We start from the raw sequence: 143,265 nt of genomic DNA, 5'->3' as shown, positions 1-143,265 counted from the left end.
ATTTAGGCAGGCGAATCAAAACATTGCCTTTCATTTCTGCCAACGTGAAATATTCCCCCTCTCTGCTCGATGTTCTTGCTCCTCACAGAGTGAGTAGATATTTGATTAGGTACAGATTTAAACACAAAAAGATTTTCCAAGCCTCAGTTCCAAGTTCCAAGCAATTACCCATTTGCTGGGTGTAACTCACTGCAGGGTCGCCCAACTGGAGAGCAGAACAGAGGAGATTCTTTACAAAGAAAAAGAAAAATATATTCCAAGTGTTTCACCTCACAAGGAATTCTTGAAAAATGTGCTTCCCCCCAGAGCCCTGGAGTTGTTTGTCTTATTTGAGGGCGAAGTATTTCCCTCTCGCTAGCAGACTGGCAAAGAGGTGGAGGGCTCAAGCTACAGAGTGAGCCAAGAGCTGTCCCGAGCTGACACTGGATTTGCACGGGAGCTCCTGAGGGCTCCACTTTTGTCACCTAAGAGTACTGTCTGCCACACGCTGGACCCTTGTGCTCGACCTCAGGTACAGCAAGCAGGATGTACTCACCTTGTCTGCTCTCCAGCAGCACTGACAGCAAAATAACTTTGCAATCAGGGCAAAAATTCTCAGTCGCATACCCAAGTCTGCCCCTAAAGCAGCCTTTCTAAGAGGGAATACAGTTGTTAAGGCTGGTGGTCTTCTGGTGACCCTGCAACGCTGTCCCTGAGAAGCCCCCCTGGGGAGAATAAGAGCTAGTATTGGTCCCCAAGGTCTCAGATAATCAAGATTAACTGTGATTTTTTTTTATGCTAAAACCAAGTTTAGAACAAGAAGCTAACTAACTAGCTCCGACTAGATGACACCAAGTGGTCATAGCAAAATTTACATTTATTATTACTGGAACACTTTGCAAAACTTTCACCCTTTGAACTGGAGTTTTGCAGCTTTGCCATTTGAACAATTTTATTTTTTATGTGGGAGCCACTAAGTCTGGGTATTTTGACTCTAGGAAGAGCGCTCAAACTGTTAAAAATACAAGGAAAATATTTCAACATAAATTGCTACCATACTCAAAGGCTTACATGTATTAACAAGATGCAGATTTTTAAACAACAGTTATTAATTAAATTAATTAATAAGTCATGAAGTGATTAATAACTAGGCTATGCAGTGGTGTTAATACAGATATTCTTATTACTAAAATATCAGAGGTCTTTGGATAAGGCATTGCCTGGACTACACAAATATACTGAAGCATAAAACAGCAGCAGATCGGTTACACCATTATTTCAGAACAAGTGCTTATCACTCCCTATGCTCCTAGGTTTTTAATATCTCTTACGAGAGATAGTTGAACATATCTTTACCGGACAAGATACTTACTGGTGTAGGAAAAAAGATGTCAGTGCTGCATGTTCTCACCCATTGTGATTTTGTGTATGATGTAGAGATACATGAGCAAGTATCAAAACGTATATTTAAAAGTTAGTCATCTGCTGCAACGCGTTGTGTTAGGATGTTTTCTTTTCCCCCTTAGATGACTCTGTGAAATACTTCCCTAGTTGTTTTGCCAGCAACCATGAAACCCCAGCAAAACATCAGAAGTCCAGCCAACCCAAGACTGCAAAACTGGCTACACTGAAAATTCACTCAACAGGTTCCTCCATTGTTTTTGAAGGGCTTAAATTCTCCCCCACTAAAGAGTCTGAACCTGCATGGGCACACGTGAAAAAGGAGAGGGGTGGTGATGCAAAAGCAAATGCTCTCTGTGCCTACAAGGAAGGGCAAAGTGAGAAGCAGGTGTGTGGGCAAAGGTGTGTGAACACACAGTCTTTGTACCACCACTGTCCGTAGCAATGAAATTCGGTTCTCCTTCTACAAAGAGTTATCATCATCTCTGAATATCTCCCGGTTTGACTCTGATTCCTGTACAAGGCATGTGCTGAAATCAAAAACCTGTGACTTAAAGGAGAAAGCAAGAACAACCTGAAACACGCAATGGAAGGCAAATGTCCTCATTCTTCCTGAGCTTTCAGAGCAGGCTACGTGGCCTGCTTCTCTCACTGACGCCGCAGTGACTGGTCGTACCGTGAGGATTTACTCCCCTGGTACCTGTGCAGGCCTGCCCCACAAGTGCACAGACATTTGACCAGCTGAGCTATGGTGGACACTTTATAGACTTGCTATGTTACAAATATTTTGTGCCCTTCTGTTTGCCGGAAGGCACCCTTGTTTCTCATGATTCACTTTGCACCTTGGGCTGTGTCTCCTGAGCTCTCCAGCTTGCTTTCTGTCATGCCCATGTCCTCACCGCTATTGCCACATCTTCTAAATTTTAAATAATCTTATACAGTCTCTTTAGCATCACTCTAGTAGCCTGCTTACTTCCCATTTAAGATCAATACAGAAGAAATCAATGGACCAAACAACAATTCCCTCAGGCTCTTCTCTCTAGACTGTAATGCACTGCCAGCATCTCCTCTTTTCGTGCGGTCTGTTAGTTCCCTTTCTCTCTTTATAGCAGCGGTTTTATCTGAGATTATTTTAATTAGCAGAAAGTTAAGATTTCTGGAGAAACTCTACTTGGAAGAGGGGTCCTCAAAATCCAAATACGTATTACTTGTGTTATTTTATGTTTTGCTGTACGGAACAAATGAAATACTGGTTTGTAAACAACACAAGTGAAGGACTTCAGATGAACCCATGGACTCACAGGCCACAAGGACTCTGGCCTTTTTGAAACTGCACCAAAAGCCTCAGTCTAGATGAAGCTGTGCCCTGAGACGCTGAGCCCCGCTGGGTACCTGGCTTCAGAAACGAGGCATTATGAGTGACACATACACGTTGCGTGGGCACTAACCGATTTCAGATAGGCAGGTGCTCTGCGTGACAATCCCCTCTCCTTACTCAGTACCAGCAAGATTTTCCCTTGTTCTCCTTACTGTCAGACTTACTTCCTCAGAGCAGGAAGGTTTGCCCAGCTCATTTCCTCAGCACAGACTCTGCCTGAGGAAATGTCCTGCTTCCTCAGAGGAAATGTCCTACCTCCCTTCGCCCTCCTCAGCCCCATGTGCCCACCCAGACCCCCCTCCCCACTGGCAGCTGAGGGAGGGCAGCCGCAGGGAGTTTTCTGCAGCTCGTCCCTCTCGCCTCCCTCCTCCCTGACAGAGCCAGCGGGCTGCAACTCTGGCTTGGAATTCCCCTATCAGGGAAGAAAAATCCCCCCTGATTGCGGGAACCTAAATCGCTCACCGAGGTGGAAGGGTGATGGAGTCCAAGTGCCGCTGCTCTGACATGTCACATCACACAAAAAATTGTGAGCATCAAAGTACCTCGGTGTGGGGCTCCTGGCCAGCAGGAGGGCTGGGGAACATTTTGGCGGCTTAGGGCCATGGACATACCTAGTAGCCTGGGGGGCATCCAGGGTTTACAGTGCCTATGCTTAGGCCCAGAAAAAATATAAACTTAATACAGAAGATACACTAGCAGTGCAACTATGATATAGCCTGGAAACTAGTGGAGCTAGTCTGCTCCAGGGAGTGTCTGCTGAGCCTGGAAAATCAGTATGGTGAGTCTCAGCAGATGACATCGATGACCATCACAGCCCTCATGTTTGGAAGCCCTGCGCAGCCACCACTAACCCCGAGCGTGTCTGGAAAATCCACCAAAATGCTTCAGAAACTCTTTACGTGCATAGGAGCAGAGAAGGCAGGTAAGTCTGGTTTGACCAGAGTAGGGGAAGAAAGGAGGAGAGAATATGGTAAGAGAAAAGGCTTTGGTGAGGGAGGGCTGGGGAAGGGCCAAGATGGTGAAGGCAGGGTATTTCAGGCAGTGTAGGAATGAGCAAGCCAGAGGGGCTGACAGGAGAGATGTGGCCAGAGCTATTAACCAGAAGGATGAACTGAACAGCTTTTCTAACAGTCCAGAAGCAGAGAGAGGAGGTGTGCTTGGGAAGACAGACAGAAGCCCGAACCAAGTTTAGTCTATCTAGCAGAAAAGTCAGACTATTCTGTTTTTTTGTAGAAAGACCTGATAGCCACACTTGGAGACATCCTTCACGCCTAAGCAAACAAGAGGGCAGAGAAAGCACCAGCATTATAAACCGTTCTCACCAAGACTGGAAGAACTGATGCCCTCAGCCATGTCAGAGGAAGCAGAGGAGACCAGAGCTTTAAGAAGGAAGAAGTTCTGTTCTGGCTGTGTAAAAGCCAAAGATAGGGAAAGCCTATAAAAAAAAAAAAAAATCAGAGGCAAGGAAAGAAGCTGAGGAGAGGGGCCTGCAGAAGGCCAGAGAGAGCGGCTTTCCAAGCAGGAGTGAGGGCCTGAAAGAATCAGCCAGGAGAGAAAGTTGCAGTCCTGAGGTTTGGCTCAGAAAAGGAAGCTAAACTCTTCAGTTAAAAAAGCATTGCATGGTGAGAAACAACACAACAGCAACTACAGTGGGGGGTGAAGGGAAGAAACATGAAATAAGTGTCTGTTTTGTCCTTAACACCAGGAGAAAAACACCCAGAGTCCTCATGGTATTCCGGCAGTGGGAGCGTCCATTTGCCCAAGAAGGGTCGCAGGCCCGAGGAAGGGGTGCCAACCACCTCGGGTCCTGCGATGGAGCCCAAAATAGGAACAGCATGGGTCCAAAAATGAAAACTCTTCTCCTTGCAAAGGTAAGCACCAACATCCACGCAGAACCAGCAAGCACCAAAAGCAAAGTGCTCTCTCACAGTAATTATAAATGTTCTTTGGTAAACATCTGCCATAAAAAAGAAAACACAAGAAAAACAACCTACCAAGCAAAATAAAGCATTTAGCATTTAGCACTTTTGGAAAGCCTTTGGCCTGCACATATTTTTTTCATCTCTTGCACCACAAAGAACAGTGAATACTTTTTAAGTCACTGAGAATTAGCCTGATGTCCTCAGAGCCTCAGAGCTTTCCTCTCAAAGAGAGTCTTACCTCTTTTTTCTGTAACATGACATATTTATTTTCAATTGTGTGTAAACAAAAAAGAAGCAGACAGTAAAATTAATCAGAAAGATGTTAAACTAAAATATTACCAAAGTAATGTTGATATTTTGACGGCGAGAAAAATGTTCATCACCATAAATCAAAAATACCTTGACAGTATCCTTTTCTTTTAGAAGTGAGAAGAAAATTGGAATTAGGCCCAGTTCTTATGGAGAGCTCTTCAAATTCTTTATTGAAGCAAAAGTCCTATTCAGTCATCACAGGTTTTCCTGGTTAAAGCTCAGCAGGATCAATTGCGATGTTAAATAAAGAATCACAAAAATACTTGTTTAAGCACAAGCAGACACAAGACACAAGACTGAGCACCACCAAGATAAAGGCAATTTCTCTCCCTCAGAAAATGAGAGCGACTGACAAAAGGGAACTTTCTGCAAATTAGAATAACTGACTTCTTCATGGACACACATACATGGCAGTATTTAAAACTTACAGTTTGGGGAAAACCAGTTCACCTCTTCGACTTAAGATCCATATCCAAACTCTTCTCTGGTGAAAGGCTCTGGCTTTTGACTGGATTTATGTCTGCTTAATTTGGGTACAAATTTTACCAGTTGGGTATTAATTTTTGACCCCACAGGTTTTATTGCAGAGATTTGGAACATGTTTTCATTAATTTTTTTTTTCCAGAAACTTCTGCTGACAAATAGATATTTAGTATGTCCTTTTATTTAGCTGACTTTGCAGGATCTGTAGTTCCACAGTCACTCCCAGGTGCCAACAGTGACTACTGTTACCGAGGAAGTTCATTAAAATACCATGGATCTAGCAAGAATATATGGGGTCTTATTTTTGTTATATGCAGAGTCTATACCCAGGGGTATTTTTAGAGTATTAGGTGATGTGCTGTGTTATTAACAGCTAGGTTTGATGTCTGAAGATGATACAAAATTTTCTCTCATAAAGGAAACTTGGCTAACGCCATTGCTGTTTCCTTAGCACTCCCTGAAAATTGGTTCCTTCCTAACTCTCTGGAAAGCATCTTAGGTTTTATTTTAAAAGAACAACCAACAACAAAATTCAAATAATGACAATTCTCCAGTTTTTGGCAACCAAAAAGCATAAAATAAGTACTATTCGGAGTGAAAACATTCAAGAAAGAAAGGAAAATGCTGAAGTAAAGCTGACTAGGAAGAAGGAACTAACAAAGATAGATACCTTTAGTCCAAAACCCACCAAGTTTTGATAAAAAAAATCAAGAAGTTTCCCATTTTGGACACAGGATATGTTTATCTAGCCTTGCCACAGTTACTAGCAGCAAGAGCTAGTCAAACCATGCTTGAGCACTGTGAAAATTCATTTAAACAGAAATGAGTTTCAATGAGAAAGCTATGTTTATGTGCTCATTTTTACAAGTAAGTACTCTATTTCCATTATAATAGGATAATTTTATTCTTGCTACAGTGCTATGGATTTTAATAGAACTACCTAGAAAATAGATTAGAGTTCATAATTCGTGTTGTGCAGAAAATCGTGAGACTAGGTTCTGTATATTTTTGTGAGGTAATTAAGTGGCCTGATTTCCATTAATAAAGAAAGTGCCCTAGTTCCCATTAACACCATTGAGACCGTTCATTAAGATGACTAAAGTTAGAGAGTTCTCAAATCTTGGCCCATAGTCTTTGCAGAAAACACAGAGCTGAAGCCAAGGAGATGTTCAGTGAAAGTTTAAAATGCACAACGAGGCCCTAATTCCCCACTGCTGCCTGTCTCCTGTGGTTGTGTACAGCTGGGTACAGTCCTCGTAAAACACTACCAGGCAAGGATTTTGCACATGTGTAGAAAATCAAGACCTGGCTTTTGCAGAACATATACGCTGAGGAGCGGGCAAAATGCTGTGATTACCAAGACCCTTCGACACAATGATTTTAAAATGTTAGGAGGCAATTACTATTTCCATTTTACTCGTAGTGGACTAAAATAGAGAGACAAAACAAGCTAGGCGAGATGGAAATGCCCAGGAAAATTAATAGAGTTAATTTTTAAAGTGGATTAGTTAAACCACAAACAATTCTATGTAGACATCCATTCAAAACTAAAGCTGCTTTTATTCTATTCAGTGTTATTTTATTCTGAAAGTGAATTAATTTAAATCAAATAGCAGCCAGTTCTGTTGTGAATAAGAGCATGCAAATTGAGGTTCAATACAGTTCACAGACACTTTTTATTTACACCTTTTGTTAATTTAATTAATTGTCCTAAGTTCCTGAGCTCACATAGGAAGCGTGCCAAGGTGCAAAGAGTTAAGGACGAGGCTCTTCAACTGCAGGGTTTGTCCTCTCCAGCAGCCTGTCTTCCATGGAGTGCTGCTCAACCATCCTCATTATCACCAGATGGCACAGCCCTGGGTCCTTGATTCTGTGGGAGCCAGAGGAGGTATTCCTGTCCTTCCCTGTCACCTATGAAGCAGTGACAGCTCTCAGGGAGAGCATTTCATGCATTTAATGGGAGGACCGGACAAATGCGCAGCACCTATTCACCAGGGGCCAGGAGGAAGCACTCGACCCAGGAGAGTGCATTCATTGACCTCTGTAGGCACCGAAAGCAGGGAAGTAGTGTGACACATCACAGGGGACGCGGAGTTATGTTTTCACGGTCAGCCTAAGAACGTGATAGTCAGCTCCACTACTTCACCGAGATCAGATTTGTGGAGGTGTAACTCAATGACAAACATTAAAAGACACCACTGAGAAAGACCTACGAATACCCACTGCATCTTCCTTCCTTCCTACTTTACTTTTAAATTATATCCAGCTTGAAATTGTAGTTTCTTAGAGCAAGTCTCTGTGCAATTTTTATACTTTCCAAAACTGAAGTAAACTGAAGCGATCTACTGGGGTGATCACATTGTGCGCCTCAGGGCAGGGCAATTCTATCTCTATCTATTCAGTTATTGTAGTACCTTAACAACCACCTATGGACCAGCCCCAACGTTTACCCACTAGCAAGAGTCCTACAGCCCAGTTAATAGTCAAATATTCCTCCACAATGTGAAGCCACTGTCTAGGCAAAGCCATGCATTTTAAGGCCTCTCCACCTTTTTTGAGCATTATTTCCTTCAGTATCATAACTCATGGTTTCCTCAGTTCTCTGCTCTTTCTTCAATCTGCCCATCCCCACCTTGGAATGAATTTAACTAGAAATTATCTTAACCTTTTAGTTACAATCATGTCAGAGAAAAAAATCAAGACAAGCTTTTCTTTCCTTTTACAGCTTTTCCTGGCAGTTAATGATGAGTCTATGAAGAAAAAAATAGCGCCATTATCCATAGTCCATGAATGTGGATTGTCTTTCTCCGCTGTTCTCAGAGCTGCCTAATAGGAGAAAGTAACTTAAAACTAATAGAACAGTTATCCCTAAGAGGCTGCTTACTGGGTGAAGGAAATGGGATGTAAATGTTTGTTTAATAGGGAGAGGGTAAAATATGAAAAAAAAAAAAAACAAAAAACAGCTCTAAGACTAAAAGTTTGAGTGCCCTGGAAAGAAACTCGGGACAGTCTTAATTCTCCTTGAAAAGAGCTGTTGGGTAAAACTACAGCTCCTTCAGGAGGCCACGCTCATTTTAAAAACGTTCTTTAAAACTCCTAGAAACGTCTCACAGCTTCGTAAAAAAAAAAAAAAAAAAAAAAAAGGCAATCCTGAAATGTCGGGGAAAATGCCAGATTGCCAGATTCATTTTCGGGGATGGGGTACGGGGCGGGGGGGGGGGGGGGGGAGACGAGCGCCGCTTCCCTACGGCAGCCGCCTCTATGGATGGAGGGAGAAATGTCCCGCTTTCCTTTATTCTGCGAGCCAATTCTGGAAACGCCCCCACCCTTCAGCCCCTCGCGGGGGGCACCGGCCCCACCGACCCCACCGGCCCCAGGCGAGTGCGGGGGCTGCCCCCGGGAGCCCCGCGGCTTCCAGGCGGGAAGGCGTTGAGCGCCGGCGGGTCGGGCCGCTTTTTTCCCTTTGGAGGGAACGGAGGGAGAGACGCGTTTCTCCGGGCTTCAAACGCGCTCCTGTCAACGCTGCTCGCTGCGAGCAGAGCCGGTAATCCCTCTGCCGAAAATGCGCCGGGAAGCCCCGCTTTAACGGGGCCACTAGAGAAAGGGACACGCGAGTCACAGGACATTATTTCCACCGGGTACCTAAGCACGACAAGAGGCTTGGCCCCGCCGCGGTGGCTCCCCGGGCGCGGAGGGCCCGCCGCAGCCCCTGCGCGATCCGTGGGTCGCGGTGGTGGCCCTGCCCGCGGGGGACCGTGGAGCCCCCACGGAGCCACACACACACACGCACCCCCGTTGCCACAGCGCACCTGCCGCCGCCGGCGAGCCCGGGACCTGGCGGGGATGCTGGCGAGGAGCCCAGCAGGGGCCTGAGTCCCGGGACAACCCGTAATTCCTCCCCCAAGGAGCAGGTAGACCTTAAAAAAAAAAAATAAATTAATCTGGGCAAACAGAAAACAGTAATTGCCTGCTAACATTAGGAGCTTCCCGGAGGAGGGACTTCGGCAAGGCTGCCAGGAGGATTTAGTAGCCGGATCCACGACAAAACAAGGCTGACATAAGCCCTACTGGGGGAGGTAAACACGGGATAGCTCAGGTTTCCGTAGGAGAAAAGCAGGGGAGACGTGTGCCCCAGGAAAAAGAAAAAAAAAAAAATAAATCGTAAGGCAGCAGGAACTATTTCCAGAGAGAGGAGAAATTATAAATCCAGCGGCAGCGACGCGTGACATTAAAGATTTCTGTGCAAACCCCCGAGACAGCTCGGAATCGCACCGATATCCCCGGGTGATTGAAATAGTTTAGCGGGGATTCAAAAACCCACCCCACGAGCCTGTTGCCCCATTTCGGAAGCGTTTGCAGGCGCATCTCCAGCAGCTGCAGCCCAGGCGAGGTAACACGGATTTTCGCTCAGACCTACCAAATCTCGTCGTCGCCCCCCCCCGCCCTCTGAAAAGCGATTCCTGCGGCGGAGCAGCGTTTCCCGGCCGCTCCCGGGGCGCCCCGGGCGGCGGCGGCACCGGGCCCGGCCCTCGCAGGTCCCTCGAGTTCTTACAGCACAGGCAACGAAGGGAAGTTGTTTATTATTATTATTATTATTATTATTATTATTATTATTATTATTATATCTGGAAAACCTCACACCGAGCAGTAAAACCGCTGACTCTGCGCCCACGTTTCGAAAGCGCTTGTGCTTCAAATTGAAGTCAGCCGCTTCTGCTATTCCACTTCTCCCGAACGGTCCCGATACTTTTTGGGGGTGTTTTTTCGTTCGTTTTTTTTTTTTTTGGTGGTTTTTCCTTTTCCTTTTTTTTTTTTTTTTGTTTTTGTTGTTGTTGTGGTCAGATCCCATCAAAGGGGTCTATTGTGGGGAATGCGGTCCTCGGAGCCCCGGGCGGTCGGGCGGGGAAGCGATGGGGCTGCCGCTCGTCCGGGGCAGCCCCATCGCCTCCCCGCCCGACCGCCCGGCGGCAAATCCTCCGGGCTGCTGTTCCCAGGAAGGTGTCAAAGGGAACGGAGGGGGGACCAACGGGTGTCACAGTCACCGAAGGTGAAAGATGATTAAATTTCCGCGGAGAACATAACCCTCCGAATGTATTTTATCAGGAATCCGGAATTAGAAAGCACAAAACAAACAAACGGGAAAGAGGGGTACCGGGGAACGAGAGGGACACGACATAAAGGAAAGCAAAATAAAACCCGCCTGTTACAGCTCTGCCGGTAACCCAGCCGCTAAGCTTCCTCCAAGTCCTTTCCAGCCGGGATTATCGCCGTGCTTGGCTCCCGTCCCTGCAAGTGCCCGCTACCCCTCGGTGCACCCGTGGGAGCCCTGTGGGACGGGGCGGACGGAGTCGCCCGCCCGCCCGGGCCGGGATTTACACCTTTCCTGGGATTTATACCTTTCCCGGGATTTATACCTCTCCCGGGATTTACACAACCCACAAGCCCGCGCCCCTGTGCCCCACAAGACACCCTGCGGCATCCCAGGAGCGGCGGCCGGGGCTGCCCGGCACCGCCGGGGGCTTTGCAGGACGGGGCGGGGGGCTGATCTGGCTCGGGGCTTACTGGTCGGGGGCAGCAAGCCCCCCCCAAAATGCCGGCTGAGATAGTGGGGCCGCCCCCTGCCCCATCCTCCGGCGGGATGGGAGGGCTGGGAGCCAGATCCCCCTTCTTCTCCCCGGAGGGCGAGCCCCGGGGATGCCCCGCAGCCCCGCCCCCCCCCCCCCCCCCAATCCCTCAAGCCCTTTGCCGGGGGCATCTACCCCGTTCGGCTCCCCGCGGGGTACCCGCCCGCTCCTCCGCGCTTCTCCGCACGGCTCCGCAGCCCTGCGGTGGGCGGTCCGTCCCCCCCTCACCGCCCACGTCCGTCCCCCCCCGCCCCCCCGCGGCGGGGCGGGCCTTGCCGGGGGCGGTCCGTCGGGCTTGAGGCTGTGCCGCGGCGTGGGAAAGCGGCTCAGAGAGGGTTTGCTCTGGTGGCGGTGCGGAGCCGAGCCGAGTCGTGTCGGGGCCGCTATCCCCCCCCCCCCCCCCTCCCCCCGGATTTATTTATCTCTGCCCCTCACCGCGGCTATAAGCTGCGCCGCGTCCTGTGCCCACGATGAAGCGACCTTGCGAGGAAACTACCTCAGACAGCGACATGGACGAGACGATAGACGTGGGGAGTGAGAACAACTACTCGGGGTAAGTGGGACACCCCCGTGCCCCCGGGGCCGCTGTCTCCGCGGGCGGCGGCGGCGGAGCCCGGGATGGGCCCCGGGATGGGGCAGAGCGAGGGGGGAAACCCGGCCGCCCCGCCGGGGGTGGGGGGTTTGTCCCCCTCCAGGCCAACTAGCAGCTTGTTGATAGCCCCCCAGGAATTGGCCCCGCCGTCTGTCTGCCCGAGCCTCGAAATTATGCGGAGCGCTCAAGTAGCTTGTGAGCCACCAAGGCTGCTGCCAGTTCATTAGCTCCGCTTAATTTGCCATTTCCAATCAGGTCTTTTCCAAAATAGCGCCTGAGCGGGCCGAACGACCTCAGGGAATCGGCGCCAGTGGGAAATGAGCTGTGAAAGTGAGCAGGGATCCACAGTTGTGGAACGGGAACTTCAGCAAAGCCGGTGTGCCAGGTGCGGGTGAGCGGCAGTGTTTGCCGAAGGAGGGACGGCCTGCGACCTCCGCCACCACCGCGCTGGACGGCAAAGGTGGTCTTGCCACTTCAGGGGTACATGCACCGGAGACCCGTCTCGTCCGCACCGGTAGCTAAATGTGTATCAAAAGCTACTGGATTATTATTTTTTTTCCCTCGCTCATGATGAAGTAAAAGCGTTTTCATGCTTGTAGGTAGTGCAGTTTTGAAAGTGGATTTTGAATTCTGCTCCTCGTGCGGGACAATGCAACTGACCCGAGCTGGGCAACTAGCTTTGTACTGGAGCATCTGTTGACTCTTGTCGCGATGGGCAGGAATGTCAAAAGCTAGCAGGCCAGGCAGAGGTTGTGGCATCGGATACACAAACTTACCACTGCTGTTAGCGTATGGAGATGGTTCACGTGGTTTTGGACTTGGTTTTTCAGCCTGTATTTGGTACGCAGGGCTTTATATGCAATGAAAACAAAATCCGCTGAGTTGGGCAGTGAACTGTCTCCAGAAAGGGACTTTATTTCCAAAAGAGTGTTCTGTCAATTCAAAATATGTGCTGGGGCAGCAAAAAATGAAATGTCTCTCACTCTAAAAATACTGTGCAGTGCAAACCACATCTTCCAAGCATTGAAAATGTCGTGACAGGGACTATGCGTGCTTAGTATGTTGACCTAAGGTATCTTCAAAGAGCGGTGTCAAGTTGTGCAACACCTGACATACTTTTATTGTTTCACAGGCAAAGTAATAGTTCTGTCATTCGATCAAATTCCCCAACAACAACATCTCAGATTATGGCCAGAAAGAAAAGAAGAGGGGTACGTTGCGTTTAATTCTTTTCCCGTGTGACAATTTGCATGTGTGCTGTGATTTTGCCTTTCAACATTTTTTTATAAACTTAATGTGTTTTGTTTTTTTGGGAATAGATTATAGAGAAAAGGCGCCGGGACCGTATAAATAACAGTTTATCAGAGCTGAGGCGGCTTGTGCCAACTGCTTTTGAAAAACAAGTAAGCCCTTTTTTTAATTCTGTATCTCGTCTGGTAATATTAGTTCTCTTGTAAAACTTATGAAAATAATATTTTATGTGTCCTGATCTGGCACAAAGCAGGCATTTCAATAAAATGCTTTCTTGTGGTGAAACTATTAGAAACATAATTCATTATGAGGCTGAAAAACATTTCTATTCTTTGGCTTGTTTTTCCCTGAAGGGTAACAGTGTTCATGTTGCCTCTGTTCTTTCGATGAATTCCAGTAGTGGTTTTGTTAAAAATGCGCTTTACTCCGTATTTAAAACAAAAAAAAAACAAAACAAACCCAACACAACTCCCCCAAACGTGTATATCAATTATCCTTTTGTCTAAATCTTTAAATATAATTTAATTCGCCCCTACTTTAAGAAACCTTTATTTTTGAATCTGTAATTTCAGTTGCAAATTAATCAATCCAGTTTCCTGAAAAGGGAACAGACAGTCTGGATTATTCATGTTTTAAAATGACGCTTTAGAACCAGGGCATTAGGAGAGGGAATAGGCCCATGTCATGTCAGCTAGTGAAGTCAGTGATATGTTCAAAGAATTTCAGTGAGAAAGTATTCAGTAGGAAGGCTGGAAGGATCCAGCTAACTTTGGTTCAGCTCCTTGGTCATGAAATTACAGACCAAAAGCTTAGAACACAATCTGTCCTGTAAAAAAGGGCATATTGTTTATCCCATTCAAATTAAACGATTTATTTACTTTTCCATATCTTGATTTTTGTTTTTTGGAATTTGATTCAATATTTAGCCTTGTTCCTGTTTTACTGAAGGTATCTGAAGATCTATGGATATGTGCAATTGACACTACCTTTCAATAAAAAGGAACCAACTGAAAATAAAGAATCTGACTTCCTTGTAACAGTAAAATAAAAAACAGAAAGTAAAATTTGAGAGCAGGATTGCGAGGTGCTGAATGCCAGTGGTAACTGTGGGGCGAGCACCGCACTGTATTAGGCCTGTTACCTCCCTGGTCTGAACAAAAGCTAAAAAGAAATTTTAAATATTGTAATCAATGGTGAGAGCATCCCTTGTGTCACTTGCAATATGCTTTTAGTAACTAGTAGTTGTACTGTGCCCTTGCGTAGGTTCTGGCAAAACGGAGTGACGGGTATTTTCAGCTAGATAAACAGGGGCAAGAGACAACAGTTGTTTGTCCCATTTTATTGTTTACTTCTTGCAAACCACAAACATTATAAAACAAGTCCTACAGAGCCTTTGGAAATTACCCAGCGCCATGCAGTTTTTAGCTATTAGTCACTCTCACTGAGATGTCTTGTACTGTGTCTATGGAAAAGATGAAGTCTGAGAAAAGTACAGGATGTAGTTGCATGTCAAATGGGGAATTCGGACCAAAAATTAACACGCGCACCACCATTTGTAGAAGGAAAGCACTGAAAGCAGTAAGTGGATTGAAAAAAAAAATATATTGGCGTAAAAATGAGTGCGCGCTGTATTTTGTTCAGAAAGCCCCACCATTTTTCCGAAATATGCCAAGGACAAAGTCATCGGTCCTCTTCCAGCTCCTTGACATTCAGCTCACTGAAGTTTCCAAGTTGGAGGTTTAGTTTCGCTTCCGCCTCCCTCCCTCCCTCGCTCCCTCCCTCCCTCCCTTCCCAAATCACAGCTCTGCTCTGCAGAGTCCCTCGCAGAGATGAGGGCTGGCGAAGCGGGGCCGCGGAGGAGGGTGTAAGCCTTACCTAATTCACACGCAGGCAACCTGGGCGAAGCCGGCTGGGGCTGCAGGAGAGCCGACGGCAGGGAGGTGGCCCGGATGATAACTAAGAGAAAAATTTGGCTTGCAGGATGCCATCCGCCGGTGGCCGAAGCTTGTGCAGCCCTGGTTTTAACTCATGCCAAGGGATGATCTCTTGCGCCGAAATAACGTTTGCATGGTCAACTCATTCGTCTGGGCGTGCTCCAGATATTGAAGGGAATGCTACCGCGCAAAATAGCTTTATTCATAGGTCAATATATTAATACTACCTTTTGAGTTGTATTTTGTACTTTTCCAACACTTTTTCATAGTTCTGTGACCCACCCTCGGTAACAGGAAAGATTTTTACTGACAGAGGAGCTAAAGCCTTTCTTTTTCACAATGTTTAGCCTTCATGTCCCTGCAAACTAGGCCTCTCGCTAACTTAAAATACTGTGGACTGTGCAGTTGTTTTTTCAGTCGAGAATGAGAATAGAATATTCAGCAGCCAAATGACATGTCGAAAATTAATAGGCGATTAAGAAAGAGGGTTTCTTCTGGGTGTGTGTCCACAGGGACACCTACTGGTAAAAGCAGAAAAAAAATGTTGCAGCAGGGTCTTCATCGATCACTGCGCAGACCCGTCTCCATTGGTGTTTGCTGGTAAAAAGAAAGTCCAGAAAGTGACATGTTTCTCTCATTTCATGAAGATGTCATCTCTACACTGTCTTCAAGGCCAGAGATATGCTAAGCTATATCCTTAATAAAGCAAAATTGTGCTGCTGCCGCTTGTATCGCTAGAGAGGAGACGGCATTACTCTTTAGACAAAGTCTGGGAGGCAGATGCTCACGAAAGAATTAGGCCGAGAACGTCCTAATGATAGGGGAAATTGAAACCATAAGGCTGAGCTCAGTGGAAAGTATATCAAATTAAAGTTTCTAGTACTTGTAAGCCTTTATTTATACAAGTCTCTTATCTCAAAGGGATCTGCCAAATTAGAAAAAGCGGAAATACTGCAAATGACAGTGGATCATCTGAAGATGCTGCAGGCGACGGGAGGTAAAGGTAAGGCGCTGGTGATTTCTTTTCTAATATTTGGGGAAATTTCAGCAAAAAAAAAGTGCTTTGAGGAGCTGTGATAGGCGTTTCCAGATTAAAGGAGTGGAAATCAATGCTAATGGCAGGATTGAACTCGTGGGAAAGAACTACTGGGACAAAAGAAGCACTTGACCCTGGGCTTGTGTTTGCTTTCATAACACTGTGGGAGTAAAGGCTTCATTCACAGGCAGCCCAGTCAGAGATTTGTTTGGGGTTTCCAAAGAGCACTGAAATCTGCACAGGGAGACAAAACAAATACACAAACACCAAACATAAACAGGAGGTTTGTGGCAACAATTGTGTAGCCCAAAACCGATGCTAAACCTCATTATCCAGCAGCTATACCGAAGGAAGTGGATGGAGACGAACTTTCATTATTGTTTATGTATTTTCCTTGCTCTGGGAAGACTTTTTAACGCCAGGTTAGACCGTCTTCATTCAGCGGAACAAAACCCAGTCTTGCTCCATGCAGCTCCAGGTATCTGATAAAGCAGACAAGCAGCCGTGCTTGCTCTCTGCACTCATATTTATATGGTATATTTGTGTGTCAGAGGTCTGCGTAGTTCCCTGTTAGTGGGTGCTGGTGTGACGCAGGGGCTGCCCTGGCTGACCCACTGGGTCAGCCGGCTGCTGGGAGTCGAGCGTACCTCGCTTGTGCAAGCTGGCCGTCCCGAGGCTGGAGGCCAAATGGTTTCAGCCACCCACGAGGTATTTCTGTATAGTCATGATTTTGGAACTTAGTTGGAGTGAAAAACTCGCTGGCCTCTTGTAAGCACGGTCCCGTGTCCCCTGCCGTCGACTGTGATTGTGGTTCAAATTGTTGCAACGGAAACCGGCCGATTTTTCATTGACCCATTCTGCCATGTAGGTAAAGGCTAGAAGAGAGGCAGCTGCTGCTCGCTCTCTTCCTTCTTTGATTAAACTCAAAAGATTTTAGCCCATGACTGAATTACTGTTCCTGTCTGTACATTGCAGCGATTATAGAATTCAGTTTATAATCAGTGCATTCTTAACAACAGATAGTTACAGGAAAGTATGTTGAAGGCTGGTGTTCTGTTATTTGTGAAAATTAACACCGAGCTGGCATACGTATTTTCTAAGTGTTAAGAGGCTTTTACTAGGCGTCCATTTCAACTTAAAATTTATGGGTAGCTTGTTCTATAAGAGATGAAAGGGATTTCATTGTCCTTCATTTAACAGACGCACCTCTTGATTCCTTGGAAAATGTGCAAAATTAAATCTAAAAAAAAAAAAAGTTACTATTATATCTAAAAATGACCTATAAAAAGCACTATTTAGGTGGTAAAGCTATGCTCTTGCAAGTTATGAAACGCCAGAAGTGATCACGCTTGTGCAATTTGAATTCAGATCCTGCGTGTGTGTGCGTGATGGCGCCGTCTGTACTTGCGTGGTTGCGTTGCTGGCGTTCCCCAAGCTCTGTCTCACTTCGTGCACAGGGCCGTGGACGCCCAGCTGCTGAGGGAAGCTGTGGTTGTTTCACTTCATCCTCCCCACGCGACGTGCGGGACAGCTATCCCACCCTGACCCCCGCTTGACGCTGCACATCACTCCCCTTAAAAGCCGCGGCAGCTCCCACCCCTCAGATACCTGCACCGATGGCGGGAGGGCAGGGAGGTCAACCCTCCTTCCCCTGCCTCCCTGCCCAAAAAACAAGTATCTGGGGGATTATTTATATCAGGTTGGGTGGCCCCAGCTAGTGGAGCAGGGGCTGAAGTGCCTGGGATGGGAGCTGCCGGGCAGAGAGAGGTGCCGGCAGAGCCCCAGCCTCCGGCTGCGACCAGACAAGCCCGGGTTTTGTTAGCAGTCCCACGTCCTGCAGTCTCTTCTTTGGTCTGCCACCGCCGCCGTGCCTTTCCCTGCCCCGGCTGACACCGGCGTGCCTGGGGCTGGCGGAGGGCGGTGTGGGGAAGGACGAAGCGTCGGGGTGCGTGGAGAGGCGATGCCGGCTGATAGCCGCAGCCGCCTTCCACATCACGGTCCGTGGTGGGTGGCACATCAATATAGCACCTGATCGCTTCACAAATACGCTGACTTTTATCTTCTCCTTCTGACCCAGAGATAAGAGTAATCTCACTGCACAGATTAAGAAACTTTAAGAAAAATAGGTTTGCGAGTTAGTACCGGGCGAAGTTTAAGTCTGTGTTTCCTGCTTGCTCGATGTTTTACTTTGCAACCTAAGTAACATCTTTAAATATAATTTCTTAGGGTGTTTTTAAGGGTGTTTTTTGTTTTATTTGCAAGTGTAGTTATTCCCACTTTGTAACTCATCTTTCGAGCCACAAACTTTTTTCACATCAGCAAAAAAAATGAGTTCCATAATTTTTCCAATGGACAAAAGCTATTATCGCAGCAGGGAGGGAGAAATGCGTCCTGATACCCTTATTCTCCCCTGCGTTGAGGGCTGGAGAGAGCTCGTCCTCTTCCTCCTCGCACAGAAAGGGAGGACACCCACGATGGGAAATGCCTGGGGCTAGGAAAGCCAGGGTGGAGCTGGCTGCTGCTCAGCGCGCTGAGCCCGAGGTGGGCACGGTGGAAGAAAACCCGACATGCCTCCCATCCCTTCTCTGCTTTTTTTGGAGCTGCCCAGGCAGGCAGGCTGCCGCCTCTGAGGTCCTGCGCGGACTCTGCGTCTCTGACGCCCTTGACGCAGGTGTGGGAAATGGTCTCCTGCTCATGTTGAGTTGTTATTTTGGCCTGGGGCCAGGGCTTTCCGCTGACCATGCAAGCAAGCACAGGGGAGGAGTAGTTTGTCAACAGCGAGTAGCTTGCTGGGACCTCAAGTGTTGTTTTCTTGCGGCTTCACTGCAAATTTAGCTTGGGTGACTGACACCTGGGTCAGCAGCATGGGTTACTATAGCTCAACTGACTTAGCCGCTCTCCTATGTTACCAGGAGAGCTGAAGAAAAGCCAAGACTTCCCATTCGCGACAAAACGCCGGCATGTATGCGTGTGGGTGGTGGTGGAGGATGTTCTTGGGTTTTGGAAAGAAACAAGAAATGATATTTTTAAGTCTCTCTCAGAAGGGGGAAGCCAGCAAAGGGGAAACCTGGAAAAGATAGCCATCGCAATCAAAACATAACGGAGCTTGGGAGTCCCAGCTCTCATCTCCCCTCTGTTTGCATGTCTCGGCCACCATAGGAGACTGAGAGGGAGCCAGGATCACCAGGGCTTTGGAACGGCTCATCACAGAGCCAGCAGCTCAGACTCAGGGGAAGCTGGTAACAACCACATCCCCCACGTCTCCTCCGGTCCGGAGGGAGGGAGGCCAGGAAGCCCTGGCTTGAGCCGCGCGCTCCCAGGACTCCCAGGCTGTCTGACTCGTGGCCAGAGCCGGGAGGCGACTTTGGCTGCGCGTCAGCCCCTCTGAAGCTGCCGGAGGTCTTGGAGCCTCCGGCGTGGAGGCAGTCCCCATGCCAGGCTGGCTGGCACCCGAGCAGGTAGTCTGCTAGGTTGCCACCACTGGCCTGCCTGGCGTTCATTTCTGGGGGGTTCACTCAAACCCGCGGCGTTTCCACAGATCCCGTGGTTGCAGGAGACCTGGCAGGAAAAAAGCTGCGAGGAGTCAGGGCTTGCTGAGACAAGTCCTCGACCCCTCGTTGCCCACCCATCTGCTGGCCGAGCCGGCATGTCTCTTGGGTTTCGGACGGCCTTAGATGAGCAAGGCAGCCTGCGTCAGAAGTGCCATCGTAATTTGGCAAGAAGGAGTATACAGCAGGCAGGGGCTTTGTGCCGACATCTATAAATGTGCCCAAGTTAATTCTATAATGCGGGCATCCAGCAACAGAAAGGCTCCTTTCTAGTTTGAAAGTTGATAAAAATGAAACCAGCCATCTAAGATGCTAGGATTTTTCTGAAAGACTGAAATTATTTCGTGCAAGAGAGTGCAAGGCCCAATGTAGTTATTGCTGCCAGAATCCTCCATAAAAAGGGCACTTGATTATATCTATATACTAACACACATCATAGTCCTGCGTACCTAAAAAAATTCACTGAAAGCCAGAGGAAAAAACACCATGACAGCTTGCGAGTGGGTAGGACATTATTCCTCCAAGGAGACTACTTTTAAACTAAAATAGGAAAATTCCAAAAACTGGAATAGATTTTTGTAGTTGACAAGCTGCAACTTAAGCACTAGATTTGATGCTAGACCCTTTTAGAAAGGGAATATCTTTTCATATGCATTTAATAAGGCAATTTTTTTTTCAAATGCTTTTTTGTCCCAAGCCTGTGGAGCTCCAGTTGCTGTTTGTTGAAATACCTCATGGACCATATGACTGTCAGTCTTCCATCTCCAAATTAGCAATGGCATTGCATAAAACGTTTTCTCAGTAAAGCTTTTTATTGTGTGTGTGCAAAGTCATGACAAGATGTTTTTAGTTTGTAGTTAAACAACACCGTATGTCACATTGTCTTAATGACTCTGTGAAGTAGACGGGACCCCGGCAGCAGTTGCAACAACTATCTCACAATGTCGAGAAATAGTTTGAGGGCGTTACTAGGAGTGCCAGCGTAGGGAAGAAAAGGCAGGGTAGTACGTGCAAGCTCCCTGATCTCCAGCCTGCTTCTTTGTGTGGATAAACGTCTGGTTCACACGCGCGTGCAGGGTCAGTACTGCACCGCAAGCAGCTTGCTGAGGACTTTCAGGAGAGCTATCGTGTGTCTTTTTAAGTATCACGAGTACTTATGGGCTTAATTCTTCTCATTTGTATGTTGTCTGCAAAACCAACTGCAGCCTATTGCATTACAGGGATGGTCGCACATATTGTTTACAGATCAGAGAACAAACTTTTCGCCTTGCAAATCTTAGCCTGTAACTGGGAGATCCGGCGGCTGAGCGGGGACCGGGGTAGCCATGTCACCTTAACGTCGGCTGGGAAGCTGGCGCGACACTCAATGCTTCTTTTGCCCTCCCCTTGCAGGTTATTTTGACGCTCATTCCCTGGCCATGGATTTCATGAGCATTGGCTTCCGGGAGTGCTTGACAGAGGTCGCGAGATACCTGACTTCGGTGGAAGGTCTCGACACGTCCGACCCCCTGCGCGTTAGACTTGTGTCTCACCTGAGCACCTGTGCCTCTCAGAGGGAAGCCGCCGCCATGACCTCCTCCATGGCCCACCACCACCACCCCTTGCACCCTCACCACTGGGCAGCCGCCTTTCACCACCTCCCGGCCGCTTTGCTGCAGCCGAACGGACTCCACGCCTCCGAGGCCGCCCAGTGCAGACTCTCCTCAGACGTACCCCCCCACCACGGCTCTGCCCTGCTCACTGCCACCTTCGCTCACGCCGACGCCGCCCTCAGAGTCCCCTCCGCTGGCAGCGTGGCTCCCTGCGTCCCCCCTCTCTCTACCTCCCTCTTGTCCCTCTCGGCTACCGTTCACGCCGCAGCGGCGGCAGCCACGGCTGCTGCCCAGAGCTTCCCCCTCTCCTTCACCGGCGCCTTCCCCATGCTTCCCCCCAGCGCGGCCGCCGCCGCTGTGGCTGCGGCGACAGCCATCACCCCTCCGTTGGCCGTATCAGCCACCGCCAGCCCTCAGCAGGCAGGCAGCGGGGGCAGCACTAAACCCTACCGACCCTGGGGGACTGAAGTTGGAGCCTTTTAAGTCCCCCCCCACCTCCTTGTCCCTTCCCGGGCCGGCTCCCTCCTCTCCCACACCCCCAACACCCACAGCCACGCTGCGGCCGGCGGGGCTCAGCCTGTCCTCCCTGCTCAGCCCGGCCAAGGGGCTGCCTTTGCCCAACGGGCCTGCAAGGTGCCCGCCGAGGAATGGCACAGCTGTCCTCCTTCTTTCAGGCATTGGAAAAGACACGGGGTGACATCTTCTTCTTCTTCTTTCTCGGTTTGTTTCGCTGGAGGCACCCTGAGGGAGCAGCAGTGGCTTTCAGAAACAGCGTGACCACATCGGCATGTAGCGGTGTCCTGGGAAATACATAGGCACTAGAACTAATAATTCTCCAGCTATGCATCCTTGTTTGGCAGAGGGGTGAGGGATCGCACCTACCAGGTATCCCCAGGCTAGAAAAAAGAGTTTGAGTTTCATTAAGTGCCTGACATTGAAAAAAAAAAATATATATATATATATGTGTGTGTTCTGCTAAAAAAAATAACATTGCACAGGTATGGAAATGGTATGGGAGAGAGGGGAAATCCTGCATTCAGCTTCAGGACTTGGATATCTTTCCAGGGAAGTGCGTGCTCTTGAAGGGGAGAAGGGTTTTTTTAGCCAAAAGATTGCAGAGGAAGAATGTTCAATTTGACAGGCCTAGTTCTCACTTCCTTGGCTCACTTTCTTTGTACAGACTTGCCATATTGTGACATCTAGCATAGCACTGGTAAACGCAATTATCTTAGCAGTGCTGGGATTAATGAACATTTCAGCACTGCCTGTGAGCCTTGAGGCACCCTTTTTTATGGCTTAAATATGGTGCTAGCTTGTATCTGCACAAACAGTGAATTTGTCATGCACCCAGAAGTAACCACCTATTTAAAGTGTGCACACTTGGATACAATTGATTCATGCCAATACAAGAGACTCAGTGTTTAAATTAACTTATTTAGCTGTATTTGGACCTTCACTTTTAGCCGATTCTGTGCAAGATCCCTCTCTTTTCACTATCAACTACAGGGAGAACGATCACTCTGGGTATGAATGAAGTTACGATAGGGACAATTTTTAAATTGGCTATTAACATGCCAACATTGTAATGTGGGTTTGATTCCAAACCAAAATGAATGTATTAAAGGGTATGTCAGTAAATTATTTTGTCAATACCCAGACAACTAGTGCTGCATAAAATGGTTTGCTTTCATTTTTTATTACAGTGACTTAAAATAACCTAAGTATTTTAATACATCCAGGCAAGAACTAGAGATTTTATGTAAAAAAAATAAAAAATAAAAATAAAACACAGCATGTATTATTATGCACTTGATTTCTCTGCTGTGTGGAGAAAGCAATAAGCATTGAGAATGTTAAACATTACGCAAAATATACTTTAAAATATTTGTTTTAAAAATACTGTACCTAGTTGGTCTTTTATGCATTACTTTGTTAACCTTTTTTCTATGCAAAAGTCTTTACATATCACTAATTAAACGAAGTCCTTTTTGACTGCGTTTTATGGATGATTTGTTGTAGTTTTTGTTTGCTCTTGAGGAATACTCGTGCACACAAAGTTAGTTTCTGCCACTGGTAATGGTTGCTTTGTCCTCCTCTGCTCCCCTTGCTCATCCAGGGAGCCCATCTCGTACAGCGTGCTCTGAAATGGGCAGGAAAAAGCAGTCAGTAAAGCAACATTGGTTTTCAAGCTTGTATACTGGTTCCGTGTTGACGGTATACTTAATGATACAGATCCATCTGTCCATCCTGGAGGGCCCCAAAGGTTGTTGGGACTTCTCGGTTCAGCTTTCCTTCAGATCCTCACAAAGGGCCTGTGTTTAGAAGGGGAAATTTTTAACCCAATGGCATCATTAAATATCTGGATTGAGAGAGGGTATTTTTTACCTCCAGTTCTCACCTTCTAATTTACCAGCTCTTGCTGAGAGAAGGGCTTCTTATTGTTTCATCCGTAGACCTGCAAAGCTGTCTGTAGAAGGCGTGTAAAGCTCTGGCCATAAGGATGAGCACAAAGTCCTACATGTCCGAAAGACACTAGAAGATTATTATGCCCAAGTAACAGCTGACAAGACTGAGGCACAGAAATGGGGTGACCACCCTTCAGCCAGCCAGACTCCATCCATCACCGAAATGCAGCCTCAGCCTCTTCATCAGCCCTTTCCCCCAAATAAACTTGTAACCCATCCCCGCCAGCATCAGCTGGTCTCCAGCCCCCCAGCGAGGAGGGATTGTGATTTGCCTGAACAGCATGCTGTCCCATGGAGAACATGGACAAAAGGTGGGGAAGAAGACTCTCTACGCCTGCACTGTAAATCATGCTCGATCTTTCAAGTTTTGTTTTTTGGGGGTGGAATTAGACATTTTTTGTTTCAGGACATGAATGCTGCACTGCTGTACTGGCATGTTTAGCAGCACTCGGTTCAGGTACCATCCACTTTCCATACCAGCAGTTTCACGAATAGAGATTACATTTAGTGAACTGGCAAATAGATAAAAAAGTGGGCTCTATTTACATGAAAAGGAGCAGGTTGCAACCCTACTTGACTTAAAGCTGTTAACTATTAACCTGCCCTCTAAGACCCTGGTAGGAGGTCTCCCATGCATCATACTGTGTTAAAAATGGGCAGCCACTGACTTGGTTCCACCTAAGGGCTTCGATCGAATTGATGTGCCCCAAAACATTACCATTTGTTGCCCCAAATGCAACATTTTGCCTCATTCTAAAAAAAAAGGGAGTTTGAAAAAATATTTCTAAGACACTGAGATGAAAGTGTAGCTATTTTACCACCCTGAAACAATGTATCATGGATGGATTTGTGCAGCCTGTATGTTTGGGCTTACTCAATTTTCACTCTCATGAAACAGGCCAAATTCATGGGTGCTAAGTAGCTGATGTCTCCTCTCTTTTCTTGTTTTGTTGTGTTGTGTTTTGTTGTGTTGTGTTTTGGTTTGTTGTGAGGTGGTTTGGTTTGGTTTGTTTTTTTGTTTTTATTCTGGATCACCTGAAGGGACCAGCACGTGAGCCAGGAGCTCAGCCTTCATGCCTGTTTAATTCTGAGCTTCGGTTGGAAATGTTTCCTCTGTGATAGCAGATGAAGATTTCCCAAGTGAGATACTAATGGAGATGAAGCATATTTCACATGCGCTGTTGGAAAGACATCAGAGGGTATTAGCTTTTGATGGCTTTGGTTGTAGCTGCGCTAACAGGTCAGAGCTGAAGGAGTCCACACAATTTTTAAAACAGAGCAAGGGAAAGCTGTTTCCTTGGCAGAACTGCGATCCGAAAGGTAGGACTCGTGGCTGTGCCCGCAACCTTACCTCAGCCCTCTTCTAGCTTTATCTGCCTTCAGTGATGACTGGACCTGGAGGAAGAAGAAAGTTGGTAATTTGTGTAATTTAAGACTAGATCATAGCACATAGTGCAAGAAAGCAAATCAAGCTGCTTGCTCAACAGTAAGCAGTTGGCTTTGACTAACTTTTCAATGGGTGGGTTTGCAACCTTAAATTCCAGTTATCAAGAGGATCAAAGGAGGTTATGCAATTTCCTAGAATGTTTTTCTTGAGAGGAAAAGGCTAAAAACCAATTCTGTCAGTCAGCATTAGCGGGCTCGAAACCTTAGCCCTCAGCAGTGCAAATAAAAAGCACTTAGGCTGCGGCACTAGCTGTGTCACACAGCACCGAGAGGAGATTATTAACCTAGAGAGGAGACGGGCAATCGAGAGGGTGGTGCTGCCTGTCCTCCCTTTGCTCGGATTGCAAGTGGAGGAAATCCGGCATTAGGTATTGCCCCAGCAGAAATACCGGCTACTGTGGCCGAGGGCTGAATGCATATATTCAGAGCAGAATAATCATATCCTGGCTGTGTCTACATCGGCCTGAACAACTGCCAGGAGGTGCCGGTTCATGCCGCTGCCTCCTTTGTGTTAGCCTTCAAAATGTTTGTTTGCAGCTTTTCTGAAAGATGATACTTCAATCAGCACGTCATGAGATAAGTAAAGGGCAGTTACCGAAGCCTGGGACATGGATACTGGCAAATTCTTAGGGCTATAGTAACTGAGAAATTTCTTCTTCATAATAGAAAAGGTCACAAGTGTCTTTTCATCACAAGATACTACATGAGAAAATCCTACTGAAGTGCGAAGAGGACTCTTACCATCTCGGTAGTCGCCGGTCTCATTAGTCTTCTGCTTCTCTGAGCACGGGTAGCCTGAGAGCACACAAATGAGGACCTGAGTGATTCAGTAGTCACAGGTAGTGTTGTCCAACTTCGAGAAACGATGAAGAAATTGGTATAGCTTTGTTTGCAAGCTTTATGTGCTCATTTGTGTGAGGCTACTGCCTGAACCTGAGTGTAATTTTACCCAACACTGAAATTTTTACTTGTGCTCTGTTCCTCTGCTTCACCATTGTACACAGCAAAGACTTGTGCCTTGGAAGCCAATGTGTAAAGGTGTCAAAAGGGATGACCGCAGCAACACATCTGACCATGAGCAGAAATGATAAGCAGAGGAGCACCAGGCAGGTGCTAGAAATGCTAGGATCTCAACTTGAGGGTAAACCCAAGCTTTCCTGATTTACAAATGAAACAAAATTTTGACAGATAAGTATCCGAAAATAAGTGTTTTGGTTTGGGGTTGGGTTGGTGGTTGCTTTGGTTTTTGGTTTGTCCGTCCCCCCCGCCCCTCCCCTTGCTACTACTGGAAGTTGTAAAGTGCTATTAATGTGTAAATACAATCACTTAGTCGGCATTCAGTTGTCTAAATGTTTACAATGTTCTAAGCTGGGTTCCAGCTGTCACTCTTGAAGGTGCAGGTCTCCCCTGTGTCCTCTGCCAGCCCTATGCAAACACCTGGGAAAAGCAAGGTTACTTAAGTGGCACTAAATGTGTATGCCCAGGCAACTGAATTTCTCCTTCTCTTTCTTGCATCACCTATGGAGAGATAGGATTTGAAGCTTAATAATCTTTCCACATGTGATTTAATTTTTTCAAAGAATCAGCCTCCTTCTCACCTGAAGAAACCACAGAACAGTATCAGAGTCATTTGGTGATAATAAGTTATCATCTTGTAAAACTAAGACCAGTCAACACCTCATTCAACACTAACTTCGGAATTTCTCTTAATGGTCTGGCTGCAGCACTGGTGGTGATTATAAGATGACATCAATATAATTTATTTTTAAAGTGATCTTTTCCTGCATTCATGGTGGCAGTGCAAAGCTGGGACACATGAATTAGTGTTGTACCCTAGAAATTAAAAAAAAAAAAAACAGAAGCAAAAGGAAAGGAATATGGGAAATAAAAGAAAATGTGTCTTGTTGAATTACTTGCATGTTCTGGAGAGGCAGACTCATTTTTTACCGCTACAGCTGATAATATTGCATTCAGGCAAAGCTAAATGCTTTAGACGATGCTTATCTGAAAGCTGCTATTACTTATTTTCCAGGAAAATCCGTCTGAGGTATTGACTTAATTTTGCTTTCCATGCAGTCCATACTCAGCATTTTTCTCTTCTACAAAGGAAAGTCTTCAGGGTGAAAAAAATACCTTGATACAATATCGAAATTGTGATTGCAATCGCCTAACAGCTGGGAAATGTCTAACTCTGCCCATGTCTTCATATATGTTAGATTGCAAGACCTCCTTCTCTGGAATTAGCACACTGCTCTGGAAATAGCATATTACTGGAAGATGTAAGGAAAAGTGTTTTACCTGTAAAGAATATCCAAAAAGAGTGTTCTGTATTACTGCATGGTAGGTGAAAATCTAATCAATTACTACACAAGCTAATCCATAAACCTAAAGAGCCCAAATTATGATTACTTAAAGGCCTACACTTTCCCTGCCCCCCACCCCCCCTTAGTTTTGATTTAACTCTGGATGCTGGGTTGTTTTTTTTTCATATATCAGAGAGCCAAGTAACTTTATATTTCTTTAGGAGAAGGACTCTCTTTTGGGGAGTTTAAAACAAAGTGTTATGCATTTAATGTATGCTTTTTCAACTAGATTAACAAGATGAAGTCTGTTGTGTGTGGATAGCTCAGTTTTTAATGACACTTCCCAGCACAACACTTGGGTTTAATACACAAGCCTTAAAATAAAATAGCATTGTTTTTCTCCTCACCCCCTCTCCCTCTGCTGCTTTCTAAATGTATTTTGGCAGAGAAGGGAGTTTATTTTGTTTGGGTTTTCTGGGGTTTGTTTTTCTGAAGAGGCACCGGGGTGGCAAGGGGGAGCGTTGGCGGGGCATGCTGGCTCCTTGGGCGTGAGAAGAACCTCCTTTCCTCTGGGTAGGCAAAGCCGCTTCCTCGCCTTTTCCCTCCCCTGCCCTCTTTTTGGGCAGCGGTCCCATCGGGCAGCCCCCTCCCTGCTTTTCCGACAGAAAGGAAAGGCAAACGGGTTGCAACCACAGCAAAAGACTGCGGTTTCACCAGGCTGCCCCAGTCTCTGTCACCGTGTTCTTTTCATTTTGTCGATCACAAAGGCCGAAGTGTGTGTTTTTTGGTAATTACCTCAGGTCTTCAGTCATGATCTGCCAGCCCATCACCGGTGTCTGCTTCCTTCCCTCCCCCTCTTATCACGGCTCTGATGCCTGCCCAGCTACAATGACTTTGTCCCTTCGATTTATTATTGCAGTTAGTGGATAAAAATGCTACAAACAGGAATCTCAAAACAAAACCAAACAAAGCAAATTAAAACGTTTCTTGATACTGCTGAAAACTGACCTTCATGTGCCGCCCTGTCCTCCTTCAAGGCCTGCTAAACCCACAAGAAAGATTCCCATTAGTAAATCACTATTGGATCATTAAACCTTTTTAAGGCAGTATGTGCCTTACCAAGAGAATGAGGATTACGACACAGCAGTGGCTGCTGCCCACTGACAATCATGGGAACCGACCTCAGTAATAAATCCATGAATTATCTGGCTCACTTTGACCGGTTCTCACGCCAGAGCAGCTCCTTTGATGTGACCGTCAAAACCCAAGGATGCCCAACAGCAGTAGCCACCAACGAAACAATAGAGAAGTAATAATTCAATATAAATATGTAAAACCTGCTTGCCTGTATGCCCGGCTTTTGCAGTGGGGTATTTCTGTGCCTGTGGTTGAAATTGGAGACAAAAAAAAGGAATAGAGAACTTTTTTTTCCTGTGTACTACCCTCTAAGGGAAGAAATGCAGGGCATGTTAGAAAGATATTTTTTAGCTAACATTGATGTGCATGACTTTTTCAGCTAAGGGAGGGCTCCCTGTTGCTTTTCAGAATCAGTCTGATAGTTCAGGAACAATATGCGCTTAAGGACTGACCCTGCAGAGGGACTAAGGACGTTAGACGTATTGTTCCACTTCAGTGGGACTACTCATATAAATAAAGTTATTCATGCTTTCTGCAGGACCAAAATTTCAGAGGATGCATTTTGATTTGTCTGATTTGTGAAAACATTAAGTGTCAAGCTCTGTTTGAACGTCAGAAACCCAACTGTTCATTACTCTGCTTCTTGGCTGCCCACCTGTAAAGTGAGAATAGTGTAATTTAGTTTCTTGTCCTTGATCTTGTCTAATGAGGTCTCAGACTCCAGGGAAAAGATTGTCTCCAAGCTCGTGTTCATCCCGTGAGCACCTCTAACTAGAGTGTCTGGCCCTTACCATAAGCCTCCAGTTAATAGAAAATAGTTGTCCTGCAGCCCAGATGCTTGTGAGAAAGGCAATTTTCTGATGGCATAAGGGATGACATGGAAGAAAAATCCCCTTCAAATTTTATGACAGCATAAAGGAACAGCGGAATTTATTAAATTACTTTTAACCATTCACTTTTTTACTCTTAAAGCAGGATCAGCAAACTCTAATTGACAGTAGGTACAAAAATTTTTAAGATATCTGGTTTTCAAAAGTGCTGGAGTTCCTGTAAGTACACCAACATGGTGAGAACGAATAAGCAGAGGACACTACTTCTGGGTATCGCTGTGCTGAGTTGTCGCGAGGGAATCGCTGCCGTACTTGGGGTGAGGTGACTCTTGCTCACGTGTTTCACACTCAGTTTCAGCCTGCTTGCTTAAGGGGACATGAGTGTGGTACGGTTGGAGGGATGAAAGCCACTCATCTGTCTACAGCAAGACGCTCCATTTCAATTGACCCAAGACCATAGTCCAAACAATCTGAAGCTGAGACTTTCTATACAGCTTGGGGTGGAGAACGAACAAACTGAAGATTATATACTGCAAAGCTTCATCCTGATATAATTACACAGGTGATCTCTTATCTGAAGAGAGGGGAAGATCATTCCCGTTTCTTTCATTTATTTTGCTGGATCTCTTGTGCAGAACTGCAGCTTACACAATACCAGTTATGCCATTTACGGAATACAGAGTTGTCACGTATGTCAAAAAAATCCCTTGCAAAGGATGCGGGGCCAGTTTGAGTGCATAACCGCTCGGTGGCAGAGCTGCAGAAGGCACCCTGCCGTGGCCACGCTCCATCAGCCGCCTTGGCCTCGCCTGGGTCACTGCTAGTCCCTGTTACACACAGCAGGCAGCACCACCAGCCAGAGCATGTGTTGTAGTATCAATTTATAGCCTGTCATTATTTTCCTGCTTTTGGGGGAAGCTGGCACCTCCCAGCTCCATTTTCCTGCCAGTAAGACAAAGATTAGGCACAGCATAATAACGTTGTCAATATAGTTTACTAAAATGTGATTAATCAAAAGAGCACATGGGAAACAAAGCATGGAAAAGCAGAAGGTAATGATTGACTGTAGCCACAAGGCAGTAATAAAAGGGGTCTATAAAGCAGATTTTCAGCGTGTAAGTGAAAAAGTTCAAGCATTTAAAAGGATCAGAGCTTTCATAATTTCATGATCAGAGCACTTCTTAATAGGACATGACAATTGCTCCTGTAAAAGGACTCTTTGGAAAATGGTCCTTGGATAGTATTATCTAGATCTGTGTGTGGTAATTAAATCTGCATTGGACTTTCGTTACCATCACCTTAAATAAAATGCCTCAGTTTGGATAAAATAATTTCTCTTAAAACATGATTCAGAGTAAATTTTCCAACTGTAGTTCTGAAAGGACAGTCCTAGCAGGATTTGAAATGAGGTTGTTATGTTTTCTTAGTTTATCTTACTGTCCAGTAGGTGTTCCATATTGAATCTGTACCTAGAAAAGAGATTTACAGTTATGTTTAAGACAGCACTATTTTACAGAAGGGATCTTGGGGAGAGATAATAGGAAGGGAAAAAAAAAAAAAAAGGCTGGAGAATGGATTGTGAGCCTGAAAGCATCTTTTATTTTTTCCTTCCATCTCCAGCAGTTTAATAAACACTTTGCCTTGTTTGTGTCCTTTGACTGTCATGATGAAAATACCACTAATGTCATAGCACAGACTGCTCCCATGGTCCGCCAGCCCTGTGAATCAGTGCAGAAGGGAACAAAAACAGACCCTTTTTGTCTCCCCTGCCAGCTGATCATGGTGCCCTGGGATCCTGACCTGGGATGCAGAAATTCTGGTTCCCTCCTTTGCCTCAGCACAGCCTTTCTGCACGATCTTCAGTTCAAAACCTACAGGTGAGAAGCAATGATGCTGCTGTCCCCTGATAGAGTGGCTGTGAGGGTGTACATGTCCAGGGCCATGTTGTTCTTCATCAATCTGGTAATGGCATATACCGTCAATGTATAAATGCCACAGATAGACCAAGATGTTAAAGAATCCAAGTCATTCTCCTGATAATTCTTTGTAACTTTTCATTTTTAAATACTACATTAAGGCTGTTTCAAAGACAGCTTGTAAAACTTCTGTGTGCAGCCTTAGACTCAAGGAAACACGTTGCATATGATTTGGCTTAATAACAGCTTCATCTGTACACGAAGTTGGCTTTATCAGTAGATACAAAGCCTTCATTACTCTATAGCTCATTGGAATTAAACGGACACAATGCTAACTTATGGAATTAAATCTGAAACCCTCTGAGCAGGGACCATGCTGGGAGGCGCGGGTGGTGGTGGCAGACACGGGACCGGGCTGCCACCTCGTGGCGTCTTCAAACGATATTTTTGTCAGTAAGCAGAGGCTCCTTGCCCTGTAGAGGACAGCATGAAGTTTTGTACTTGTTTATGCCCACAATAAAAAAATAAGGGGGGGAGGGGATAAGTGGCCACCAGAATGTCCTGGGAACAGAATAAATCCAATGACTGCATGACTGTGTGTCCTTCGGATAGAAGTGAAATATGAGGGCAAGTGGAAAATATGCCTTTAGAAAAAAACTGGGAGATTTCATTTTCTAAAGAGCCTACTGGTTGTAAAAGTCATGCAGAAATTTATGTTCACTCACAGGCAAGATACTTCATATAAGATTGGAAAAAACTTAAGAAGCAGAATTAACGCAGGACTATAACTTAAAGGAGGTAGCCAGAAAGAAAAGTTAATGCCACAGAAAAAAGATCAAGTTCGGATGCGAAAGCTCCTGTTCCCAAATTTTCCAATAAAGTATAAAAAGTAAGGGTTAAAAGTCTTAAGTAGAAACTCAGCTGCTGGTTTAAATTGATCTGTAGTTAAGCTATTGTCTTCCTCAGTGTGTTTATTTCTACAGCAGCGCATTCCCATCAACCTTTGCTGTGAGATGGAAGGCAATTGGTCAAGCTGTTGAGGAAGAACAGAAATGAAAGTAAAAATACTTGTGATCCAGTATCTCAGAATATATCACTGCTACAAGCAAATTCAGCTACACTTTGAGAGTGGGATGCTAATCATCATCATCGTCGTCATCATCATCACTGTATTGATCTTAGATTTGTTTGAAATACCTCTGTTCAAGCCTGTGCAGCCACGTGCCAGGTTGCTTCTGTAATGATTTTGATTGAACTGCCAGTCCTCCGCAGACTAGCCCACCTTTTCTGGGGCTTCAGCATGCCAGTGTCAGGAGTTACTTATTATTTAAAACAAAAATATCAGCAAAGATTCCATGAAAGATACCTCCTCCATCTGTACACTGTACACAAGTACACTGTTCCTTCCCTCCATCATGTTAATCTAAGGCCCAGGAAACAGCGAGTCAGAAACTGCTGTAACTTTTCAACCCACGCTGAAGACGAATACTTATCCTGGAGTCTTTTCACCCCAAACCAGGACGCCTTTAAACACAGTGGGACCTGAAGTGGTAGGACACCAGCAAGAGGACTGCTTCCCACTCCTTGCAGGGTGGATATTTGTCCTCCGCACGAGGGCAGGTTTCAGGTCTGGCACCAGACTGAAAAGGGATTAGGAAGGGCTATGCTTCCATTCCTAGCAAAATACTGGCAACTATACTCTTTCTTTCTGTGCAAGAGCTATTATGGTGATTTTTTCCAGGTTTCTAAAATCTTACATATGATTTTCTTTTCTCAGGTGACTCTAAAGCTGGACTGATGGTGCTAAGAGCGTACAAACAGGCTACTACAAAATGAGTTCAAATCAAAGCAAATGCTTCTTTGGTTTCTATTCTGTTAAACCATACCTATACCTTTTCTGGGAAACTAGTCAACACCTGAAATACACTTTAGCTGCTTCTAAAATGACCCCTCATTTCCTGAGGTAGAAAACAACAACTTCTTCCACCAACTTGGTAAGTCATTTCACTGAGACCGAAGAGAGAGGGGGGAATCCGAGAGCCCTACACAACTATCTCAGTTCAACTCATGTAAACTGGTAATTATAGGGGAAAGTCCAAGACAAAATAATAAAATTAGGACTTCCAGGATCTTAGGAGACCCACTGAGCTATTTCCCTGGCCCAGTGTGAGTCCCTTGATGAGATGCTTGCCCAGCCCACTCTTAACAACCTCCAGCCACAGGAATGAAATAATTCCTTAGGTTACATCCTTTGGTCCTTGTGTTTAGCTATTATTAGGCACCATTTCTTAACGTCTAAAGGGTGACAACAGCCCTTTTGACTGTTTGCTTTATGCCTTAAAGCAAAGGTGATCCCATCCCTTTGCACCCCCTTGAAGGTTCTTTGTCATAAAAAAATATAGCAGAGGACTTTGGGATTTCTCATGAGACATTCCTATCTGCATTGGAGGGCAGCCCAGACTGCAGTGCGCCTCCGACACACCCTGTGAAAAGCAGCCAAAGCCATTATTTCCAGTGGTGCTTTCACATCAGGGCAAAGTACTCCTGCATAAAGCGTGGCCTGCCAATATTAAGGAGATATATGGGTGATGCAAGGGCTGTGGCTTGCTCCTGGCAGCAGGGAGGTTCCCCGTTAAAGCCTAATCTGCCAGGTATACTAGCATCTGTCTTGCAGTCTAAGCTAAGTATTATACTCATTTATTATCGGTATTTCTTGTTTTACCTGCAGCAGTGTACTGGGTCTGGCTGGGATGGAGTTAATTTTCCCCACAGCAGCCCTCACAGTGCTGTGCTTTGTATTTGTAGCTAGAAGGGTGTTGATAACACAGCAGTGTTTTGGCTACTGCTGAGCAGTGCTCCCACAGCACCAAGGCTGTCTCTCCAACACTTCCCCCTCCCAAGGCCAGTAGGCTGCGGGGGTGGAGGGAAGAGTTTAGGAGGGGACACAGTTGGGACATTGACCCAAACTGACCAAAGGGGATATTCTCTACCGTATGAATGTCCTGTTCAGTAATAAAAGCTAAGGGAAGGGTGGGAGGAGGGGTTAATTTTTAAGGTATTTATCTTCCAAAGCAACTGCTACATGTACTGGGGCTCTATTTTCCAGAAAGTCAATGGGCATCACCTGCTGATGAATAGCAGAGAATAAATCTTTTTTTTTTTTTCCTTTGCTTCCACGTGTGGCCCTTGCTTTCAGTCATTAAACTGCCTTATCTCAACCCATAAGTTTTTAATCTTATTTTCTCCCCTGTCCTGCTGAGGAGGGGGGGTTGAGACAGCGGCTGGGTGGGCAACTGGTGGCCAGCTAAGGTCGGCCCACCACACTGCTCCAAACAGAGCCACTGCTCCAACATGAAAGAAGAGGTCCTCCCATCACCCTGTCTCACCCTACAAATCATGGTCAGGGGTGGGAGGTAGGGGGCTACAGGTTAGAAGAGCAGTTCTTCCCAGAGCCCTGGATGCAGGTTTGGATGCGCAGCTGATGTGCTCTGCTATGGGACAGAACTGGGAGCTCCGGGAGGAGGAGGGCAGGCACCCCGCTGCCACAGCACTGGAAGAGGCTTTACCCTGTTCTCATCACCTCTTACCTCCCCACCTGCCAGGGCACCCGCGTCGTTTTTAGGAGCTTGAGAAGGTGCGGTGAGGGCTTCATTGCAGGAGGGAGTGAGACAGGTGCTAATGGCAAGGAGGTATTAAAACTCCCTTTGCCCTCCCTCTTTCTTTCTTTCCACCTCCTGAAGAATATCTGGGCTCTCTGCAGACCGGTGACAGCTAAGGGGGTCCTCACTGCCGTGGCTCAAAGGTTCATGACGGCACCAAGTGACCATTCACCTGTGGGGAAAGCAAAGGTGTGGGAACACCCTTTGCTGTCACAGCAGCCAAAAAAAAAAAAAAAAAAAAGGGAAATACGGTATTTCTAAGTGGTGGCCAACATCCCTGCCTGTGCCCCTTTAGGCTCTGCAGCCCTCTGCGGACTCCTAGAAACCCTGTGGGTGGGCACGGGGTGTTCATAGGCAGTTTTGTGAAGAGAAGACTTGCAAAGAGATGCTACAGCTGCCGCCCGCACCCACACAGGGCACTGAGACTTTGCACACTCCCTCCATGCGTGACTCCTCCAAACTGGCAAAGGCGTCTTAAAACTCGCTGCTAAGCAGCAACGCCGACGCCTCGGGCTCGCACAGCAGCCGGGCAGATGCTCCCTGAATTGTAAAAGCAGAAGACGACTGGAGAAAATCCTAAAAAGCAAAAGAAAGAGAGAGAGGGTTAAGGAAGAGAAAAAAAAAAAAACAGCTTCCCTGACCGGGAATCGAACCCGGGCCGCGGCGGTGAGAGCGCCGAATCCTAACCACTAGACCACCAGGGATCTGTACAACTCCTTTTCAATCCCTTCTCAAGACGTTAGGTCACATAACCACACGCCCGCGATTACCATCCTGTTAGTTTCTTTTCTTTCTGTTCCCCCCTTCTGGGCAGTGCCAAGTCCCGGAGGCAGCTGTCTATAGGGAGGGACGTTCCATTCCACCCCCACGGGGGGGGGGGGGGGGGCAGGGTGCGGAGGAGAGGGGGCGCCTCAGGCCAGGCGGGTGAGGGGCCCTCGCCCTGGGCGGGAGGAGGGATGGCGGTGGGAGGCCGGCCGGAACAGAGCCTCGGGCTTTGTCCTCAGCCCCGCGGTGCAGACGTGAGAGCAGGTGCGCCCCGCACAGCCCGACAGGCAAGAGCTGCGGAGCGGGGACGGAGGGCGGGTCGTGAGGAGAACGGCGCCGGACCGCGGGGCGGGGCGGGCCGGAACTCCCCCCACCCGGGGCCCCTCCCGCCGCCACAGGCCGGTGAGCGGCTGGCGGCCCCCGGCGGGAGCGGGGCTGAGTGGGTTTTTTTTTTTTCTTCATTTCGCGTTGCCTGTTCACGCTGTTCCTTACAGGACAGCCTCGCTACGGGGTATTGCTGTGACGGCTCCATGCAGGGCCTCGTCAGCCAGGCGCTCCCAGGGGCGGGAGGTGCTCGTCAGGCGGGCTGTGGAAACAAAACGAGCACAGCTTCTCCGGTTTTCGGTATTTGGTCTGCGGGGGAGAGCCGATCTGAAGGCCTGTCTCAAGTGGAAGCCCGTGGCTCCACAGAGGGAGGGCAGATTGGCAGTTCACCTGCCTTTCACTGCCACGGCCTTCTTACGCAATAGATATGGATCTGTGACTTTGCTTTTTTTGGTGAGGTTTCTAAGAGAGGAGTGAAAACTCAGGCATCAATGCACATGACATCTGCATAAGCATGTTGATCCCTGGCGTGTTTACTTCATGAGCCAAGTAGATCTGCGAGCTGTAGTAGCAAAAGTAGTTTTCCCTATTTAAGCAGTGTCCATAATATGAGGGTTTGCTATACACAAGCAAATTTCTCTAGTTCTAAACCCCTCTGCCTCTGAAATGCATTATATAAGAAACCTTGTCCATGTTAAGATAGATAAGCTTCAGACTATACATTTGCAGACTCTGCAAATACGCATTAGCTTATCTTTAAAAGCTTTAAAGTCTGAAAACAAACTTACAGAGACCACTTTCCTCAGGGATGTACTGAGGAGGTTTAGGTGTTTGGTTTCTGTCTCATTGAAGTCCCTGTTCAGCCAATTGTTCATTTCATCCCAAAACCTTCACAGTAGCAGGCTTGAACAAAAGATTAGCACATGTAATGCCCATCTACAAGAAGGGCCGGAAGGAGGATCAGGGGAGCTACAGACTGTCGGTCTGACCTTGGTGCTGGGGAAGCTTATGGAGCAGATCATCTTGAGTGCCGTTACATACTATTTACAGGACAAACGGATGATCAGGCCCAGTCAACACAGGTTCATGAAGGGCAGGTCCTGCTTAAACAACCTGATCTTCCATGATAAGGTGACCCGCTTGGGGATAAAGGAAAAGCTGTGGACTTCAGTAAAGCCTTCGATACTGTTCCTCACAGCATTCTCATGGAAAAACTGGCTACCCAAGACTTGGACAGGTGTACATTCTGCTGGATCAAACACTGGTTGGATGGCTCAGCTCAGAGAGTAGTGGTAAATGGAGTTAAATCCAGTTGGCAACTAGTCACAAGTGGTGTTCCACAGGGCTCAGTGTTGGGGCCACTCCTGTTTAATATCTTTATTAATGATCTTGATGAGGGGATTGAGAGCACCCTCAGTAAATTTGGAGAAGACACCAAGTTAGGTGGGAGCGTTGATCTGCTTGAGGGTAGCAGGGCTCTTCAGAGCCTGGGTAGGCTGGATTGATGGGTTGAGGCCAATAGTATGAGATTCAACAAGGCCAAGTGCTGGGTTCTGCAATTGGGCCACCACAACCCCATGCAATGCTACAGTGTTGGGGAAGAGTGGCTGGAAAGCTGCCTGGCAGAAAAGGACCTGGGGGTGTTGGCTGACAGCCAGCTGAATATGAGACAGCAGTGCGCCCAGGTAGCCAAGAAGGCCAATAGCATCCTGGCTTGTATCAGAATTGGTGTGGCCAGCAGGACTAGGGAAGTGATTGTCCCACTGTACTTGGCACTGGTGAGGCTGTCTAGTTATGGTGCTCAGGGACATGGTTTAGAAGTGTGCCTGGCAGAGTTAGATAACAGTTGGACTTGACAATCTTAAAGGTCTTTTCCAGCCGTAATGATTCTGTGAAAATGTGTATATTGTGATGGAGCTTTCTTTTGTCCAAATTGAGCAATTTTACTCTGCAATTACAATCAGGCCCTATTAGATACAGTCTAATGTCTTATATACTGCAAGAACTGCATTTCACATGTGTATATCAATAGCAGCTTCTTTGGTAAGACCAGAGCATTTCAGGCCTTGAGGAGACAAAGCTGTGGAGTGCTGGAGGCAGAGCACAGCTCAGACTGAGGCACCATGGTGGCCGGAGGCCACTGCAAAGAGGGGGACGTGGTTAGGTGAGAGGAGTCACTTGGTCCCAGAAGACAATCTGTGCCCCCTGTTGAAGAGAAAGGCAAAATGGGAGCTGGTTTCCCATAACTCAGAACCTGTAAGGAACACCAACCAAATATTAAAGTGGTTGTATACTGCAGAAACTGAGCTAGCTTTAAAGGAATATATATGCTTCACTAGGTCCACAGTGTCATGGTTAAAAGCACAGGCTTCCCCACCCTGGGTGCTTCTCAGGTGGGTTTTGGAGGAGTACCGATTTCTGTGCTTCCATGGCTGTGATGCTAACAGCACTTGAGACAGCTAGGTTAAACCTGGGGTTGGGCCATGTCAGTTGCATTTGCAGTGTTACAGAAGGTTCATTGCCACTGTTTGTTCTTAGAGAACTTCTGTTGTGCGACACCTCAGAGGAAGGCAGAGGTGAGCCCCCTGGTTTTTAAGCTGAATGATAGAGGCAAAATAATCCCCCTGACAATTTCAGAAAAGTAGCCAAGCCTGTGAAAGATGGGATGTCATGGCTGATGGTAGTGTGGGCAAACGTGTTTTGTCCATGCCTTAGGAAACAGATGTAGAAACAAATACTTCTTGCTCTGTTATGCTTGATAATGAGCAAATTATTTTCAATATGTGTAGTATATCACACTGAATTTCTGTTGAGCAGTGAAAGAGTTGTTGATTACAGCGATGAGAGTAGTGAAAACTCTAATTTATGCACTAGAGAAATTTTACTGAAATAAGAAGTCTTTTCCAGGTTGTGGGGGGCAGGGGACTGGCCACTAGACCACTAGGAAAGTAGCATTGAGAGTCATATGCTGGCTAGTTATTTTTAGAAATAGCTTTCTTTTCTGTACAAGTCATGCACTGACAAAAGATTACGCCTCTTCTCTGGCTTCCTATATCCGATAGAGAAACGCATCAGTGAAACTGTCAGCGATTCAGCCTCCTGCCAGCGCAGAAGCAGCCAGTGCCTGTGCCTGGATCCCTGCGATGATAGCTGGAGAAGAATGATCTTCCCAAAAGCGCCAGGAAAGGAATGTCGGAGGCTGATGTTTCTTTTCACTTAACACAACGGAACAGCAGTGTGTCAGTAAAACCAAGTGAGTAGAGTTCAGTGTTAGAGGTACTGTACACCAGCTTTCAGAGTTTGGTATGCAAAGCTGAATTTTGGAACCTGAAAAATCAGAGCAATTACTTTAAATGCAAGCTGTAAAGCAGCGTGCAATTAACTTGTCTGTTCCATATGAATATATTATATATTATTACTTTAATTTGCCATGTTAATTGATGTGTGTCAGTAGGCTTACTATGTAAAAATGAGTAAGAATAACATCAAAGTAATGTGCTAATTTACTGAAAGTAAATTATTTGGTATGTTTATAAAAATAAATATTTTTTTAAAAAAAATGATAAAAGTAAATAAAAAATTATTTGGGTATGTTTCCACTATATAATGGTAAGTTCAAACTGTCTTTAGTACCTGGGGTACATGCTTCAGCAGTAGTGAAAATGCTTGATTTGCACAGAAGCTGTAAATGATATTTATGTGTGCATTGATCACTCCTCTCTTTCCTCAACTATGTATTTGGTCTGGAAAGTCTTGACATCAGCTTTTCTTCTTTAAGTTAGCCTGATTTAAAATGTACATCATCCCAGTTTCAGGGAGGAGGAGAGGAGAGGAGAGGAGAGGGAAAAGATGATGCACAGTCTTTTGCTATTTTATGTTTAATTTCCGTGTATAGTCAGAATGGTTACTTAACTGTTAGATTATAATGATTTTCTGGGAGAAAAAATACTATTGTAGTTTATATTTCTTATATCTATTTTCATTGTAATTTTTTTTAATGGAAATAATCTAAGGAAAATCTCAAAAGACATTGTGCAAATGTTACAGCATTTCTGATACTCCTAGCTCCAAGATACCTTCCAAGCTGTACAGTGACTTGCTCTATCTTCTTGTAGTTTAATTTAAATAGAGCTAGGGGGCAGTCTGTGAGAATTTGCAGTGTCATGTCTTAATACTGTGCAGACTAATCATTTACTATTTACAGAAAATATTTTAAAGATCATGAAAAAAAATGAGGGAGTAACTCACCAGCAGTATTTTTATAAATACTTTTAAAAGCTCTTGTTTTGTTTCCATTGATCTTCTCTTCTTCCCCTGACACCGTATTTGATCCATGAAAACCCGTGTCAGCTTTTTTTATTTTAGCCTGTTTTAAAATGCACGTGATTCTGGGGTTTAGGATAATGTGTGATGGTGGTGTGCTTCATCCAGTGTCCACTGAGCTCAACAAACTACCTTAGTTGAAACATATACGACTTTTTTATTATCTCCTCATGTGTCTCAGCAAATTCCTTTTTTTTTTTACAATCGTTCTTCTGCAGACCGTTTTGGAAGCAACTTCTGGTTTGCTCAACTAGACAGTAGAAATGGGTGTACAGAATCAGTTATTAGGGGAGAACTTCTTACAGAAGTTTCAAGCTCTGATTTCTTTCTCTTTCATTTTTGTGAAACTCGTAGAAATTTTCAATACCTCTGTCAAATTGAGTTGTATCTAGACAATCAATTCAAAGTTACAGGGTTAGTTGGGGACACTCAGAAAATTCATCATTACATAAACTAAAGAAACCAGGCTAAAAATAACAGTGTATTGTTAAAAAGTCAGCCCCCAGTGCTTGGTAGGATCAAGCAGAGCCTCAATTATGCATAAATGTCTGTCTGTATAAAACCTATTTTGTGACTACTTCATGGTGAATAATTGTAAGAGTAATTGGGAGAAATAGGATGACTGCTACTGGAAAAAGAAAAGAATGGCATCACCTTTACTTTTATACCTTTTAAAAACTGGACTGTTACGGTATTCAAGCTCATCGGTGCAATTCTTTATGGCAGGTTGTCTGTCTTAAATAAATGAGACATAAGCTAACAATTTCAGATGTTAAAAAAAATTTACATGAACCACACATGAGCAATACAATATTTTTTTCTGATACCAGTGTATCTTTCTGATACTAGCTGATCTGAGTGCAGGGGCCATAAACATACTGTACCTGTGACAAATTTTTTTCTCTGTAATGTATGCAGCTCTATTAATATACACTGAACTGTATATTGTGGAAGATCAAAACCCATTCAAACATTGTATTCAATTATCCCAAGTCTATTCTGTCTTCCATGTGTCATTATGCATGTGAGTTTGTGTGAGAAATCTTTTTCTAGGGTAAATCTATCTGTCTTTCTGTCTGCCTATCTCATGTTCATCATTGTAACAGATAGTCAGGCATTACCTCTTACTTCCAGACTCAGTAAAATAAAATGGCATATTGCATCCCACTCACGTGGTTTCTGCCAATGACATGAACTCGGTGGGCCAAGCTCCAGGCAATAACCCACAGTGCCAGAACCAGAACTTGTATGACGCTTCTGTTCTGGTCCTAGCCTGCTTATTCTGCTGTTCTGACAGGAGTTCGAGTGATTTCTTCCCCTTGCCAGTAGGCTAGAATATGTATTTGAAGTGCTTGGGGCAATGTAAGTGTAGTTTCTTTGTCTGCTATATGGAATCTGTGCATTGTCCTTATAGAGCTTTCTACACATTACAACAGAGGTAAGAGGTGCTTAGAATGATGATGGACAGTGAACTGGTACATTAGGACAGGGACAACTTTTCCTGGAGCTAAAATAAGGTGTTAGTCACTGTCATTGTCATGCAAGTTCAGCTAAGAGATAAGTAGGGTTTCCACCATTTTGATGGATAGGGCTGTGTATCTTATGCAATTTGGCAAAAGAAGTCAAGTAAATGGTACTATTTTAGGTCTGCTGTTTTCTTTCTCTTTTTTTTCCCCCATTTTTTTTTTTACCTGAGCAGTGCTGGAGGAGTAACTGAGAGCAGGGCCACATTCTGCTGGGCTGTGCTGGAGAACCTTTGTGCCAGTGAGGTCTCTCAGATTTTAACCAAAGTAACTTTGCGTTTGCCCATCTTTTGCCTGGGTAATAGTATAGATATAAGATGTAGTCACTGCAGTATGCTATCAAAATATATGCTGTAAGCAGAAGACTTATGTTTTAAAGGAAATCTGTGTCTTGTAAAATAAACTGTTTTGGGGAAAAAAATCAGACGCAAACTTCAATTTTAGCTGGAAGTACAGCAGCAAATTTAGTGGAGGAGTTGAGACAGTTATTTTCTCAGTACTGACACTGAGTGGTAGAAGGTAAATGCTACGAGCAGGGTAGGGGTAGTGGTGGGAGATGGCTGCGTGTCCATATTGGAGTTGCATTCCAAAATCGACCCGTGATTTTGAAATGGATCTTTAAGCAGCTGTTAGGTTAAAAAATAGGCCTCTGACAAATACCTCTCATACTTAAAATTAAAAATTGATGGATTTGTTACATTATGAATACTAAAAAAAATTAACAATGTTTATCTTGAGACATCTGTGCACCGCTTGCTATTTTATGTTGTCACAGTCTCTTAGCATCTGGACGTATATGTGTATGTATACACTTTGTGTTACTTTATCTTTTTATTTATGTCGGTATCTGCCTATCTTCAGGCTTTTGTCTTGCAGAATTTGGGATTTAATGATGTTACAACACTGTAGGCCTTTCCCTAAGCTTTCGAATCTCACAGAGCTTATTACTGATGGCAGGAGGGAATAGGAAGCCCGGTCTCGTTCGGGCTAGCCGCAAACATGTAGAAGGGTTACCTGAAGTTATCTCAGGTAAGGGAATGGAGTTGCTGGTAACTGCAGTGGCTTTTCGTTTTGGGGGCTTGGGTGAAGAAGGCGGCACGCTGGCAGCGTGGAAATGGCAGATAATGTTTGCAGGCTGTTCAGTTTCCCATGGATCTAAAAGGCTTTGGTTAACCTCAATTTCCAAAATTGTTTTGTTTTACTACTGCCCTTGAGAAAACTCCTCTCCAGGGGCAGAGCCCGGCGCCTGGGCTTTATGAAGAAATACGCCATACTCGGCATTTTTGTGGCCCCGCAGACAGACCGACCCCTTTCCCCAAGCCAGGGCTCGCCGGCACCGCGGCGGGTGGCCGCTGGGGCCCGGCAAGCGGCTCAGGAAAAACGCGCCCTCCCCTCCTCGCCCAGTGCTCCAGCACGGGCCCGCTCCCGGAGCCATGAGCCCACCCGTAGCCGGCAAACGCCCCCTGCCCGCGGGGGCGACCGCGATCCGCGGAGGCCGGGGCGGCCGGGCGGGGCCGAGCGGGAGGCGGGATCGCCGGGGCGGGGCCCAGCGGCGGGCTGGGCCGGGGCGGAGGGTGAGCGGCGGGGGCTGGCCCTGCTCTGGCCGAGCGGGGAGCGTTCCAGTCGTTAGTCCCGCAGAGCCACCGCCTGCCGCCGCCCGGCAGCGGGGCCTGGGCGCCGCGCCGCGGGGCCGCCATGCCGCTCACCCCCCGCCCTGCAGGTGCGCGCCGCGGCGGCTGGGGGGGCGGTGGCGGCGGCGGCGGTAGTGGTGGCGCGTTATTATCCTGTTTACACTGTGCCGAAGGAGGGAGGGGGCACGTCTGCTCGGCCACGGCCTTGTTCCCTGGCCGGGGGGCGGCCAGGCCGGGCCGGGCCGGGAGCTGAGCCCCGGCGGGCAGGGGCCAGCGCCGCCGGTGTGGTGGTGGTGGTGGTGCCGGTGCCGCCGGAGGAGCTGTTTTCCCGCTGGGTTGTTTACAGAGCCAGCCCGGCATCGCAGCGCGGGAGGTGAGGGGCGGCCCCGCCGCCGGGATGTGTTTGTCCTGTGGCCGGGAGGCGCGGGGCGGCCGCGGGGACCTGCCCGCCGGGACGTGCCCGCCAGCGGCGGCTCGGGGCGGGCCCGGCCCCTGCGAGCCCGGGTGGTGTCGCGTTTAACCAGCCGGTACCGCTGAGCGGGTTGCTTAGTCGGCTTTCACGGCTTCAAACCTCATTTATTTCCTCCATCCCCAGATCTTGGGTGATTTACTGGAATGTTCCACTCGCTTTCTATGTATTAATTTATCGTCTCAGGTTATCATGATTAAGAAGTGCTGCCGGGTGGCAAAGGTGTATTAGTAACTCATTTTTGTCTCTTAATCTGTGCAATGGAGTTTCTTCTCTGTACCTCATCATACGCTACTTCAAAGTTGTTTTTTTGGCGGGAGGGGGTAACCTGTGTGTTGTCGATGTCTTTGCAATATTACGGTGCTAAAGGATGCAGTAAGTGTTGTCTAGGTGATGAAATACGATGATTAACGCTTAGACTCAATAAGAGGCTTTTACTGTGTGTTTACTTTACATGCCACAATTATCGTTCTCCCATTAAGTAGTCGTACGTTTCTTGTATTAACGCATAATGATGGACTTCTAGGAGGGGTAGGTGCCTATTAATTGATTACGGTTTGCCTCAAATGCTGTGAACCAGACTAAGGGCCTGTTTTTGGATGATACTTAAATGCATATTGATGAACCCTCCCAGCATATTGTATCAGCAAGTGTTTACATAGTGTGGAAGTAGTATTTTACTAACGTAGTTCTTCTGAATGTGAATGTAAACCCATGCAGGCTTCAGAAGATTAATGGAGAAGGCAGTAGAAAATACCAAGAAAAGTATGTGTGCACATATACTTTCTGAAAGAAAATTACTTTATCAAAAAGATATGTCTTGAAATCATGGTTAACAATATGTAAGTCCTAGTGCATTTTAGGCTGCTTTCTCTTTCATCCTTTTCCCTGGAAAATGTTCATAAATATACACAAAATATCTTAAGGATCTAAACAGGAAAGTAATGTTGGTCCTGTGAAGTCTATTGAAGCTGATGGCTGCTCGTAGATAAAATGCGGTGTGATGGCTTTCCCTTTTTTTTCATTTTTTCTTTTTTTATTTTAAATAATGGATCAAAAATCTTGGTATTGGAAGGAAATTCTGCACTTCAGTTAAATTCGTTACCCTTTTTTCTTGTTGTGTATTATGTTATGAAAAAGAAACGCTTCTAGAAAGTCTGATTTCTCCAAGTCAGTTGTGAGGCACAGTCTCTGAGTCTCAGTCCTTGCCTTTGCCCAGTGTCCTGTTCTCACTGCACCAGCGACCACACTTCCATTTGGATTTGTCAGGTCTACTGCCAAAATGACAAGTGATTCCTTTTGGGGTTAAAGTGACTTAGAATTGATTGGAACAGTCCTGGTCTTGCTGTATAGGCATATGCCTTTGTTGCTTTGCGTATCCGGGATTTTGAAAGAGAAGAGTAAAATTGGCTGGGATTTGCTCTAGTAAATATTTGGCTAGCTTATGGTCCTGATTTCAGTGGATAGCTTGCAAATCCCTTACAGTGTTGCAGAATAAGTCTCTCTATTCAAATAGAGGTGAATTTACTGTGATTTGGGTTGGGGAATAACATTTTTTAGAAAGGTTATCAACAAAATGGTGAGAGTCTTATAGATGGGTACTGCAGCCAGAGTGGTGTCCTGCAGTCATCCATCTGGGTGAGTGTTTCAAAGGTGGGATATTAGTGTGAGTCTCTGCAACATGATCTGACACAAGAAATTGCTGTTCGAGGCAGCTGGAGATGTTCACAAATTATAATTATCATGGAAATGAGGGATGAAGGGACTCAGTTTCCCTTTGCTTTCCAGTAGGCGTTGAAGGAAAGCTGGAGCATAACCAATGTTGAGAAAAATGGTAAAACTCCCTGTATGGCACCTGGCTTGGCCCCTCTGTGTCTCAGCAGGTGCCTGATGCAGCCCCAGGCCGTTGTGTTCCTCAGCTCTACTGGAGAGGTGGATCTAGTGTCATCACCCAGGAAGCAGCAGCCTGTCAAATCTCTTCCTCCTTGTGATCAATAAGCCAAAAAAAGTCTAAGGCTTTATGGGTGCAGCTCTTGTTTTAATGAGGTATCCACTCACTGGTATAGTTATTGACAGTGGGGATGGCCGCCTGCCATGGAGATGATGGTTTCTCGCTCCCTGCTGTGAGAGAGCTGGGCCTCTGGATCTGTGCCCTCGTGGAGGAAAATGCACAAGTCATGCTGCTGCTGCCACCATGGGTTTATCCTGCAGGTTAAGATCGCTTTCCCCAAAAGAGGAAACCTAATGCTACAGTTGAGGAGTGAAGTCAGCATTAGGAGCACTCGCTTAGGTGGCCTCCTTTAACCAGGAAGAAAAGTAGTGTAGGAGAAACTAGTTTACAGATCTCTCTCTTTCTTTTTATTACTTTTTTTTTTTTTTTTTTTAAATCTGACTGGTTTCCTTATTCCCGTGTCATTTTTCTCTAGCCCGATTCATGAAACAGCGAGACAGTTACAAAATTCACAGCAGGCTAGAGGGTTTATATCCCCCCCACAAATACCAGATTGATACATTAAACACATACACGGGAATATTCTTTTTTTTTCCCCTCCTTTTCTTTGCAAACCCTTCTGATTGTAGGTGGAAAGATACACTTCTTTGTTCTTGATCAAAATGTCAGGCGGGTGTAAGCCGCTATGCTGCTGCTGGAAAATGTCTGTTATGAACGGTGTGTTCAGTTTTGGGTTGGGCAGCGTGCTGCAGCGGGGCAGGGGGCTCTGGTTGTGTCTCTGCTTGCTTGGAAGGGCAGGGTGCAGGCAGGCTTTGTGGGGTCTGTTGGTACTTCCTTACAGGTTGCAATGCAGAAGGTAAGTGCCAAGAAGGGTGAGTTACCTGTGCTACTCCCAGTTTCTGACCAAGCTTGGAGAAATAGTACTGGTATTTCAGCTTGGTACCGTATACCGTCCTAGTGACATGCCTGTACTTACTTGAGACTTAAAGACTTGTTGTGGAACCACAGCTTATCCTTTAGGAAGACTTCTGGCTTAGATTTGGAGCTCTCAATGTATGGGGTACTCATCATAATCTTAATATGCCTTTCTGATTGTTATTTATCTTGTTTTTAAGGCGTGAGTGGGCTTTCAGTTGCATGCATTGAATTCCATGTGTTGTGTGGTCCTATGGCCTTGACGGCTAGATGAAGCTGTTCCTTGCTCTCAGTTATTCTGTCCCCTATAGTACTCATGCATGTAATTAATCATTAGTCCTCCTCTTTGATATGCTACATGTAGATCCCACTGAGGTGCCACTGTTTTTCTTCTGTTGACTTTGTTATGGCTAGTATGTATGTTTTACAGGTTGTTTTTTTTCAACATCCTGCCTGTCATATTTAAGTAATGGTTATATCAACCTGGTTTACAGGAACAGAAAACATCTGAGGTGAGCAGGGAAGTTATACCTGTTTATAAATGCAAGATTTGCATTTACCTTTTGGTTACAGTGTCAAATTAGGATTGTTTATGTTTCATTCTGTGTTCACTTAACAGGATTTAAAAGCCTTTTATTAATAGCTACCAATTTCTAGAAAGGAAGCTTTCTTACAGTAGTCTTACCCATTAGTGACTGATTTTGGGATCTTCCCATAGTGTTTCTGCAGATATTCGAGAGCCACTTCCCCAAAAATATAAGGCTCCTCGGGCAGACAAAGAGCTGTCCCAGTGCACCAGTTAGAGGAAATCACAGCTTTGTTTTACAGAAGTTCACAGTCAGAGCTATTGCTTCCTTGAACTCAGCCTTATCTTAAGAAAAGGTAATATATTCCCTGACTCACTTTTCAAGTAAATTTAACCTTTTCTAACAGTGCTGTCTCTATCTGCCGTTACTCCTGTCTGTTTTTTTTTTTTTTTTTTGTTTGGTTGGTTTTTTTTTGCTTTCTGTCCCCCATGCCATCTGTCTTATTTTCTGGTTTGTTTTCTTTTTAAATACTCTAAGGCAGCAGCTAGAAAAGAAGTATGAATATTTATGAACCATCACTGCCACCTTCAATCTGTGGATGGCTTCCTGCCAGGTCAGGTGATGCTGTGATTGCAGAAACTAGCTGGGATCTGCCTAGGTTGTTACCTGGGGGGAATGGTACAAGGAACAACTTGGTATTGTCAGTGGTTCAGCAGTGCTTGCATGCTGTGTCAGGAGTCACTGTGCACAAATAATGTAGTAGGTAGCACTAGTCTGTTGTTGTAGTTAACTGTCTCGTGGTCAAGAAATGCTCCAGTGTGGTGGCAAGGGCTTTATTTTACTGTCAACTTAAGCAGCAGCATTTCTTTAGTGCTTTTTAAGTAGCTATATGGATGCCAAAGACCTGTGTACTTCTGATAAAGCTGGGTATAATACTGTATGCAGGTTTTGGTAGCTGTAACAAGCTCAGCAATGCTTTGCAGACCAGAGAGTGGCTTGAGTTTTTCCTTCGTACTTACTCACAAAGGTTCGGATAATTCAGTGAAGCATTGAAGAGTATAAAAAAAGTAATTTTATACATTAAGATTATGTGTATGATATTTAGAATAGAATCAGAGAATCACAGAATGGTTTAGTTTGGAAGGGACCTTGAAGATCATCAAGTTCCAACTCCTCTGCCATAGGCAGGGACACCTCCCACTAGACCAGGTTGCCCAAGACCATGTCCAGCCTGGCCTTAAACACATCCAGGGAAGGGGCCTCAACAGCCTCTCTGGGCAACCTGTTCCAGTGCCTTACTGTCATGGTTTAGGCCAAAATCCACTACTGGGGACCTGAGGGACCCCAGATGGGACCGACAGATGCTCCCTTCTACCCCTCTTCAAAGAGAGAGGCAGGGGAGGCAAAAGAGACATGAGTTTAGAAGGAACTAAACTACTTTAATGAAATATTAAAAATAAAATAAAAAGAAATAATGAAAAATATACAAAACCGTATCAAGCTCCCGAGATGACAATCACATCACCGGCTGGCACTGGGGCAGTCCCAGGCTGGACTCAGTGACGGATGGGAACTGGATTCTGGATCTGGATTCAGGATCAGGATCACAGGCAGACAAACAGAGTTCTCCTCAGACGTCGGCCATTGAAGGAAGAGAGCTGACTCTTTGATCCCTCAGCTTTTATACTGAGCATGAGGCAGATGGGATGGAATACCCCGTTGGTCAGTTTTGGGTCACCTGTCCTGTCCGCTCCTCCCTGCAGGTGGGACCCCACTATGCTTTTCCGCTTCTGACCCTCCAACGGGGCAAATAACAAAGTTGGTTGGTCTTGGCTGTTATAGCAGTAAGTATAAGCAAGAGCCTCTCTGCATACCATGCCTGGGCATCAGTTATAAACATAGGTCTTATCACTCTGAGAGAGTGAACATTTGTCTGCACAATATGCAGTTAATTTCAGTAGTTAGAAGAGGCCCAGCTAAGAAGCGAAGTTGGTTCTGTTTTACCTCAAACCAGGACACTTACCACCCTCAAAGTGAAAAACTTCTTCCTAATGTTCAATCTGAACCTGCCCTCTTCCAGTTTAAAGCCATTCCCCCTCGTCCTATCACTACATGCCCAAGTAAAAAGTCCTTCCCCAGCTCTCCTGTAGGCCCCCTTTAGGAACTGGAAGGCTGCAATAAGATCTCCTCGGAGCCTTGTAATATATAAGTAACATTCAACTTTTTGTACTCCCTGTTTTTCCATCCTGGTTTCCGATTGAACCTTTCGCAGTGAAGCTGCTGCAGACTGATGGCTAAAGGTAGCATAACCCATGACATAAAATCCTGGCAGTTCCATCTGTTCCAGCTCCAAAAGCTTCTAAAATGCAGGTGTTGTCTGGTAGATGCGTGGTGCAAGTGGTGACATCCTGGTGACAATGAATGAAGAATCAAGGAGATAAAACTTTGATTCTTACTTTGTTATGGAACAGCGTGCTGAAATGTGTCCAGGTATGTGGTGAAGGATAGACTGCCTGCTGTAAGCCAGTCACTTGTGTAGATATGGGCCAAATGATTGACAGCTATGCAACAGCTGATGAACATGAAAGCCCCCTTGCCTCCCAGATGTGCCGGGTCAAATAGCAAGCAGTCTAAGTAGTCATCAGAGCAGTTAGGAGATGAATTGCGAACCACAAAGGAATGACAGGGGTAGCTTTCTACTAGTGCGGTGAGTTGTTCTCCAGCCCTTGTGCTTAGGTATCAGCTGAAGAAATTCCATTTGATTTACAAGTAATTTGGGTTTGGTTTGGTGTTTTTTTGTTTGGTGGGTGTTTTGTTTTTTTTTTTTTTCCCCGTGTGTGGTGCTGAGCTAAGTGTGCTATTTGTTTTGAAAACTGGATTTCCCTTTGTAATGTGTGATTTCTGTTAGTACAAGTAACACATTGGTTGTCATCAAAAGAGATTAAGGAGCTGGAAATTAGTTTTCTTTTCTCCTTCTCTGTTGACACTGTGCACTTGATGCTATTGTATGGGTAGTAAGTTTCAGTATTTTGTCAACTAGTTGTGTCCTTTTGTGAGCCCTGCTCTGGTAGTTCCCAGTCCCAGGCTGAGCCAGGCAGGTAACAGGCAGGTTTTATGGGAAAGGGACTAGAGACTGATCTTGAGACCATAAATAATACAGCAAGAACAAGAAATCCAGAATCTTCTACAGGCAGAGCGGGAAGAGCAAGTAATGTGAACCCCAGGAAACAACTACAGCTTCTGCAGTTGCGCAAGTTAACGAGTTCTCCTGGGCTTCATGGATGTTGAGTTGTGGAAAAAACACTGCTACCCGGGAGAGTGGTTTCTAGCCCTTCTCAACTCTAAGCGCACTTTGGATTAAGGTTGTGGGAAGAGCAAGGAAGGTGCGTTCCCATCCTTGTTTTCCTTCTGGGAAAGAAATGGACACGCTGGTCCTCACAGAATGGGGCCCTGCTCCACTAGGAGGGAGCCGTGATTGAAGAGTGCCATGGGCAGTCTGTGCAGATGCCAGCGGAAAGCCAAGGAGGTTTGCAGAAGGAAAGCCACCCACCCTTTAAATATTTATAAGCATTGATGCGATCCCCTCTCAGTCTTCTCCAGGCTAAACAGACCCAGTTTTCTCAACCTTTCCTCGTAACAGAGGTACTCCATTCCCTTGATTGTCTTTGTGGCCCTCCACTGGACTGTCTCCAGTAGTTCTTTGTCTTTCTTGAACTGGGGAACCCAGAATTGGACACAGTACTCCACAGATGTGGCCTCAACAGGGCAGAGTAGAGGGGGAGGATGACATCCCTCGACCTGCTGGCCATGCTTTCTTCAGTGCACCCCAGGATGCCATTTGCCTTCTTGGCCACAAGGGCACATTGCTGGCTCATGGTCAACTTGTTGTCCACCAGGACTCCCAGGTGCCTCTCTGAAGAGCTGCTTTCCAGCAGGTCAACCCCTAACCTGTACTGGTGCATGGGGTTATTCCTACCTAGGTGCAAGACCGACCCTACGCTTGCCCTTGTTGAACTTCATTAGGTTCTTCTCTGCTCAACACTCTAGCATGTCCAATGTCTCGCTGAATGGTGGCACAGCCTTCTGGTGTGTCAGCCACTCCTCCCAGTTTTGTATCATCAGCGAGTTTGCTGATGATACACTCTGTTCCCTCACCCGGGTCATTGAGGAATATGTTGAACAAGACTGAACCCAGTACTGACCCCTGGGGAACATCAGTAGTTACAGGCCTCCAACTAGACTCTGCGCTGCTGATCACAACCCTCTGAGCTCTGCCATTCAGCTGGTTCTCAATCCACCTCATTGTCCGCTTATCTAACCCACACTTCCTAAACGTACCTATGAGGATGTTATGGGAGACAGTGTCAAAAGCCTTGTTGAAGTCAAGGTATACTGTTCATTAAGGTTAGCCCAGCTATGTGTTTGAGATTGGAAGTGTGCATTTTAATCCTAGGTCTTGTAAGAATTACTGATAAGAACATGAAACTAGCTCTGGGGTAATACACTTATCACATCAGTCCTTTTTAACTACAAATGACTAATGCACCCAGATGGGGTAGGTATAAGCTGCTGTTCCTATTTTTTTAAAGGTGTAGATCTCTACCCAGTTTGGACAAGTTTTCAGAGTAGCTGTGAAAAGGTGTGGATTGTTCTCTGCCAACTTTAAAGGTCAACCAAAACTGGAAGCACTACAGCCCCTCAAAAAAAAAAATAATGCTTTAACATGGACCAAAAAAAAACCCCCAAACTCCTTAATATGTTAACTGTTTTGGCTGGCTTTGAACTTGAGGAAGGTCAAGCAATTACTTTGATGTAGCTGTAAACAAGTGAAGACAAGGTTTTGTGTGAAATGTGTCGGGCAATCTGAAACACTTGCCATTAGCAGCTTTGTCAGGCATAAGTTGTGGTGAATGGAAAGTTAGCATTTGTGGGCCCTAATTCTGCAAATGTTTCCTTAGGTATTACAAGCATAACTGGAGTAAGTGAGCGGTCCCTCTGAAGCACTTGGTACATGAGTAGAGATCTCAGTGACGTTGCGGTGCCTGGTGATGTGGCCAAGATGGCTTCCATGAAAATGCAGCACTGGAGGAATTGAAGCTATTTGTAAAATTAGTTCAAATTTTGTGAAGAGTTTTTTGGTTTTTTTCCTAGCAAAAAGAAATATCTAGCTTCAGAAATGCAGAGTTACTTTTTCAGTACTGTCAGTGTAAGATGTTTGAATTTTACTTTCAAAATCAGCCTGTTTAGTTCAACAAGAGCACCTTGGCTCATAATAATGTTTAAAACACTTGAGTAATCTGAAGGTAATCTGAACAATAGTGCTATTGTTTTACCAGAAAATTTCTACACTTCTGTTTTTTATGCAACAGTACTCAACCTTAATTCAAGCGTGTGTTTAACTTTTTTTTTAACTAAACCCTGAACTGTCTCACTGACAGAACCCATCCAGAGTTGAGCAAATAAATCCAGATTAGATATGCTGAGAAAAAGATAGCATATAGCTGTTTTGTATGAACTGTTCTGTTGTTCTGTCTTTTCTGTATACATAGAAATAGGTTGCTAACTTTATTTACCAGAATAATTTTGAGCAGACAGCTGTGCACAAATGGTTAGAACACAGAAAAGTAGAAAAAACTTATTTTTCTGTTTCTGGAAAGAAGCAATCTAATTAGGTAGGTCAGTATAACTGTGCTATGGGGAATTCAGTTTGAGAGGGAAGTTTTTGCTCTGTATATAGTGCAAGGTGACTCTCGGTACAAGGCCAGAAACTGTGTTTAATGTTGTACAGTAATCCAGAGATGGAGGAAGGAAAAATGGTAATAAAGGTTTTAAGGATGTTTCAGAAGAGCCAGAGAACTAAATCATTCTCAGTTACACAATACCTAACAGAATTTTGCAAGGAGGAGGGAAATAATTAGAAACATTGCTGCTTTTAAAACAACCTTCAGACTATGCAGTGGGTAGAGGGTACGATTTACTGTCGATCGTTGTAATTTTAATGCGCCTAATGCTGCCAATATCTGAGCACCTGTGAAGCCGGGTGTGCTGGTGTGGTGCAAGGTCACACTCAACTGACTAATGCAATAAATATTGCAGGATAAGGAATTGAAAAATAAACAGTGAAGGTTTCCAGTCTTAATTTTGTACATTACAAATGTACAGGATTTTCTGTTACAATTAAGCTGTTCAATATGTTGCTTAATGTATAGTGTGTGCAATGTGACACAGTTAAGGTTGCCATGGAAACCTGGCATTTTGGTTCTGTTAACGGTGTTTCAAATAGGAAAACATTTGCATTGCATTGCATTACTGTGAGACTCCTTTCTACCCCCACTCCTCAACTCCTTTGCTTCTCAGTTGGGAGGTAGGTGACAGAGAAAAAGCCGCGACCTGGAATTTGCGTGAGTCAGGGTCAATTGAAAAAAGGGATGTTGAGCTGAAACTTAACTTCAAGTAGCTCTTGTGTCTCGAGTTGCTTTTTGAAGTGAGGAAGTATTTAAATGTTACTCTTTTACAGTGTAATGTCAGTGGGCTGTTAATTTGAGGGTCTTTTTCTAAAAACTTGAAAATGATGGGTATTTTCTAAAGAAGTTTCCAATAATTTTCACAGCGTGATTATGAATATTTTTGGAAATGTACTTGGCCTAAAGAACAATGACCAGTTCTAATAATACCTGTTAGATTGATGTGTTTATTCATATTTTAACACTTTCTTGTTGCCTTACTCAGTTAATATGTTCTCAATACTTTACAGAATATCTTTGAATACAGTGGGAATATTTACAAATATAAAGCAAACTTTATGCTTAACCATTTGGGGACCTAAACTAATTGTAAGTGGAAGGTGATTTATGGTACAGGTATTTGTGCCAAGCATCAAGCCTCATCTTTGTGGTTTATGTGACTCTTCAAACACTTGTCTCTTTTTGCTCTGTATGTAGTTTATTTGCCATTGGTATAAATGCCTTTATTGGGTTGGTGAGAAAAGAGATGAGAAGCGAGAGAGCAAGTTTGCTGTGAAGCTGAGAATGCGCATTTGTCTTTCGCAGTCTCTTTCTCATCTCATGATTGCTCGCCGTAGGTCTCAGCAGCACTCATCTTTCAGAGTGTGCGGTTGCTGAGACCCATCAAGTGACGCGGGTGCTCAGGGAATTAGGTCGGTGGTTATCTGCCCAAGCTTTCTGCTGCAGGTCTGCCTTCTGTGGCGGAAGTAAGGGTGTGCTTGCAGTTCAGCTGTGTACAGCAGAGCCCGAGGGAACTGAGTGTGAGCTGGCACAGAAACTGCAGATACAGAGACCCTTCTGCTGACTGCTATAGGTAATTTGTGTGGTACTTTTGGGTGGAGGAGTGGTAGCAAACAGCTGAAGTAGGTGAATGGGAGGAAGGCAAAGGGCAGTAATACTTTAAACTGGCAGCTGCTTGGAAATATTTTAACAGCATGAGAGATGAGCGAAAGTAAAGCCCAGTTTCTTTGGCCTGGCACTTCGGCTGGCCAAGGTCCCCTTGATCACTAAAGGACGTTTGCTGTACATCTGTCTGTAGTGCTGCTGCTGATTTGTCAGTGCAAATCCTGCTCTGTGTAAGCTAATTCTGACTTGCTGTCGTAACACACTGCTGCGTAGAAGTGGTGAGGATGGAGTGACGTTCTGTTTGCTGTTTCTGTCCCTTTGCTTGGTTCAGAGGGGAATCTAAGGAGGACTTGGTCATGTCCCTTAAACACCTGTAGAGAATCCATAACTCATTGGCTGTAGGAGTGATGTGGTTATCTGTATGCACGTGCTTTGACTTTGTCAAAACAGATGTGCAGGCTTTCTTTCAAATGTTTCTAAGCAGATCATGAAACTAGCAGTTGTTATGATCAAGGAACACGCTGGTATCAGCAAGGTAATGCTAAGGGCATTGTCTAAATGTTAGTTGATGTGTTGAATGTTCATCAATTTTTATTTTTTAGAAACTGCAAGTACTTGGTGTTTTAGTTGAATGCTGCTAAGCACATACGTAAAAGTCCTTTGTGTGCGTGCCTGTGTGCTCCAGGGAGAGGTAAGAGAACAGTGAGATCTGTCTTATCCTTTCTGAATATGGTAAACTGCATCCTCCTCTTGTTCTGTAGTGGTGTGACTGTGATGGTGTACATCAGTTTAGGATCTGACTCAGAAATGCAAAGTAACCGGTGATAGAAATGCCTTAGTATGTGGCATAAGCACAGGCTTTGTTTCATTCAGCAGGTGTCCCAGGAAAGAAAGGTACAAAGGGTAAGCCGTTTGCTTTGCAGTTACAAGATCTGTGGTTTTGTAAAAACTTTGCAGAGTGACCACAAGGTCTTTCTGGATCTCAGTCTCTCACCTGTAAAATGAAAGCAATGTTCTTTATGAGGAATTTTTGAAAGGCTTAGCTTTTAAAATAAATGTAGCTGCAATTTACTGAAATCTCAATTAACTGGAACCAGCACCCTGCAAATTTTTGGGTGTTTGTTATTTACATGTATGAGGTTTTCTGTATTTCAGTGGTGGCAGAATTCATTCTGTTTATCCAAATGCTAATGTTTTTCTGCTGCCTTGTACCTTTTGTTACAGTATTTGGTAGGCAGAGACCAGTGTTTTCTGTCAACAGTCCATGAAGATGCAGGATTTGGCATTTAAACTCCACATGCTGTGTCTACCTGTACAATGGGAGCGTGAAAGGCTGTGAGGGTTCAGAAGGCTTGAGCTTGATGCTTACTTGTAACTGGGGTGGGTTGAAACAGGGGATACAAGAAAAGGAAGGTGTTAATTATTTTAAAACTTCTGCAGCAATGTTCTTGTTGATTTAAAAATTAAAATCTTCCCAAGTGGCCTGATTTCAGACAGCACTGTGCTTCTACATTTGTTATGGCATAGCGCTCTGCCTGTTAATAGTTCACACTGTGCTTTTTAACCAGTTTCCGCCTAGCAATTGCAGCTGAGTTACACAGTAAAATATATTGTTCCTTATAGAAAATGCGTCTGGTGATGTTCAGCTACCAATAAGGGAAGACTGAATCTTGATGTTTTTCTCTCTTGACAGCCATCACTGGTGATGTGGAATTTCTGCTAGCTCTTTTGCTTCCCCTTACTCTTTGTGAAACATGACAGCTTGAGTTAGTCTTCTCCCAAGCCAGGTAGGAATAATTCATCTGGGGAGTCCATTGGAGTTTAATCAAGTTTTGTTATTGTTGTTTGGTTTCTGAATCACAAATGTTTCTGTTACATTGATTCTTGTTTATTTTATTTTAACTTTGTTCATGTAGACAGGCTGTTGCACATCCAGTTGATGAGCTGAAGGTGATCTAAGCTTGGCCTGTTCTTAATGTATTAGTAGCAAAGGAGATGCTTGGACTGTTAGCTTACTACACTTCAGTAGTGGAGATAATAAGCTCCTAAACATTGCACCCAGTTCCTCTAGGTTTTGTTCCCTTTGCTTATCTTATCTCTGGATCTTATCTTCACCGTCCTTGACAGGCCACAGGGTACAGTAGCCACATTGAATCTTTCTTTCTCTCCATTGCAGATAGAGCAATTGTGATACTGGTTTGTGTTTAATCCGAACAAGAAGTCCAGAAACTGCTTCTGCGTACAAATTTATTTTCAGTCTCTTAATTTTTGCATTTTTGTTATTTGGGTATTTTAAGAGTGTACCCTTGTTACAAGAAACATGGCAGGCTTAATACTTTAAAGGTCAGTGTAGTTGTGTGCATAAATAAGGGTTGTTCACCTAAGCAAGGTTTGAGTCATCAGCCTCAACTTCACTGAGGTGGAGAAGCTCTCCTAGGTTAGTTTAGCACCCTTCAGTTATGTATGATGGGCTGGGAACTTATTTACAGAGCTTATTAATGTTTTAGAGATAACAATACACTTTACACGGTAATTATAATGTGACTATATAATTGTATTAAAATAATTCTATATTTATCTTAAGATAGCTTTAGAATAAACAATTTTTTGTCCAGTCTACTGAATCTAACAATGTAATTAGTCTGTGCTGTGTTTTATTCAGTTGTGCTAGTGCTTTTCTGAAAACTTCCAATCTCGCTTTTAACTAGGTCATTCTTCCTGAAGAAAAGACTAAAAAAAGTTGTAACTTACTCTCCTCTTTGCTGGCTGTGCATTTCTGTTACCTTTCATCTTGAGATGCTGGAGCGTTTATTCTGAAACTTTTATCTTTACTATGACACCAAATGAAATACACTAGCAGAATATAAAAGCAGTAAAACTCAACCTGTTTTGTCCAGTCGGTGAGGCATTAATGAAATAGTGCAAAGTTTAGCATTTCTCATAAGGTGCTAATGTGCTTTCACCTTCCTGCTTTTAAAAATGGGATGTCTGTTGAAATGAATGCTAGAGTTGATATTAGTGCTTTGGCTTGTGAAGCTTAATCATATGCATTTGTATGACCCAGTAGCAAATTGTAACGCATCTCCTCTTCTGTTTAACCTGTTTCTGGTGCCTTATGTTTAAAAGTGTTGTGTGCGACCCTATGCTGTGACCTTGTTGGTGTGTGTTTATATCTATTTGCATCTGCACAGTGCCCTGGAAGCTGCTTTGGGCTCTCCAGAGGCACATGTAGCAACCCTCAAGGGTTCAGTTTCAGATCTGAAACTGATCTGTTCAAGTTTTCAAACTTAAAATGCTTCCCCTCTATCTGTGTTTATTCTACAATTTCCTATTCTACTAGCTTGGTAGACATTTTTAGTATTGCTCCTGAAGTACTACATACATATCTTTCTTTTTTTTGGTCTTAATATTAAGTTGTTGGTGTAATTCTTGTAATCTCTCACGCTGCATTTTTTTAGGGGTCAGAATTGGCACATGTACCCAGAAGACTTCTTCATAAGAAGACACTCTGCTGCAGAGTTGCAGATCTAAGCAGAATCGTTAGTAATGCTTCATGTTCAAAAATGACCAATGGCAACATTTGAATGTTTGTATTACAGCAGATGAGAGTAAGGAAGCGTGCAGTGGTATGAGCAGATGTGTGTGGTGTTTGTCTGTAGTCTCAGGGGCAGAGGTAAAATAGAGAAGCAAAAATAAAAAAACTAATGTTGTGTGGGATACTGTACCAGAGAGCAGGTGAGAGCTATGTGGTGTGTCTCAGCAGTGTCCTGTTTCCTCGTCACAGTGGGGTCTCCCTGTTACATCCTTGGCATGACCATGTCCACTTGGCTGTCTCACTGGGAGTCTTCTGTCTTAATCTGCTCCGTCTTCCTAACTGTAGAAAATTTGTGCTTAGGCCTCTCACCTTCCCTGCTTGTTTTTCACGGTATAATTGCTGCCACCATTGCTTGTCTTGTGGGGCTCCTGCTAAGGTACAGGATACCACCCTTGACTCGGTTTCCCAAAAGCTTTTTTACATATTTCCCGAAGGAGCCAAGAGTATGATTTAAACCTAGATCCGCAGAGGAGTTAGGCTTTTTATTTCCTTTTGTGGATCTCCACTTTAATTTCTATGCATATGCCGTCAGAGACAAATAAAGGTGAGACTGTGCTGTCGGTCTCCAAAGTTTGTCAGTTTAAATTTTACACAGAACATAACTGGCTCCTTGTCAAAGTAGTCTCCTTCCTTATTTTCACTGTTGCTGGTTATTGAGGCTGGCTGGATTAAAGCCAGTGGGAGGATATTTGTACATGTTGCTCTTCTGCTCTCATTTGAGCATGTGGAGGTATTTCATGTAGTTCAGTTCCCCATTTGCAAAGTAGGGAATTACGGCAGTTTCCTACTTCATGAAGGGTTGAGAGATGTTGACTCTACAGGGTTGTGAAAATGTATCTAGAGAATTGCATGGTCTTGAAGGTTTTTTTTTCCTCTGTATGTCTTTCCTGGACTTGCAGTGTGCACAGATGGCCAGAGACAAGCTATCAAGTCCATTCAATGTTCTAAAAATAATCAGATATTTCATTGGCTTCTGTATTGCTAGTGCTGTTTGATGTGCTGTTGTTCATATGCATGGCTTTGGAAAATAATGCTTATAGTTGGAGGATTGATCATTGATGGTTTAGAGCCAGCAAACAGGATTTCTGGGTTCTTACCCCTGAGTGCAGCAAGCAGGTTCTTTTGTTGTCTCATGAAAATGTAAACTACTTAAACTGCAAGTAGCAAGGTATATTATTCTTCATGCCTGAGAAAGGAGGGAAAAGAGAGGATAAATTTATCAAAGTCTTTAGAGGACTTAGGATGTTCTGTTCACATATTTATTTATTTTTAATGTTAGAGCAGCTTTCTCTTGTGCTGCTTTGAATGTACTGTGACAGGAGGCTGCTGTCCTGCAGTGCCAGATGGCAGAGCGGGCAGCAGGAGCTGGAAGCAGCATTTCTGGAGGTCTTAGGAGGGTGGTGGCAGTTGCAGTGATGTGAATACCTGGAGTCAGGAGCTCAGTCTGTTCCTGTGGTTTTGGTTTGTGGGTGGTGTTTTGTGGTGTTTTTTTTGGTTTTGTTTTTGTTTTTTTGTTTGTTTGTTTGTTTTTTTGTTTTTTTTTTTTTTTTTGTAGCCTTGCTGAGCATTCCCACTCTCACTACAAACTCCCAGTAACATCCCCAAAACTCCTTGGTAGCAAGCCTAAACACACAAAGCAAATATCCAAAAATACGCTAATATAAATGAAAAAATCCAGAGCAATAGGACTAACAGCAAAAAGTACAGTATATTTTTATGTATTTTGTTCTTTTCTTCATATAATTATTAGGTGCTGACATTGGCTGAATTTGGAGAGTGGCAAATTTCTAAGAGAATCCTTATTTAATTGCATTCTTTGTCCATCGGGAACATCTTTCCTCTTGGAATTACCTAATAAAAGAATTAGCGTTGCTGTAGACATGTGATATAAGCTTTTCACTGTCTATTTCCATTTCAATGTAGAAAGGGTTAAACTGAGACTGAAGTTCCTATAAAATCAGCTTTGTCATCATTTGAGTTTAGACTGTACTCATATGAATAAGATGTCTGTCTCCCAGCATATAAAAATCCCACAAATATGTACATTTTTAATAGTCTGCCTGATTCAGTCCTTGTCTCTACCAGAAAGGAGCTACCAGGAAAGCAAGATTGATTTTAACCATATATCCTTACTAATGTTTTAGGCAGTTAATATTAATAAAGAATATCAGGGATTTCTTTCTTGGGAGATATCAAAGGACAGGTAGAGGGGAAGTGCAGAGCAGGTTTGCTTTTTTTGATGTAACTTTAAAATGTCAGTGACAACCTATAAAGGAAACATGGCTTTAGTACTGTTACTGCTTAAAAAACCTAAAAATTGAAAAGGACCTTTGAGAAATACTAGTTTTCAGTAGCAATTACTGCAGCTTATGCTGTGATCCTCCTAGCTTTCAGGCTTTTTTTTTTTGTTTGTTAAACAAACTAGTACATGAAAAATTCCCAACAACAAAAGTAAACTCACAAGTTGTGAAGTCAGCGCTCCTAATCAGTTTGCTTTTCCTAGTACTATATTTTCAAAGTATAATTTTCAGCCTTAAATATGCCTTCCTAGAACACCACCTCTGCGACCTGGTGTTAAATTATTGTGAAAATTTTCATTAATTGGTGACTGGGTATGAGATCCCTGTGTATTTTTATTACCAAAGAAAAAAAAAATCTGAGTGCCCATTGTTCTGAATATATATATATTTTTTTTTTTTAAGTTATTGATTTATTCCCCTTCACTGTGAGAAAGGACTTGGAGTTGCATTTAGTTGATGTGGGAAGAACAGGCTCCATACCTGTGTTGTCATTGCTAGCTTTGCTTAGTGTTGATGAAAGCAAACAGCAAACCTTACACTTGATGAGCTGAGCAGTGCCACGCTGGTTTGGTGCTGGCACCATCTGCAGTGTCTGCGGTTAGGTCTAGGCTTAAGTCCTACTTCCTCTCTCATTGTGCCCCTCTTTGCTGAAGCAGTGGGTGGCAGCTTCAGCGGTGGGATGGACAGGGCTGCGGGCAGGCAGATTTTTCTCCTCCTGGCTCCCTGGGCAGTGGCGTTCCCTTCATCTGCCAGCACCGTGCTGGAGCAGGGCATAGTGGTCCCTTGCACGAGGTGAGGTCCTGAGGACAGCTCTCACTTCCCTCCATTCATCCCAGCTGATCATGTTTCAGTGAGGTGAGAGGGGCTCTCCCTACTTTCCTCTTCTCATTCCCATGGGTCCCGTTGTCCTCATGGATTTAATGTTACCTCAGTGCTCTGTGGTTATTTGATAGTTCTTGGTGTCAACATGAGACTCGACTCTGGCCTGTCGTCTCTGAGTGTAGTGAGGAGAAAGCAGGCAAAGGGGAAAGAGTGGTTCCTCTTTCTTTGAACTTTGTAGTTTGCTGTAGAGGTTGTAGTTGTATGCTTTGAAAGATTTATTGTAACTCTAAATGCGGTGTTAACAAAGCCACTGTTTCTGATCTTCTGAAGATCTAAGGACCTGCCCCAACAGGGAAAATAAAGATGTGTTGAAATTCTCAGGAAGTAAGTGTTACAGACTGGACATCTGAGCAGGACAATCTGTTTTGATGCTATTGTTATGCTACTATCATGTAGGTTTCAAAAACCTACTGTCATGTAGGTTTCTTCAGGCCAGGCTGAAGACTGTGACATGCATTAACTTGCGGAGATAAAATAGTATTCTCTTTATGAAGCCAAAGATGTCATAGGAAAATTTGCCATTTAAAGAGTGACCATTACTGTAAGACTCTACCTGATGCATAAAGATCAGAGAGACTAGATTCTTTTTGATGCACTGGATGTATTCAAAATTAATGAGTAAGAAAAAGTCTATTTTCAAGCAATAGACTTTTAACTGCTGTGGACTGATGCTCCATAAATATGGAGAGAAAATTATGGAAAGTGTTTCTAGTAGAATCTAATGTGATATGTTCTAGGGCTTTTAAATAGATTAGTCTACTTTTGCTACATTATCTCTTTTGTTGACATCTGGCAGTTTGTAGCTTATGATCTTTTAATGCAGGAGAAAATAATGGGAACTGATTAGGTCCCAGAGGAAGTTTCTTCTTTTGCCACGAATCATAATTTATGTGGCTTCCATTTCTTTGTTATACAGCCCATTAGACTAAAATGTTTAGTAGTAACTTCTGGTTTGAATTTTAATCTGGAATACTGATAAAAGAACTCTTAAGAAGTTTGCTTATTTTGTGCATGTGCACAAGCCATTGGGGTAGGTTGAATGCGTGTCAGAGAGGGGAAGAGGATGAAACATTGGCAGGATTCTTGGAAAGCAATTGATGTGGCATATTGTTAATTGCAGTAATTGCCAAGCAGTTATGAAATTCCCAACTTCTGATTTCCACGTGCTTCAGTACGGCATTCTGCAAAGAGGTGGTGTTTTCCATGTCATAAGCCACTGCTACTGCTCTTCTTTTTTTATTTTTTTTTATTTTTTTTTTTTTTTTAACTTCTCAGAAAACCTTCCCTGGTCCTGTCTATCTCAAGGTGACTGTAGTTCATCTGGAGAGCAGGGAATCCATCATGTTTCTCCCTGTATTCTTATTTGATCTTATTTATTGTTCACAACAGTCAAACCTGTGTAAAGAATATAGCTTGCTCTTTTTTCTTTACATTGTTTTAAAACTTTAATTCTCACTATTTTACAGAATTTTTATAAAATGAACATTATCTGGCTTTCTGGTTATATTGTTTGTGCTGGATATTTCCAAAGCTTCTCTTGATCTTCTTGTCTATAAAACATACGAAAGCAGGAAGATGTTTTGGTATGAACTATTTAACAGCTTGCAAAAGATTTTAATCTTCCCGGGGTTTTAAAACTTTCTACTGTTCTTTGGATTACCTGCTTTGCAGTATCTCTCTTCCTCTGCTAGAGAAACTGGCCTGAGTGCATTTATTGGTTTTTATCTCATTGTATACTAAATGGGTATCACATGGCAAGCCTTGATGGGTGAAAGTTTTACTTTGCTTTGTCACTGGGTCAGTTGCATTTCCACAACCCTGTTGGTTTTCATAGGTGGTGTTGATGTGTTGATTTATGAAAATCCTGTTTTTAAATGTTATATACAGGGGACTCTGCCTGGATATGAGGTACTGAGGGGAAAAAGAACATCACGCTTAGCTGCTCACCTTGTCCATTTGATTGTACATAATGGAGACCAAGGAAGAGAAGAAGGAACGAAGACAAGGCTATTTTGCTCGGTAAGGTTACAGGATTTATTTCAATGTTGATTAAAATATGGAACTCTTCATTCTGCCTTTTTCACAAGTCTTTATGATTTTTGAAGGATGTATACAAACGAAACCCATGCTGCGTTATGTATCCAGAAAGTGCTTTCCTTGCTATGTCCCTGATGTTGGAGAGATGATCTTTTCCTTTTGGGTAGTGGAGATTAAACTTGATTTATAATTGTTTGTAACACAAAACTGTTCAACAGTTTCAAATTGCACTGCATTTGAGCTTCCAGCATCTGATTCCTGAAAAGTGTTTATAAAAACAAACACATCTAAAACATAAACATGTCTAAACCTAAAGTATATCTGATTTCTAATAAAGCACAGATTAAGTTGTATTATCTCATAGGATAAGATCACCTAAGAAGGGGTAAGCTGCCTAGAATGTAGCATCTTTATAAATAAAAGCAGTGTTTTTTCAGACAATCATTTTTATCATTTGGAGTTCATGATTGATGAATTTTAAGAAATAAGTGACATTGATTTCCTAATAACTTGTCTTTGTTAACTTCTCAAGTCTGTAATCATCTCTGAGCTCTGATGTACAAGAAGAACCAAAGCTCACTTATTCTTGGGCAGATAGGAGGGGGAAGAAATCAGTATAAAAAAACATCTTTGACTCAAAGATACTTTCTGTACCCTTGGAGAGGGAAAGTGTATACCCTCTCCACTCTGTACTAAATAACTATTATTGAAACTGCACTAAAACACTAGCCTTAGTGCATTACAGACGTCTAGAGGCATGCCTGTTGCACCACTTAGAAGTAGTAGTGTGGGGAAAAGTTGCAGCATTTCTTTATTGATGTTCAGGTGGTACATAGTGGTGGTGAAAGACTTGAAGTTTTGTGGTGGGGGATGTGTTAATGCCAGGTAACTTGCTTTCCTTTTGGAGAAAAGCAGTTATGCTGATGTTGATAGAAAGGAATGTTGTAGTTTTGGATTTTGAGAAGGGGAAATAAACAAGGACACCTATAGCAGAAGAGGTATCAAGTGGGATAAAGTGGAAATAGCTAAAGAGACTGTACTAAGGCATAAGTAATTTCTTGTTAAGGAAGACTCGGGCTTTGAGAGACATGTTTGAATTAGATGCTTTAGAATTTAAGAGAATGTTTTGAGTCCTTTCTAGATGCTATCTGCTAAACAAAATGGAAAGCCACAAGAGGCTTTCAGCAAAGTCCTTGACATTTTACTTAATCTGTTTTGCAGCTTTCCTGTGTCATCTGTGGCTATTCCCTTTTAAAAATTCACAGGGGCAGTGTGTCTTGTGTGGGTACAAGACATCAAGCAAGGGTCAAAAAGACCTGAAATCAGTTCTTAGTTCTAGCACTTACTTGCTATGTAACTTTGGGGACATCACCTGTCTCTTTCCCATGTTTTAATAGAAGCTAAAGTAGGTCAGAAAGTGGTATGCCCATCTTACCTTCACGTACGTTGTCTGTGTGCAGTCAGGGACACAGCAGAACTGAATTCACGTGTCCTTGGTTTGAGTCTAGCATCTTAAGTCTAGCATACTTCCTCTAGTACACAGGTGTTCCAGCATCTTGCAGGTGAATGGTTTGAATGCTTTACATGATGACCCATGTAAATGTCATATGAGTGCCTGAAAATAACAGGCAGCTTATATTCTCTATGTTACAAAGGCAGTTCTAACAATGTCCCTACCTGTTTTTTTTAAACTTTCTAAAATTTAATTTGTGACTTGATGTACACAGAAGTTCCCAGATTAGATGCCCGATATTGGGACACTGAGAGAATTTAATCAGGTGCGTGCTTTGATGTTGCTGTCAGTTTTGGTTGTTTCCTGTCTTAGAATCTGTGGACACCTTTTTCTGGCCTTGAATTTAAGCACCCAAATTTAATAGCGTTCTGGCCCTCATACTGTTTTGTGTGCTACTTCAAACACCTTGCTTTTCCTGCCAGCTTGGGCTCCTATTTATTAAGCTAAGAGCAACCTCAACTGATTCCCCAACACATGCACCCCTCTACTTCCACTACTGTTTTTTCCCCCCCCTTACCTCTTACTGTTATGTTTTGTGAGCCTAAGATAATAATAGAATTTACAAAATCTAAATTCATGTATAGTAAACATTCTTATGAGACAAGGACTCTTTTCCCCGCACCATTAGATGAATCTTGTTCTTTTTGCTTATGATCAGGTGTTCCTGGGAGAAGACTCCACTGCTTAGCAAGGAAGAGAATGGGCAATGGGTTAGAATTTTTGCCAGCAGGAGGGAAAACTGTGCTCCATGTCAGGAGGGTGGGTAAAAGGGCTCTGCTCCACCCAGGGCTAAGAATCCTCCTTATATCCTGGTTGGAAAGGAGAAAATGCATATATTCAATGCTGCAATGCTGATGAAATAAAATGTTTTATAGCTACCTTGTGGACTATATTAATGAAAATACACAAATTCTCATAGAAAACCACTCTTTAATGTGAGGGGAAAGGTTATTGTGGTATTAACAAGGACAAAGGCATTAACTGAAAAATAGAAGATAATAGGTCTTTCTCTTTAAGTTCCTGCTAACAGAAACCCAGGTTCTCTGTTGGCAGAGCAAGGGACCATGTGGGCATGAGCAGCGGCCTCGCTGCCCTGCCAGCATCCCAAAGTGCCTGACTTCCCATCGGAAGGAGGCTTTCAGCCTTCAGGCTAGTGTAGTCTTGGCCATCCTGGACAGCTTTTGGTAAGGTTGGCGCTCAGTGTCTGACTGGTTACACCAGCAGTCGTTGGAAAGGTTAGCTTGAGAACCCCAAAATATTTGAAGTGATTAACATAGTGGTAGTTATGTGCTGACAAACCAGCTCCTGAACTACTAGAGAGGAAGCAGGATTAATGTGAAACAATAGTCAGCATCTCTGTCCCCTAAATTTAGTGTTCTAAGTAAGCTGGTTTAAACATTTATCCTTTAAAATATTTAAAATTTCTCTGTAGAAGAGAGCCACCCAGCCATTGTATCTTTCTGCTACAGATTTTCATGGCCTGAGTGCCTCAGTTTTACCGGGTCTCTTCCCCCCACTATGGCAAGTGAAGCTGAAATAAAACCCTCACCATCCATTTCTGCTTCTTACCAAACACTCCTTTACCCACTGCATTTTTTGGTAAAGGGCTTATTTTTTGCCTTGGTTGGCAAGAAATGAAATAAGTAACTTTTCAAACAAAACTGAAATCTCTACAAAACTTTTTAAAGACCAATTTAGATTCCTTATGTAGATAAGATGTTACAGCTTGTGGGAGTTTAACAGGCAAGAGGTAAGAGTAACATGCAAGCATAAATTTATCTTATGCAATAGGTCCTTATTTAAGACTGCTACTCCTACTTAAAGACTATTCTGTGTAGTTAAGTTATTTTGCCTAAGTTTTCAAACCTTGTTTTTAGGCTCTTCTCTTTATTTCTGTGTCATTGGCTCCCAAATGGACCGATATTACTCCAGCTTTTGCAGAGAACTGTCTCCTCTTGCTGTGAAGTCTGTCCTGATATCCAGCAAGTCAAAAAAATAAATGGTACAGTGTAATATAGAAGTACAATGGCACATCTGTGTGTATTGGGCCCCTGACTCTACTGTGACATTTGGTGCATTTTATTGTGATTATGTGCCCTTGAACCCTGGTACAACTTGCTATTTCCCTCTGCCTGTTCTTCCTTTATCTTCCCTCTCCCCTTATGGAATGGAGAACCTCTTGGTTTTCCCCTGCCCATTGTGTAGTGTCAAGTTCAGAGGTATTTCACCTTGTGAAATGAATAGCTATTCAAGTTTTAACTTAATTTGAAAAGAGATTACCAAAATTAGTGATGTGTCACATGGAAAGAATTGCCTTGTATATAAATTAGTAGTTTGGAACACTGAATGTACAGCTTGAAACTGGAATTGCTTTGCATGTGCTGTTGTATGATACCAGATGTATTTGGACAAGAAGTTCTAGGAGATGAGAAATTGTAAGGGAAGAGTTTGAGTAATTTACTGAAAGAATGACAAAAAGGGGCTCTTGGTTTCAAGTTTTCTGTCTTTTAACCTTCCTCATTGTGAGTTACTTTGCATTTTCCATACTTTGTATGATCTATGTCCAATTATCTCTATACTACTTTCTTAGCAGAGAGCAACAAATTAGTGGTGCTTTATTTGAAAAAAAAAAATACTACTTTTCAACAAGTCAACTGAGATGCTTACATTAATTTTATTAATAGTTATGTCTCCAACTTGTGGTGACCTTAGTCTGAAGAATGCTGTATAGAGATGAACTGTAAAACTGATACTTAGATTGAATGATTTTTTTAATAGCTTCTAGGGGAATTACGTGTTTTAGTTCTCAGTCTCTTTTTTTGGTCACCACTGAGAGCCAGATTGCTGAAGTCAAAGATGAAGTGCTTGTATTAGGGGAAAATATTCTCACTGGGATTTGGTGCTTTTGCGTTTATTAAATTTACATTGGTCTTGTTACCATCATTCTTTTGAAAAAACTACATAAATATCTGGGACATGCTCCAAAGCCCGTCTCAGTAGGCAGAGACTCCCTACAGCTCCAGATTGCTAATACTCTGTCAGAAAATGAAGCTGGTTGTACAACCTGATGTTCCCCTCGTGTTGCCTTATGATGTGAATATTTAAGGGAAATAAAGGAATTCACACCATATTTTAATTTAATTTAGATTCTTGGCTTAGATACATAAATTTACATTCATACAGGTTAAGATTTGTGCATTAAAACCAAGATTTACAAAGATACATAAGTGTTTAGTACAGTTACCATTTACTTCTTACCAGGCTCTAATTTACAGCTTTTTTTCTTCTCCTAATTATTTTTTAATAAAACTAACCATACAACAAATGGTATACAGCATTCCACATTATTGTTTATGACCTAACCTTAGCTTTCCTTTTAATCATTCACAACCCATGACAGTAGGAATTATTAATGCATAGTGTCTGAGCTGTAAACAGCTAGAGTCTGGAAAGTTTAGCTGCAGAATAAGTCATACATACTTGTCATATTGTTATGGCCTTTCCCTGGTCCTTGTTTATGGCTGCTGTTGGAGGCAGGATGTTGGCTTGCATGGACCCTTGGCCTGACCCTGTGGTCGCTCCTTTGGTCAGTCTTTTGCATATTACAAACTACCAGGTTCATAAGCATATCTTTTGGAATTTTTCTGGCTTTGTTCTGTTTTATTCCCGTATTCAATATTTGTATGCTTCATATTTTTTATTCCTGTGGCTGTTAAGACATAGGAAGATGATGAAATTAGAAAAATGCAGTGAGCACAGAGTGAAATGTGTGGAAAGAGAATGTCTCAGTGGTGGCTAGGAAGGAGGGAAACCCAGGTAAGGAATATATGCATAAACATACTTTCTTGAGGGCATCTCCTATACGTGAGACTTTGTCATAGGTTTTTCTGTTAGGTACTTTTCTTGTTGGCCAGATTTAGTGCTCCTCAGATCACTATTTCTCCAGCAGTCGTCTCCTTGCTATTGTTCTTGCTCTGCTGAGCCAAAGTGTTGATGCTTATTCAGGTTTCCTGTAGCACTCATAATTTATTTTTTGCTTTTAGAAGGAAAAGCTTCCACACATTGTTTTTAAAACAAACGGTTGCTGAGGTTTATCTTGGGCGTGAAGAATAGTCAAGCCAAGATCCTGGAGATGCTTAAATTTTTTAAAATTACTCTAGGAAATAATACATCATTTCAGCTCATCTGTATAATGGAAATTTCTTAGCTCTGCTTCCAAATATACAAACATTACCTCATAATCATGTTATTGAAACTAAAAAACAGTATTGTGTTTTACTCACGTTGTTTCGACCAATAACATGTATTGCCTGAGGCATTTTATTTTCTAAGAAAAGGCTGAAGAGGTCAGTACTTCAGATTTATGGGGTGCTCTGTTATTTCAGGGTTTATGTGCAGGATAGTTGATTTGCTATGTTGGATATTGAGAGAAGCCATAAAATATTTTCTGAAACATACAGTATCATGATTTGCCTTCCAGTTACTTAAAATGAAGGGGTTTCAATGTTTTTAGCAGACTTTCTGCCTGCTGCTGTGTGGGTTAGTATTTCAGCTGTCCTTTGCAACTGTTGTAGTTTTCAGACATTAAAGAATGTCTAGAATTTCACAGACAGCAGCACGAGGAGCTTTTGCGTAGAGCTTTGGGGGGGTTGATCAGGTCTTTCAGATGCTTGAGAGGTCTTTCAGATGCTTGAGAGACACTTGCTGGTCATTGCTCATGAACTTAACTGTTGTAAATATAAAAAATTATGAGAGTTTTCTTTTTATCATAGATGTAAACCTGGAGAATGAGAATTGGGGGGAAAATGGAACCTGCTTTTTCTGAAGAGTGTTGCAGTGCTGGGGAAAAATATGTTGAACATCTGCTTATCTTGGGAACTGTTTCCTCATCTCATGCTGGTGTTGCTTTCTGGACTCTGAGGTTTTTATATTAGCAGTCTTGTAATTCTGTGATGCAGGATGAGAGTCAGCAGAAGAGCATGAATTACTGTCCTCTACTTAGCCTGTGAATCACAGAATTGTTCCCAACGTGAGTGCATCCTCTGGGAAGCATAAACAAGGCAGTGGTTTCTGCAGCCTTGGTTCTTTCCAGTGCTTTCATCCTCAAGAGTAGTGGAGCCATTTAGGATTGAAGAGTAATTTTTTTTTATTGGATAACAAAGTTAGTGAAAGTATCTAATGGGGCCCTGAGGCTTTCTTCAGAGTTTCTCAAAATTTTCCAGTACCAGAAATGCTATTTATGGGGATACAAAGCTTGCATAAGACAGGAAGCATGGTTAATCTCCTCACCCGTTCGCTTCCCTCTGCATGTGAAGTGAGACTGGGTAACTGTGGGCTCTGTATAAAGAGGCTTTTTTTTAGGAAAGAGAAGAAAGGCAGAGTTTCATGATGTTCTTGATTTCTTTGAGGGCTATATCACAGAATATACAGAGAAAAGAGTTTCTGTTTTTAATCTTCAAACATACTGTCTCTCACACCAGCAATTTCAGGATTTTCACTAATCACCTTGCAAGATACGTATAAGGCTGGCTTGTTAGGCAGCAAGCATACAATGACCTTATATTTGCTTTTCCCAAAGGGACCTTTGGGTGTCTTTTATCAGCCTTTAAAAAGAAACTGCAAAAAAGAAACTTACTTAGCCTCCTTTTTAGAACATAAATAGTTACACGATAGGCCTTTTGATGTAGGAGTCTGTGCAGTTTTGATAAGAGTTGCTATTACCATAGTTGTAATGTATTTTGTCTTCCTCTCCTTCCCTTCCCCATGGCCTGCAGCTGCATATGCCGGGCTCAGGGAGTGTCCTGGAGGCTCCTGGTGGGCTGTGCTATTTACCTTTTTGCTCTTGGAGGCATTTAAAGACGTATTTTAAAGGCTATAAAATTTGGGGGTTTCAGAAGATGGCTTTCTGGATAGATGAGATACATACTTTTTACTGTTGTCTATAGGAAATTGATATAATCACCTTTTTAAATTACATGGTGTTTTGCTAGTGTCTGCAGGTATGGTCTTGTCCCTTCAGCCTCCCAGACATGTCCTCTCTTCTGCTCTTAGGACCTACTGCATAAAATTCTGCTTAATCTTAGTGAACAGCTTTAAAATTAAGTCAAGCTTGAACTTGTGTGGAAATTTAGTGTTAATGCTTGGCAGATGTGTGGTTCCATGGTCAATTTTAAAATGATGCTGTGTAACATGCTACTGAAATCGGTGGTCCCATCCAGCCTTCTGGTTTTGCCATGGCTCTTACGGATGGCAGAGCTGCAATCAAAGAGCTGCTGTGGCATGAAGGCCCCTTCCAGAAGGAGCCACAGTTTTGTTTAAGTAACACGGAGGCACACACAACTAAAGAGTGCTGGTGTTTCTGGCCCACAGATGGAGTTGCCTGCCTTTTACCTGCTGCCCTGAGTCAAGACTCTTGCCTGTTTGTTTCTGGCATGTGCTGTGCTACAATGGATTGCTGGTTTGGCTGGTGGGGTAGTCTATTTCTGGTAACAGCGCTGCACGTTTAAAGGGGAAGATATGAATGAATGATACCTGCAGGAATGTGCTTTTGGAGAGACGCAGTTTTTTTCCATCTGTCTGAGGGAGTGGAAAGCATTCTATAGCTAACGAAGGGAATTCTGACAGTAAGAGAAGAAATGCTGTGAATCTTGTGTGGGGACACTGGATGACTGTCTGCTGGCACTGTATTTGAGCTATTAGTTGCATGTTCTGCAGTTTCTGCTGTGGGCATTGGGCTCCCCACTCCTGCCTCCCCAAGGAAATGAAGCTTTTTCTCCTCTTCCCTGCGTCTTTGGACAGAGTAAGAGGCTGTGTGGATATTCCTGATGGCATTAGGTTCCCTGTGGCACCAGGCTGGTAAGCTCTCATGCAGTCAGCATTAATACAGCTTCCAGCCTGGGTTTGGAAGGGATTTTTCCCCACCATGTCCCTCTCCTGCCAATCTGATTATGGGGAGGTGGATTGTAAGTGTAAATTTGTGGTGTTTTTTCTGTCCTGCTCTGTATTCTGGTCAGGGGGTGTTTCCTAGGATCATCTGAAATTTAAGCACGTCTGTTAACTGTGCTCTTAATCTCATGCTATTCCACTGAGGTTTGTGAGTTTCATCGTGTTGATTTGTGTGAGAGAAAATCCCAAGGACAGCAGCAGAACTAGTTAAGAATTTGGGAAGGAGGGAGAGAATTGTCCTTATGCTGGAAAACCTTTGTAATGTAAATGAGCCATAAATCAGCTCTCTGGTAGTCTTAATGCACTGAGTATTTTCCTGTCAGACAGCAGTCTCTGGCACAGAGAACTTGTCTCGTATAGCACTTAATATACTGATAATAACTCCAGGTTTCTACCACTATTTTCCTGGAGTGGCTGTTTTTATTTCAGCAGGTGTAAGCTTAATATCTAGCCAATCACAGGTAAACTTAGTTCAAATAATATTTTTTTATGATTTTGACATAACAGTGCATTTCTGTCTGCGTCTGGATGTTTGCTTTTAGTAATGCTTCTTTAAATACATGGCTTCGGGGTGTTTCAGTCAATTTTTGGAAATCAAATCTCCTTAAGCAGAGGATTTGTCTGTGTTCAGTATCTGTGTTAAAAAGATGATGTTCCTCTTTCCACCTGGACGACAGCAGGTGCTGCATGTAGCAGTTCTGCTTGCCTGAGGCTGAGATGGGTTTTTTGTTGTTATAGAAGTGTTTTGTGTTACAGACGCTGCCAAAACCCCTGGGATTTTTTGGTTGTGTGTGTTTTTTTGGGTTGGTTTTTTTTTTTTTTTTTTTTTCTTTGGCTGTCCCACAGAGTGTCTTAAAACTACAGCATTTGCTTCTGGTCTCGTGAACTGATGCAGTTGAGTGATTTTATGCACGTGAAGAATCATACTGTTAGGTTTACCAGAATGCTGGAAGTTTCTTGTAGGAACAGAGCTGTAGGAACGGTGGTGGGAGCAGGTCCAAGGCACTGCTGCTGCAGGGTGAAATACCAGGGCAGCGGAGAAGAGGTGAGGCCAGCAGCCTCCCTGTCCTGGCAGGGGTAGGGCCCAGCATGCCAGGAAGCTTTCCTTCCCAGCCCAGAAGGGAATGGGCAAGGCAGGGGGGACAGTGGCAGGCAGCAGGACAGGGTGTTGCAGAACACCTGCCTTATCTGGCTCTGGCCAGCCGGGTTTGCTAGGAGGCCCTTGTCCTTGAACGCAGCAGGGGATGGAAGGGAGCTGGCCTGCTTCTCCTGGTCACCCTCCTGCTCTGCTTCTTGCGGGGAGGAGGTGGCATTTAATTCCCCTGGCCATGCTGCCACCTGGGTGCATGTGGTTGCTGCTAGGAGCGAGGCCACTTCATGTTAAGCAGAGGGTCCACCTTATAAGATCAAAGAGCACTATAACTTTCTGGTTTCCTAAGCTTATTCTAGTTTGGTGTCTGCCTGAAGTGCAGTGGGACCTTTGGGACTTGCAGAGTCTGTAGAATGTGGAGATGGAGCAGAACCTCATGTCTTCCTGTCACTCCTTCTTCCATTGTGCTGATGGAGTGCAAGATTTACTTTTTGCCTTTGTTTTTCCCCTGCAGTAATTGTTCCTTCCCCTTCCAACCATGAACATTTTGATTGCAAGTTAAAAATTTCAGCTGAAGCATAAATGAAAAAATCCAAACTATTTTTCAGTCACAGATAAAAGCATAAATAATATATTTGATATAAAAACCACAGAGAAATTTTAAGACTTTGTAATTAACACACACTTTGTCTCTTACACATGTAAACATAATGGAGGACCTACTACACTAGTATAAAGGTATGGGTACTGAAAAATATCAGGCCATGTCAAATACTCATTTTAGCATAAGGTACCAATGCAACTTCTCATATGCATGTACATGCTTGGTATGTGACTGTCCCATGTATACAAGCCCTACCCTGTCTTGTCATCTTTATGGTTAATGATCTTTTGACCATAGTATTAAAAAGGTTGTGCCATATTATTTTATATAGAAGCATTGATGGAAACACCTCCTCTGGGTGGAGGGGAGTTATCGTTCTCACTCATGAAATATCCCTTGTATGAGACAATATCAGTCATTATTCCAAACGCTGAAGCCACAGATTCCTCTTTTTCCCACCCAATAGCAGCATCGCTGGGTGTTTTTTAGAACTTAATGCATGTAACAGGATCTTCAGTACACTTGGGCATTTCCTCTTCTATGCTGACTAAGTGTCAGTTAATGGGAACTCTATTCAGGAAGCCCATTAAACTGTCTAACATGCAAAATAGGTTACAAGTTGTTTGGGGACAATGAATGCAAACAGAACTGAGACACACGGTGGGTTCGTTGAGATTTGGTTTTAACAAGTACTCTGAAATACTTTAAATAGAACCTTTTTCCACTTGTGTCACCATGCTTCTTGCTGTAAATTTGTTCCTGAACAGAGAAGTTTGCAGCCTGTTTGTAAGCACGTGCACAGCATTTCTTATGCTATGAGCTCCAGCTGTGGTTAACAGAATCCCTGAGAAATATAGGGCAACATTTGGATATTGGATAATTCTGGCATCACTATGAAAGAAGCATTTAGCATGTAAACCCATCACTTTGGCTTCCTTTTTAGTGCTTTTTTTTTTTTTTTGGTCCTCATCTTCTCTATTAATAAGAAAAGAAGTTATATGTTTTGTTCTCTGTGTTTTTCTTTTTTAAACGACTTTTGTTTACAGCTGTATTAAATCTGTAGTTTCATGCCGTACAGAATGGTGCAATGATGCGCCATTCTGTACGGCATTGACATTTAAATGTTAATTTTCAAAGCAAACTTTTTAAATAAAAGCAAAAGCTAATGCAGACAGGTGCTTTAAAACTCGGTCCCCTCCCTCTCTAAGATATCCCTTTTAGAGGTCATTTAAATAAAGAAATAATTCAATTTTTTTTTACTTCATTTTGATCACTGACTTCTTGACCATGGTTACTTTTGGATCCCCCTGACTTTACTGGTCAGCAAAGTCATACAGGTGGCTTCACTTACTGAGTTGAGTCAACTTATTCAACATGAAGATCCTCTTTATGAAGAAAACAACAATTTCTACTCCTCCCTGCTGCTGTTAGAGAAGCAGAGTCACTGTTTCTTGCTTTTTGCAGCAGGGAAAGCTGCCGGTCTCCCAGCCCTCACAGCACAAACCTTCATGGAAATTTCCCATCATCAAAGCACCTATTCTGGATAAGTGGGAAGAAGCTGCCACAACTGCTTCGGTGCTCCTGTTCAGAGGTCTGTTGTGCATGGCGTGGCCTGTGTCTGGTTTGGCTTTCCAGCTTCCTCTTATTGCTGATCTCAGCCTAACGTTACAGAGGACAAGGAAGGCTGTAGCTTGACAAGCCCTTCAGTCTGGGCAAAGTGCCTTTGAACTGGCAGTGCTGCCTAGAGGAGCAATCTTGTCTCCTCGTTTGGCCTTCTCCTTTGTGTTGATACAAATACTAGTACAGCCAAGTGGGCACTAATGGGGGAGTGATCCGATCTTGAAAAATTAATTTATGTATTGGCACTTTTGCTGGGTTATCTTTGATGTAGATAATTTCCCAGATCTGGTCCCTATGGGGTTCAGAAATGCTTGTGTGCGAGAATGGGGACAACTCCTGGTGACAGATTAATGGTCAGCAGAGAGTGAGGTGCCTTCTTTTGCTGACAAAAGTGACTTAATATGCTTCTTTGGGCTACAAGCTTTGAGCTGAGTCTCCTTTTCCTCAAATAGTACCGTGCTCTTCCTGAATCCTAGGGGTTTGCTGTGCTTTTTTCCCCATTACTGATTGTTGTGGTTTCGGTCAGGATAAAAGTTAACTTTTTTACTAGCAGCTGGCATAGTGCTGTGTTTTGGATTTGGGATGAGAAAGGCTTTTGATAGCACACTGGTGTTTTTAGTTGTTGCTAGGCAGTCAAGGCCTTTTCTGCTCCTCATGTCATCCCCCTGGCAAGTGGGCTGGGAGGGCACAAGAAGTTGGGAGGAGACACAGCTGGTACAGCTGACGCCAACTGACCAAAGGGATATTCCATGCTATATGACATTATGCTCAGTGTATAAACATGGGGGAGGAAGGAAGCGGGGGATGTTTGGAGTGATGGTGTTTGTCTTCCCAAGTAACCGTTGTGTGTGATGGAGCCCTGCTTTCCTGGACATGGCTGAACACCTGCCTGATGATGGGAGGCAGTGAATGAATTCCTCGTTTTGCTTTGCTTCTGTGTGTGGCTTTTGCTCTACCTATTAAACTGTCCCATGAGTTTTTTCTCACTTTTACTCTTCCGATTCTCTCCCCCAGCCAAATTGAGGCAATGAACGAGTGGCTGCATGGTTCAAGTTGCCAGCTGGGGTTAAACCACGACACTGCTGCACTCACCATGCTTTATCTCTGACGGGGGCCAGTCAGAGATGCTTAAGAACAAAAAAAAAGAAAGTGAATGCATGCAGGGATCCTTCATGAATGTGCCCATAGGTGTACAGGCTTCTAGCAGTTTGCGGTGTAGGTACCTGCTGAGCAGAAAATTAAAAAAGACTGTATCCTTGTGTCTTGGTTCTCCGTAGCCTCTCATGGGCCCTGCCATGCTGAATTTTCATAGATGCTTTTTGTACCTGTTTATGTCTTTGGAAAACACAGCATGCCTGAGCTATTTGCTTTTAGCTGCATTTCACCTTCTCTGAAAGTATTTTGTGAAAGAATTTAATGTGGTGCCCTTGGTACTTCTCATACAAGAAATACTAAAATACCATTCCCTGAGGTTTTTTCCTGGAGGTGGGTTCCAGCTATGTGATCGCTGCACAATGTATGGCACATTTCCCATGGATTTTGTTTTAAGTGATCGTTGATTTCCATCTTCTGTTTTATCACTTTGTTGTAAATGTCTATTGCCCTTTGAGTCACTAAGCACTAAATTTCCTTCTGACTGCTTTCAGTCAGTTTAATCACTAATAAAACTGCTGCTTGTATTATAAGGGAAGTTTGGTAGCTGTCTTCGAGTACCTAAAGGGGGCCTACAGGAAAGATGGGGAGGGACTCTTTATCTGGGAGTGTAGTGATAAGATGAGAGGTAACAGTTTTATACTGAAAGAGTGTAGATTTAGAGTAGATAATAGGAAGAAACTCTTTGCTGTCAGAGTAGTGAGGCACTGGAAAAGGTTGCCCAGAGAAGTTGTGGATGCCCCATCCCTGGAGGTGTTCAAGGCCAGGCTGGATGGGGCGTCGAGTAACGTGGTCTAGTGGGAGGTTGGAACTAGACGATCTTCAAGGTCCGTTTCAACACAAACCATTCTGTGATTACCTGATGTGAGAAAGTGGGTGTGCAGTGACGACTGTATGGAGCAGTACACATCTCCTACAGCTCTCCATGTACCCTGTTGTCATCTTTCTTCTTTTGGGTCGTTCTCAGTTACTAATTTAAAAGGGCCTTCCTCTTTTTCATGGAAGTTGGGTTTCTTGAAGAGTCTTCAACTGAGGCGGTGAGGGAGGAGTTTATCAAAGTTTTGGGGAAAACTAGAGATGTGTTTCAGCCAGCCTGATTACCATGTGCTTATTGTCCTTGTCAGATAATCTTTAATATGGTGTGACTCTCCTGTACAGGATCCATGTAGCTTCCCTGTAACTTCCTCCTTTGCCATATAACTGCAGTTCCCTTTTTCTTACAGTTTAAGGTAGCTGATGTCAAGGGAAATGGTGGCTCGGGAGCAGCTGAAGCCCAGCACCAGCTGAAGGTGAGGGGGCAATGCTGTTTCTCCCTAGCCAGGGCTTTGGTGCAGGGAGAGTGTCTTGCTGAGCCACTTCAAGAAGAATTTGTTGCATGTGTAGGAGCGGTTTGGAATGATTAATGAACACCACAGTGGGAGAAAGTATTTGGCATCGTTAGCAAAGAAGAGGAGGAGCAGGATGGGAGTGTGGTAAGAGTCTGGCTGGTACTATGGTGTGGGTTTAACTGAACGAGCCTGTTAAATGAACTTCAGGCAGAGTTAAGGGAGTCATCTGAAGGGAGGGATTTCTTCATTTAGCCTTCTGCCTAAAGCTGTTATTTGAGAGCCTGCAGTAACTGAGGTGGTAAGAGAAGGAATTAAATAGATGTCTAAATCAAACAAAACAGCTTTCCAAAATCCTTTCCCTATGGAAAAGATTTTATTAAATTGTTGTCATGGTAATGGAGTGCTGAATACACCAGAAGCTCTTCTGCTAAGTAAACAGAAAAGATGGGGATACTTTTTGCCTTTGAAAATAGAAAGTTTATTAAGCTGTGTGGGAACACTGTATTCTTAAATTTAAGAAAATAAAAACTTTATGACAGCTCAAAACTCTCAAGTTTTAACCTGGGAAATGGTAATGTTGCTTTTTTCCCCAAAAGTAAGCATAAGAGGGTTTAAGTGGGATATTTAAAATTCCCTGATATCACTCAGAAGAATGGGGGGAGAAAATAACATATTTTCATTTAATCAAAGAACTTTTTTTCTATCAGAAGGTTACAATGTCTTTAAAATTCTGGAACAGCTTTACTACAAATCCTTCTCCCCGCACCACATTACAGATGATGAAACAGAGGTATAGAGTAACTTGTTACTGTTTTTGTAAGTTAATGGCAATATCAGGAAGAAAACAGGCATACCCTGCTTATCAGGACAGCACTTTACTCTTTGGATCATGCCAACTCTTGAGCATTGCTGATGACTGACCATGTGTGAAACCTGGTTCTGGTATTTGTTGTAAATTAGTAACAGGAGTTCCAATAAAAGTGGAAATTTCCAGCTTTGACCTGTGCTACTAAGATCAGAGCTTTCTGTAGTTGCTGTTTGACATTTGGAATGACCGGGGTACGGACACTTTTCGGAGTCTGCAACCACCATACTGCAACAATGCTGTTGTCCTTGATAACTGTTTCATAGGTTTTTTCCCTCTGCAGTTAATTTTTAAGTCTGTCATAAAAAAAAATAAAAAATCATTACCTCCCTTATTTTTGCCTTAATAGTCTGTTTTAATATAAACATACAGCCTTGTGGCTTGCTCGTTTCCAAAACAGGATGCATACCAGCCTGAGGTGGCTGGTGTTTCATGGAGTGTGCTTTCTTGCAGGGTGGATGCTGTTTAGTTTTAGGAAGGTTTCTCACTGAGGATGAAAGGTTTTGTATTCATTTCTGTTGTGAAGTGAAAGTAGCCACACTGAGGAAGTCGGGAGTGAAGCCTTACGGTCTGGCAAGCAGTCTGACTTCCTTCGGCTTTGCAAACAGTAATGATTTATTTTGTCTGAGATTGCTTATTTGTCAGGTTTCATCAGGGGGGATGAGAGCACAGCCATGCCCAGAGCTGGCTGAGTCGTGCTGGCACCGAGCTAGGTGAAGGTGAAATGGATGATATGTGTGGGCTGGAATAGAATAGCAGACTAGGATCAGACCAGTGGGTACCTAACGGGGATTTTTACTCTAAGTTTTCTATATGTAGGGGTTGTTTTAATGTCATGAATTTGATTTATTTAGCTGTTCTGGATGGGTGGAGAAAGGCATGTAGGGTACAAAGAAATTAGTACATATTATATTGAGTGCAGATATTTAAATTAAGATGAAAATGGTTAATTCTGAATGAAATAATTGGGATGTATGTCATTTATATACAAAGTAAATTAACAGGATTTTTGGTGGGAATAAAACAGATTAAAATGTTTGAAGTGTTTTAAAGTGCTAATCTTATTGCATATATGCATAAATGGATTAAAAAAACACTGTTTGTAGAACATGATCTGTTTGTGCTGTGCAGGATGTTAAGCTGATTGCATGCCAGATATCAAGGCACATTTTAAAGGATGCACATTGTGGAAAATTTCCCAAAAGGAAAACTGTGTCAGCTTCAAGATAAAATGAAGATTTCTTCTCCCTTCCCCCTTCTTGTTTTATTTTTTTGGAGGGCCGCTTTGTTAGATGCTTTTGTTTCTAAAGCAAGAGCTGTCCACGCTCTATGATTTTTATTAATCAAATACATCATAAAAATCATGCCTTGTTGTCCTACAAATTTTTTAGAACATCCTATGACATGGACTTAGTGCTCTTTGCCTGGGATTAATTACTGTGTATCAAATGAGGTCCTGTTCAATTGTTTGTTAGGCGTCTCTGTTGAATAAGTGTTAACCAAAACCAAATTGATTTTCTAGAAAAAAATTGTCAGATTTCCATTTCTTTATTGTCTCAGTGTCAGAGCTGCACAGCTTTACTGGTTGCTTGTATTCTTCTAGTGAAAGTTGTGCAGATAATATCACCCCTTCTTTCTCTGGTCAGGTTTCTTTTTACACTAACCGCCTACCTTGTTAGTGTAATGGGAAATTCAGGCTGTTTTATTCTAAAAAATTGAGATTTCTTTGCCTTTTGTAGGCAGTCAAATAGAATCGGGTCTGGAAGATGAAGTAGGACATTTCTTGAAATCTTTCCTAGCTCTTTTCCTGTAAGTCAGTGTCCAAGCTATTAAGCAGTCAGTTGCAAATTAATTTAAGTGAGCACTGCTGATCTTGTATTTTTAGCTGCCTGCTTACTCTGAAATTATGTCAATTTCAGGTCGTTAGTCTTTACTAAATGTTGTGAGAATGGTCATTGTGTTGCAGAAAGTTTCTGCTCCCTGTTCTCTGTAGGATAGATGCCTGAAAGATCTCTGCAGCCAAGTCATAGTGCCCATGAAGAACCAGTTTCTCTGATTCTCATGGGACTCACTGGAAAAGCCTCCATGCCATCTGTTGTGCACAGTAACAGACTGAAGACTTTTACTGGAAAACTCTGTATTTGGACAGACTTAGAAAATGGCTTATCATTTATTGCTCAGAAAACATTTTGAGGAGCTGTAAAAGGATGCCTCAGTATAAATTCAGAAGAAATGCTTTGCCTGTCAGAACCAATTAACTTAAAAAATGTTATCTGGCGTCTAAATGAAATTACAGATGTGTAAGACTCTTTCATCAGAAACCAGAGTGTTTTTGCAGATAAGCTGTTTGTTTCTTCTACCCTCCCTTTTTCTTTCCTTCCTTCCCCCAGCAACTTTCCTAGGGAAACACAACATATCCATTGAGTCTGATACTGAAAAACAAACATCTTCTGCAGTAACACCTTATCTATTCACTGGGAAAGGTGCATATGGTTTTGCCTGAAAGGCTGCGTTAGTTGCAAAACCTGACACTGGTCAAACTGACAAGTTTCATTTATGTATTTATTTGGCCTTCAGCTCCCTTTTGCTGTCATAACCATTAGGACAAGACTGAACATTAGTTTTATTCAGTTTTAAAACTGAACGGAGCCACTCGAAATACTCCAAAGTAGTTGATAAAGGAAGTAATTTGACAAAGTGTTCTTAAATCCATCTTCCATGGCAAGCCTTGCTGTGAAGGGCAGCAAATAATTGAGAGCTGGGAGAAAAGCTGATGAGACTCAGCCTCAAACTTCTTCAGGAGGTGATGGGTTTGAAATCTGCGTGGGAAAGGGACTGGCAGCTGGTGTGAGTGCCCAGTCTGCTTTGCTGGGATGTGCAGGTCAGTGAGAGAGAAGGGGAAGCGCAGGCTGAAGGGAGTGCCTCAAGGGGATGGAGTTTTGTTTAAGATGATGTAAACCCTCCAACTGTGCTTTTCACAGCCCAATCTCTGCTGCGCCATACCAGTGTGTGTTAATAACGAATTGCCTTGTGTATACAGGATTTTGTATTTGCTTTACTAAGAGAGTGCACCTAATGTCAAAAAGCATAATAAATTTGAGGCTCCTGTTATGGTTTTAAATGCTGTTTAAGGCTCGTTTTGGTTCTTGGGGTTATTATAGTCAAGGTTTTTCGAGAATGAGTGGAGGGTTTTGGGTAATTTTAGACAGGCTTTAGAGATCTTTAAAGTAGCATCTTCCAAGCAGGGATCATAACCCCAGGCAGAGTTGCAGTATCTCCGAGTCCTGTGATGAATGTCACGCATATTTGGTCCTCATCTGGTTATTTTTTCTAGTGCCAAAGTAGCTGCTTTGAGAGTTGGATGGTCATTGCCTTGAAACAGAGCAGTGGGTAGGAGGAGTAGGCTTGGCACTATCTGGTACCCTGAAGCCTGGTATGAGGAAGGAATAGAAATTATGGAGTGCCCAGATTCTTGACCACTCTTACCTGAAAAGTGTCTGTGGCACTGTCAATTCGGAGCAGCAGGAGTGTACTGGGGATACTGTAGGTTCTCAGTGGGCTGTAGTATGTGGGAATCAGGCAAGATTAAATACTATGAGGAGAAGCATCAGTCTGTTAGTTATGTTGCAGTCAGTCAGTTCAGACAGTCGCTTCTGCTTTCCTCTTTTCTGTCACTAAAGTTCTGTTTTAGCTCTTTATTCTTAAAGTTGCCTGGGGCAAATTTGAAAACTCAGGTTCAAATGAGTATGTTTTAAGGAAAAGCTGACAGAAGCTGTTAGTATCATCATGAGGACTGTTGACCTCTAGAGAGGTTTTTCTCTTTATTCTCTTTTTCTTCCTCCCCAAAGAGGTTCTATGTTTCCATTAGCAGCTTTTTTTGTTGTTTTGAGATACTACATTTATACTACAGAAAGCTTCCTTAACAGTTTGTGGTCAAAACAAATAGACTAGGAATCTGAGGACAGAAGTCTCTGATGCAGTGTGAGTAGAAATGGGGCTGCCAGTGGGTGCTTGGCAGTTCTCATCTACTGAAGCAGATGATTTGGATACCCTGTGATATGCACGCGTGCAGGATGATTGTTGAGTCACTAGGGTAAAACGTCAGGAATGTGTCTCATTTACAAGTCTGGAATCAAGTACAACTGTGGTAAGGGTATGCCATTTCAGTGTAGAGGGCTGCTTTGCAAAGATTTCTGCCAAGGCTAAATATAAACATTTTGTATGCAATGTGACTGTAATATTTAGTGGTTGCTACAGCAGCCTTTGATCAGGACTGTGGCTTATTAGTCAAAAATAAGCTTCCTTTACATATGCAAATTTTCATTAGTCTAAACAAAATACTTCATTTGTTATATAGATGTATTCTATTCACTTTTATAAATACCTGTTGGTTTTCATATGTAGTCAGGACCTAATCTGTAAAGTTTCACACACACTAAATCCCTTTTGCTGTGCAGAGCATGAACTGTTGTCTTACAAATCAGTGGGTTTGAATGAACGGGGAACCACAGCGTCGTCACTGAGTTGGCTGCAGAATGTGAATCTCCTACCGTTATGTTTTGGGGGGCATTTAAGAAATACGTATACGTGTGTGTGGTAGACACAGTCTTTGCAAGACAATCTTCTGAAATGTTTCAGTGGAAGGTATTGGTCACATGTGGTCTGGGAAACTGACCCTTCTCAGAAGGTCTCAAGCTGGATATTCTGAACTTGGGAACTGGTTTTAATGGTGTGTAGCCTGAAATATCTTACTATAGTTCTCAAATGCTCTGTGCATTTATTTTTATGTTGGAACCTGAAAAAATACAATAATAGCATATAAATATAAAAGGTGGAAGGAAGAATCTCTGAAATTCCTGCATTATATTAATACCTTAATACATTAAGTTTTCCCTTACGTAAATTACTGCTGTGAGATCATATAACCTTTTGTCATTTGTGGTGACTCATTGATTGTCTGTATTTTCTATGCATAATTCTTCCTGTGCATGTAACAAAGTTTTTAGCATCAACAAGATTAATATACTACTCCGTTCCTTAGGTACCTTGTAACTAAAAGTTAATGTACTAGAAAGAAGGATCATTAGATAGATTAGGTTTTTGTGTGTGATATGTGTGAGTGGTTCTTAACCGAGGACTATTTTAGTGGTGCTGACCCTCAGCCTGTAAAGTTAGCCTTTGCTCTCACTAAGCTAAGTCAGTGCTAAAGATGGTGATTTAGCAGAAAATTCTGTATTAGGATTCCTGAAGCATCTTTCTCACTTGTGCTGTGCTTTAAGGAGTCTTCTAAAAAGAAAATACTCTTGTTGCTATAGTGATAAGTTGGAATATTTATAGGCAGCTCGTTAAGATTTCTCTGAGAAGAGCTATAGCAGCTGGGAGATGTTCCCACACAAGCAGTTTGCGGCCACATCGGTCGCGTTGGGGAGGGAGCTGCTGGGTGTCACTTGGAGTACCAGGTGGTATGGGTTGTGCAAGAACAGACGTGGGGTAGCATGGGTGGTCACTGGGAGATAACCTTGGACAAAATGGAAAGAAATAACAAGTTTTTATCAAAACAAGTAGCTTCATAAATCAGGAGCAGTTGACTATGAAATTGTTATGTTAGCTGTTGCATTATAATACATTATGATCTAAGGTTTTATTTTATCCTAAGCTTCATCTTGAAAGCATGATTCAGTATCTTGTTTCTATGTTTAAATATATGATGGTTTAAGACAAACCAACTTTTTGATGTTTTTTGTTTCTTTTTCCCCATTCTCCTCCTCAGTAAACAACAGTAAAAACTTTATTACCTCTATTATCTTTTTTGTTATTCTTGAGAAGATATCCTTGAGATGATGATAATGATGATTGAAGAGCATGCTGTAGGATAATTTTAGTTACCACGTTACTGATGCAAAGTGTGTGGCTTTCACTGAGTTGTAAGGAATTCTGATATTAAATTACTTTTTTAAAAATCAAGTTAGCAAGTGAGTTCACTTGTCTATAGAGGTTGGCTGCATCTTAATGTTGTGGGTTTTTTCTTCATGCATAGTTTGAAAAAGAAAAGGCAAGCCAAACAAAACACCGAGACTGTCTCTGCCAATTCCCCTGGATCTCCTGTTTCCAGAACACCTTCTGAGAAAGATGATGAAAGTAAAGTTATTTTGGAGCAAATCAGTTCCTCTGAAGACAACTGTAAATTTGCTGGGGAAAAGGAAACTGTTCCAGACAAAGAAAAGAAAAAGAAAAAATACAATCAACTGAAAGACATCAGACGCACAGAACTTAAAAGATACTATAGTACTGGTGAGTTATCTTTGTGCTATAGTATTTTGAAATATGTTAATGTACTTTTTCTCATATTCTATAGGCCTTCCTTAAAGGGATAATTGACTTTGTATATGCCTCCCGTAAAAACAAACAAAATTATGTAGTTCTGCATATCATCTGCTTCTAACTGTAACCTTGCAGTTCTTAAAAAATATGTATTTCTTGTTTCTCAGTTCTAAAATTCAGTGTTATTATAGGAAACAGTTAAGTTTAATTTTGCATTTTATTTTATTTAAGATTTGTCTTCAGTGTTTTATGGTGTTGGGGTTCAGGTTTTTTTGGTGGGGTTGTTTCATAAATTTTTGTATACTGTTTAAGACTTCAGTCTTAATTCATATTCATTTTGTCTGTTGAAGTGTGAACAGGTAAGTAAATGAACTATGTATTTTTAAACAAAGGGCCTGTGTGCTGAAACTTTTTTCGCCCCCCCCCAACTATATCAGTACATCAGTTAATCAAAAATATATTTTTTAGATATATTTTTGCAAGTAATTCAGAAAAAAATCAGTTTGTGCATAAATATGAGAAGTCATACACACATCTGTTTGCAGTTCTGGATTGTAATTTGTTAGATACTCTTAAGTAATTTTAGATGTGGTGTATGAAATCCTTCTCCTTCCAAATTTTCTCTTGCTATTTTATAGGAATGATCTTTTAGATTAAGAGAGCTCTGGTTCCATCTTGGAAGGAATCCTTTTTTTAGAGAGAAGGCAGGCAACAGAAAATTGTAGATATCCTAGAAGATTTCTTTGCTGCTCACAGAGTGTGCATAAATGGCTGCCTCCTAAGAAGGAGTTCTCATTAGGATAAGGAAATGAATCAGCAGTAAAAATGTTATGTGTTGACTGGCACAAACAGACTAGTTCACACCTGAAGCTTCTCTTTTATGAGGCAACACAGGCCTTACCAAAAAGAAGATAAATCTTGGGGTAATGTTTCCGGGCAAGCTGAAGAGTTTACAGTGATTTATTCATCAGTCTGCAATTTTTGGCAGGTTTAAATCTGATGAGATCAACAATCTGGGAACTAAATGAAAACTTGCATCTCTCTGAAGTTCTGACCACACTGTTTTTGAAATAAAGTCTGTGGAAGGCAAACTGGAGAATTGTTAATGAACCTGTGAACTCTTTCTGTTTTGTTAGTATGCTAGTTAAAAAAAACAAAAAAAAACAAAAAAAAACAAACAAACAAACAAAAAAAAAAAACCACTAAACAAAACAAACACACCAAAAAAGTCCTGTTGCATTCCTTGTAAAGTGCTTCTGCTAAGAGCAGCAATTTATTGTTGGTTTGTACCTAAAGGAATTTGGGTGTTTTTTTTTTTTTAGGTAGCTGAGTTTTGTTTCTCTAGTGTTTCAGTAGTTTTGTGAAAAATGCTTCAACAGCTGGCACTTGCGGTGGAAAGATGGGGGAGAAGGGGGACAATGGCATCCCTTCCCCCCCTCCCCCCCCTCTCTCTCTCTCACTCTGAAGAGTGCTGCAGAGATGGTGAAGGAGAACTTAAAGCTCTCTGGGTTGTCTTTGGCTTGTGATCCAACAGTCAATACAAACTCAGGTTTTACTGATGTTTGTTTCATAAGCGTTCCCATGTTTTGTGTGGACTGACTGGTGTTGTTGCAGGGGTGACCTCAAACGCTGCTGGCTGTCACATGGGTGTGCAAAGCTTCTGGGTTCTGCAGAAATACAGAATTTCTGTTGAGAAATACAAGAATTAATGCTGCTGTTGAGCTGAGCACAGACCCAACTGATAAAATCCATAGAGAGAGAGAAACCCCTTTGTTATTTAAAAGCCTGCTTTCGGTTGTTCCTAAATAAAGACTTTTACCCAACTGGAGCATCGAAATTGTGGAAGTGAAAGTTTGGAGAGAGATGGAAAATAGTTGATTGTGAAACAAGTGCAATAGCTCCATGTTCCTTATGCAATTCTGGAAGTAATTTCAGGGGAATTGTTAGTTGCCATAGTATTAGTATGCATATTTTACACCTGCCTTCATCCACTGCAGCTATAGCTGGCAGTGGTTACCTGCTTAGCTGTTTGTTACTGATGCTCTCCTGAAAGCTGCCACCTTCGCTAACATCCTGAGCAGTTTGAGAGCTCTCCCGACACCCATAGCAGCCAGTACGAACTGGACTTGTTTAGATAGTTAGCCTTCACCTGGGTGCAGCAGAGGACAAAACCATCCGTCTTGCTGAGCTGAGTTCTGCTGGAAGGTGTGCATCCAGCAGTTCCCTGCTGGAAGATGTGTTAGCTGCAGTAGTGGGAAGGTGCTGCCAAATCTATAAAGACTTTGTTTTTTAATTGTTGATACACTTTTGTGTGAAACTGCCTCAGGGGTGTTATCCATGCATATACATCTGTCTTCATTATTTAACATTATGGATGCATATACCTCATTCTTTTTTTTCCTTCCACATGACTTTTTCCCTCTGAGTTGTCCCTTTATAGATGTTTCTGAGGTGCTCTGACTAAAATAGTCTCTCTCTCTTACTTATGGTTAAGTATTTTTCTGAGTATGTTTGCACAGGGGCTTGGGGGTTTTGTTTGGTAGTTGTTTTCTTCCAATTACCCAGCTTTGACTTAATGTCTAGAACTTTTAAGAAAATCTGATACAGGAATTACTAATTCTTTTTCTAAATTCTTTCTTCACTTTGCCAAAATGCTTGGTTTTCATAGTCAAAAGAAAGGTGCGTTAGATGTAGCAACAGTCTTGCTGATTCTCATCTGTGTGTTGATACAATGATGCAAACAAACTTTATTTTGTGGCTTAATGGAGGTCCTGTTAGAAGCTGCTTTGAGCCTGGAAGGGTTGTGTCTGTCAGTCTAACAGAATGAAGACCCCTGTCCTCTGAATAATCTCCTTTTCATACTTCACAGGACTGTAAATCCTTCTTTGTTGTTCTAAGATAAACAAGGGAGGAACATAACATCTCTCTTTAATTTGTTCCTTGCACACGATGTCTCTTCATTAGAAACTTGTGAATGCGTTTGCCTTTATGAATTCATAAATTCTGACAGTGACATCCTTAGTATTTCACTTTGAATGTCGTTCCTTTTAATAGATGTGTGCAAGGGCTGGTACTATGTCAGGAGGATTTTGTTGGCTCAGTAAATCCCCCTTCTCTGGTAGGAAGACTGTCACACAGTTTCTGAAGGCTGTGGGGATCTGGAGGTGCTGGTGCTCCCTGCTACACCTTGTAGAAAAGAGAGTGGTTAAAAGACTTTTCTTACTCTTTGAAGATGGAAGCCCAGTGATGGAGCGAGGAGCTCCTCACCTGGTATCCACCAAGTGCCGTGCTGCGTTAATGCCTGCAGCCGGCGGGTGGCATCGCCGAGCCGAGGAGGAGGGGTTGCGGCTCCTGCACCCTCTAGAAAGGGAACCGCAGCATGCCTCTCCCCAAACAAGGTTGTTCCGGACAGCATACCTGCTGGCACTGTGGTGGCACTATTACAAATAACCTAGCGGTATGAGGTATTGATCACTTCTCTTGAGACACTGCTAAGTGGCTGAACAGATCCCCCTGCCAGAAGGTTTCTCCTGTGTAACCTCATATTTTCCTTTTCTCTTAGCGCTTGTGTGGTTTTTCATTGGCTCTGTAATTCTGGAATATATTTGTACCATTCAGTCTCCAAATCTCTAAGACAAGGGCATATATAGCCTTTGTTTTCCTGTCTAAAACAACAGAGGCTCTGATACTGCTTGTTTTCCTTTTCTGAGGACCAGTGGAAATAATGCTCCTTTTTCCTTATTTTTGCTTCATCTCTTGGCTTATGTGACAGTCAGCTGCTTATCTTTGTCGTCTTACCCTTTCTGCTGTTGTTGCTGCTGTAATCTTCTTTCGGACTTCCAAGGATGTGTCTGTCTAGCACAGTGCAATGGTTGCATAGGCACCCTGGCTGCTATACCCAGTGCCCAGGATGTTCTCCCCTTCTTGAAATAACCTGATTGACCTACTTCTGCAGCTTGGCTGCTTAGTTCGGATGTACTTTCTGTGGGAAGCCTGCTTTGTTGGAAGATGTTGACTTGCTAAGCGTCAATTATTTTTTTCTCTTCTTTTCTCATTGTTTTCCTTTTTTTTCCCCCACATGTCATGGTCTGTAAAACACTTTCACAAACACAAGGTGAGCTGCAGGAACCCAGCACTGAAACTGGTGCTTCCAGGCTGTTATAGTTCATTGACTCTAGGGCAGGATGCACTGGGACAGACTTGTTAGGTGGATTCCTGTGAAACTAGGAAACTGGGATTCCTGTCAGAAGTTGCTAAAATGGATGAAGATGGCCATTTGTGTTTTACCACTGAAGACACTGAAACAGGAAAAAGGGTGACCTTGTGAAAGCAGGCAGTGTAAAAACGGTGCAAATTAGGATCAAGCACGATCCTCTGAATTTTTTCCATATATTTATTCCAGCACGATGTAATATGTCTTTTTTCCAGATGTGCAGAATATTCCCAGATTGCACTGGTTTTGCTTGAAATCATGAGTGGTCAGCATATGTGAGGAATTGGGCTCCGTTTAAAAAAAATGTATCAAAGAAAAGTTTGGTTTAGATGACTTGTCCTATATCACACAGTGGATTTTATTTTGCTGATAAAATTAAGTTAACTAGCTTCTCATTCTGCGCTCTAATTATAAAGCCATCCTTTCTCATTCACTGTACAGTGTTCAATTTACGCAGCAAGCCAGTAGGAGATGAGACTAGCAAAACCTTCTCTTACTGTGGCTCTGATTTGTGTCCAAAACAAGCAGGAGTCCTAAACACTGTGACATGACTCCTGAGAGGGGAAAAATGGTATGTGCCCATTTAATGAGATGATATATTGTACGTTGAATGGGAGTTGCCAGAGCATCTTCCGAGTCAGAAAACTGATGCTGTTTTGACTTGTCCTCCCTGCCATTACTCAGGCAGGGAACAACACAAGATCAGCGTGGCGTGCGTGCAGTTACCAAGCCTCTGAATGTTCTGGTTATCTGGCCAAGAGTAAATGTTAGTAAATAAAACAGAGAGAGCACAGCAATTTTCATCACCCATAATGTGCTGAGATTTGCCGACTAGCACAGAATCAGCAGAGGCAGCTCCAACGATACCGGCATACTTACTTTGTTTCAAAGTTGAAAGTTGCTTGTAATGCAGGGAAGTTTATAGAGAATTTAAATTTAATAAAAAGGTAGGAAACTTACTGAACCCACTTTGCATAATAGTTTCTAATAGGTCATTTGCTAAATAGGCTTAATCTGAAGTGGACTTTTCAGTATGTATTGAGTTGAAAATTGAGACTTCTTCCTGCTAATGAGTCCTGGTTTTGTCTTTACTGCCTGGCATGATTATTCAACAGTAGGATGCAGTTGAGGACTGAATTTAAAGTGCTATTCATAAAAAGGTAGACTGCATTTTATAAAATAAGAAAATCCGTGTAAGTTCTTGCTGGTAGTTAGCTAACTGTAATCAGCCCTAATCTCTGGGGGCTTGATTTGGTCAGCCCTATACATGTAGCAAAGTACTTTGTATTCTGAGTAATCCAAGTGATTTACAAACTGGACTACTCAGTGTTGTGTGAAGTTAATACAATGGTAAGAGGAACAGTATCTGAATTTTCCCAAGTTCTGAGACCTTGCTTTAGCCTTTGTGTTTCAGGTTGGCTTCAGAGAGCAAAAATGACAGTAGATGTAAGGGTGGGTGAAAAGTGAAATAAATTTTCTTTCAAAGTCAAGTTCTCAAAATTAAAGCAGCGGAGGAAGAAATTAATTTGGTTGTAACTGCTTGCGTAGAATAATGAGGGGTTTAGAATAACTTACATATAAGTTTAAACTGGATGTAGTTGGCAGTGGCTGTTTGGGAAGCTTCAGGCACTTGTTATATTAGCATCAGTTGCTGAAACCATGTGGAAAGAATGAGGTGGACGAATGACTGAAAGGCAGCTGGTTTCAGATCACTTGTTTTGGAATAAGAACAAATTATCTCAAATCCCAGAGGATAGGTGTTAAGGCCACCAGGTTATATCCAAGCTGGGTTGTTAATTGGTGTTTACTAGAAACTGTTGCATGTGGAAGGGATGCCTTGTTTGCAGGCAGGAGAATTTGATCTGAGCAGTAAGTACCAGAAATGATGCTGTTAGGACTTCTGAAAATCTGGATGGAAACTTCTTAACACTGCTTGAGCTCCCCATGTGTGGAATCCTCTTCTAATTCTCATCTTGATGGATAAGCTCCTGTTTGTAAAACTAAGTAAAAGACACAAATAAGCGAAACTTGGCGTTTTGTATGTAATTCTTAGGTATTGCCTATCAATGCATAAGTTGTCTCAAAACCTGTAGTTAAGAGAGAAGAGTGAGCTGTTTTTAAGTCTGCTGTTAGATGGAGGAGAGCTATATGGATATATAAAACCAAATTTGAATGAAAACTGTGTCCAGTAACATAAATAAATTTCTGAATGGTGTTAAGACCAAAAGAGCAACTAACAATGATTTTAGCTCATTACGTGATGCTAGCAGTTGAATTTTCAGTAATTTTCTGGTGTGCATCTGGGCAGTGGGGAGTTATACTGAGTTATGTGAATTGATTGGTAATTTGGGCACAGGCAAATTACATGTTTTAAAGGTAGGTTGTAGAACAAAGATTTTCAGGATAAGAAAAATCTGAAAAATTACTTGGGGTGCTTGATGTGCATATTTACCTGGGCATAAATTTGCAGAGCGTTACTTTGGAGGAAAAAAAGTAGTACAGGTACTTGGAAGGTACCTGCAAGAGAGTAATGGAAATTACAGTGTGACTGGTGCTGAATCACTGCATCCCAGCCTGGGGTCCATGATTCAAGGCCAAAGAAGTGCTAGAGGGTCCATAGGAATGGCTGTGATGTTTCAGACCAGGGTCCATTTAGTGCATTGTTCTCCCACAAAGGCTGCACCTGAATGTCTGGGGAAGATTAAGAACACAGTGAACTTTGTAAAATTATTCACGCACGTTCCCCCATCCTTTGATGATTTTCAGCTGTTGGGGAACTTCTGAGCTGCTTGTAGTTTGTGCACTTAGGGATTGTTCTTCCATATGCTTCCCTTGTCTCTCCCTGGGCCTGTGCAGGTTTCTATGATATCTTTTGGTAAAGAGTGTACAGGTTTGCTCCCATTTGCATAAAGAGCAGTCTTGTTCCTGCTGGCTTTGTTTGGTGGTTACTGGTTCTTGTAGAAGAAACTGTACAGTCAATCCCTACTCACCATCTGCAAGCCTCCTAGGATTATTTTGTGTGTGTGTGTGTGTGTGTGTAAACTTCTCTCTATAAAACACCCCTCTTCCGTCATTTCCTTTCCAGGCTAAAGAGTTTCGGCATTCCTTACCTGTAAGCTGTTTTGTGGCTTGGATTGGCTTGTCCTTGTTACCCTTCTCTGAACCTCCAGGACCCAGGATGCTGGGACAGGGGATGTCTGACTGACTCCCTGTAGCTTGCTGCAGATCTCTCTGCCCACAGGGAAGAGGCAGAATATCCTTTTTGTAGTTTCAGACTTTACATTTGCAAGATTTTTATCTCTTTAAGGCAGGAATATTCATAAGCCAAGTACATAAGGAGCACGAGATAGTGCATTTGAAATCGTATTGCAAATCTTTTGGTCTCCAAGCAGAGGCGTGATGGAGTCACTCTCAGGGAGTCTGCATAACTCAAGCCTGGTATCCTCAAGGCAGGCTTTTAATTTCTCTTCTTCAACAAGTTCCCATATTGTGCTTGAAATACTCTGTTGGAAGGTAACCTAAATTCTCTGAAAAGCAGAACTCCTTTCCACCTGCATTTAAATAACAATAAGAAGTTAAGCCGGATCTTTTTAAATTTGTAACACTCTTGCTCCCGGCTTTCCACACCAACGTTTCCTTACGTCTTGTCACCCTGTTGTGATGTCTGTCATGTGACTCGTCAGGTTGCGCTTGGGGTCAGTAGCATGTATAAACTGAGTTGCTCTTTTTTTATGGCTCCTGAGGATCTGTGTGATGAAGTGCTGGCAGTCAGCAACACATCAGATGCTGATGTCACCTCTGTACACAAAAATAGGGCATGTGTCCCATATCTTTAGAGTCTTTGTGATTTTCGTCTATATTTTTAACCTGTGACCTTGCAATCACCAACCAATAGACAAGGCAGTACAACATGTGATTTGAAGAGATGTTGTCCTGGTCAACTTATATGTCATAGCTTTCCTAGGCAAGCTGCTTGTGTGTTCAAGCAGCAAAATGAATGAAGGAAAACAGCATGTGTAGTGTTAACAGTTTTCTAAAATGAGCATATCTTCTTTTGTGTAAGTATTCCTTCCCTCAGCCCTTTTCTGTTGACAGGCTGATTTTCCTCATTCTGTATTGTCTTTCAGTCCTGGATATAGTGGATAGTCAGAGATTTTATGGTCGTACTTTTGTGATAGATGCATTTAGGTAATGACACTTACCTGAATGGGGTCACAGGAAGTGCTGTCTGTCAGGTCACAGAAAGACCAGTGGGCAGCCTCCCATCTACCCGTGTCCTAAATGCTCCTGACGCTTACTTACACCCAAAGCGAACAAAAATTCACTGAGCAGTCTTTTTCTGCATCCCCTCATTTCTTGACATAATCACTGACCCTTTTTACCTTCACCTTTGTATAAGAAACCTGTAGCGAACTCCCATTGTGACCATATTCTTCCCAGGGTGTGCTTTCATAAATAGTTTAAGCCAATCTAAGGTGTCCACACTGCTGCTAAAAGAGGGGTCAGTACTGGGACCCATGGTGTTCAACGTCTTTGTCAGAGACATGTACAGTGGGATTGAGTGCACCCTCAGCAACTTTGCCAATGATACCAAGCTCTTTGGAGAGGTAGACACACTGGAGGGGAGGGATGCCATCCAGAGGGATCTGGACAGGCAGGAGAGGTGGGCCCAAGCCAACCTCATGCAGTTCAACAAGGCCAAGTGCAAGGTCCTACGTCTGTGTCGGGGCAACCCCAAGCACAAATACAGACTCAGCAGGGAATGGCTGGAGAGCAGCCCTGAGGAGAAGGACCTGGGTGTGCTGATTGACGAGAAGCTCAACATGAGCCAGCAGTGTGCAATCACAGCCCAGAAGGCCAACCGTATCCTGGGCTGCATCAAAAGAAGTGTGGCCAGCAGGTCAAGGGAGATGATTCTGCCCCTCTACTTCCACTCTTGTGAGACCCTACCTGGAGTACTGCATCTAGCTCTGGAGTCCCCAGTATAAGTCCCACCTGCTGGAGCATGTCCAGAGGAGAGCTACGAGGATGATCCGAGGGCTGGAGCACCTCTCCTATGAGGAGAGGCTGAAAGAGTTGGAGCTGTTCAGCCTGGAGAAGAGAAGGCTCCGGGGAGATCTTATTGTGGCTTTCCAGTACCTTAAGAGGGCCAACAGGAGAGCTGGGGAAAGACTTTTTACTAGGGCATGTAGCGATAGGATGAGGGGAATGGCTTTAAAGTGGAAGAGGGCAGGTTCAGATTAAACATTAGGAAGAATTTTTTCACTTTGAGGGTGGTAAGGCACTGGACCAGGTCGCCCAGAGAAATTGTTGAGGCCCCATCCCCAGAGGTGTTTAAGGCCAGGCTGGATGTGGCTTTGAGCAACCTGGTCTTGTGGGAGGTGTCCTTGCCTGTGGCAGAGTGGTTGGAACTACATGATCTTCAAGGTCCCTTCCAACTCTAAACCATTCTATGATTCTATATACTGCGCTTCCTCCTCCTGAGCCCAGCTGGCTGGTTTCAGTCCCGGCTTTCAGCTGTCACCAGCCCAGAGAGTTAGGAGCTGCTTTGCCTAGGCTGGTATCTGGTGACCTCAGCCAATGCAGGGCTGGTGGCAGGAACACATGTGGGAAGAAGATTGGTGCATTTGCCCTTTTTGGCAGCAGCTTCATTGTAGATTGGTTTATGATGCTCGTGGAGCTGTGCTCAAATCCAGCATTGCTCCAGAGGGACTAATGTTGAGTCTGTTTTCAGGGGGAGCTGCACAGGGTCATGTGCATTAAGCCCTTGACACTGCCAAAGTAAATTCGTTGAAGAAATTAGTTAAACGTGTGAAAGAGTTGATTTTTAAGCATTGCTTAATCTGAAAAGTGTATCTGGTGTTTTTTTCGGGGGGGAGGGGAACCAACCAACCAAACCCAAAACCACAGAAAATTTGCAGTTTGAATTATACGTTGGGGATTTTTACTGTTTCTTAATGGAAATCTTTGCTGCTTCTCATTCCCACCATTTTGTTTCTTAACTTAACTTGAATGAACTCCATCCAGCAGAGGCCTGAGAAAGGCAGTGTGAAAACTTTCCTTCCTGTACGTGGATTTTCATCAGTAACTGAAAACAGGATATAGAATTTGCACAAAAATTGAGTTCCTGACCACACAGTTAGATACCAAGTGTCTGAAAAGCTTGTCCAAGCAAGTGACAGAAAATAAGATCGACCTTTTGTATCTAATCTAAGGATATGTGTGGCTTTCTTCTTGCAGTTCCCAGTAACACAGCATATTTCTGTAGTACGTTCACAGCTTGATATGCTTCAGCTGTGCTTGATCTGGTTTATGAGTTGATAGCACAAATATCTGCATGGAGTATACATCTGCAGGTGACCAGCTCAGCCAGAAAAGCTCTTTCATGTGCAGTGGATAACAGGGGAAAATGTTATCCAAGGGAGCACTTACCAGGTACTTTATTACTGTCTTTATCAAATTGAAAATGTAAAGGGTTTTCCCCCTGATTTTAAAGAAAACCAAGCAAAGTAATTTGTTCTATTTTTTTTTCATGTAATTCCCCTTGCTATTTTTTGGAGTATAGACTTCTCTTTTAAGTCCATGGTGACTGTTGCAATGTGGTAGGACAGCTAAGACCCTACTGGCTGATAAATCTGCCAAAGCACAACATTCATTTTGTCTTGCAGCTCCATCTGGTTTTATCAGTGCACCCAAGAGGGCCTTTCTTCCTACGCAAATGCACAAGGAGAGCCGGATGTTTTAGAGGTAGACTGTCAAACACAGGGATCTAAAGGTAGATTGAATGATCTTGAACTAGACACTGGAAGAAATGATGATAGATGGTATGAACAGCTTCTAATCTTGAGTAAAGCCGAACTCTGGATTACACACTGTGTAATTACTTCCCTGATAGCTGTAGACCTCATGGATGGTAGCTATTTAATCTGCCCTTAGGCAGTAGACATCTATTGCTTGCAGAAATTCTTTTGTGTGGCTGATAAATGTGGTTCATGAAGTTTTGCTCTGAAGGAGGATAAAGAACTTAGCTGAAGATGTGGTATTTGGCAGCTGACAATAGTTAATCTAAGGTGGTGTTGATGTGAAGTAGGACTTTGGTCTGTTTTGTGGGTAGCTCAGGTGAACAATGTGCTCCCAAGCCTGTCTTACGTAGGCTGTTGGAGGTTGGTGAAATAGCAGTGGGGAGACAGTTGCTAGTGGTAAAGGAAAAGTAGGTCAGGAAGAGTCCACAGTTTTGATGACACCATGAAATAGATTTCCAGAGTGTGTGAGAACAAGCTCCTGTTACAGAAATTGTGATCACTTCCTGTTGTTACAGGCATGTCAGTATTTCACTGTGACTGTTCAGGGCCAGAATAAATATGTACAAGTACTTCCACAGTAAGTGTGGTTAATCATGTATGCAAAATGCAGGAGAGCACTTACAAATATTTTCACATCTGAATTTTTCCTGATCTGAAGTGGATTTCCTTTTGAATGTCACACTTAAAGCTTTGTGTAACAAGATCTCCTTTTGTTTCACCACAGCTTTGTCTATACACAGGAGTGTGCAGAAGGACACCTGGCTGTGGAATGGAAGGCTAAAATTATCACATGTCTTTGTATCCAGACAGCATCAGTGGGAACTAAAAACATATATCAGACATAGGACTGATAATGAAGAGAGAAAACAATTAATTGTCCCGTTTGAAAGGAAATAATAGAGTTAGGACCTGGATTTACCACCCAGCTGCTTCAGCTGTGATGGGGCTGGTATTTTTTTTCAGACACTCCCACCCTTCCTCATTCCTGTCCCCTTACTCTCCCCCTGCCCTGTCCCTTCTTTCACGCTCTCATCCTCACTGGTGACACCAAGCTTGGTTAAATGCCACCTTGCCCTGGGAGGATTAGGCAGGTTGGGATGGGGTGAGGTTAGTGTAGGATGAGCAGAAGCTAAAGCTAGCGAACTATTTACTGTTTTAAAGCATAATCCAAAAAATTAAGCTTCCCAGAAGCGAGGAACTGAAAACTCATTTTTATACAATAATATGGATAGATTCAAATTACACGCTGTTGCATTTTGAAGTAGTGTTGCTCAGGCTAGAACCTCACATATGAATGTAGTTCATGGTGAAGAGCACTCTATAAAATGTATGAAAAGGTGATAGGAGCAAGATTAATTCTGCTGTTACGATGTATGACTTGTAATTCAGTAATGCTTATATTACTGGTTTATTCATGGTACTAGAGGACCTGCTTATATCTTGGATGTTGTTCTCTGCTATAGTAACAGTCATAATTTCTTAGAGATAGTAATTGTGTATAATTCCTTATAGAGACTCAACTGGTCAAGCTCCATTTGAAAATAATTGGGGGCTTCCTTCCTTCTTACACCTGTTACTCCTCCTTACCGCTCTCTTGTCAACCAACTTATTTGTTGCTAAAACTTACTGATTTTATGCCATCTGAATCTTTCAGGTTGACTCTCTCTGTCTTTAATAAATAAGTTTCATATGTCTAAAATTATTTTATTCTTAAAATTTTTTCCTTAAAGTGTCCCAGGCTAGATTTAGACTATGTCCATATGTCTGGTGACTATAGTTTTCGTAGGCAATAGTTTCAAAGTGCAGCTGAGTGCTATGACGAGCTTGATGTTCCACAATGTGAATTAAAACCTTGCGACTGATGAACAGGGAGGTCCTGTGCTTCCTCCCACTGCTCAAAACTACTTTTTTTTTTTTTCCTTCCTCTGAGCTGACACTGGCATTTATCTGACCACAAGGTAAGATGAGTCAATTCACTAGACCAATGAAGGAAAAAAAAAAAAAAATAATTGATTATTTTTATCAGTTGACTCGTTTCCCTGTGGGATCAGATGAGAGCCAGAGTCCAAGGTAGAAAGAGATGTGAGGAGAGAACAGCTCCTCTAGTCTTAGGAGCTATTAATTTGGCTTATGACACCATACCCCTGTGTCTGCCCTGAAGAAGAATTGGGTGTTACTGTCACTGCTGAAGAAGGTGAGATTGAAGGAATACAGAGCACAGAAACTGTGCGTTTCTTTGTGGTCTAACTATAAATCTTTTGAAACTTCTGTCTTGGATATCTTTGGATAATTGTACTGCATTACACAAGAATTTTTTTCTGCAGTTTTCTACAATTAACAACTGTTAGTTGTTTGCTCAGTCTCAATATGTATTTCACCCTTGTGTAAGGGGTGTTCAGTTGTGTCTGCAAGAACTTCGCTTACAGAAGCATTCCAGTTGCCTCACGGGCACTTGGTTAAAAAATTATATGAACTGTTCCCCAAAACGTGACTAGCAGAAATTAGACTTTTTTCTTACCTGTTTTCCTTTCACGTCTTGAAACATGAACCACTCTCTCCTTTGGAGAGATGCTCAGGATAATTACATTTCTGTACGTTACATTCCTTAGGGACATACAAAACTATTTCTTGAAATCTAACCAGCTGTTTAAAAACAGTCTCAGTGTGTGTTACAGTTCTGCCTGAAATCCAAAAGGGAATGTGATCTTTGTTTTGATCCACAGACAGCTGAAGATGATGTTTGCTCATGCACCCCGTCTATCTCAGAGAGGCTTAGGACACAAAACATTTGCACTGTGTAGGACATTTTCCCCAGCACAAAAGAAAAGCATGTGTAACTAGTTTACTTAAGGGTAAAGAAAGATAGATCATTGCAGCTGGGAGCTGTTGTCCTATCCAGCTGATAAATATCTTAACTTGGTCCTAATGTATATTTAGCAGCAAAGCCCGATCCTGAAAAGTGCGTTTGTGGTCCCAAAGACTTCTCTGATTTTTCCACGTATATTCACTACTCTATCAGAAGCTTGTTACCTCCCACAATAGCCTTGTCTTGCCTATTTTTTGGCTACAAGGACCCCCCACTCCCGTCTTTGTTTTCTCTCCTTCCTTCTTCGCCATGACTCCAAATATTCACATTGGCTGCTTTGGACCTGGAAAAAGGTGGGAGAGAGCTCCCTGAGAGTCACTCATCTCCCCTTTTCCCATCACAAGTTTCACTGGAGCTGGAGGCAGAGGCTGTCCTGCCAGTCAGCATCCCCTGTTAGTAGAGGATTGATTGCGCAGTCTCCGTCAACAAGGCACATGCATCTAAAATGGCTTGCTTTACCGGCTTGCTGCGCTTTGGCAAACATCATCATAACCTATTTTTTAAGTACTGGTCTCTACCCGCAGAAGTATGTCTGTTTTCTGTCTGACATGAGGTTATCAGTTGATCTGAATCCTTCCTGTGTCTTCAGACAGCACCTAGAATGAATGCCAGGAACCACCCGCCTCTGCCTTTACTGGACATCCTGTGCACGTCCTCTTGGGTCACAACACTTTGCATCCTCTCCTTTAAACTTCCCTTCTGACCATAGCGTTCAATATGGAGAGTCTTCTAGTCACCCCTCTTCAGTGCTTCTTTCGGGGTGCCCAACAATCGCGGCTTCAGCAATACTCTAGTTTCAGTACATTTTAACTGCTGCCATATCGTTTTCCAGCTGAGATTAAGTTAAAGCACTGGACTGTTGGCTGCATCTCGCTGTTTCTTTATAATAATGTAAAGATAATGTGTCAAATTTTCCTTGACAGGTGGAGTGCATGAACTACCTCCCTCTGAAATTGAGTGATGGGGTTTTGTTTTGTTTTGTTTTCCCTTTTCTTAAGCCTCAGCAACCTTTTAAAGTAGATCTTTCCTCCCCTCAGTTTTCAAGCAGATCCTCACAAAGGATGAAGCAGCGTTTGAATGCAGCAACACGTCTTGCCATCTTAAACACGAGAGCTGCTTAGCTGCCTGGAGCTGGGCACTCTTAGTGTGAGCACTCATCACACCTGTGCTGTCCCTGCAGGGCTTGTGTCTCTTGCTCTGTGTCCATCTCGTTCAAGTGCCAATGATACTGCTCTGGACAGTGTTTCCTTGCAAGGCTCCTGGTGGGAGGAACCCTGCTGCAGGGAGGTCCTTCGCCCTTGCTCAGCTGGAGGGCTTTCTGGGTGTGCAGGTCCCTCTGTGTGTCCCATTGTCCCATGTGTCTGTGCATCCCCATTACCCAAGTGTGGGTGCTGTCTGTCCTCCAGCCCTGTGCACAGCTGCAGGGGAAGGATGGCAATAGGTCATCTGTTGCTTTGGCTGTGGTGGGAAAGGGTCACTTCATGTTTTCGTGCGGCATATTCAGGTGGTAATAAACTGTTAAACATGTAACCTAGCATTGCTTTGTGCCTCTGCAAAGGAGCTAAATCCATGTTTTGGGGAGGGAGGAGTAAATAAAGTGGGAATTTAAGTTCCTTGAAAATACTTGCAGGTTTTCATGTAGAAGCTGCAGGATATGAATATTGCATGAGTATCAGTAGCTAAATTCTTCTTTAAATGTGCCTTAAAATACCTCCTCCATTTATAGCAAGAAGGAAGTTACTACCTTTTTTATATTGGTTCTTTGAACTGCTTGTCATCTTTGTTGGGGCCCTGTGTTTTCTGGTGATTTCTTTATACCTTTGAAAGACTTGCTTAGAAAATAACTAGTGGACAATCACAATCAACTTTTATTGAGAGCAGTTGTTCAAAGCATAGATATTTCAGAGTTATGTCCCTGGATTTGTATTGATCAGGGAATTGCTATTCTCCTATGGCAGAAGTTTCACTAATGAAGGAGCATAAGTGTGGCCGCGATGGGTGACAGCTGCCTTGTTGTTTCAGGTTACTTTAGCAGTAGAGAAGGAGGAAGCCAAATGATAATATGATTCAGTAGAGGAAAGATGCAGAAGTAAAGGTGAGGGTTTGGCAGGAGGCTGTGGGAAAAGTGGGAAGCAGAACAGAAAAAGACACCTGAGATAGTGGGATGTTGTGGTGTTCTTTTGTTTGGTTTTGTTATTTTTTCTTCTCTTTTATCATGGTAGCAGTCCACTACCCAAATCTGAGCAGGGAATGTTTTTGTCTAACTTGCTTCTCATTCCTCAGGGAGATAGGTCTGATCAGATGGCCAAAAAACCTTTTTATGGGTGTGCACCCCAAGCTGCTGCAGCTGGCTAAAGGAGGAAGTGGGGCTGAGATCATGTCTCTTCCTAGAAAGCTCCTGCAGCCTCTGGGAAGAGCTAGAATGTCAGAGTGGGTGGAAGATGCCCAAAACTGGGGATCTGGCCCCTGTGGTGGTGGGGTTCACCCGTGCTTGACAGGACCTGAAAGAAAGACTTTTTTATTTAAAAGTAAATAACTTTAATGTGAATGCCGCACAGTTCACTTTGAGAGCCATGAAAAGAGCCAGTAAGGTGCTTGTGGAGATACCATTAAATCATCCTATATACAAATCTGCACGTAACAGTATTGCTGAAAGTTATTAAAACATGAGTCTAGAAAGTAGAAATGGGAAAAAATTGTTCAGATAAACTGATTTGCCTCCTCCTTCCTCTGGTACCAGCTCAAGCAGGACTTTCATATTCTTGAGGTCTTTGTGTCTCTTTAGAATGGCTTAAGTGATACTTATTGTACTCCATCTCTGTCAAGATAGGTGTTATCAGGCCTCATTCGCTGATAAGGGAACTATCCCAGGAAGCCTTGTTTGCTTAATTTCTTATCAGTATTCTGATTAGGTTACTCCAAGGGATAACTGTTCTACCCTGACTTTATTGCATTTCAGATTCTTACAAGCTACCTTCAGGTTTTTGCTCCTTGGTCCTGGTGCTTTGTTAGACTGTAATAATACATTTTCATGGTATTTTATTGGAAACATAACCCCTATTTTCAAAAAGGGAAATAAGGAAGACCCAGGGAACTACAGGCCAGTCAGTCTCACCTCTGTGCCTGGCAAGATCATGGAGCAGACCCTCCTGGAAACTCTGCTGAGGCACATAAAAAACATGCCTGACAAATTTGGTGGCATTCTACGAAAGGGTTACAGCGGCAGTGGACAAAGGAAGATAACTGATGTCATCTACTTGGGCTAGTGCAAAGTGTTTGACACTGTCCCACACAATATCCTGGTCACTAAATTGAAGAGACATGGATTTGACAAATGGACCACTCAGTGCATAAAGAACTGGCTGGACAGTTGCACTCAAAGAGTTGCGGTCAATGGCTCGATGTCCATGTGGAGAGCAGGGACGAGTGGCGTTCCTCAGGGGTCAGTACTGGGGCCTGTACTGTTCAACATCTTTGTCAGCGACATGGACAGTGGGGTTGAGTGCACCCTCAGTAACTTTGCCAATGATACCAAGCTCTTTGGAGAGGTAGACACGCTGGAGGGAAGGGATGTCGCCCAGAGGGACCTGGACAGGCTGGAGAGGTGGGCCCAAGCCAACCTCATGCAGTTCAACAAGGCCAAGTGCAAGGTCCTACATCTGGGTCGGGCCAATCCCTAGCACAAATACAGGCTCGGCGGGGAATGGCTGGAGAGCAGCCCTGAGGAGAAGGACCTGGGTGTGCTGATTGACGAGAAGCTCAACATGAGCTAGCAGTGTGCAATCACAGCCCAGAAGGCCAACCATATCCTGGGCTGCATCAAAAGAAGTATGGCCAGCAGGTTAAGGGAGATGATTCTGCCCCTCTACTTCCACTCTTGTGAGACCCACCTGGAGTACTGCATCCAGCTCTGGATTCCCCAGTATAAGTCCCACCTGCTGGAGCATGTCCAGAGGAGAGCTACGAGGATGATCCGAGGGCTGGAGCACCTCTCCTATGAGGAGAGGCTGAAAGAGTTGGAGCTGTTCAGCCTGGAGAAGAGAAGGCTCCGGGGAGATCTTATTGTGGCTTTCCAGTACCTTAAGAGGGCCAACAGGAGAGCTGGGGAAGGACTTTTTACTAGGGCATGTAGCGATAGGATGAGGGGGAATGGCCTTAAACTGGAAGAGGGCAGGTTCAGATTAAACATTAGGAAGAATTTTTTTACTTTGAGGGTGGTAAGGCACTGGACCAGGTTGCCCAGAGAAATTGTTGAGGCCCCATCCCCAGAGGTGTTCAAGGCCAGGCTGGACGTGGCCTTGGGCAACCTGGTCTAGTGTCCCTGCCTATGGCAGGGGGGTTGGATCTTGATGATCTTCAAGGTCCTTTCCAACTCTAAACCATTCTATGATTATTTCTTCTAACAAATCTGTCATAAAGATGTAGGACGAGAATGTCCTAAAACAGCAGTGACGTACTCGGCAATGTGGAAAAATATGACTAGTATCTTACAGTTTTAAGGAAACCCTCATTATGTCATTGCACAAATAATTGTTTTTTTTCAAATCTTAAAATTTGCATATGGTTTTTCTTCCTCCATCTCAAAAAGGATATAGCAGGAGAAGAAAAACTAACAAGAAGGACAGCCTGTGCAATCAGACAAATAGGAAGGAGTCTAAAGTATGCTAGTATTAGTCAACCTGAAAAAGTGAAATAACTTAACAGAAGATGTTGGAAATCTGTGACATCATGAATGGTATGCGGAAGGTGAATAATGACTATTGATTTGTTCACCCTTATAATAACATTAATTCGGATGCTTAGTGAAATTAATCAAGTATAATGTACAAGAAAGGAAGCACTACTTTATGTAGCACATCATGGTACTGTGGGGATCATTGGCATAGACCAGTGTGGAGGTCTTGAAGGGACTGCGCAGTTCAGTGGATGCTGCTCCTCTAGCGTGGGAAATCCGTGATTTCTAGAAGCCAAAGGGGCTAGTCAGGAGAAAGATTTCTGTATTTACATGCTGCCTAAGTGTTTGGTAAGACAGAGATTAATGAGTAAAATGGACTTTTGGTCCAAGTATGCCATTGCCTTTATTCTGTCAGGCTACTGAGTTTGTTTACAGAGTGTGGGAAGTGGTCAGTCCTTTGGCCCCGTGTTTAATTCAGCATTCCTGCTACCATTACCAGGCCTCAGCCAAACTGATGGCTTGGAAACTGTCAGGCAGGTTCAGCTGTCACCGCCAGCACTGCAAAACCTCACGCTGATTTCAGCCAGCAGCAGATCATGCTGTAGCATTGGTGGTGATGGTATTGTCTCGCAGTGGCACGTTGTATGTCAGTGTGAGCAGCCTGGGATTTGGTTGATGCTTCTTGACCGATTCTATCTACTTACACAGCTATTTACATAGAAGTGCAATTCTCCTATCATGTGTCAAGGTCTTTTGGATGATAAACTGATTGGCCTCTTTGTCATGCTCCTTCAGTAATTGCTTTCCAAATTATTCCTAGGTAATTCTTTTTTGTAAGGTTTCCCATAGCATTGCAAAATGAAATATGGACCGCCTGCTAGGAAACGAGTTAAGTGTAAATATATCAGTAAGGGCAGAAAAATTTCTCTTCTAGACCTATCCATTTTCAATAGGCCTGTAATTTCTTGCCTGTTCTCACTTCTCATTGCTTATTAATTTTACTATTTTTACCTAATTCTTATTTTACATGTTTCCAGAATTGACAGAGAGGTTCAGTCCACCCACTCTGCCATTTTCCAAAAAATGCAGTGTGATCAAATTTGCATTAACACCTAGTCAGTTCTCATGGTTGTATGATCCCATCTTCAGTGTACATATAGTGCAGGAAAACTTGGGAGGCGGAACTGTGAGTCACTTCACCACTAAGCAAATGTCCAAGTTCAAAAAGTAGCCAGTGGCATTTATTTTAAAGCCTGTGAAGAGGTGCAGCTTCTGTCTGGTTCTGTCTGGAAGAAATGTGGTTACTGAGGACTCCATCATGCCTTCTTATGCTCTGGGTGCCTTTGGGACTACTACTAGAGCTAGCTGCCCTCAGATCATGTTGGAAAACATTTGGCTTCCTGAAAGGGATATGAGAGAGGATAAGGGAACTGGAGAAATAGTATGTTGTGGTGTTTTACATGCTTTGCCAGGCTTTCTACCCCCTCCGCTGTAACCGTTCATGTAGAGCGTAATTTGTGAGCTCGGCCTCGCTACATGTACAGTAAGTAGCCTTAGCAGTACTTGTCAGATTTAATGGATTCATTGGAATTCTTTCCTCTGAAAGTATGATTTCTTTTAAAAATTTTATTAGTTTAAATCTTTATATGCACAATTAAAAACATAGACTAGTTAAGACTTTCTGCTATTCAAAGTGATAAGATGTGGTTTGGAATTGCCAAAGCCTTCCAAGTAGTTATGATCAGCGTAAGGATGGTGTCCAGAACCCCTTGTTGGTGGGATCCACCCCCCACACACACCCCCACCCCCCAAAAAAGGTTGGGGGGAGGGTGGTGGAGAAAAAAAGTATTCAAACAAGAAATGTCAAATTTGGTTTCAGAAGACAGGTAGGTTCACAGACTGTGACTGCTGCTTTTAGCCTGTAGCTAAACAGGCTATATAACATATACTTGCTCATAGATGTGAAAGAAAAGCAAGCCATCTAATTGTTGGGCTTATTTAGGATTTATTAACCTTTATTGGCAAGAGAAGGACTGTATTATGTTTAGTCTAAACTCGGCTTGTCTTTTAAACTTTTTCTGGTTTATGTATCTGTACAGTTTTGGGGTTTCTACTATATGTGAGTATCTAGCTCACTTTTCTGTCTCGCACCACAGTTGTGTTGGGGACCCTACTAAAGAAACAGACCTGCAGTCCTATCAGACAAGAACTAGAGCATTTTATTTGTCTGCTTGCAACACAGTATTTCAGGTTATAACTTTTCACTGGATAGTGTTTTTTAATCTCCAAACTTTGTGGTCCATGTAATTAGGAGGACCTGAAAAATACAGGGTATTTTACAGGGTGAGAGAGAGGAGCATCCGCTGCCAGGTACGAAGCTGTAGAGGAGAAAGTTGTCTGTATTGCTAGAGTATCTTGTGGTCGTCTTGTGCCACAGTGGCGTAGTGGTTGCTGTCATGGTCAGCTCTCAGTCACCATCCCACCTTCCAAAGACAATGTGTTGGAACGACAATGTTTAGCTAACACCAAACACCATAAGCTCTGCAGAGAAACCGCTTTTAATTGCGTACTGTTACTCTTCCGATCCACACACAGATGTAAACTTTTTCACATTCAGCAGGTGCAAAATCTCTCCCTCCCTCTCTCTTCCCACCCCCCATCTTTCTGGGCTACTTATTTTTATTCCCCTTCCCACCCAAAGGTCTTACTGGTGCATGTGTAGTTAGTATGAAATAATTGCTCTTAACTGTTTCCTACTTCATGTGCTGTTTCTGAGCTAAGCAAGAGTTCATGTATGTGGAAACTTGTCTACTTTTTCCAGCTAGGCTCAGTGATTTACTAGAAGATTAAGTCTACCTATAAACCTTTCTTGTCTATCTCCTGAATAGTACAAAATAGTGTGAACTCACTCGTTAGTTGGGGGAGTTTCTTCAGGCAGGATTGTGTCTGTATCGGCAGTTGTACATAAATAATGGATTAAGGAAACATCCACTATTTGCCACTTCTTTGTTGTTGTATTGGCATTGTGTTTCTGATGGTTTAATACTGTGCCCCGCTAATATTGTCATTACCTGTTTTTCCATCCATCACTATAGACTGCTTTGACTTTGATCAGAGGAAGATGGCGTGACAATGGTGGAAAAAAAGATGGTCAGGAAAAAGCAGCAAGAATTCTCATTTTAAAAGTTTTACTGTACGTCTCCAGTCTTGGAGGTGATATGTCTGAGGTCATTGAGTGATGCTCTGTTCCAAAAATGCTATCAGGGAAAAGCCAGCATTGTCCTGATGTTCCTCTTCCTACCTCTGTCCTTCATGGCCCGTGTACTATTCACGTGTACTTAAATTGTATGTGTTTAGTCCCTGCGTGCTTTCTGCCTCTATTACATTGTGGGGAAAATGTGTTTGCTGTCTGTTGCATGGCTAACCTTGGCGCTTCTCGCGACTGCATCCCTGGCAGGCGGTGGGTCAAGTACCCCTGCAGTAACACCTGGATGTATGTTCAGCTGCGTGCACCAGGCAGGGCTCTAGTGAGTCTCTGTTGACTGAAGGAGACGGTCTCTGACCGTGTAGCCTCTGGAAGATGCTGAGGCAGTCCCCAGCATTAATCTTGCTGTGAAAACGGATTGGCAGAAGGGTCAGATGCAGCGTGCTTCTGAGCCGCTCCTTTCTTCTTGTGTACATTACAGTGGGCCAGGCGCCCCACACCCTTCTTTTTACTGTCCACCTCTTGCTACCTAGAAATAGAAAAGGCTGCAGCAAAGCCTGAATGCGAGCCAGAAGCCCTGCACTGCCATACTCATCCTTTCTTCCCTGATCTCCTTCTGGAGCTGCCAGCTTTGACCCCAGGAACAGTCCCCCCAGGAGGGACTGTGTCTCCCTGCTCCTGGCCCTGGCTGCTGGTTTTGCTGGGCCCAGCCCTGCTGTGCCTTCTCGCCTCTGCCTGTCTCGGCTGGGCTGCAGCACCCTGCTGGAGGCAGCAGGACCTTTCTGAGGGGCCGGGGGTGAGGAGGACAGCCATGCTTAGCCTCTCCGCACCTGGCTCCGCTCCTGGAGCTGGGGCTGTGTGCCACCCTCGTCCCCCCCAGGTATGTGGGTCTGGGCTCGGGGTGCAGAGGGTGAATCCTTGGGGCCAGTGTCGATTTCAGGGAGCTGGGGTTGGCTGGGCAGCAGGCATCTTCGCTGATCCTCAGCTTCACTTGCCCTCTGCTGTGGTAAGAACTGTAAATAGCTACTCTGCTCACGCTCCTGAGCGGTCACGTGTGCCTTTCGGGTCTTGCAAGGGCTTCTACAGGTGCAATAAGTTTTGTATACTGTAGCTGATAAAAAATGTCTTCTGAACAGGCTTTATGCTTTCTCATACTTGACTGTGTAGTGTATGCATGTGTGCTTTACAGGACTCTTAGTGTACTTTTACCTTCACAGTTTAAAATAGCATTTAAATATGATGTACTGGAGGTGAAGCGGTGATTAACCAGTATTTGTTGTGGTCGTACTAATGCAGTATCAGTGTGTATGTTCATCTACTGGTTTCTGCCTCAGCGTTGATAGCAGCTCATCACACAAAGTGCTTGTATCCAACAGCTGAATTGTGTAGGAATACAGATAAAAATATGGGAGCAGTTCTGTATTGATATGGTATCACGTATACATTACACTTGCGGAATCCCTGAATAATTACTAAATCTGCTGTACTTGATGAAGTTTTGCTTGCCTTGCAATGTAATTTCAAGGCCTAATAGATATCTTTTATGTGCCCTCTTGTTCCTGTTCACAGCTGCAATTTGCGCATCCTGTAGATATCTTTCAAAACACGTTGATAGGCAAACATCTCAGAAGTCAATTACTTGAATCATTTTTTTTCCTCTTTAGATGACAATCAAAACAAAACCAATGAAAAGAAAGAGAAAAAAATGGTTTCTCAGAAACCCCATGGTACCATAGAATATACTGTAAGTATTGATGTGTGCTTTGTTCATGTCTGCTATTTGAAAGAGAAGTTGTTGAGGTTGAGAGGGTGCCTGTGGCACAAAACTGAAAACACTGTGAATGCTGGCTGCAATTTGTAGCTATCTCAATAGGGATTGCTCCAGATATCATTGTGTGGGAAGAGCTAGGCTCGTGTCCTGAACCACTGTTCAGCCCAGGTCCTCTGCCTCTTCTCACAGCCTGCCAGTCCTATTTTTACTTTGGCACCATGGCTCTTTAGTAGAGTAATCAATTTTGTCATTTTGAAAAATACTTCCATTCCATAGTGTTGCTTAGGTCATGAAGTGGTTGGCGTGTGCTCAGTCCTGAGATGATGTGAGACCTCTTTAAGCTGGAGCAGGGTGGCAGTGTGCTGCTGTGACAGCTCAGAGGACTGGCTCTGCCCAGAAAGTCTCTCTGTGAGCTGGCCAGGTCACTGAACCCTACCCTCCATTACACAGAGTGACTGTGGGAGGCAAGTGTCCCAGCTGGGAACAGCACAAATGCCTGATGTGCTGTGACTGCTAAAAGTGTAATGAACTTCCTAGTGTGTGTTGTTTCCCCATTTGCCAGGCCAGTTCTAGATAAGGTGGTGCTGCTTTAAAGTTTTATGAGAAAAGGAGGGGGACATCTGTAACACCTCTCCATTTTATCTACTGTATAGTGTGAGAGAATATTTTTTTCTTTTTATTGATATTGGCTTATCATGTAAGCTATTAAGCAAAAGGTATGTTGAGATCATCAGATCTATTCCCTGCAAATGGTTTGTTAGATGGTTTTAGTTCAGATGGTGTGCTGAATGTGTTCACTATGCGATCTTAAGCTTCAACTCTTTCTTCAGGCTGGAAACCAGGACACCATAAACAGCATAGCATTAAAGTTTAACATCACCCCAAACAAGCTTGTGGAGCTCAATAAGCTTTTCACACAGACGATTGTGCCAGGCCAGGTAAATATTTTATGGGTTTTTTTTATACCTGAAACCTGATTATTTGCTATGTATTTAAAAGCTTTTTACTACTTTCACGTATCTTTTAGGTACTTGGATACAAGGATAATGGACAGTAATTTAAATCCCTCCAAGGGGAGCTCACTAGATTGTTACCTGGAGTTGCAGGGGGAGCTTTGTAATTGCCATATCTGACTTCTGTTATTTATTTGCTGTCACTAAAGCTTAAAGATGACCCTGAAACTCAAGAGGGTAATGTAGCTGTTGCAAGAGAGTTGAATTCTTGGGAAGCCTAGATAAATGCTGTATATTATAATACATTAAAGAATTAGAGAGTTAGATACAGTAATTGAAATGGCTCTTTGCCATTACGTTTGGGATGAGTCAGTCTCTTGTAAGATGAGAAATAAATGGAGATAGACAGTCTTTGGGGGAGTCAGGTAATGGAAATGCAAATGTGAAGACTACCACCTGGTTCATGAAGAGCAGATCTCTACTTCTACTTCACAGATGTAAAGAGATTGAAGTGTCCTGATTTGCGGATAGGGAGACTGAGGCACAAAGAGATGGCATGATTTGCCTGAGAATACCCAGCAGACAACAGCTGGGATAAGGAAAATGGTTTTATTTTTCTGAACGTTTTTAATTTAAAGCTAAACTGTGAACATTTTTTTAACTTCAGAAATATCTTTCTTTGGTCTGACACTTGCAACAAATGGCTCTGTTTTTATATGCAGTGGAGGTCCAAAGCTGTACTGCAGTTTCAGTACTGCTGTACTAAAAATCTGGGATGTTCACTGTGAGTGAATCTGAAAATTAAAACAAAGCATTATATTTTTATATATATACACGCATGTGTATTAGTCTATTACACTTTTCAATGTAGTACATGATGCTAAAATGCTAGTTCATATAAAGAATATTTTCTTAAATTTGGAGATACAAGTATGTTTTTGGAAACAGGCAACCTATAGCGAAGAGTTATAAATGTCTACCACTAAAAATCTTCATCTTCAATGATGGCCTTCTCTTTGGACCAGAACTTGCTGTTACAAGTTAATGACTGTTAAGAATAATTTTACAGTTACTTGTTTTGTAGTTGTGATAGTTGTAAGACAACCTGGGATTGTAACTTTGGGGGGAAAAAAGGAGGTTCTCGTTCTGTGGAAAATGTTTTATTTTCTTGTTCGTGCTGCAAAATAAAATGTAGAGCTAGATCCTGTAATTAATTAGACTTGTGTGTGCCTTGCCATCACCGTCTATGAAGGACACCAGACTAACTAGTTGTTAAGGAATGCATTGCAAACCCAATATTGATCACTTGTGATGTCTTTCTAGTAGAATACGGTGTTTACAGTGAGTAACTTTCTAAAGCTTATGTCTTACTGTTTTGACATATGTGTTTGTATTTAGATTCTCTTTGTGCCAGAAACAAGTGCTGCGAGGCTGTCTTCTTTCAGTCCTGGTGCTCCCGTTTCTCCTTCATCATCAGATGCTGAATACGATAAACTCCCTGTAAGTCAATCATTGGTTGACGGGTCTTATACTCACAAAATTTAGGATTCTGAAGCTGAGATTCGGGGCTGTGTAAATAGCAGTTTTTTGAGGTTGTAGTTCAGACCTTGTGTGTAGTGTTGTTAATATTGAGTGACATTAATTTTAATTTGCTGTACTACAAAATTTACCATCTCTTTAAAATATTCCAAATTAAGGGAATTCTGTCTGAGCATAGAAACCCAGTACAAGTTCAGTTGGGCCCAGAGTCTAATCAAAGCAATTGAAAATGATGTAGTGTATAGGTTTTAAAGAATAGAAAGTTAAATATGAAGAATTACTTAGTGTTTCACCCTGGAGATTTCTATGCTGCTCTGCAGTCCAGAGCCTTAATCCTGCATTGATATCCTTGAGCGTGGAGGCCGTTAGCTTAGTCTGAGCAGTCAGTTTCTTTCTAGTTAAGCGGGTTATGGTGGTACCCATATATAAACTTGTCTTCTATAGATAAGACTGCTGTGAAATCTTTGTGAAAGGCCTTGGCATAGCTGATATTTCATTTTCCTTAGAAGGGTGATTGACCATGATGATTTTAGATAGTAGTTTTGGAGAGTTTGGCTGTCCACCTGCTGATGTTAAAACAATTAGACATTTCAAATCCATAGCTAATGAAAAGCAAAAGTGGAGAGAAGCCTGGAGTGAATAACTGTGTTTAACCTTGATCTTACACTGCTGTGTCACCTGCATGGGGAATCACACCAGTGCATTGTGTGTGGTGTGGATGGTGTGGCAGGAGATGGCAGGACTAGCCCTCTCTTAATGAGAGTACCTCATTGAAATTCTGTTAGCTGACTTGCCTCAGCATTTTTTAATTTCTTGCCTATTATTTGTATTGACGGTTTTTGTAATGTTATGAGATTTTTCTTCCATAGAGGATGCTGTGTGAAGCATACATACATACATGGCCACCACTTTTTCTTACTTAAGCAAAAGGAAAATGTTGGTTGAACCTGGTCTTTTAGTTGCCCAGAATCTGAAAGTATATGATTCTCATCCTGCTGGTCTGTACTGAACTTTTTCTTCTTTAAGGATGCTGATTTGGCAAGAAAGGCCTTCAAACCAGTTGAGAGAGTCCTGTCCTCAACTTCAGAAGAGGATGAGCCTGTGGTTGTCAAATTTTTAAAAATGAATTGTCGTTACTTCACAGATGGTAAGGTAGGTGAAACCTGACTTTTAGACATTGTTTGAGATTCTTTAAAAGCAAAATCTGTTTTGATAAGTGAGAGATGAATACTGGGGGAGTCAAATGTGCTCCATGTTTGTAAAAAAATGTAAAAGTTATGGTAGCTTCATCTACCAATGCTGTATTTATTGGTACCGTGGTAATATGCTGTATCATTTTGTTCTTTTAATTGTTTCATCTGTTATGATAATTCTTTTTATTGAAGAATAGCTCTTCTATCCTACCTATCTTCATTCCTTTACCATGTCTTCACATAATTATCTGGTTTAAGAGTGTATTGCTAGGTACACAGAGAAAATGCACTTCAGAGTTATGATGTGTCAAGATTACTTGTTCGGTTCCAGCAAGTTGTGCAACAGCTTTATAAAATGAGCACATGCCTACCTGATTCCTTTATGACTTTAAGCTAAATTTTAACTGTTTCCAGAGCAGTGTTTCCAAATACGTCCACGTTGTTTCTGGACTTGCTAATGAATGTCATGCAAACCCTAATAAAACGATAAATATTGCATGATACAACCCTTTCTTTTTCTTGCAAGTGTTCTTGTAACGTACGTGTTCCCACTGGGACTGCAACCCTAAATTTTACAGCAGCTGTTTTAGAAGCAAAGGCACAAAGCTTGGGCAGTATTTTAAGCTTCTTTTCTTCTCAAGGTTGCAAGACACTGTTGTCTTGAACTGTCTACTTTGATATATGCACTCTTGTTGACTCTGGTTTCAGTTAGATGTCTGCATGTTTGGGTTTTCAAGTTCTCTGGAATTTATAACACTGGAGACACTAACCATCGTAGTTTAAACCTATTTTTCCCTTAGTCCTTACTTTTGCAAGATGGATGTGTTTACACCTACAGTTCTTGGCTTCTTTTTGCATTGAGTGGATTTAGACTATATTTAACTACTTTGCAATTTTTTAGTCTGCTATTTTGTAGAAAGTAATAGAGGGCTACTTGACATCTTGCATGTAAATTAGGGCAATTGTTGCCTTGTTATGTGATGCCTGGTAGGTGCAGGGGATACAGATTGCCAATTTTATGGCTGTAGGACTGAAAAATTTGCAGTCAGAGAATCAAAAGTGGGGATTTTGATTCTTTCATCTAAGCACAAACCAGGCATGTGTGCGTGAGTCATACAGAGAAGCAAATGGGAAATATATACGGACTCTGCTTTATGAAGGAGGAGGCGCACATGTACTCACTTGCCAGTGCCAAGCCATTAGCTTGGCGTCTCCCCAGTTTAAAAGAAAAAACAAAAAAACAACAAACTAAGCTTGTGGTCATTTACCTGCCTACTTGTTGGCCTTCCTTGGCTTGCCTTGCAGATGACCTTGGATAATTGATAGTATATACAGTGTAGGTCATTCCTGTTGATCTGTGGCTCCATATGTCAGATGTCATGATTTATGCACAGCTTCTGAGTTGGTCTGTTGAATTTTGTAGCTTGTCTGGAAGAGTGGGTGTAGGAGCAAGACATTGGAAGTCTCCTTTGTAAACCTTGAAAAATGGTCAGTTGCTTCTAGATCGGGGAGGAGCTGTTTCATATCAGGTCCCTAAATATAGAAGCTTTTTTGCCGTTACCTCTGGGAGAGTAGATCAAGGGGACCTACAATGTAGCTTAGCATAGTGACCTTGACATTTCCATGAATAAGGCTGCCTTCCGGTGTGCTGGTTGCATACAAGTTCATTTATCAAGTGAAGGTAGCTGCATCTAGAATAAATCCACTAATCTATTTTGTCTGAGATTGATTAGCAATCTGGAGTTTTAGCTTGTAGCAGCCAGCAGTGAAAGTTGAATAGTCCAGATGTTCTTATCAGCCAGGAACTTGGGTGTTACTAAGCAGTCTTTCTTTGCTTGCCTTACAATGTTGTGACTTGATGCAATTGGAAACCAAAATGTTTTGTTAGCAGACATTGCGTGACGGGGTGTAAAGAGGCAGGAGAGAGGTCTTTCTTTTTAGGATAGTAGCTTAAAATCCAATACCAAATAAGTGAATTACATGTGATGTGCTAACTCTTCCTTCTCCTGTTTTAGGGTGTAGTTGGAGGAGTCATGATAGTAACTCCAAACAATATCATGTTTGACCCGCATAAGTCTGATCCTCTGGTAATTGAGAATGGCTGTGAAGAATATGGGCTCATCTGCCCCATGGAGGAGGTTGTCTCAATAGCTCTCTACAATGACATCTCTCACATGAAGATTAAAGACGCATTGCCATCGTAAGGAGTGTTCTTCCCTGAACTTATGTTTACAGATTTTCAGTAAGAGTCATGGAAAAGGAAGCAGGGGGTGGAATGGAAGGGAAGAGTTTGAATGCAGCAGAATAAAACAAATCGGAGGAGGAAAGTGCCAGCAGAGGAATGATTCACTTGTGTTGTTGTTCTGCTTTCTTTTTAGAATGCTTCAGTGGCAGTAAAGAGAAATGAGTCATATATGTGAGAACCAAAGTGCAAAGGAGTAATTAAAAGCATTGGTGGCATGCCATGGTTGGGCTCTTGCACTGACTCGTCTCTAGGGTTATTTCAGTGGAAGTGAAGAGAGTTAGATTTGGACCGTTTGTTGCGTTACCAGGACTGTTCTGAGAGGAGTATTTAGAACTTTTGAAGATAACAGCACCTTAACTGCCATCTTCAGGACTTGCAGAAATAGCAGTCTGGTATACTTCCACTTCAGAACCAGAAATGCCTTGAGAGTTATCATATATAATACATAATAGACGTTCTGGGGTGGGCTGCTTTCATTTATGTGTAGTCCAAGCACTGCTCATATATTTGTTCTAAGCAAGGCTTTGTCCTTATAGGCAACACCTGTTTGATCAGTGAAATTCTACTTCCCTCCATTTTCTCATTTCAAGAAAAAACTTCCCAGATATTTATTATTCATTACTTGCTCATTACTAGAGTGTTTAGTAACTTTTCAGTAACTTTTAAGTTATGAGAATCTTGTATTCTCATTCACCTCAGACTTTTTAGCAGCAATGAAGAGCTCAAGTTGTATGCTGTTAAGTTTTTAAGAATTTTCCAGTTTGAAATGTTCTGTGATTGTCCTGCTTTAAAAAGAAATCTTAGGGGAAGTCTGCATTCAAGCAGTACATTTAATTAATGGAGAAAAATAAAAGGCAAAAAAAAACCAGCTCTGTTGCCTGTTACTGTTTTCCAGTAAACGTGTTCAAACAAGGTATGGCTTATCTCTGATTTGCTTTCTTCTCAAAAATACATTTGTACTGACTAGAGAAGCATGGATGGTTGTAGAGGTTGACTCATTGTCAGGTGTGGGAAATAACAATATTAATATGGTATGAATGAAATTCCAGCAGCTAAATACATGTCCTGTGTTTTTTTGGTTATGGAACTTCTGATGACTTGCACATTGGTATTACATGTGTACCATTTCTTCACCCATGTGGCATATTCTGCCAAGTGGTTTACTTGTTTTATTTTGGTATTATCCTTTCCACATTTTTCTCCATTTTCTTTAAAGTCACTTACTTCCACTGATGTATGTTTATTTTGGAGAAAGTAATTTTTCGTTTAATTTCAGAGCTTAAGTTAAGTTGGTATATGATTTTTTTTTCCGTTTTTTGTTTTTTTGGTTTTTTTTTTTCTGTTTCCATTTTGCTTTTAACATCCTACGTACATCCATCATTTTCCCTGACAGTGACATACCAAAGGATCTTTGTCCTCTGTACAGGCCAGGAGAATGGGAAGACCTATCCTCTGAGAAAGATATCAATCCTTTCAGCAAATTCAAATCCCTTAGCAAGGAAAAGAAGCAGCAGAATGGGGATCCGTCCATTGCTGTGGGTGCCAAACAGATAAAGCCTTCAGATAAGGAAAAGTCTTCTGATTTTGAAGTTCTTCAGTCATCTGAGAGTACAGGCTCAATCAAGACAAAGTCACTGGAATTTCCCAACAACATCACTGCCACTGAACATTTGGAAAATTTTGCTGCAGATCCATGTGCAAAGGAGCCTTCTGGGGAAAAAAATGCTTCAGACATCAAAACCAAAGAAAAATCCCTTTTGGGAGAAGGAGTGGATGACCTCATAGAGCTGGAAAAGACATCATCTCATATGGATAAAGGGTTGGACAGGAAAATCTCAGTAATGGAAGGCTTGCTGGCTGACCCCAGGAAGTTGGGGAGAACTAAGCAGCAGGTAACCAAACCTACTACAGAAGTCCAGGAGCACTTGACAGTTGATTCCTTGGAAAAAAAGGACAGTGTTGAACCTAAAGCTGACTTAGACTTAGAGCTGTGTGAAAAGCAAGATGTTATTCCAGAAGTAAACAAATGTGTCAGTTCCCCGACAGGTAAGGTGGAGACTGCATTGGACACTAAGAAAGAGCTAGAGAAAGATAAACTTATTGAATTTTACCTCAATAAAGATGGGAATGGGTCTCAGTCATCTGAAGACTTACACAAGGCTGAAATCCAGAAAGGTGAAAACAATAAAGCAATTGGCATAGACCTTACACTTAGCTGTTCAAAGTCCCAAGCTAATGAAGTCCATACAGTTAAAAGTATGGAGCTTGATTCCTGCTGTGTTGAAAGGAAAGCACCTTCATTAGAAATCAGCTCAGCAGCAAAGGAAAAGGATCTGAAAGAGTCTGTGGACTCTTCATTAGTACCAGCTATAGACAAGACCTGTCAAGAAACACAGTTAGACAATCAATCAGAAATCAGACTGTGGCTGCTGCAGAAAATTCAAGTGCCAATTGAAGGTAGGTCTCTGGTTATCCTTGTTTCCTCTGAGGCTTGGACAGCATTATGACGGTAACCTTTGAATTGACAGCCTTCTGCTCTAAATTTCCTCTTTCTATAGTACCTAGTCTTTTTTTTAACTCTCCAATATTATATTTTCATGTTATGTGCTATTTAGCAGAAAAAAATACCTTCAAATTCCCTAAGCTTCTAGTTTGACAAGTAGCTTGTGTGCTCTTTCCATATTCAGTGATCACTGTTTATATAATCTTCACCTCTGTTTACTGGCTTTAAGAAGGACAGCGAAATGTCATCCCGTTGCAGTATTGACAGGGACGCTTCATGGCCTAGGAATTGTCACTCTGTGTTGGTTACTTCTGTTGTTTCAATTAAGTCTGTCAGTGTATTTCTGATAGTATCCAAAGTAGCAGTGTCTTGCTGTGAAGGGGGTACCAAAGTATTCTTGACACTATTTACATCTGTCTAGTGTCTTTCATGCTATGGAAACCCTTAAAGAAGTGATAAATAGGAGTATATATAGAGTCTTACTGACTGATCATTTTGTCCTGATGGGTCAGTGGCTTATCATAAATAAAATTCAGGTTGTTACTGGAAACCATATAACAAAATGAAATCTCAATTTAGATAGCATGTACACATATTACTCTTTCTGCTATAGCCCAGTGCCTCTAAGCACTAGTCCATCCTGTAGCGCTGATGCTCCTCTCTTAGTAGTTTAATGAACCAGTGGACATACCCTTGATTCGTATCAGGTGGTGGTGGGTGATTAGAGTGGAAGTCTTCATTTTAAAAATAGCTGTTCTTAAGGTGATTTTTCCTTTCTTTTGGAAGGGTTTATATCTCACTAGTTGTATTTGGTAATGGTTCTCATTGGGAGAGGGGAAAAAAAGATGGCTGTATGTGTACTCCTAAAATGAATAAGGCAACTTCAGTGTGATTGAGGCTGTAGTTTAATAAGCAAATTTTTTTGTCACATTAGCATTTTAAGGAACTTAAACTTTTCTCTTACGCTTGACCCTGTCTTGTGCAGACAAAAGGTGTTTTTATGGCTGCCTGACTGTCAGAGTTGAGGAACTGATTGGGGGGAGGAGGGTGGTGGTGGATGTGCACGCGTGTGTGTGTTCGTGTGTGTGCAGGGTTACCCTTCAACTGAATGGGTTGCCTGGACCCAGTCAAATGCAGTCCCCTTTACTTGCCTGCTTCACGTTGTACCCAGCCTGATCATCTCACTGATTTGCTTTACAGGGTTATTCTGTACATAGCTGTACAGCTGAGGGGGTTGCAGGCTGTGATGAAATTGTAATAGCCACAGTTTAGGATGAACGAGGATTTATTAAATCAGTTTTGCTATTGAATGACATGTCAGGTTTAATTCTGTATATGGTGCCTTTGAGTATTAATAACCTTGTGCAAAGGAATCTTTGTGACAGTGTTTTATCAGCTGCAGTATTTGTACTTTCCGGTAAGCAGCCCATTTCTTTTGTCTCTCATTCAGATATGCTTCCCTCAAAAGAGGAGAAGAGCAAGACTCCTCCAATGTTTCTGTGCATTAAAGTAGGCAAGCCCATGAGAAAGTCCTTTGCGTCTCAGAGCACCACTGTGTCTCAACAGTACAGTAAAAAAATAAAGCAACCAGAGTACTGGTTTGCTGTTCCTCGGGAAAGGTAAGCTGCAGTGCATCATACAAAAATGTGTTTGTCTTTTTTTGTCTTTTTTTTTTTAATGTGTAGTGTTTTCTAGAGTTGAATCTGACTTTTCCTACGTGGTCCAAGGCGTGAAATGCAGCAAGGATGCTGAGATGAGGAGAGGGGTGCGCTTGTTTCATTGCATGCCAGAGAGACAAAGCAGTGTTTGTTGCTGGTCTAATATACTCTCAGTGGGAAGGAAGAAGGGATCAGGTGCCACTTGGAAGATGAAAAGAGGGATATACGTGCAACTAATGCGATAAAAGCACTGGGGGGTGATCTGGGGTTTGGCCATAGCCTAGGAAGTGAGGGAAAGGGGAAAAAGGTAGCAGTGGCAAGAGAGGCAAGAACTCCACTAAGATGCCAGTACTAAAAGACGGGTGTTTCACATGAGCAAAGGGCATGGTGTGGAAAAGGGAGATGCTCCTAACTGAACAGATGTGGCTGTTTCAGCCTTCAGACCCGTAAAAAAACCCCAACCCTTCCTTTGTGATAAATCCATTAAATGTTTTATGTGCTTGTAGGTTTGTATGTGTGCATAAATAGTACTATAGCTAAAAAAAAAAGAAGTGATGGCTTGTAATTTTCCACATAAATCACCTAAGAATTTTCACTGGCTGTGACGAATCAAATCCCTGGTCCTTCTTTTGCTAGAAGGCAGCTAGAGCAACTCTCCAGTCTGTTGATGAACCAAAATAGGGAAATTGGTGATCACACTTCTGGTGAATTAGATACCAGGAAGGTAGAATCTGAACTGGTGATGAATCTCAGAGGTGTCTCTTTAAAAGACAGAGTTGTTTTTTTGTTTTTTTTTTTTTTTTAAATATTTCTTCAGTATATTTTATTTTCAAATTTATAGTATGTGTGTTGATTTAAGTGTTTATTTCTTGTATTTTAGAAATGAGTGTTTTGAGAAGACCAATAGTGTGGAAGTTGCTGACCCAGGGGAGGAGGGGGAGAGATTTAATCCAGCTGGAATGTGGCCATCGGGAGTGTAGCTGAAGATAGCTTTTGGTTTGCTTGCTATCTGCTGAACCCGGTCCTTGGCTTCTCAGGGATTGCAAAAGGGCAGGTTCAGAAAATTCTAGGTTGAAGTGTAAGTACTTCAAGGAGTTGGAGTGATGCTGTAATATAACACAAGGTCAGTTATTGCTTTGGGGATAGTGTATCTAATGTTGAATAAAGCTGCTGAGCTGAACTGAGGTCATCTCTGGTTGTTGCTCTGTGCAACAGGTAAATCTATTAAGTTTCTTACCACAGACTTGGAAAACAGCTTCTCTACTTGTAATTTTCTCAATAGTGAGGGGACCTAACCCATATATAACCTGAAGCATTGACAACTAGTTTAAACTTCAGTTTTAGAATGAGGAAAAAGTAACTTGCTGCAGCGCTTGGCTGCGCTGGCTGATGGGCCAGATCTTTGCAGTCAGGGCTGCAGTTCAGATCTTGATCAAAATTAGTGGTGAATGTAGTATAAGATTGGGTCATTTTGGTGCTATTTATACATGCCTGTTTTAACACCACAGAGGTGCATAAAAGATCATGTAGAACTCGGGGCAAAAATTAGATGTGAGACCAAATCCTTTGTATTAGTGCAAGACGTCTTTGCCTAACAAGTCAGTGTTTTCTCCAAACTCTCGGATGCCTTCCCAAAGCAAAATGCATTGCCTCCTACCCACTGGTAATATTCTTGCACCAGTATTGTGTAGTATATAATTACCAGTGTTGGATCTTGAAAGTGCTATGGACAGTAGGGCATTTGGGATAGCTTTGCAATGTATTTTTGTTATGATGTATCGAAATAATTTATTACATTTAAAAACATTTGGAATACAATTTATATTCATGTATGAAAATATCAAGAATACCACTCTCATCTCATTGGCCAAAAAGCAGCATAAATAAAACACTTTATCCAGTGCAGTCACAGTAGCTTGTGCAGCATCTTAATGTTTCATAGTAATAAAAAAAAAAAACAACAAACTAAACTTGGATTGAGATTGGTGAAGAAATTGGTGTGCACGTCTATAATCTCTGTGTAATTAAATCTTCTTCTCATTTAGATTTAATTACGTATTTCCATGGTCTCTTAGCATTTGCTGTTAAAACAGCTTCCGTCATCGGTTGTGAAAATGGCTCCATTTTCAGCCTAGGCCCCGTAGCCCACTGCTCCCAGTAGAGCTGCTCATCCATCCACAGGCTGCTGCTGCTTTCCTGGCCTTGGCAGGCTGTGGGAAAGCTGCACTGGGGGGGGGAGACATACTTACCTTTTAAAATTTTAAATACTCTTTTTTTTTTTTTTTTTTTTTTTTTTTTTATAATGGAAGCCTATGGAAACATTATTAATACAGAGAGAAGACAGGCTGATATTCTTTATAAAGGCTGTCAATAAGTTTTAAGTGTTGTTTGCCTTTTGCAGCTGTTACAGGTTTTCTCTCCTCCTACATGGCTTCCCGGGTGCCGAGAGTGTCCCGACACTTGTTGCCCTGTGACCTGCACAGCTCGGCTGAGTTAATCAGTGACTATAGGGCTGCATTGCACTGCCTGCTTGATTACAGTGGTGCTCGCCTTGACACGTAACAGGGGAGATGGACATCTCAGGTTGCCTTATATATGGATTACTACAGATTACTCAGTCTAGGGCAGCTTCTTGTTGGGTTCATCTGAGCAGAGAGCCACCTATGGTTTTCGACGCTAATAGAGAGATTGATTTTTTTGCTGAGAAGTCTTGCAATGGGTATAGGATACAGTATTAGAGGGTAAGTCTGTGCGTGCTCTTACTATATGGTTTTATGTTTAAATGGTAGGTAGATTTTCCACCCGAGTGGATTTTGAGTAGTAGTAGGTCAGTAATTATGTCACAGATTTCCTCAAGGCCTTGCAGAGGAAAATGCCTTGCACTGGGACAGAGATACTAATGCAGAATTTCTTTGTTTATAAAAATGTGTCCTAACAAATAATTTCTTCATTTTAGCATTGACTAGTTCATCATTCAGAAAGTAAATCTCACTGATCATCCGTAATATAAGTTTGGCAGACAGGTTTGGTTTATGAATGCATAATTTGCATTGATGTTGATGTAAAAGGCATTGCACTGAGATCATGCTGCTGAGAGGGCACCCGCTTTTTTTGAAGTTTCTTTTTTGGGAGCAGGCAGATTTTCGGGGAGGCAAAGCAACAGGGCTTGAACCTTGCTGCTCTTTTTCAGTCTTAGCTTCCTGCGCCATTGATTTTTTTGGTTCGGGGAGTTGGGTGAGTTTTGTTTTGGTTTTTGTTACTGTTTCTGTAGGGTTTCTTTTTGTAGAGCAAGATGTTGCTTGGTTGTGATTCATGTTAGTATCTAGTACGTAACACCCTGTAGTTAATATGGTCGAAGCTGAGATCTGGAAGAATTTGCAGCACAGCTAGCCGGAGTCAATACCTACATGGTGCTTCCGTATACTCACACAGGGCTTTGTATAAAGGGATGATGATTAAGATGCTTCTGATGTTGAAGGATCACTCTCCCATGCTCCAGTTAATGGAATGGAATAGGTAGCATAAAGCTTATGTTTAGACTCCTTTTGAATTAGCTTTCTACAACTAGAGTACTGCTAGACTCCTGATAAATAAGACATCAAACTATACAAACAGATGAAACCTATGAAACTGGCCCAAACCACAACAACCTGTTTGTATATATAACTTAATATCTTAGAATGAGCCTTCATTCTAAGTTTATATAAGCATATGAGGGCTTACAATACCTTAACCCTCATAAGATTCATGAAGGATCATCATCATCTAGTCAGGCATGTTTATAACGAAGTCATAAGACTCCTGAATGAATTCCTGCTTCTAGGCCAGGAGCTGTGGTTGGACTTAGAGCCTTTGTACATGTATCACAGGATGCAGAAACCCTCTCCTGCTACCCAAACACACACATTTGGAAGTAGCTCCCCTCCCACCTGTGACTGACTTGGAAGACATTCATTTGTGGAAAACTGGTTTGCCTTCGCCCTCAAAGAAGTCAAATATTGTTGCCATATCAACAGAAGTGGTGGTGGTGATGTTAGTTTGGGACCTTCTAAATTTAAGTACCTCTTTTAGAAGAAAAAGAATTTACAGTTCCCCCTCCAGAATCAACTGCAACTTGACAAATTCTCTGGTGTGTTTTACTGATAATTGCCTTTGCTCTTTTTCAGTGCACTATATACCTACTTTAATTTTTCTGGCTTCTTGTCCCTGGTTGTAGTTGTGTCTGTATTCCCAGGATTCAGTTCCTCTTAATATAGGCTATCATAGGGTAGCACTCCTGTAAGCTAAATAATTCTTTTTGCCTGTCGCTGTATGGCAGTTGGTTTTGCATCTCTAAGCTGCAACACTTGAGCATGACTTGGGAATGGTGCACCAGAGATGGGCAGAGTATCCCAGCAGTGGTCACCAACTGTCAAACACCAAACTAAACAGAACCTCTTTCCTTCTGCTGAATGTTACTTTCTTGGTACATTCAAGGGTCACACCAAGTATTGTCATCAGTGTGCTGGTGCAGAAATCTTGCTCCAAACTTCAGACCTGTCATCCTGGGTCTCTAGGGTCCTTCTGCCAAGGGTAAAGTACCATCTTGCAAGCACAGCCTCTGCTCAGTATTCTTCGGTGTGTGCTCCTCCATTCAGATGCATTCACACACAGCTGATTTGTGACCAGTTTACTAAGCAATGTGGTAGCGTAAATACTCTACGAAGCTTTTGTCTTACGCTGATTTTATCACTTTGCTGTCATGATCTTTGTGTCATGTTTTGTACTCTCCAAAATTAGTTTTCTGCTGAATTCACATCCTTTAGTATAAACTTAACTTTTTACATATGTGCCCTCTGTGTGTGTGTTTCTGGGAACATATTTGTAAGTATATTCACTTTCCTTTTAATCTGGCTACAGCTGCGTGGGGGGGTGTCCCCTCTTTAATCAGTGTTCCATCTTTCATTTTTGGTTTGTCTCCTAGGTTGTTTTGGGTTTTTTTGGGGTTTTTTTGTTTGTTTGTTTGTTTTTTAAATTACGGTTGCCATCTTTTCCTTTTGAACAATTTCTTTCTGGAGTGATTAACTCCAGGCTTCTGAAGTTGTTTCTTTTCAAGGATTTTATGTTTTACTGATGTTTCTCTGTTAGTGCATGACACATTTATAAGCATGTGATTGCCAAAATAGCTATTGAATTTTAGGATAAATTTCGTCGCAGCTGTCAAGTTCGCTGTAAAAGTGTTCCTCAAGCAGTGGTTTTTCAATCTAAAATTGTCTTCATTTTTTTCAATTTGATAGCTTGGAAATAACCGCTATAGCATAATGGTGTAATTTTATTAACAGAGAAGGGATGCTCTGCATCCTCTTTCAGAATGACCTCATTTCCACAGTCACCTATTTCTCGTTTTATGCTGCTGCTTCTTAAATCTGCAGTGCCTGGATTTATTTAGCATCTGTCCATGGTAGAGGAAAACTTAGTTATGGACTACTTAAATAAACTGAGCATATACAGGTCCACGGGGCCTGACAGGAAATACTCTGAGTGTACTGAGGAACTTGGTTGATGTTATTGCAAGACTGCTTTCTGTCATCCTTTGAAAGGTTATGATCATTGGGAGAGATCCTTAATAATTGGAAAAACAAGTACTGCAACCGTCTTCAGAAAAAACTAGGATCTGTGGGAGCACAGTGCAGTCAGCTTCACCTCAGTCCCTGGGAAGATTATGAAGCACATCCGTATGTACGCTGTTTCCAAGCATGTGGAGGGCAAGAAGGGATCGGGAACAGCTGTCATAGATTTACCAAGGGCAAATTGTTTTTCTACCAACCAGATGACTTTTCTGTTTGAGATGGCTAGCTCTGGGAACAAGGGGAGACCAAGGGACAGTTGTTTTGCCATAACCTTAGTAAAGTTTTCGACACAATCTCCCATAGTATCCTTGTAGCCAAATTGGAAAGATGTGACCTGGACAGGTAGACTACCAGGTGGGTGAAAAAGTGACTGGACCATTGGGCTCAAAGGGTTGATAGGTAGTTTGAGTGGCAGCCAGGTACAAGTGGTATTCTTTGGGGATTGGTACTGTTCCATGCCTTCATCAGCACTATGGTATTGGCACAGAATACAACTTTGTCATTTTGGGGGATGAGGGAAAATCTGGAGAGTGTTCATCCATTGGAGGGTAGGGCTGCTGTTCAGAGGGACCTCAACATGGAGGAATAGGCTCGCAGAAACATCAGGAAGTCCAGAAAAGGCAAATGCAAAGTTGTGCGCCCAGCATGGAGCAGCCCCTGCAGTGATACAGTCTGGGGATGGGTGGCCTGGGGAGCAGCTCTGGAGAAAAGGAGCTGGGGAAGTCCAGCACAAACTCAACGTAAGTCAGCGGTGTGTCTTTGCAGTAACGAAGGCTTCACTTCTTGCTGGCCCATGTAAGGAAGAGCATAGTTAACAGCTTCCCCTCTTGCTTTTGGACACATGGTTAAAAAAAGAATGGGAGGGGAAGGAGGAGGAAAAAAAAAAGTAGGATGTCACCAGACCTTTCTCGGATCACATGCTGCTTGCATTGGAGGAAACTGTGAAGAAGAGAAAAGCAACATTGAACTGGTTATGGATGGAGAGGTTGCAGAATCTCTGGGAGATTTTCACAGCTCCAAATGGACAAGACTCTGCAACCTCCTCTAACTTGGACGTTAGTTCTGCTATAAACAGAAGTTGGCCTAGATCATCTCCAGCGGTGCCTTACAACCTGAGTATGTTCTGAGATTCTGAGATGACAGTATGCTGCTCTCCTCCACCCTCCTGCATGAACGTGCTTTCAAACTGATCTTAGCCAGATAGCAGCCACCGTGAGTTTTATTGTTCTTTCATAGGGATTTGTAGGAGTTACGTAGTTAGCTTTCCAGACTAGGAATACTGCACATAAAATACCCAGTTCTCAAGTTAATGTCTCTTTCAGTTAAAACTCACATTAGTTAGTGGAGAGACGATCATACTGCTCTTTTCAAAGCCTCTGTGAGCAAGTGAAGAAGAACGGGGCATCCTGAGTTGATGTCTGAAAACTACTGCAGTTAGAAGTAAGAGGTCTTGAATAAAATGAGATGATACAGCTTTTAGAAGCACTTTCCATAGTTCACTGTATTTAAATCTATCCAAACTTGCAAGCACTCACATGGCTTTTCACAAAGAAGAGGGGACCCCGTGGCAATGGGAGTGTGGCAATGGGAGTGTGACCCTTTTTTAGCCTTTTCCAGGCAATTATTGGCGAGAACTATCCCAAAGACTAATTGTTTGCATAGTACTACCTTGATCTTGTGTGTGTGTGTGTTGCTGCAGAGGAATGAACAGCAGCTAAAATTTTTACTTTGGTATCAATGTTAGCTACCATAGTTGTTCTTGATGAAGGGAGGCTGCCGATTCCTTGGGAACTAGTGTTGGGTGTTCACAAATTTAGGACAATTGTACTAAAACTATATTTGATTGTATATGTTAAAAATGTTTCACAGGGGCAGTTCTTATTTGATAACAAATATTTAAACTCTGCTAGAACATCTGTTAGCAATGCACCACAGAGCATTTGTGAATGTGCAAAGGAGAAGAGAAAAAACTGATGGCAATGCTAATTTGCTCCTTTTTCATGATTAAGAGGATATTTCCATGATGAAGCAAAGTCAATCCTTTATTCTTTCTGAAGGTAGTGGAAATTGGATCCAAATTTCTTGAGGCCAAAGTGAGTCAAGCCCGTTCAAATATCTCACTTTGACTGCAAATTAGTGTAGCTGTCATGAGCAGGAAATTATTTCAGGGCTGTCAGTTACGCAGTTAGAACTGACATCAGACTCTAGCCATCGTTGGTAGGAGTGTAGAACAAAAAACATAGACTCGACTGAAAAAAAAGTCTCTGGAATTATACTAGTGACCCTGAACAGAATCCAACAGTGATGAAATGGTGTTCTAAGATTACTTGTGCTTATATGTATAAATCTAAGTAACTAGAAATAATATGGGGAAAAAGTCTAAATTTCTCCAAGATTTTTCTTGGTTTGTATTGGTCAAGGAATTGCCAGACAAAACTTTCTGGTGAATAGTTAAAGATTCAGCATCATAAGTACTTACTATCTTTCTATCTGCCCTCTTTAAGTACAGTTTGAATTTTTTTGCTGGCAATTCAACTTCACGTACCGTAGATCCACCAGCATATTCCTGTTTGAAGTTGTATTCCATTGCATTTGTTCATTTTAATTTTAATATACTACACAAATTCCCTCTTTAGAAATCATTTTATTATTTGTCGTGGCTGTTGTCAAAGAACATCTCTTTAAAGACAGTTATTTAAAACTATCTACATTTATGGAAGCACATACATAGCTGGTACTCTATCATTAGCAAAGCTGTCAGTAACTGCTTATTTTCATTATGCTAACAGAATGAAGAACTGTTGTGTTGTTAGTCTCTAACTTCTAGAGGGCAGCTAGAAATGTGTAGACTTTACTGGTTATACCTTATGGCTTGGTTTATGCAGGAGGTCAAATTAATTAAAGTGAGTTTTTTTGTGGACTTAACTACTGTGAGCATGATCTAATACCAGACAATTTGTCCTCTTAATATGAATAGTGTGTGACTGGACAAGCGACTTAGATTTCCCGTGATGCTTTGGCTGTGTGTATAGCAAAGGGAGGAAAAAAAAAATACTGTGGGGATGGAAAACAGAGACACCTTGAAATGCTTGAGGCTGCCAGGTGGAAGGAGCTCTTGCCTTGTGTGGTACATGTGGGTGGAAGTACAAGGGTATCCTACTTGTATGGTTGTCCCTTCTTTGTCATTGGGCAACACCTCAGTACTGCATGACAGTGCTGTGTTCGTGGACCACTGCACAACGGTTGTCTCCTCCTCTTCTATTTACAGGGTGGATCACTTGTACACATTTTTTGTTCAGTGGTCACCAGAAATATATGGGAAAGATGCCAAAGAGCAAGGTTTTGTCGTGGTAGAAAAGGAGGAGCTTGACATGATAGACAACTTCTTCAGTGAGCCCACTACTAAAAGCTGGGAGGTGAGTGCTTGTTGCCATTGTATGAAGCATGTGAATATGAAGTGTGCATCCCCTGTTAAGAATCTCAGCACTTGCTCTTTTGATGATTTTTATGGTGTTTCTTTTTAATGCTTGCTGCTTCATATAGAAGGCTGCTCAAGGCTTGTCTGTCTCACAAATGTACTCGTATTCCTTCAGTCCTTCTTTCTTCTCTCCCTAGACAGAGCAGGCAAACAACTGGGAGCTCTGTGGTGTGCAACCAGCAGAAGTTGTGTAAATGTTTTGGTTATGTGATGTTAGCCTTTTGCAAAACTATACAGGTGTATGTTGTCAGCATTGCTAAACTTGTATTTATATACTACAAATAAAACCTCCAAAATGTATATGTACACTTAAACACCAACAGGGACTCACTTCTGTGTGCTGGTTGAAATGGACTGGTGTGTGATGTTGTGCCATACCCTTTGCTTCTCAGGTGCACGCAGAAATACTTTTTGAATATTGTTTGTCAGAGGGATAGGTTTTAGGCTGGGACTTTGTTTTTTTCATGTGGGGGCTTTTGAAATCTGTTTTAACTACTTGGCATGCTTGTGTCTGTCTGTCTTTTGTGTATACAAAGCCTAGTTTCTAAGGGAAATAAATTCACACGCATTTTTAATGATATTTCTGAATGCTGAAGCACTTGCTGTGCTAAGGATATGGGTTAAATTAAAAAACAGATAAATTCCTAAGCAGGAAATATCTTGATGGTGATTTAAAAAGTGATCTGATTCTTTGTCTTAAACATAAACTTGTTTACTTGTTTTTAAAATTCTACTGCCCTCTTTTTTTTTTTTTTTTTTTTTTTTTAAGCATGTCTATTCTCAAAGTATGTTGTCGTGTTCGAAAGTGGAGCTCAGGAGTGGCACTTGTCATTTGAAATGTGTCAACATCACCTCTAATCTCAGATAGCTTTTATTTTTACAGTTTTGTAGTTTCTTAATGTTCGTACTTTGTGAACTGCAAGAGGAAAAAGAAAAAGTCTTCATTTTTTGTTTTGCTTAGAGCTGAGTGCAGTCATATATCTCACTAGTTTCCACTGTTCAGTTATTTGCATGCCACTTTCATAAAGCCAAAATGAAGGAGGAGGGCCAGTGATCTGAAAAACAGAGGTGGGAGAGATCTGACCACGCTGGGAGTTTGTGTCTCATTGTTTTATTCAAACATGTATTGGGAGAAGAATTAGCGGGAAACAGGTTCTTAAAGGTGTGTCTCTCTTATTTGTAATATATTCAAGCTTTACAAATTTAAAGTACGTCTGCCAGGAAATCTCTATTGGAAGTCCAAATTTGGGCATGATTACTGTGAAAGTTTCACTCTCCCTTGTGGGGAAACAGAAACTATGATTGTAGGGAAGTATATAAGCAATTTTATCACAGCATGCCACAGTCAGTAGCCATCTCTCATGCTTGTGTGTGAAAGCTCTTGCCACTAGAGCAGGAAATTGTAGTGGGTACTGCAAAATAAACTGGTAGATGGTGAAAGGGAAACAAATGCCATCGACTATTCGAATTCTTTACTATGCCAGACCTGACCAGGAGGAATCCTATGTGGAGGTATGTTGAACTGTGTCCCTGTTTGAACAGCATGGATCTGATACAGCACTTCTGTCCTGGTAAAAAATGTGCTCTGAACTCAGATGAATTTTAACAGAGTATTTCCACCTTAGGTACCTTGCTTTCTCAATTCCATAAAATCCTTAAAAGATTTTGTAGATCCAGTTTCTGTAGTGGTTGATTCTTTTTGTCTGTTTACACTTTTGTGCAGTCTGCAAATACCTGATCTTGCAGATTCCTTTTTTTGCAGTTGTTGACTCCAAACTTCATTCAGATGTGTGCTTCAGTTACAGGCTGAATACATCTCTATGCAGTGAAGAGGAGAGGGGGGCTTGTCTGTCTTTGTAGTCGATTTGCAATTTACAGCTGTGTTAATAGCTTTTCTGTGGTTGCCTATGTGTGTAAGTTTGGTTGCATTTTGCTACGGATACCTGTTGCTGGTTGATTTACTGTGATAACTCTTCCCCCACTCCTGGGAGGAGACTACTCCTGGAAAATAGTCTTCAAAAGAGGAGTTGGGTACTTTTAATATAAGATGAAAAATGTGTTCTTTAAGGAGGAGAAAAAATAAAAGTAAAATAATGGTCAAGGACATGCAGAAAGGAAAACCATTCACGAGGTAGAAAAAGAACAAGGATAAAAGCAGAAAGAGCATTTTCCTTTAACAGTTTGTTAGGCTTTTTTTAAATAGATCTTAATTTTGCAGTGAAAACCTTTCCTGAAACTGGCCACATGAAAAATTTTCCAGCACAGGATTCCCTCCAGTCTCAGAAGATTCAGGACTAGAGCCCAGTGAGCCTGGGCTGGAGAGGTAGAGTGCAGCTGTACAGCTCTTCCAGTGTCACTGGCAGGAATACCGGTACTGCCTGGGTGTGCAGGGGCACGTAACAAGGTTAACTCTGTAGTCTGGATTTTGCCTTGCGGTGGTCCTTCAGTCTTTTCCTAATCCCGCTGTGCACGTTGGAGTGGCAGTGCCTGGATGGCCTGGATGGCCTGGATGGCCCAGGGCAGCTGCCCTGGGCTCAGTTCCAGGCGTCTGCAGGTGAATGCAGGCTGGATGTGAGTGTGTGCAGCAGACGTGTTGCTTTCATCCCAGTGGAGACACTAGGTGTGACTGACATTGTTAGGGCTTTGTCCTACCCACAGTGAACTCCTCACCAGTCCTGGTCTTCATGAAAAGCTCCTTCTGTGCTTTGTGGTGTGGTTAAATCTGCACCTGGAGTCAGTCCAGTGGATTTGCTTTCTTGCCTGTGGGGCACCTGCGTGTAGGACCTCCAGGCACTTCTTGGCAGTTGTCTCGACTGTTGACAGCTTCTGCAAGTTCAAGCAGTGATTGTAAAAGCGCAGAGGAGTTAGGTAAAACTTTATCCATGTGTAACATGAAAGTCATTTGGAAGCCATATTTGCAGGGAGCTGTGTGGCAGCAGCGCAGCGTGCTCTGCAGCCACATCTTGAGGTTCCTGCTCCAAGATATAAGACCTCTGTGGTGTTATGCTCATGGAAGGAAGGCGGTTTAAGATTTCCTGGTTGTTTTGTAGCTAGGCCTCCTTGCTTCCCCTTTTCTTTCTCATCTGCCCTATCTCTGAGCTGTTGCTGCTGCTTCCTGTTTGCTATGGTCACACCGAGCCCCAGCTAACGCACCACTGGGGGGTACAGTGTGCTTCATCTCACCTCCCGCTGCTGTGTGGAGCTGAGGCTCCCATCATTTGCTTAGCCTCACTGAAGGGTTAGCAGCTTTCCAGCTGTGCCAGATGATGCTCTCTGCCAGCTGGGAGGGTGAGCACCCCAGCAGAGTCAGGACACCTGGATTGCTACCACTGAGGGGTGAGGCAGTGTCTTCCCCTCTGCGGTGAGGTCCTGGCACCATGGGTGCTGCCAGCCTGGGAGCTCCTGCCCCGCACCACATTTGGGCTCCTGTTTGCTGCCTGTGCCGCGTGGGGTTCAGAGTTTGTCCCCTGTCTCAGCATCTTGTAGGCTGCTGATTCCTTCTATAGACAAGCATTAACTGTGTGGACTTGAATTCTCATTTTGTTTCCAGCTTTATGGGAAAAAGTAGTGTGGCTTACCTGTAGTTGCTGGAGAAAAGTCTGTGCTTCGGTTTATAAGTATTTAAATTCAAACTTGATGTTAGAAATACTTATATGGCCTTACCTTTTAAAATATTACAATGTGCTCTCTTTATAAAAAGCTTTGAGCAAAGGAATATATATAAGTTTCCAAAGAGCTGTTTGATCATTTTCAACTCAGAATGTATTTTATAAAGACCTTGACTCTCAGAATGAGTATTTTCAAGAACTTATGTAAACTGGATGCTCAAAGTCTTACTTAGTAGATTTCCTACAAGACAGAACTTCAAAATCTCTGTTCAAATTGACTTAATTTTTACGTCTTTGCTATATTCATTCTGTTTCAATTTGTATACACAAACCCATGTCTGAGTCAGTAAAGAAAACCAGGGAAAAGCTGCTGTTTTATTAAAAAGGAGAACTGAAATTTTAAACTTTTTCACATTCTCCTGCATTAGCACCTGAGGAAATAATTGATGTACTCAACTAGCTGCATGAGTGAAAACAAAGAAGCTTCTGTGACCTCCTTATTTAGACTCCCACAAGACATCTAGTTCTGATGCATTTAATGTGCCTTGGAAGAAGTAGGTGTTCTCTAGCCTTCTGACTTGGGACCAAGTACATCTGAGACTGGCCACATCACATCACTTGGTTACCTTAATGTTTGTTAATCCCAAAGAACTCTGCAGCTGTGGGAGGTCACGGGGGAGTGAAGAAATTCTGGCCATGCTGTCTCAAAGACACTTTGCCAGTTAAGATTTTTCTCCATTTGGTTAAGGCTGTCTGTGCTTGACACAAACATGCCATGCGGTGGTTTTGCTCCACACAGTGTAATAGATAAGGAGTATGTTGGTTTAAATTAATTGGCTTCAACAGAGGATTGACAGCATAAAAGCTATGCTTTAGGTTGGACACTTGTTCTCTTGCCTCAGATCATTACTGTAGAAGAAGCAAAACGACGAAAGAGCGTTTGCAGTTACTATGAAGAAGAAGATGATGATACTTTGCCTGTCTTAAAGCATCACAGTGCTCTCCTGGAGAATATGCACATAGAGCAGGTATGGCTAGAAAAACCTCAAGTTTCCTTGTTGGCTATGGTGCTGTCTCTGCCGAGTGTGGGACATTCTGTCTTCTGCAGGCAATAGCAATACTTTTCAAGAGTTTGGAAAGCACTTAGTATGTTGGAGTGTCCTTGTGCAAGGTCCTGTTTGCTGCTGTAGTGGCTCACCTGGAAAGCTTATTTTTATGTTTTGCTACTCTGGAGTTTAAATTGTGGTCTTGAGAGCTGGCAACTCTTTCAGTGCTCAGAGAGGGGGTGCCAGTTTTGAAATGTCTTTCATGGGTGATGTGAATGCAGACAGTGGAGCTCAGTACAAGGCTACATGCATGTAGCAGGGATGCGAAGCTGCTGACATCAGCTGCTCCTTTGACAGCCATTTTTTAGCTCAGAAGCCCCTGCAGCAAGGGAACAGTCTGGGGCACCACCTTTAACCTGTTGAATATGTAACTATTTCCCTTTGTTTGTTGCCCAGCTTGCCCGGCGTTTGCCTGCACGCGTGCAGGGATATCCATGGCGGCTTGCATACAGCACACTGGAGCATGGGACTAGCCTGAAGACTCTGTACCGTAAATCAGCATCTCTTGACAGTCCAGTTCTCCTTGTCATCAAGGACATGGACAACCAGGTAAGGAGTGCTTGTTCTGCAGGGATTGGACTGAAAGGGCAACATAATAAAAAGTGTTCACTGTGAAGTGCTAGTCATACCGTGAAGTGACATCATACCAAAATAAGACATTGTTTTTTTCTTTTATATTTTCTATTGCTTAAGCTAAACTTAGAGGCAGGAAAGCACATCAGCGCTAATAGAAATACCTCCCCAAGCTTCATAATTGCCATGAGTGCTCCTTTTAATAGTGGCCATGGAAGTATCTTCCTGAAGTATCTCAGTTAACAAGCTGTCACAAATAATGCTTCTGTAGAGGTCTTCAGTAGCTCCTAAAGTCGGCATTCCTGTTGCCATTGTTGTCATCTGGGTTTTAACTTGCAGGATACAAAAGATTTGCAGGAGTACTTGCTCATCTGATGTACTTTACTAGTTCATTCTTCTAACATGAAACACCAGCCCAGTTGTTCTGTAGAAAATATTTTTAAATGTTTGGGGTTTTTTGTCTTGAATTTTGTGTTGTCCTCAAAAGTAGTTTAATCATTTTATTCTGATAGATATTTGGAGCGTACGCTACACATCCCTTCAGGTTTAGTGACCATTACTATGGCACTGGTGAAACATTCCTGTACACATTCAGTCCAAATTTCAAGGTAAGTGGGTGTTCATTTTCTCAAATAAGATTTTTGAATTCCACTTCTGAAACATTTATGAGATTTTTATGAAGAGAGCATTTTTGGGTTTAGAAGATGTGCCACCTGTTGATGAATGCAGTTAATCACTTATTGCTTCAATGCAATGCTTTAAGCAGTAGTGGCTGTAATTCTGAAGTGCTGAGAGGACAGTCCATAAGGGTGAGGAGAAGGTTTTAAGTGGGGAAGCAGGGAGGAGTAAGAACGTTCATGGCTTATGCGTTTTTCAATATTGAACCCATTGTTCGTTTCTAACAGAATGCCTGTTGATTTAGAGGTGCAAGCAGAATTTTAAAAAGGATTAGGGTGCCCTGTTCATAGTTTTAAATGTGTATTGTTCCTTTACTTTCTACCTATTACCTCTTCCTCCTCCCCCTTCAAGAAAAAAATAAAATAAAATATGGCCACAACAAAAAGTCCCCAGTAGTTTTAGAGTACAAGAAGTCTCACAGTCCAAATATATTTGGCTCCCCCCCTCCCCCCAGGTATTCAAATGGAGTGGAGAGAACACCTACTTCATCAATGGAGACACCAGCTCTCTGGAGCTCGGAGGTGGAGGGTGAGTGAATGTTTGGTTTTCAAATCGTGTAGCTAACTTTTTTTTTTTTTTTTTTTTTTTTAAATGAGAACAGGGACAATGGTAATTGCAAGAAAAACTAATCAGTAAAATGGCTGAACTTACTTTTAGTAAACTGTTTAGGGCAGATCCCTCAGCAACCTGATTTCTGTTATAGACCTAGAGCAATGAATGACGTTGGGCAAGTAAATATATTTTTTTTTTTTTTGAGATTGGAAAAAAAAGAGATGTTTTGGATAGATAGGTGTCTCATTGCTGAATAGGTTTGCCACCAGAAGGTAATCTCTAATGGCAGTTTTGTCATCAGCTTCTAAGGTTTTTTACGTGGTCCTTATTAAATTGTCATTATTCTGTTGCTACACAGAGCAAGGATACAGACAGTGCTTAATTGGGTCCTAAATTTCAAATGTTGGTGGGTATGAAATCAAAGGGTAAGGCTGTAGGACTAACTAAAGCTGACTGCAGGCTGCACCTTAGGACATCTGGACGTGGTTTGCATTGGGAGTGTATAAACACCCCTTCTCCTCCTCCTAAACCAGAAGGGGCCATGTCTACATCTGAACAGCCAGTGAAGGGACCCTGACATCCGTGCCGTGGTGTCAGCCACAGCTGGTGGTGCGAACAGATGAATGGCACAGGGGGCTATGGGCACACGCTTGGTCCTGTGCTCTGCCTCACTCACTGGTGCGAGCAAAAGCAAGGGAACTGCTCCGCAAGCTTCCTGGCAAACGCTTTGCCAGGATTAAGCTCACCACATTCGGTCTAAGAGGTCCTCGGAATTACCTAGATTCTTCCATATTGCTCCTCTGGTTGTTTCCACAGCTTCTGGTATTTTTATTATTATAAAACCTGAAATTAGTCATGTATTTCTTTTTCAGTGGCCGGTTTGGCCTATGGTTAGATGCAGATTTGTATCACGGGCGAAGCAACTCCTGCAGCACCTTCAATAATGACATCTTATCTAAGAAAGAAGATTTCATAATACAAGATGTAGAAGTATGGACATTTGAATGAAATACTGACTGCCTTAAGGACTGGATCCATTAGGCACTTAAAAGCTAACTAGAAGGTGCAGGCTGCCTCACAATGTTACACGCTTTTTCCTCAAGTTTGTACCAGAGCATGACTACGCAAAAAAAACTAAACAACCAACCCAAGAAAAAACAGAGCTGGTTTTGAGAGGCGGTAAGAGATCAGGCTGAAGTGGTTTTTCTTCCTCCAACACTCTTCCATTGAAGATATGATGCTTATGGAAACATTCATGGTGTATAAGTTGAAAACTTTTTCTGTAACTGTGAAAAAGATCCTGTGGGAAAACTATAACTATCTAGTACATTCCATGTGTATTTATGTTCAACGTACAAATGCTAACCAAAAATAAAGGGTTACTTTACCAAAATCTACAGCATATTGTTTGCCATGGAAAAGAATCACAAATACGTGTACACAGCACTTAAGGGAACATGTTTTTAAAATCTTTTTATTTATTGTTATTGTATAGCAGATTTTTTTTGTAAATGTATTAGCTTTGAGTTTTTTCTTTTAATGTTTCAAATCTCAATTTGATAAATAATTACTGTTCAGGTAGGTTTCTTATGCATTGGCATTTATTCTGAATCAATTTATTTGATTTCTGAAGTTAATTTTTATATTTTTATTTTGTAAATGAGATTTGGTTTTCATTTTGCCCTAATTGGAGGGTTTGTTTTCTGGCAGAAACACTTGAGTGCATAATTCTGTTTTGGTTTTTTTTTTTTTCTGAGATGAAGGAGAAGGTGGATAGTGCTTCTTATTAACTCTGCTGCCACATTTCTGTTAATAGATTACTATTTTGGCAGTGTGTGGAGACACTGGGCAAACTGCCACCTGGTGTAGACTGTATCAGCTCTGTTGCAGTCAACAGAATTGGGACAGCATGCTCTGAGCATCTGCCCTAGTATTATTTGACTGTTTACGAAGGACATTTCTAAGAGAGGATTGTTTTTCCGTATCACCACCAAATGATTCAAAATAAGCCACCCACTGTGCTTTTATGAGCACTTCTCTAGAAATTGAAGAATAACTGCTTTGTTAAGGAGAAAATACAACTGAGGTTTAGAGAAGAATGCTCTTTCCCTAACAGGCCAGGTCATGTAAGTGTAATACTTGTTTTCTTAGTAATTATATATATGATTTCCTTCCCAAAAAGGACTTGAAGCAACAGGCTGTCTTAGGATTTGACAGGCGACTAAATGTTCTTCTTTGTTTTTTATGAAATATTCAGATACTTTCCCCCCTCCCCCCTCAACACTGGGAAATAAAAAAAGAAAGACTGCATGTTACAAAATGAAAACTTCAGTAAATAGAGAAAGTGTGACAGAGGACTGGCAATCTTCACTGTTTGCTAAAGAATTCTGCTTTCACATTAAGCTGTGGTTTTGTTTACACAATCCAGACCTCACCAACATTAGGATGTTGTCCTGCCCTTAGATTCAAATGTGTCGTGGTCCTGAGAAAGGCAGGTTTTCGAAACGGTAGTGTGCTTCCATGCATTAAACAGTACAGTCTAATTTTGGAATACTATTAACTGAGTAATTTAGTTACTCAATTTAGTTACTGTTCTTCCCTTTTTATAATAGATTAAAAAAAAAATAGCAGCCAAGTGGCTTTCTTTCAAAAGCATTACTAAATCGTAATCCTGCACAGAAATTTCACAGTCTAAAAACCAATGCTATAAAAAGTAAGCCTGTAACACGCTGCACGTGAGCTTTTCACACTTCCCTTCTACATGGTCTACTACAGACATAAATGAAGTTCTTATTGGTAATGCTGTAAAATATTTTGGAAGTTGCTAACAGCATAACGCTTTGAAAATACCAGGAATATCTAATAGTGTTTGCTCTTTTAAACGGTGGCGGACCACTTAATAGTTAAAAAAAACTCAACCCAAACCGACCAAGTTCAACATTTTACATACATTTCACTATTGCTACCTACAACTTACTCCATTATATTATCCTTGTCAGAGCATATCTAAACGCTGTGGTCTATATTCAAAACAGTGTTGTTCAATCAAAATTCTGTGACCCTTGAAACTATGAATATTGAATATATGTAATGCAGTGCTATCACAATATTTTCAATAAAGGAATTTATGCATTCAGAAACTTGTTACAGGTGTTTTATTCACAGATTTTAGTACATTTTAAAGATGAAAGGATGCAGCTTAAGTTACAGGTTATACTGACCCACACCTGCCCTTCAAAAGAGAATTCCAGCACTGTCATATTTTAGAAACACAGCTGAGGAGATAAGAGCTTTTGGTTGGGGTTCTTGTGTGGTATTGTATCTCCTGAAGTAGAGCTGTGTTTTGAGTTCACTCAAAGACAGACTGTGACAAAGGGCTAAGAAATGCCAGTAAACAGTTGACCGAGTCATTCTCCTTGTTTCTCTCAGCTACTGGAGTGAATGACACATATTCCCTCATCTTTTTTGACCAACTTGTTCCCGGAAATCAGAAGTCCATGTACATAGTTTTTGTTTGCACTCTTTTTATATTGCTAAAGTGTTAATGAATTCTTCTTTCTGTCCAAGCAAGACAAAGGCGTATAATGTTTAAAAAGAACTTGGTTCTTGGCTTTTATTGGTTTTATGGTATACAGAAGTGGTATCAAGAAAAAAGCATGAAACAGAACAAGTACGCTATCTGCGAGCCTTGCTTTGAGTGAAATGGTGGTAAGAATTTTCTTAATGTAAGAGGAAAATTACAGTCACTAGTAATTTTTCTCTCGGAGGGAAAACAAAGGCTTGTTAATGCGACGTGAAGCATAGGTACGTCAGTGGTACTCGGATAAAGATTTTTGATTCAGGGCAGTGCTGAAGTGCTGACTCCAGTAAGGCTTGCAAGTACCTGGGTGAGCGCGGATGTTCACTTTGGTGCTGGTTGCAGGGCAGTTTTCGGACCAGATGTTTTGTGCAAAACTGGTTTAAAGTAAAGCCCAGTTACTTTCAGAAAAATCCTCGTGTGTGAAACTGTCAAGATTTCAGTTGCACGAGAAAAGGAGCCAGGTAGCTCAGTGCAGAGGGGTTGCCTCGCACCCTGCGGGTGGGTGGTTGCTGGCAAATGCGCTTCTTCAGGTAGAATAGCTAAACGTCCTATTTGTACAAGCACAGCTTGCTTGCTCCGAAAGAAAGGCAGTTCTGAAAAATCTCTAAATTCTGCAGCGTGTTGCCTCTTTAAACGCTGCAGCCTGGCCTCCGTGGGGCAAATCCTTTGTGCCATTTGGGCTGCACAAAGAACAAAAACATTGAAATTCTGTGGCTGGGGATTCTGCAATGCTCGTCTAACAAACAGCGCAAGCTGGCATTTAAAATACAAATTACGAAGAAAGTGTTTTTAGAAACTGAAGGTTTGCTGCCACTTAAAAATACTCTCGGTTAGCTTTGGGATTGGCGCAGAATGCCTCCACTTAATTTTATTTCCAGTTTGTACCTTTTGTTGTTAGTGAAAGCCCAGGGCGAGCAGGCTCCGGGTATTTTTATTGACACTTCGGGGCTGGAATTCAGCGGGCGGCTACAGCTCTGCTTCCAACCACGGAGGGGATTCCATCTTCTGCCTGCCTAGAGCAGCCTGCCCGCTGCAGGGCCCAAGCTGAGAACGCAAACAGTCCTGCTTGACCTCTGTTAAGGCTTCATTAGAAATAATTGGGGTTTATGTCGGAGTCCGCCGCCGCTTGCAGAGGAGCCGGAGCGGGGGTATGGCCCTCAGCCGCCGCGCGCGCCCCCTGGCGGCGGGGACGGTGGGCGGGGCGCTGGGGCGGGCGCCATTGGCAGTTCCCCGCCCCGGCGCCCCGCCATTGGTGCTCGCCGCCAGCGCGTGAGGGCGCCGCCCCGCCCCTGTGCCGGCAGGGGGCGCGCGCGCGGGCCCGGCGGAGGAGCGGGAGGAGTCGGGGCCATGGCGGGGGAGGAGGAGGCCGCGGGCGCGGCCGCCGCTGAGGGGAGAGAAGCCGGGAATGGTGGCAGCTACGACGGCAAGTGCGTGTTCTGCAGGATCGCCCGCCGGGAGGAGCCGGGCACGGCGCTGCTGCCCTGCCAGGTGGGTGAGGGGCGCCCGGGTGCCGGCGGCCTCCCCCCGTGTCCCGCAGGCGGAGCCCCCGCGGCCGCTTCCGCCTTCTGCCGCCGTCCTCGTCCTCGCCCACCGGTGCGGGTCCGGCCAGCTCGCCGCCGGCAGCGGAGGGGCTGGCGTGGGCAGGCGGGTGGTGGTTGTCGTTCGTTGGCGGTTTTTAACGAAGAGCGGCCGCCGTGCTGGCGCGAGGGCTGCTGTGCGGGTCCTGGCGCCCGAGTCGCTCGGCACCGGGGCCTGAGGAGAGGGCAGGGCGCCAGGAGAGCCGGGAAGGGCCGAGGGGGTTAATCTGAGAAGGGAAAGGTCGAAGCCTGAAGCCGCGAGCCTGTCGGCCGCCTGGTGCCCGCCATCCCCCTGCGTGAGGCGGCGCCCGGGCTGCCGGCTTGCCGAAGGGGCCGGCTTTGAAGGGCTTGGCGGGTCTGGGGTGGTCTCACCGGGTCCTCGGCTCTTTTATAGGGATAGGCGGGATCAGAAAGGAAATATCTTGTTATCTTTAACGGTTGATACAATGGCTAGAAAGCGTAAAGCAGGCGCGGAGGAGTCGTGACTGCAGAAGGTCAGCTGAGGACACCAAGCGTGCTTTACAAGTCTTTCCCTAGCCTGGCTCTGAAAATCTTAAGATTTTTGCTAGTTACTTCAAATATGACATTAAATATCACGTTGATGTGGGGAAGATGGACTTTGTTACCTACTCTTTGCCAATACCCTCGTCCTAATCAATTTAATGTGTTCACATCCTTTTTTAGTATGAAGACCTTGTTTGCTTTAGAGATATCAGGCCTAGTGCCCCCCACCACTATCTGGTGGTGCCGGTGGAGCACATGGGAAACTGCAAAACGCTGAAGGCAGAACACGTACCTGTAGGTAAGGCTGTAAGTATGTGTTTAACCTAAAGCAAAATAATTTTGCACAGTCTTAAATAGTGTGTTGTCAAGTAAATTACACCTTTGAGCACCATTTGGCTGAGGATGTAAACATGGAAATAAATGATGTAAGAGGGTGTAGGTAGGGACTTACCCTACCTGGGAACTTCTGTGTGCTATTCTAGAATAGCGTGGGTTTTGTGCCGTTCTAGAAAAACATTGTATTGGTGCATGAAATCTCTTTTGTTTGCATGTAGTATAGATGCCTCTGCACTTTGTTGGAACCACAACTTTATTTTTAAAGTGTTTATGTGCTGCTTCATTGCTTTGTCTTAAATATATATGCAATTTTAAATTACATGAAAAATTATAGAAGAGTTTTATTAAATGTATATTTTAAAATAATAAAAAGAAGTGTATCAGAAGAAGTGTGGCCAGCAGGTCAAAGGAGGTGATTCTGCCCCTCTACTCCACTCTCGTGAGACCCCACCTGGAGTGCTGCATCCAGCTTTGGAGTCCCCAACATAAGAAGGACACGGACCTGCTGGACCGTGTCCAGAGGAGAGCCACGAGGATGATCCGAGGGCTGGAGCACCTCTCCTGTGAGGAGAGGCTGAAATTGTTGGGGCTGTTCAGCCTGGAGAAGAGAAGGCTCTGGGGAGATCTTATTATGGCCTTCCAGTACCTAAAGGGGGCCTACAGGAGAGCTGGGGAAGGACTTTTTACTTGGGCATGTAGTGATAGGACAAGGGGGAATGGCTTTAAAGTGGAAGAGGGCAGGTTCACATTGAACATTAGAAAGAAGTTTTTCACTTTAAGGGTGGTAATGCACTGGAACAGGTTGCCCAGAGAGGTTGTTGAAGCCTCAACCCTGGAGGGGTTCAAGGCCAGGCTGGACATGGCCTTGGGCAACCTGGTCTAGTGGGAGGTGTCCCTGCCTATGGCAGGGGGGTTGGAACTCGATGATCTTCAAGGTCCTTTCCAACCTAAACCATTCTATGATTCTATGATAAACACTATTTTTCAGGAAAAAGGGGAGTGAGACAACAAAGAGGGAAATGGTGGTCCAATAAACTTCAATAATTTTGGAAAAGATAAGATTCTAAAATATCGAAGCCATGATTTATTGTTGATAGGCTTTTTTCTTCTTTTTTTTTTCTTAAGAAAACATTGTCCTGGAATTTCTTTCACAAGAAAGAAATAGCTAAGTGTGTTGAGTAACAGAAGAAACTACAGTCATATATGCATATAGAGGTTCCACCTTAGGGAAATTTACAGGTGATGCAAGAAAAGAGTTATAGTTGCGTGTTGCAAGTCTTGCATCCTGGTATTTCTCTTCTAAATGTAGGGTAATTTTCTCCAGAAACAAATTCTGTATGTGTTTGGCTTTAAGGCAATTCCTTAGATTTTTGCCTTGAGTTTTTGTATTAGGGTTACTTCTTTTCTCAGTGATACAGTAATGAAACTTTGTCCTAACAGTAAATAGGATTGAGAGTTTTATTTTATTTTAATTTAAATTTGTGTACTATCTCTGAAACTTCCTAACCTTACACCAGTCTGTACAGGAGCTAGAGATCAAAGTCCTGTAGCTGTGTAGAGATATAAAACTGGAATTGGTGTAAACATTGGCGTTCTGACCAATCAGTACTTCTTGTTTTTTATAAGGGTGTGGTGATACCATACCTTTGGCCAAAGTTGTTAGAATAATCGCACACTTAAAAGCATCGTTAGTGTAGAAATTGGTAACAGTGGCAATTTTCATGCCAATCATTTTACAATGCTGTCTGGACAATCTTTGATTATGATTAGTGACAGTGTTTATATTTTGAAAACCCCACATTTGTGATCTCATTGTAATCAGTTTGTTGAAGTTAATATTCTAAAGAATACCTTTTTTAAATTGCTTGATGACATATAATATGTAAAATACTATTTAAACGTTAAATGAAATTTGTGTTTAATAGTGAAAAGAATGATGGAAGTTGGAAAAGCTGTCCTCCAGAGAAATAATTTTAACGACTTGAATGATGTAAGGTATGTAGTGGAAACCTATGTTTATTGAGTGTTTTTTACTTTTCAGAATGCTATTGTAGAGATGGTGGCAACAACTGCAGTATGATTTATGGAGGAAATTGGGTCTGCATTCACTTATTGCATGACTTCTTAAGTAGAATGTGCTGGCATTGAGTATAAACTCTTTTTTTCTGATAAATTGCTAGTGCAGATTACATTCCAACTCTGAGATTCTTTCTTGACATCTTGGGATAGGGATGGCACTTCAAACAACTTGTCTAAAAAGCTGCTTTTTAATTATGTGCTGAAAATATGCTCTAAATCCTAGATGCCAGAAGAGGGGTAAACTTTGTCCTATTCAAGCAGGGCACAGCGTTGTGTTTCAGTCATGCCTGCGTTCATTTGATTTCAGTGCTGCACCCTTTAGTTTAAGCCAGTGCCTTTGGTAGCCAAAGTAAATTGTAACATAAATTAAACAGTGTAGAGTATAGGGAGCTGAGCCTTCATCGTTAAAATAGGTAGAAACTACATTCATCCAGTGACAGTTGACTTTCCAGCTGAAAACTTGGTATGATACATTTTATTATTTAAACCCTCCTTTTCAACAAAACATATCTTAAATACAGATATGTGAAGGAGGAGGTTAGTGGGCTTTTGAAAAAGTTTCCTGAGAGCATAATGAAAGGAAAGGACATATTTTTGTTCCTGCCATTATGTACAAGGAAAATGTAATGAGTTGAGTTCTTAATTCAGATGATCACGTTCAATAACTTGTGATGTTCCAATTCTTCCTGATGTTAATAACATCACCAGTATTTTTCACTTGTTTTTCTTTTCTGAAGAATGGGTTTTCACTGGCCTCCGTTCTGCTCAATATCCCACTTGCATCTTCATGTCCTGGCCCCAGCCAGTCAGCTAGGATTCTTATCCAGACTCATGTACAGAATCAATTCCTACTGGTTTATCACGGTAAGTGTAATGCAGATGAGCTTTTTGGTAGGTTTTCAATTGCAAGCTGAAAGTGTGGCATCTCTCTAACTTTTTAACTGTGTACAAAAATTCTTTGAGCAATTGTTTTTGTCATTACTATAATTATTAATTATTTATATTTTGTATTAAATATTTGAGGAAAATATAATGGTAAAATGTAATTTTAATGTTTATGCTTATTAAGGGAAATCGAGTGACAATAACATTCACAGTAGTTCTGGATCTAATATGTAGCTTAG

The 143,265-nt window shown here is 42.8% G+C and overlaps 3 protein-coding genes across 3 annotated transcripts in view; all 3 read left to right on the top strand.

Moving 5' to 3' along the window:
* Positions 1 to 11,536: 11,536 nt before the first annotated feature.
* Positions 11,537 to 23,044, top strand: HEY2 (hes related family bHLH transcription factor with YRPW motif 2). Its single transcript, XM_082481445.1, has 5 exons — positions 11,537 to 11,652; positions 12,824 to 12,902; positions 13,011 to 13,094; positions 15,798 to 15,879; positions 20,853 to 23,044. The coding sequence occupies exons 1-5, from the start codon at positions 11,570 to 11,572 to the stop codon at positions 21,533 to 21,535; spliced, it is 1,011 nt and encodes a 336-aa protein (XP_082337571.1). The 5' UTR covers positions 11,537 to 11,569; the 3' UTR covers positions 21,536 to 23,044.
* A 32,166-nt stretch (positions 23,045 to 55,210) lies between these two features.
* Positions 55,211 to 135,580, top strand: NCOA7 (nuclear receptor coactivator 7). Its single transcript, XM_082480444.1, has 18 exons — positions 55,211 to 55,276; positions 56,279 to 56,372; positions 58,044 to 58,124; positions 63,250 to 63,381; positions 84,554 to 84,807; positions 108,264 to 108,343; positions 109,201 to 109,308; positions 110,722 to 110,823; positions 111,889 to 112,014; positions 114,071 to 114,255; positions 115,694 to 116,757; positions 118,254 to 118,422; positions 127,339 to 127,486; positions 132,059 to 132,184; positions 132,659 to 132,811; positions 133,348 to 133,443; positions 133,968 to 134,041; positions 134,938 to 135,580. The coding sequence occupies exons 4-18, from the start codon at positions 63,332 to 63,334 to the stop codon at positions 135,071 to 135,073; spliced, it is 2,871 nt and encodes a 956-aa protein (XP_082336570.1). The 5' UTR covers positions 55,211 to 55,276; positions 56,279 to 56,372; positions 58,044 to 58,124; positions 63,250 to 63,331; the 3' UTR covers positions 135,074 to 135,580.
* Positions 135,581 to 138,979: 3,399 nt separating this feature from the next.
* The window catches only part of HINT3 (histidine triad nucleotide binding protein 3), a 7,747-nt gene continuing 3,461 nt past the window's right edge, over positions 138,980 to 143,265 (top strand). Inside the window, exons 1-4 of the mRNA XM_082481452.1 lie at positions 138,980 to 139,133; positions 139,907 to 140,024; positions 141,988 to 142,057; positions 142,879 to 143,005. Coding sequence (XP_082337578.1) covers positions 138,993 to 139,133; positions 139,907 to 140,024; positions 141,988 to 142,057; positions 142,879 to 143,005 — 456 coding nt within the window. The 5' untranslated portion in view covers positions 138,980 to 138,992. The remainder of the gene's footprint in view (positions 139,134 to 139,906; positions 140,025 to 141,987; positions 142,058 to 142,878; positions 143,006 to 143,265) is intronic.

Source organism: Vanellus vanellus (genome assembly GCF_965231255.1).
Source record: "Vanellus vanellus genome assembly, chromosome: 3".
Classification (NCBI taxonomy): Eukaryota; Metazoa; Chordata; class Aves; order Charadriiformes; family Charadriidae; genus Vanellus; species Vanellus vanellus.
This window is presented reverse-complemented; position numbering and strand designations above follow the sequence as displayed.

Excerpts from the sequence above, each read along its gene's own strand:
- HEY2 (XM_082481445.1), top strand. The coding sequence starts at position 11,570 with ATGAAGCGACCTTGCGAGGAAACTACCTCAGACAGCGACATGGACGAG. Across the intron at positions 12,903-13,010 it reads CCAGAAAGAAAAGAAGAGGG|ATTATAGAGAAAAGGCGCCG; the intron begins GTACGTTGCGTT and ends TTTTGGGAATAG. Across the intron at positions 15,880-20,852 it reads GCAGGCGACGGGAGGTAAAG|GTTATTTTGACGCTCATTCC; the intron begins GTAAGGCGCTGG and ends CTCCCCTTGCAG.
- NCOA7 (XM_082480444.1), top strand. The coding sequence starts at position 63,332 with ATGGAGACCAAGGAAGAGAAGAAGGAACGAAGACAAGGCTATTTTGCT. Across the intron at positions 108,344-109,200 it reads ATGGTACCATAGAATATACT|GCTGGAAACCAGGACACCAT; the intron begins GTAAGTATTGAT and ends CTCTTTCTTCAG. Across the intron at positions 132,185-132,658 it reads AGAATATGCACATAGAGCAG|CTTGCCCGGCGTTTGCCTGC; the intron begins GTATGGCTAGAA and ends TTTGTTGCCCAG.